General features: G+C 35.8%; 7 protein-coding genes and 2 pseudogenes across 10 annotated transcripts in view; 4 read left to right on the forward strand and 5 right to left on the reverse strand.

Annotated features, from left to right (window-relative positions):
• Positions 1-2,196, reverse strand: part of LOC142633368 (clavaminate synthase-like protein At3g21360) — a 2,855-nt gene extending 659 nt beyond the window's left edge. Inside the window, exons 1-2 of the mRNA XM_075807594.1 lie at positions 1,680-2,196; positions 729-982 (exon numbers count right to left, since the gene is read on the reverse strand). Of these exons, the coding sequence (XP_075663709.1) occupies positions 729-982; positions 1,680-2,048 (623 nt within the window). The 5' untranslated portion in view covers positions 2,049-2,196. The remainder of the gene's footprint in view (positions 1-728; positions 983-1,679) is intronic.
• A 20,290-nt stretch (positions 2,197-22,486) lies between these two features.
• Positions 22,487-23,188, reverse strand: LOC142634817 (monooxygenase 3-like; annotated as a pseudogene).
• Positions 23,189-31,890: 8,702 nt separating this feature from the next.
• Positions 31,891-35,352, reverse strand: LOC142636713 (clavaminate synthase-like protein At3g21360). The gene is made up of 3 exons (XM_075811001.1): positions 34,815-35,352; positions 33,255-33,508; positions 31,891-32,425 (listed from the first exon to the last, which is right to left on the reverse strand). Exons 1-3 carry the CDS (start codon positions 35,181-35,183, stop codon positions 32,065-32,067), a joined length of 984 nt encoding a protein of 327 aa, XP_075667116.1. The 5' UTR covers positions 35,184-35,352; the 3' UTR covers positions 31,891-32,064.
• Positions 35,353-41,899: 6,547 nt separating this feature from the next.
• On the reverse strand, positions 41,900-67,422 carry LOC142637414 (protein TPR1-like). 3 transcript variants are annotated; one of them, XR_012844628.1, is made up of 7 exons: positions 67,331-67,416; positions 66,961-67,082; positions 66,092-66,232; positions 65,685-65,854; positions 64,762-64,833; positions 64,476-64,570; positions 41,900-42,244 (listed from the first exon to the last, which is right to left on the reverse strand). XR_012844628.1 is itself a non-coding variant. In XM_075811691.1 (7 exons), the coding sequence occupies exons 5-7, from the start codon at positions 64,867-64,869 to the stop codon at positions 42,169-42,171; spliced, it is 279 nt and encodes a 92-aa protein (XP_075667806.1). In that variant the 5' UTR covers positions 64,870-64,896; positions 65,685-65,854; positions 66,092-66,232; positions 66,961-67,082; positions 67,331-67,422; the 3' UTR covers positions 41,900-42,168. The 3 variants fall into 3 exon arrangements, 1 of the variants encoding a protein (XP_075667806.1); XR_012844627.1 differs by having other exon boundaries at positions 64,762-64,896; XM_075811691.1 differs by having other exon boundaries at positions 64,762-64,896; positions 67,331-67,422.
• Positions 67,423-69,295: 1,873 nt separating this feature from the next.
• LOC142634207 (uncharacterized) lies at positions 69,296-73,480 on the forward strand. Its single transcript, XM_075808500.1, has 4 exons — positions 69,296-69,629; positions 71,810-71,920; positions 72,006-72,951; positions 73,037-73,480. Exons 1-4 carry the CDS (start codon positions 69,390-69,392, stop codon positions 73,270-73,272), a joined length of 1,533 nt encoding a protein of 510 aa, XP_075664615.1. The 5' UTR covers positions 69,296-69,389; the 3' UTR covers positions 73,273-73,480.
• Positions 73,481-77,792: 4,312 nt separating this feature from the next.
• On the forward strand, positions 77,793-79,917 carry LOC142634462 (disease resistance protein RGA2-like). Its single transcript, XM_075808751.1, has one exon. The coding sequence runs from the start codon at positions 77,881-77,883 to the stop codon at positions 78,661-78,663; it is 783 nt and encodes a 260-aa protein (XP_075664866.1). The 5' UTR covers positions 77,793-77,880; the 3' UTR covers positions 78,664-79,917.
• Positions 79,918-88,973: 9,056 nt separating this feature from the next.
• Positions 88,974-104,970, forward strand: LOC142634020 (putative disease resistance protein RGA1; annotated as a pseudogene).
• A 1,147-nt stretch (positions 104,971-106,117) lies between these two features.
• LOC142637333 (MMS19 nucleotide excision repair protein homolog) lies at positions 106,118-124,649 on the forward strand. Of its 2 annotated transcripts, XM_075811605.1 has the most exons (20): positions 106,118-106,311; positions 107,304-107,366; positions 107,467-107,521; positions 108,179-108,276; positions 114,557-114,715; positions 114,845-114,904; positions 115,637-115,825; positions 115,918-115,971; positions 117,878-117,964; positions 118,070-118,778; positions 119,136-119,515; positions 119,854-119,927; positions 120,436-120,535; positions 120,711-121,603; positions 122,363-122,438; positions 122,548-122,659; positions 122,815-122,891; positions 123,535-123,615; positions 124,057-124,136; positions 124,274-124,649. In XM_075811605.1, the coding sequence occupies exons 1-20, from the start codon at positions 106,237-106,239 to the stop codon at positions 124,305-124,307; spliced, it is 3,456 nt and encodes a 1,151-aa protein (XP_075667720.1). In that variant the 5' UTR covers positions 106,118-106,236; the 3' UTR covers positions 124,308-124,649. The 2 variants fall into 2 exon arrangements, with proteins under 2 accessions (XP_075667720.1, XP_075667721.1); XM_075811606.1 differs by lacking the exons at positions 106,118-106,311; positions 107,304-107,366; positions 107,467-107,521 and having other exon boundaries at positions 108,193-108,276; positions 114,561-114,715.
• Positions 124,650-131,184: 6,535 nt separating this feature from the next.
• Positions 131,185-138,510, reverse strand: LOC142636242 (protein PAF1 homolog). The gene is made up of 12 exons (XM_075810394.1): positions 136,572-138,510; positions 135,813-135,881; positions 134,133-134,240; positions 133,861-134,041; positions 133,698-133,774; positions 133,481-133,600; positions 132,998-133,103; positions 132,352-132,432; positions 132,160-132,228; positions 132,002-132,073; positions 131,760-131,903; positions 131,185-131,673 (listed from the first exon to the last, which is right to left on the reverse strand). The coding sequence occupies exons 1-12, from the start codon at positions 137,633-137,635 to the stop codon at positions 131,530-131,532; spliced, it is 2,235 nt and encodes a 744-aa protein (XP_075666509.1). The 5' UTR covers positions 137,636-138,510; the 3' UTR covers positions 131,185-131,529.
• Positions 138,511-144,179: the final 5,669 nt, after the last annotated feature.

Raw genomic sequence — 144,179 nt, forward strand, 5'->3', positions numbered from 1 at the left:
TATACTAATCTACTTTGAAGCCATCGAATGAAAAGATGATCTTAGCTATATAGATAGCACAAGAACTTAAATTGAATATATGGGACATCTATAAGATGATTAGTCCTGAATGTCCTGAACAATGGGCTCATGCAATGCTTTTTGCAAGGCATTGAGCCTGCTAATAGCTATCAAGTAGAAGCTATACAAGAAAAGCAGTTCAGCAAATAGAACGTGTGCAACAATATAGTTGTTGCTCTAATGAGTTTGAACACGAGAAGTTCACCTATTCTGATCATATACTGAAGTGAACCTGAGCACCATGAAGACAAAATCTAGAGCATTGGCATATCATAGGTATATAGCAGGTCATATGCAAATAATTCTGCTGAAAAAATGCCATCACAGCTTGCAACATGGCAACTTTTTATCCCTCATCACCGTACAACTTGTGATTTCAAAAGAAATATATACTCAAGTGGTTTCAACTAGTCTTGGAATATTACTATTGTCAAGAACATTAATAAGTTGTTATGGTGTAGGAACTATGATCATATTAATGAGAGCTAATTTGTGTCCAAAGTAGATTGTGCTTTAACTTGTTTCACCCATCTCATTGCATGTATTCCCAATCAAAACAGGACCATGTCTGGTTTGTTCACGTTTTACAAGAATCAACTACCAGATAAGGAACCGCAGCTTGGAATAAAAATCATTTCAAATATCAAACAACAGTTCAAATCACAAACCTTTCCTCAGCCACACTCTTGTCTTTGGTCAAGAATGTTGATTTCCACCCACGCCCGATCGGAGATGACAAGTCATCATCTTCTCCTATTACCCGCGTATATAACAATCCATGCTCTTCTAGTCGTTCAAGAAATTCTGGGTGTCTCTCTTTCATCTTTTCATAGACAAGATGGCTAAGAACTATAGGAGTCTCTCCCCCACTTCCAGGCTCCACTTCACAGAAGAAAAACAGCTTGGAAGGGAATGTAGTAACCTATTAATAAACCCAAGTAAGTCTTAAACAAAGCTCAAGACGATATGCTGATAAAAATATCTTACACAATGAAGTATGCAACACTCACGTGTAAATCTCACATTCGAGGATTCCGTATGCATAGTAAATCTAGCGACACAAAATATTTCACATTTGTTGCTTACATAACCTGTTGTAAAAATGTGCATGTGTTTGGTTAAGAACCCAAAGTGTCAATGTGATGCTGTGATTGAATGGGGTACTAGAGAGTTGACAAAAAAAAGTTCCCTCTTAAAGGCTGTATTATGTAAACTGGTCATGGCTGCTACTGCTTATCATATTTGGCTTCAAAGAAATGCTCGGGTATACAGAGGGCATGTTGAATCTGAAGATGCAACAAGTGGGATGTTAAAAGTCGAATTGAGTTTTGCAAGAAGGTGAAGTTGTCACTGCAGAACAAAGTCTTATGTGCAAATTGGAGCATCTCCTCTAAAGTTTTCAAGAACTGAAGATGGTTTGCTGTTTTGGGTTTTATTTATTTATTTATTTTTTAAATTTATGTGGAGTTCTCCTTTAATAAGTAATAGAGCTGCTATTTGTACTGATTGTGCAGTGTAGAAGAGGGTTTTCTGTCCTGTACTGTTGTGTGGTTTGGTGTTTTTTTATATGGTGCTCAACTGCACTGAGTTGTAGAACATGTAGAAATTACGGAATATACCTGAGCCATTTCATGGTGAAAAGGAATCTTCTGGTCTGGTGGGGAATCATTGGTGGTGGAGACCCGACCCACAACTTTGTTCCGAGGGGCAGCTCCACCCACGTAAGGAAGTTCCTCGAAGCCAAAGGCCTCAACGACGTCGTTGAAGTCAGAGGCTGTATTTACAGGAAAGCCCCTGAGGAGTACAGCACCGGACTTGCGGAGAACAGAGTCGAGAAATGATTTCTCGGTTTTGATGGCTTGGGTGAAAAGAGACAGAGAGGAAGGAGGGGTCTGGGACTTGGGGTTGGGTGATAGAACTAAAGGGAATTGAATTCCGTCGAAAAGCTTTTGGTGTGGAATTTGGAATTCCAAGAATGTCTCCGACATGGTTATGCTCTGCTCTGTTCTGTTCTGTTCATTTGTTTTTCTGTGAATCTGTTTGTCTACTCTGTGAACTCTAGTGGGAAGTGGAAAATTAGTGAAGAGCCTTTGCTGCTTGTTTGTTGCTTGTGTCCAGGTTCAATGAATGGTGGTTTTAGGCTTTTAGATGTGACTGTGGCAGTCCATCCAAGTGTGCATGACACTTCTAATGGGCTAGCCGATATGTAAGTTGCAACTGAAACCCCACTTAAATGCTTTGTAAAAGGTAAAAGTTTAATTATAAAATTAGTTATAATCTTAGGTTCTAAACTTACTTAATATCTTTTTATTAGAGGTGAATTTTGACAAATTTATCATTGGATTACATCTTCTTCTTATATTTTCTATACTTGCAAAATTTCAAGAAAATCAAAGATCAATAGTTATATCATCAATAAATTTTTAAATTGCAAGTTTTTATAATTTAAAATTATGCACAAAATATAAGCTTATAAATTATATAGTAAATGATATCCGATTCATACAAAATTTAACATGTGTATAAAGGACGTAAAAAACATGCAGTTTAACAGTTAGATTTTCAAAATATGTTGTAGTATTTATTTTATTGAGTGAGTTTGTAACTTTAAGCTACAACCAATTTTGTAGCTAAACTTTATCCTTGTCAAAAAGAGCAGTAGAACATAGAAACAATTGTGTTTTTAGGATAATTTCCATCGACTGAATTTTTTTTTTTTTAAGAGCTTAGTTGTATTTTTAGAATTTTCACATTGTTGAAGATATATTAGGGTGAGTTTGGTTCAATTTTTTGAAACTGCGTTTTTTGAGAAAGTGGGGTTTTCAATAAGTGCATAATGAAATTGGACTTTTTGAAGAAGTTGAGTGTTTGACTAGCACTTATAAAAATGAAGATTTGAGTTGTCAATTTACCAAAAAGGACGAGATATATATATATATATATATATATATATATATATATATATATATATATAAAAGAGAATTCTTTGTATTAATGATCTCTCTTAATGCAAGTTATGGACACAATATTTTTACAAAATTTCATAATAAAGTCTATATGACAAGTTGTTAATGGTAGATAAAAATAATAATAATGTCACTAGTAGGTCCAAATGAAAACCAATAACAACTTATTGTGTAAAATTTATTATGAGATTGTTATGAAAACATTGTGTCAATAACACTATTTTTTTTTTCTAAAGAAAATAGCACTAATTTAAAAAGTTCAGAGATACAATAAAATGTTACAATATTTTCATAATACTATTTGTTTTTAGTTGTGGTCAATCCTAGTCTAATAAAAGATTTGATACCTCAACTGTTTTGAAATTTTGTGATAATTTATTGTTTCCTAAAACAGTTGTAATTCTCATCTTGTAAATCTCCTTGCATTGACACGTATCGCACTCTACCTTTTACTTTTATTTATTTGTTTTTTACTTCTTCTTTTTCTCAGCCACACGTTTCCTTTCACCCTTATCTTCTTCCACCTGTATATTCTCCCATCCTTATCTTCTTTCTGTGCGTCTCATTTTCTCTAATTTCATTAAAAATCAATTAAGGTGAGTTCTGTAGCAGAACAGTCACTTGAAACACCCTATTATTAAATTTATATGTAAAAGCAAATTGGATATGACAACTATGAGATGCTAGCAAATTCAAGAAGACCTCACATAAAATAAAGGCCCCTAAAATTAGGGGAAGTTTGTACACAGATTGTTAACATATGGTACCATCAATTATTGATAATTAGTGTGTAGCCTGTGCACGAGTACAATTAAAAATAATCACAATTACATATTTTTGTTAGAAAAAATAAGTTGAGAATTAACACTTTTTTTAGAAGAGATTCAAATTATACATAGTATTAGCTTACATTTTTTTAAAATCAATTGTACATTTCTAAAATACGTAATGGTTTTATTATTATTATTATTATTATTTTTATTTTTATTATTATTATACACACACACATATATACATATATATCATTTAGACTATTTGGTTTTTTCACCCAAAAATTCACTTGCCTCAATTTTTTTAAAATAAATAAATAAATGGACACATTACGAAAAATTGGACTACAATTGAAATCAAATTTAGAATCTAATTGGATTCGGTCTCTTTGATTTTCACACTCAATAATTCACTTGGCATAAAATTAAAATTAAATAGGACACGTGGCACAAATTTAAGAATCCAATTAAAATCTAATTGAATTTTCTCTGAACTTTGCTTATTAATATGTATGTGTGTGTGTATATATATATATATAGACTAGCTGATATCCTAAGCGATACGAAATGAATTTTTTTTAAAAAGGGTCAAGCTTAGATTTAGTGGCATTGAACTCATTGAGATGGTGACATGTGTCCATTTTTGAACATGTGTCACTGTCTGACCAGGTCCAGTGCATCCAGTGCACTAGATGCACTGGACCTAAATCAAGTCTTTAAAAAAAATTGTAAGAAATATCTTATGACCCATTGGGTTCATCAATACTATTATTGTTAGTTATAATTAATCTTTGAAATTTTGCTAGTAAAACTAAATCCAAACATAACTCTAGTTCCTAGCCATTTTTTTGAGCCATTTTTTCCGATTCCAAAGCTGGTATCTTTTGTCATGTAGTGCTTTGTCATGAATTGTAAGAAGTGAAAAGAGACAAATACATTTACAATGTTTAAGAAATCATAGACATCAACATAAAAGAATAAAAAAAGTACCACCATCCACCTCAATATTTAATAAAAAAAGTATCCCCTACATAAATAAAATATGTACTACTTCATTGATAATTATAAATTGATGCCCAAGAGGAAGGACTACATAAAGAATTAAATTTAAACACAGATTTTGCATGATATCAAATTTCAAATTTAAATCTGAATACGTTTCTCAAATATTAGCAATTGTCAAAATGAAACACTATTAAAAAATTTAGTTATTTTAGTTACACTCACATGAATGAAAGTTTTTTTTTTTTTTTTTTTGAGAAGGACATGAATGAAAGTTGGAAAGTAAGAAAATGACATATTCTAATATTGGTGATGAGATGCTCTAGATTGTAACCTTTGTATATATAAATGAAGCTATTTTAATTTTTCCCAAAAAATTAAAATAAAAAGAAACCCCGTAGGAAATTTTGCTTTGCTATTTTCTAGTAGGGGGTTGAAAGAGAATACAATCAGTGAAACAAATAATGCTTTATAAGCTATAAGTCTATAACTACAATCTCTGAAAATTATGTGATATAAGATGCTCTGTAATCTATATCTCTTTTCCGCTTTGTGGTATAGCTTACCTATACGTTATTAAAAAAACATATCAATAAGCATTCAGAGAAGGTGACAATTGAAGGTATAGTAAGTAAAATACATTATGTGTACAATATAGTAAGTACATAGATGGGTATTATGCGGTATCTTTCATGAAAATTATGTTCAAAAAATTCTGCATAAAAATATGAAAATGGGAAAAGCGTGGTATGTGTATAATAAGGGTATAATATGTTTATTTTTTAAAACACAATCAATTAAACAAATAAAGATTTATAAGCTATAATTACAATCTCTTAAAGTTATGTGACAAAGTGGGAGGAGGATCTTTGCGATATAAAATGGAAAATTCTCAAATATTTAATTTGAAATTAATAATCCTCATGATTAAATCAACAAATATATTCAATACAATAATTTGTACTAAATATATTCAAAATTATTTCAAAATTATTTCATGAAATTTGTTACCATAATATCAATCTTTGTGGAAGTATAAAAACTATAAGATAAATACTATATATTTTAAAAAAAAAATATTCAATAAAATAATCTATGCCATTAGGGAATGAATCATATATAAGATATAGTTATAGAAATATAGAAGGGTTTGGTTAATGTGTGTTCTAAGCTATTTATTTTTAGAAACATTTTCTTGAGAATTGAAAAAGCTGTACATATTAAGAAGATCCAATATAGAATAGTAATAAATAAAGAAGAAGAAGGTAGATTGAAAAATATAAATAATTAGTGTTGCGGCTTTGGAAAGTGTGAGCTATCATTTGATTTCAATTTTCAAAGAATAATGGGTAGGGAAAGGATGATAGCAGATTTGAGTCTTTTTTTGTGTTTGCTTGGAATTTTATATATTTATCCTTTTAGTGTATTTAGTTAGTTGAATGTTGCGTATAGATGATAGAATGTCTAATTGTGTACAATTGGAAGGGAAATGCCAAATGGGAGTTTAATTGAAATTTACGGACATACATAAAAAATGGCAATAACTAGCTAGAGGGTGGCTATATCAAAAAGTTGCAATAGTACAAGTAAATAAATAAAGGATGAACTTGAGTTGTGTTTTTTTGGGGGTGGGGGGGTTTAATTGGCTGTCCTAAGGATAGTTGGAGGGTGGTTATATCAAAATGTTGCAATGATACAAGTAAATGTTCCTAAACCATATGTATAGCGTATAAATTTAAGAACTTATATGCTATATATATAGTTTAGGAACCATATATATAGCGTCTTCTTGAGGAATGACCTTTTTTATTTTACTACCAAAGATATGGGTTTTTGAGTTTAGGTACGGTCTTGGGAAGGTGTTAGGCATCCAAAACCGCCCAACCTTAGGGTTGGCTTCCTCTCATTGTATCTTATATCTTAACCTTATTAAAAGCACACTCAATAGTGCATTCTAACTCACACACACACTAGCATACTTCTAAGTGTACAACATGACATCAATCATCCCAAAAGACCTAATCATGCATCTATCATGGCAAACAACCAAAGCCTAACATTCATCTATCATGACATATCACAACTCAAGCCTAACACACATCTATCATGCTTCTCAAATCAACTTAGCATTCACCTAGCATGGCATCTCATGTCAACCTAACATTCATCTAGCATACTTCTTATCATACCATGTTACATCATCCAAGGCAGCAACATGTGAACATTAGATCAAAATAGAAACATAACAAACAAATCATATTATCACCCAAAGCATTAAGAACGCAAACATGCTTATTCAAATCATCATATCATCAAACCTAAACAAGATTATATCGCAAACAAATGCGTGTACATATGAATGCATGACTTACCTAACTTATCTCACAACAGCTTAGCACCTATGGCATTCATGAATGAACATGTGAATGCATGTTGATGACATTAAAATAAGGAAATATGAGATTATCCCTAATTTAAGATGTGAAAGGAAAACAAACAAACAAACATGTGAAACAGAAGCTCAAAAGCTATAAATATATAAAAAGGATCTAAAATAGAAGCATTACATGTGAAATCAAAAATAAAATTAGAAAAACTAGGGTTAGGGTTTCTAGGTAGGATCATGCACACGCATGAACAAGCTTGTGTGCGCATAATCCAGCCTATGCATGTAGTTATGATTATGCATATGTGGGGTTTAGCCTAGAAACTCTACAAAAAAGAGGTGTGTAAAGGTTGGACAAAGTTATGATTTGCAGATGGTTCCCTCATCTTTTTTAAGAATGATCCTAAAACTATTTCCACCCTTCAACAAACCCTTAATTGGTACTGTGACTTATCTGGCCAAAAGTTCAATGCTCATAAGTCTGAACTCTTCTGTACCCCTAATATTAGTCTTGACAGAAAACGAGTCTTAGGTTCTACCCTTGGTGTTAAACTTGTTAACCACCCTGGAAAATACTTAGGAATTAATTTCTGTATGAGAGGTCGAAAAGCAGTGAAATTTGAGGAATTAGTTGAAAAAATCAGCAATAAACTTCAGGGATGGAAAATTAAGCTCCTCACACAAGCTGGAAGAGTAACACTTATCAATTCTGTCCTCCAATCCTTGCCGATCTACTCCTTTTCTTGTCTTAAAATTCCTAACAAAATATGCACTAAACTTGACTCAATCATCAATGCCTTTTGCTGGGGACACCAACCTTTTGTAAGGAAACTCCATCTCATCAATTGGAACACCATCTATAGACCTAGAAGTAAAGGTGGACTGGGTATAAGGAAATTTAAACTGATGAACCAAGCCTTAATAGCTAAACAATTTTGGAGAATCATTCAACAACCCCAATCCATCGTTGCAAAGACTCTTACCTCAAAATATTGCCAAAGAGAACACATTCTCTCACACAAACCCAAACCAAGCAGCTCCTGGTCCTGGAAAAATATATGCATAAACCCAATCCCAAACTTTTCCAATGTACTTGGAAAGTAAGTTTAGGACAGAGTATCCCAATCCAACATCCAGCTTGGTTTAAACCAAAAAAAACCTTCAACCTTAGACCCTACCTTATGTGTTGCCAATCTGATAAAACCCATCACCAACACTTGGGATTTGTCACTCATCAATTCTCTTTACAATAAGGAAGAAGCTGAGACCATTCGTAACATCTCAATACCCAAATTGAGACCTTTGGAATCCCAAGACAAAATTATTTGGCCTTTCTCCATCCCTGGTAATTTCCAAGTGAAAAAAGCCTATTCCATCCTCCTCAATGACAATCTCCCAGCTCACCCAAATCCACCTGCGATCCCACAAAAGATATGGAAAACTTTATGGAAAATCCCCCTGCCCCAAAAAATCCTGCAATTCATCTGGAAAGTTTTACACTTAGCCCTCCCTGTTAGAAACACCCTTATCAATGGAGGTCTAAAATGTTTGGATACCTGTCCTTTTTGTCAAGAAGATGGGGAAACTTTAGAGCACTTGTTCCTCAAATGCCATTTTGCTAGAGCTGTTTGGTTAGGCAGTGAAATAACCATTCGTACTGATATTCTATCCTATCACACCATCTTTGATTGGATTTGTAATTGGCTACAAGGAAGCCAAAAGGAAGTCCGAATCAAGATTTGTATCCCTACCTTGCTTGTTACCCTTTGGTGTATTTGGAATCACAGAAATGGCATAGTGTTCGAAAGGAAACTACCCAATGCAAGGGAGGTTATTCTGACCACAAATGCTTTAACTCTTAGGTACAATGCTACTTTTTCTGAAAATCTTACAGGTCAAGATCAAACATCAAAGGAATAAAACTAGCACCTTTCTCTAGTTTAGCCCTATCAAGAAGTTTGGTAGCTGTTGTATCTAGTTGCAATTCCTAGCAAAATAACTAAAGAAAGACGAGGTGCTGCCCTGATTGGAAAATCAAAGGAAGGAAATCCAATCGTTAAAAATGCATTTCTCACGGCTTTCCTAGATCCTAAGAAGGCAAAGCTTGCTGTAATCTGTGAAGCACTCCTTTACACAGCTCATTCAGGCCTTCAAAGGGTGGTGATCCTAACTGATAGTAAGGAAATTCAAATCTTCTGGAGATCCAAGAGCTACTGGCCTTGGTGGACTGAAAGTTTAATAGATGATATTCATAATATTGTTAATCAATACTCTATGTCTATTGTCATTTTGAGAGCTCCAGACTCTATCTTAGCTGAATGTAAGAAACTTGCTAATATAGTGGCAAGTCAGACTCCTAACTCTGTGATGTATTCCTCTTTGTTTTAGTATAAAAAAAAAGCCTAGAAACTCTAGCAACATAGAAAATAGAGCAAAACTTCCAAATAAAAGTTCTAACAACCTAACATGCTTTAAAACATAAAGACTATAAGAACCTAAACTATATAAACATAAAACAAGCAAAGAAATAAACAAAGATAGAATTAAACTAAAGGAAATAAAAGAAAAAAAGCTTAGAACTAATACCTCATAGCAAAAACACCTCAAAGTAAAAGCTCTTCAAGCTTGATTTTTGACCGTTTCCCTCAGTCAAATTTATTCACAATTAACATAAAGAGTGATTAGTAAACTTAAACTCAAAGATCGAGGCTAGAAAAGGCCCTAATCAAAACTAACTTGAGGATGTTTTGTGAATAACTCCATCTCTTAGTGAATCCTAGTGTTTTCCCTTAGGATTTCTATGTGTTTTGAAAAGGAACCAGGTATTGCTTTTTATATTGAGAAAATAGGGGTTTGAAATGACTCCCAGACGATGTGGGATTTGTTCCAAACCTCAACATTAATGCAAAAAACTTCTGTTTTTTATGTTTCCAGAGCCTTACATGCACTCATAGGATCGTGCTTGCCTCCGCATGTCGTGGGCTTCCTTGGCTTTACTTTTTCAAAAATAGATTTGTTAGACAAAACAAGTTTAGCACCAAAACCTCACTTTACAAGATTTATTTGCTCATTAAAAGTTATATTTTTCATTTTAATATTTCCTAAGTCAATTTAACACTTGATTGGATCCTAAACCAACCTTGAGTCTTAGAATTTCAGCATTATTGGGGAACAGGGCCCAAGTTGTAAGGGGTACAAAATGTGGTGTTTGTAATGGGCTTACTGCATAGCAAACTATGATTTGCTTTGAAATGAAACAGAGCAAATAATCTTTGTATATGTTGGATTTCATTTACTACATTACAGACTAAGGATAGAAACCTAGCATTGGCCAGACCCTGGTCACTAACTAGGTGGAAACCTTAACGAATTTATCTAAGGACAGAAACTTAACCTTGGCTTGACCCCAATCACCCACTAGGTGGAAACCTTAATGACTGTATCTAAGGACAAAAACCTAGCCTCGGCTTGACCTTGGTCACCAATTAGGTGGAAACCTTAACAAATTCATCTAAGGACAGAAATCTAGCTTCAATTTAACCCTGGTCACCGATTAGGTGGAAACTCTAATGAATTTATCTAAATACAGAATAAAGAAATATAAAAAAATGGAAATCTTGCTTTAATTTACCATGGTTACTGAACTGAAAGGAAAATTTTATAAAGCCGACCATAATGCTGGGATTATTTATACAACTTTGCTCAGATTTGGCAGTTCGTTTATAGAAATATTTCCTGATCATAAACACTTGTGAAAATTTACAAAACCAAACTTAAGTGTTCCAAAATAGATTTAAGCAAATATTAAAAAAAGGGGGGGGGGGGGGGGGAAGAGAGATGTTCTACATTTCAATAGCCAAAACATTGTTTAATCCATAAAATAAGACAGGAGAGTTTAAACTCTCGACAGAGGAGAACTAAAAAATATATAATAAACAACAACTACAAACAAATGAACAAAAGTGAATACAGCTGCAATAATGTATTTAAGGGGCAAGATCTTGGGTAATGGTAGAGGGGACGGGGGAAGCTCCTCCAGAAGCTAGGGGGTTGGCGCTAGACTGATCTCTGAGTTGCCAGGGCCTTCAAGAGTAGTAAGGGAGGTCGGATTATCTAGGTCAATTACCTCCATGTAGGAGTCAATCTATTCGGCTAGCTCCCTCATGTTGGGGCTATCTTTCCCCTCATAATCTCCTCCTTCCGTAGATTGCTCCTTAGGGGAGGGGCTTGAATGGGTGGATCATTGGGCAGTGGTATTTAGGTAGGAAATCTGAATGGAGAAGTCTTAGGGAAGTTGAGGGCATCCACGACTGCCATCCAACCTCGCTCTAATCCCAACCTCCGAGCTTCGAAGATGACAGGGCTGCACAAATTCTCAGCATTGGTGAAGCCCATGTTATAGAACGTGTAAAGTTGTGATTTACAACTATGTCTTATATTGGTTTTATTCCATGAAAAAAAGTGTTGTAATTGATTTAACTTTGTTCATTATATTTTGTGGGATTTTATTGTATTAGGTTTAGTATTAAGTTGGTGAAAAATTGAGCATGAAATGAAGAATCAGTGCAATTCGTGACTAGTTCGCGAGATGCTCGCGAGAAGGGTTCCCACGAAAAGGGCACGTGAGAAGCACATGTTGGAAGCTGAAAAGTTATGCCAACCTGAAGGATTTCGCGAGTGTCTAGCGGGTAAGGCCTTCTCGTGAAGTACTTGCGAAACATTTTGCCTAGAGGATTTTTAAGTGTGACTTTCTCACCCTTCACCCATACTATATATACCCTCATTACCCACAAAAGTATGAGAGGTCATTCAGAGAGAAAAATCCTAGATAGGTTTTCTACAACTCACACACCCATATTTTAAAGAGAGAGCTACTCATCCTTAGTGAAAAATCATTCTAGCCTCTTCTCCTTCTCTCTCCTATTGTCATACCTTGAAAGAAGATTTTTACCCAAACACAACCCACACCTTTTTAAAGTGTAAAGAGCGTTTTGGAGCTTGGGTAGTTTTGGGGATTCGCCAAAAGAAGTCGATGAGGCTTGGCGGATGCAATTGGGCGTATTGCGGGATTCGGAAAGTTAGAGAAGACATGACTCCGAGAAGTCTGTTGGTAGCAGGAGCTTGGAGAGCTCAAGTACATAAGGTAGACTAGGCTTGGAGGGTCTTTTGTTATTCGTATACTCCAACTTTATTCTCTAGTGGATCGATTACTGCTTGGATGGCGGCAGAGAGGTTTTTCGCCGAGTTCTTAGGTTTCCTCTTCAATAACACGTTTTAGTGTTATCTTGTGGTTGCATCTCTGTTCCCTGACTCTTGTGCTTTGCTTTTATTGTTTTTTGTTCATGTTTATGTACTAGAGTAGTTATCGGTTTATTGCGCTTCATTTACTCTTGTTCTGCACTTTAGATAAGTTAGAGTAAAAGCAATCTAGCCATAACTTTTAGTTAGGGGTCTAAACAAGCTCTTGTGTATTCACACATATTCAAGCTTTCAGAACGTTTGCTTGGACTGCTTCATTGTCTCCTTTAGATTGGCGAGTTCCTTATCACGAGCTGAGACCACGCTTATGGCCTGGGCCAATTTAGAGTCGAAGTCCTCTAGCTTGCCCTTTAAAACCCCTACCTTCCGTTCGACGGAATCTTGAGCCCTTTCGACTATTATAGCCCTTTGCTCCATTAAGGCCAGCTCAAGGACCTTTTCTCAGAGAGTGGATACGAACACCAGCTTTAGGGCTTTCTCCCTGTCTACTTCCTCCACGACAATCTTAAGCCGACCTTCGAGAAGGTGAGTCATTTGGGCAGCTTGGGGAGATAATAAAAAGGGGGGGGGGGGGAGGGTTAGATATGAATTGAAAATTGATACTTTAAAAAAAAACATAAAGGATGGTGGGATACTTACAGCTATGATATGCCACTTTAATTTGAGGACAATATCCTCGCCCTTGCCATCAGACTAGTACTTCATATCCTCAAGTAGAAGTAGTGCCTGACCAAGACTGTTTGCAGTTCGGCCACTTAACCCGTTCCTCCAGGTCCAAACAGAAGAATTGGTGGGGAGAGGGTTGTCACCTAACATGAATGAGCTCTGTCATCTCGAGGGTGATGGTGAAGAAGTGGAGGCCTCATTTGACCCAATGGTCACAGACTGCTCGGTAGGCTTGGGCTCAGAAGTGGTTTCCCGAACAGGCTGGGTCACCGCGATAGTGGTGACCATGGTGGAGGTGTGCCCAACAGGAGGAGCATCAGAACCCCTAGAAGGTTCAGTGACAATCATTAGCCTTTTGTTGCGACCATGAGGTGCAAGTGGAGGTCTCTATTGGGAAGTTTGCTTGGGGGACTGCGTGGCCACCTGCAGGTTGAGCTCCTGGGAAGAAGCGCCCGACGTTTGTATTGTGCCGTTCAACCATGACGTCGTCTAGGTAGACAGTAGTCGGATTTTCAATGAGAAGGTGTTTTACTCTGCCTTGAAAGACTGTGTCTGCTGAATCGTCCCTAACTAGTGACAAAGAGTCCTCTATTTTAAGACGAAGCTTTCTTTTCCGAGCTTCACCTACAGTAAGGCCCCTCAGTAGGAATCTCGGGAGGCGAACGTCAATGTAACACAGCAGGGGGCTACAGACCGCCATATCAGGTCCAGGATCCTAGTAGTTAGTGTAGGATGGAATGCAGCCAAGGATCAAGTGTGAGGCTCTGAGTTGCCCGTCGTAGTGCACAAAGATTTCGAGCATAAGACAAAGTTTAGATCCCTAACATGGATGACGCAAAGATCTGGTCTGAAGCGCTTGGAAATTGCACAGTGGATCAAAAGCAAGGTCGGTTAAAAACAAAGGGTTAGTAACAACAATATCATGCAAGACCATGCAAAACAAAGGTACATATTTGGTCACTTAAGTCTACCACGAAGCTTAGCCCTCAACATCCTCAGTGGAGTCGCTATTATGAGAGACCTCGAAAAAGGTGCCTCTTAAAAGAAGAGAGAGAGAGAGAGAGAGAGAGCTTTTTGAGTGCTTTTAAGCGCACCTCTCTTCTTTGGGTAATTGGTGTGGAGTCACTATTTATTTTTTTAATACAAAAAAATAAGAAAAAACTAAAAAATACATGACTAAATTATTTCTCTATCATTGATTGAAATAAAAAGTACATATTTGAAAAATTGAAAATTACCTAGCTTTGGGTCCTAGTTACAAACTACCAAATAATTACATGGCCTTTTGTCCTAGTTACAATCTACCCAAAATAAAAAAGTAAAGATAAGGCATAGATTTACCTATCCAAAAGAACTAGTTTTGGAGGCTAGGTTATGGAATAGGAAGGTGTTAGACACCCATTCCGCCTAGATAGAATCTGGTCTTCTAGACTCTTGTGACCAATATACCCTTTTTATGCATGCTATGAATGACATGTTGTACATATCAACAAAACTAATCAAAACTGACTTGCATGAATCTATTTTATGAATATGCCCTCTTATTTGTTAAAAAAATCCAGCTCTGTTTTTGTGAGTTTAAAAAAATTGGATTTGGTTTAGAAAAATTAGATCTGTTTTTAGGAGACTTAAGAAAATTTGGTTTGTTAATGAAAGAAAAATCAGATATGTTTTTATCAAACAAAATGAAATCTTTTGATTTGAGAATAATATTAGATCTGTTTTTATAATTATGAAAAGGTTTTTTTTTTTAATTTGTGAAAGGTCAGATCTGTTTTGTGATAATAATAAAACCAAATTTGTATATAAAAAAACATCAGATCTGTTTTTATATGTTCAAAAAGAAGTAATGAAAAGATTTTTTTTTTTAGAAGAGGACGTTATTCATGAAATAAATTCATGCTACATATATTAAATAAAACAAACACAACCATTATGATCCCTTTTTTTTTATTTCCAAAATCTTCCATGTTAAAAAAAAATTCAATCTACATCTAATGAAAATGTAGACCAGTTTTTAATTTAAGAAAAATTCAGATTGCATCTAATGAAGATGCAGATTCATTTTTATTTGAAAAATATTCAGATCTACATCTAATGAAGATGTAGATTCATTTTTATTTGAGAAAAAAATTTAGATCTACATCTAATGAAGATGTAGATTCGTTTTTGTTGGAGAAAAAGAATTGATAATGTGCAGATTTTTGAAACTACAAAAGAGACCATAACAATAATAAAAGAATCAAGAACATGTTTCCACAAACTAAATTAACAAGTCATGATATGAATATTTAAAACAACTATAATAAAATAACTAAACATGCATCATCACAACAGGAGAAGCATAAGAAAAGAGAAGGGTAATTAGAGACAACCTCTTGCATGGAGCACTTTTCTTCTTGAGAGGATATCTCAGGGTTCAAAAAAATTTGTGCAATTATCTTAGAAACCTAAAAACCCTAGCTTGAGAGAATATCAGAATGAGGATCAAAAATATAAGAAATTTGAAAGAGTGAGAAAGTGTCTCTCTCAGAGCGTAAAAGAGTGTGCTGAATTTTGAGATCCAATCTCTATTTATAGGGGCTGGAGACTCTAAAAAATAGCTTCGATGATTAGAATGTGAATCCAAATGCATCCTTCTGCAAAAAGGTTGAAAAGGATGTGCCTTATTGTCACTTGAAAAGAGTTGGGCCTTAGCCCAAAAGAATGCAATTCAGCACTTTGAAAGTGCCATTTGGCCTCCAAAAGTGCCGAATGGTACCCTTGGATGTCGATCCCACTTTCGTGTTTGGGTGTGTTTTGGACTCCTTTTATAGGTTTTCTTAAGCCGGGCCTTGCACTTAGACGTGTTTCTAATCTGTATTCTAAGATTTTTATCTCTTTTCTGGATAACTCAGGTCTTTTAACAACAATTATCTTGTAGATAAATACTCTAAAATAAATCTTGATAAAGTTCAGATTATTCACATTTTTATTGTTATCCAATTATCCCCTTTACTCCTATGCAAACAATCCTATCAACCAATCACAAAATTATTTAATTAATTTTAATTGTTTAACCAATCAAAATTAATTTAAATTAATCATGTGTGGTTGACTCTACCTAGACACAATGCATGCTGACTGTGCAAACTTGATCATGCGATATCTTTTGATTCGACGGTCCGATTTGGAAACCGGATATACCGTCATGACCATTAGAATCTCAAGATCATTTTTATGATATCCAATGAACAAATTAATGTATGTAATGCAATCATGATTTTTGGGGTACGTGGATGGTTATTCTAGTCATCTTCCTTGATTAAATTAAAGGTGCAAAGTTGAGTGTCTACAAGCCCATAAAAACTAAAGGTCTTAAGCAACAGAGGGTTTACATAGAATCTAACACCACCCTCAAGGATCACCATAAGGGAAAAGAAAGCTACCCTAGGATGCCTATCATTTTCTATGTCTCCCTCAAGACAGTACTCAATATTTACATCATGAGGAATATTGAACCTAGCCTTAAAGGTCGCTACATCGGCATCAGTACTAAGTAGGTGTGCAAAACCCATTTTTGGGGTGTCTAAAGATAAACTAGGAAGAGTGAGGGAGGGGTTAGAAGACTTACAATGTTGCCTTTTCGTTTAAAGGAATGATCTCGGGTGGAAGGAATGTGGCTTGGGAGGATGAGACAAGTGAGGCTAAGAGAGAAAAATGAAATAAAGAAACTGATCAAAGGAGGTTAGGCCTTATTTATAGGAGAAGTAGCATTAAATGCTTTTGGAGGGAAATTTAATAACTTCCCCTAGTTATCTGTTATGAGCGTGCCTCGGTTTACAAACTATCAGTGGATCTTGACTATTTGATATGACAGCTGTCGTCCCGCGTGCAAGGAATACAGACTATTTTGTCCATCACATTTAATGACTGACGGTTGGTTTTCCCGAGGGAAAACAGTACGCTGAAGAGGCGATTCACCGACATACAACATTTAAACCCGACCAGTCCTTTACCGACGTGTAGGAACTAACCCAGATCCCATCCCTATGATATGGGAATGGAATTGCTGGGGGCTATTGTACGGGTATCAGGGCTATTATACGGGTATCAGGGATAGGCTCAACCCATTAACCTCTGTATGTCTAAGATTTTTGGGCCTAGTGTTAGGTTGGGGCCTATATCAATTTGGGGACTAGTATCTAGTCAGGGCCCGCATGGGACGGTAATGGTAATTCCTTGGGGGAAATCGCCTACCGAACACCATTTGACAACGAGTACAAGTTTCGAGAGGGTCACGTTTGTTGCGAGAAATGGGTTCCATCTGGTTAGGAATATATCCCAAAAGGGCCCACCAACATGAAAAACCACCCCATCATCATGATAACTCCACTAAGGGAAGTCTATAAATAGGGCCGAAGGAGTGAGAATGGGGGATGGAAAATTGGGGAAGGGAGAAAGATACACAAGAGAAAAAGAGAGAGAAACAACTAAGAAGGAGCTCAGTTCTAAGCTCGAGCCTTCTCGGGAAGCATACATAGGGTAGTAGAATATGTACTGAGTCCAAGACTCCATCACTTGGGCCGTCAAGTTGGCCTCAAGAGGTTTTCCCCATTATAGGAGACTTTTTTTCTCCTTATTAATTGTAAAGTGGCAATTAATAAGGAGAAAAATAATTAAAAAGGAGAGAGATAATATTGAAAATAGGTTGATGATGTGGTGTTGATGTGGCTCAATAGAAGCCTAACAACGTTAAATGCTACGCTTTAGTTTTTAGATAATAAGCCCTTTCATTATTTGTGCTTCTCTTTGCATAGTTGGCCATGCAGGCAAAGCAATGTGTGGATGAGGATCCCATTCTTCGTCCTGACATGAAGCAAGTTGTGATATCTCTGTCTCAGATTCTCCTGTCCTCTGTGGAGTGGGAAACAACTCTTGCTGGGAACAGCCAAGTATTAAGTGGCCTTGTCCAAGGAAGATAGTGCATAGTGGAGCAAGTTTCTTTTCAGCCCACTTACTACTTTTGATGTATTCTTTTCTTTTTTTTTTTTTTTCTTTCTTTCTTCAGCTTGTGGCCTATATATCCATATTAATTATTTGTGTATAGTAGCTGAGGTACCCCACCGAGGTGGTAAGATGGCAGTATGCATCATCTTTTTTTGTCTTCTGCTATCATTTTTAATCTTTCAAATGTTGTATTCTTTTTGAAGTTACTGTGAGAAAATTTTGATGTAAAATGTGGCTGAGGGTGTATTTCGTTTTGTAATACAAGCTATTTAAGTAGTCATTTTGATAGCATTTTCATCTTTACCTCAATCATTGTATGTAAAAATTAATCTCTCTCCCTCTTATAGTTTTGGTTTGATTTTCTTTTTGAGTTACTTAGTTATTTTTTAAATGAGAGTTTGAATTTATATAAAAATAAATAAAAAGTGTTGGCTATGCATTTGAATGTGTCTATCAATTATTTGAGTAACATTAAGTGCAATTTTGTTATGATTCTTTATTATCATAATAATCTTCTTTAAGAGAATGAGGAATTTGAATGATTCAATCAAAACTTAAAAAGTTTAATTGCACAAGAAAAAGGATTAGAAAAACATAGTGTACTATAACATAATTTCAAATAATATGGTCCACCCCATAAAGGAATAATATCAATCAAATGCAACCCAAAATAATACAATGATATATTGGTAGAGTTAGAAAGATAAAATAATTTTAGAAATTGTTTAATTTTTTGGGGGAACAAAATTATCCTCAACAAAATTTAGAAAACAAATTATATTTTATACTATAATCATAAAATAATTATTTATTCTTACGCATCGCATGAGTCTCCGACTACGACTAGTTTCACTTAACACTAACTCCTTGTAACCACATAAAAACTCCCATATTTTTTCATTAAATTTGCCAATTAAGGATAATTAATTTAATAAAATAACAATGCAATATTAAAATGTTCCAACACCCCTCAAATCCAGATGATTAAGCCGATAAAATTGATATAGGAATAATTAATAAATGCCAACAAATTTGATGAAGAAAATAAGAATTCGATATTTCCAACACACTTGGCATGCATCTTAAGAGATTCACATGGCATGTTACACTCAACAAGCACCAATGCCATATATGCAAAAAGCTTATTTGCGGGATTGATTGTGTGCATTTTGCAAAAGCAAGCTGAAGAGTAGAGAGAGATCGCTTGTGTTTTGAACGTTTTCACTGTGGGAGAATTTGGAAGGAGTTTTTGAAAATATGTTTGGTTTTCAGAAGCTGGGATGAAGAATTAAATTGGGCTGTCAAAGTGTCAAAATACTTTGAAAGGTAGGAGTTTCAAGATATTCTTTGTAAACTTTGCTTGGGCTTCTACAATATACCACCTGTGGTTACATAGATATGTAATGTAAGGCAGTTCAAGACAGTACAAGGCTTGCTTCAAGACAAGTAGTTAACACTTCAAATGGATGTCAAATGTAGACTTGCTGCTAGAAGGTTTAGAACTCCATTCAAAACAGAGATCTTTGTAGTCTTGCAGCTCGACTCACTTTTATTGACAAATGTGTTTCTTGCGCTTTGTTTTAAATGAAAGATCTAATTCATTGAAAAAATGGAAAAACTCAAAAACTAGGAACTTAAGAACCACACATATAACTTAGTTGCAACTGCTATCATTTTCTTGGCAAATAATATATGGCTTTAGGTAATTAGGCTGCTCCGGAAATTGTCTATAAATCTGCTTCTATACCGAGAATCAACCGTACATTATTAAAATACCATATTGTTTTGGGACTTGTTCTGTTGAATGCTCTAGGATTGATAGTTTGATTCCCCAAAATCTGAAAAGAAAGCCAAGTGGCAAGTTCTTAAACTCGAGGAAGCCAACTAGGTTCTCACTAAATACATAAACCAAATAATCCCAGTGATACAATATGATTTTTTTTTTCTTAAATGCTTATTGAGCAAAAAGCAAAAAATTAAAATGTAAGAACAAGCCCATTAAAACAGCAAACTGGAGATCTTGCAGGTATATAAACAATAGTAGTAGTAATTCACTTCTGCTGCATGATCCCTCCTTAGCTTTCATCCCTTGAAGGTTACACTTTATTAAGATTTATGTAAACATTTCTAGTATTAGTAATAAAGGCAGCAAAATCAGATCAGCCAAATCTCCCAAAGTTGAATACAATTATCTCATGGTTTCTAAGGTAAATTAATCAAACAAGAATAGATGTACGATTCTTAAGCTCTCAATACACTCTTCAGCAGCACAAGAAGAATAAATTTATATAGTGTGGTATGTACTCCCTTCGGTTGCTAACTGATAGATACTGAATTTCCCTTGATGCAGACGCTTATTCATGCCAGAAAAGGTTCCACTTTGAAAATCCACATCCTGCACAAATTAATACAGCAACAATTCCAGTAGTTATGTCAAGATTGCGATCACATGGAAATCGTTCCTCATATTCATTCAAACCAGTTGGTCAATAGACCTCAAAGATTTTGGATCATCTTGTAAACCTCCTCAACCAGTCATTCTTTCTGTATAACTTGGATAGATTGAATTTGTTTTGTGGGTATACTCGCTTTTGTTATTTATTTATGAATTTCATGATGAAGACTAATAGAATACTTATTTTTCATGAAGATTATTAATATATTGGATTTTTAAAAATAAATCAATAGTTGGGGTGGGGTTATTTGAATCATACATGTCTCTGTTTAATTTTCTTTCTTGGTTGCTTTTTACTTCCTACCATTTAACGGTTTAAATATTTTTTCCTTTCGTTGTCTAATTTTACTTATTGTTGACTTCTTCAAAGAGTAGTATTACAAAAAATGAAAAATAAAATGAGAAAGGGAGAATTGTAGGTTGTGGGTCATAAGTCGTAGCCACATCCATTAGAATTTGATTGGGTTATGCTTGAATAAGTTAGGCTCAAATTATTTGCAAGGACTTCCACAATCTTGGGCATGTTTGGGGTGGACATATTTGATGCTATTCTCCTTCTAGGCTAGATTTGTGATCAATAATAATGGTTAGGTGCTCTTTTTTTTTTTTTAAATGTACTACTGTGTATTGATGAGATTGTCCTCATTCAAGTAGTTAGCCATTTGCTCTAACATCTAAATTTGGAACGATGTCTAGGGGCTATCAGGGCTGTTGAAGCATCAAAGCCAATTGCAGTGGTTGATGCGTATGGATTTTTTAAGTACAGAAGGTAGAATGTTTGTGAGTTTCATTTAATTTCCAACTTGTAATATTTAAATTTTGTGTTTCACATTCATGAGGTGAAGTGTTGCTTGACTGGCCCATCCTTACAAAATATGCGTGAAATTGTGATTTGAATAGGAAAATATGACATTAGTCATGTTGTTATTTATGATTTTCCAGCAACTTAATAATAATACTCATTATTGACTCTCAAAAAAAAAAAAAAAGAATAGGAAAATATGACAAAATCCTATTTGTTGTTGGTGCAATTTTTGTGAGAAGTCCAAATTAACTAGGTAGGTAAGTTGCAGTGATGATTGTACGGTTTAGAAGTTCTATTATCTTATTGATGATTGGGTTTTGATGCATTGCTAATTTGATTTTCCACTAAAGAATAGTAAAAAGTTCTGGATTAATCTTCCATCCTTATTTTTAATTTGTTTGGTTGTTAATTTGTGAAATACTTGGTTTTTTAGTATAATAACAGCTGTTTGATTTTATTAATTTTAAAGGAGATTTGGATTCTTCCATTTGTCAGGAGATCATGTTAAAATATAGGTTTGTCACACAATCTCTCCCCTTAGCTCTCAATTTGTGCCATTAATTTTCTCTAATTATTTTCTTTTTCCGTCTTTTCTATTTGTTTACATAGCCAAATATATCATAGGATTTATCATAATATAATATTTTTATGGGAATAGATTTTTTATTTTTGTTTTTTTAATGCAGCTCAAATTTGATATATAGTTGGGGATTAGTGGATTTGAATCCTGAATGTTTCCATTAGAAACACTAAGAGGTACCAATTAGTTGAACTACAAAGTTCATGGCAGATTTTGCAGATTTGAGTTTGACTCAATCTTAATATCTTTAATTGTAAATTTATTGATATTAAGTATTTGATTTATTGATTCTTTTGTAATACTTATTAAACCAAATGTTAGAGCACATTATGATTATTATAATATATTACTTCATAATATTTGTATGTATCTCATTTTCAATGATTTTGTGTGTAAAATTTTGACCGTTTCATCTCAAGAAATGTTCAAACTACATTTTTCATCCTATATAGGAGATGATTTAGCTTTCAATGGTTGAAATTAGAGAAATGTTTAAACCTAAACATGTTAACATTTGATCTAAAACAATCTCGTGCATCACATGGGTTAGTGACTAGTAGCAATAATAATGCAAAACATATGTATATGCATGACTACATTTAAGAAATGTTGAGCTTCCCACAATCAAAATTGGCTCTCTTCAATAGTAACCCAGCTAGGAATGCAGGCAATATATTGTCTCTTAAGAAGGTTGTCACGTGTCCATTACCCTGCTGTACAAAACCAACAAAATAAGCTGTACTTATGAGCTCAATGCTTCTCCATCTCCTCTCTTTGGCATACTTCTTCAATCCCATCTCAATCCTCTTATATTCCTCTCTTTCTCTATCAACTTTCCCTTTTGTTTACTCACTTTGTTCTTTTAGTAAAGCCCCAGCAAGACACTTGGCCAAAACAACACCATCTTCTAAGGCAGCACAACCACCTTGGCCAATGTATGAGGTCATGGGGTGGAGTGCATCACTAGCTACACATACATTGTCTTTGTTGATATTTCCCCAAAGAAGCTCTCAGGGATGTTTGTACCTTAATGGGGATGACATAATGGAATCCAGTTCAGCATTTTCAATAATGACCTTTATTTCATCAGGTATATATGCATTTCCTAACTTGCTTAAGACAAATTGCTTCATTTCAATTGGGTCATCTTCTCTCTCTTTATCTGCAAGATATGAATAAGAACAAATTGTTAAGGATATGAAATTTTTTATGATTGTTGAAATGACTTGTTGTGATTGGAGTAACATCATTTTTACTTGGATCCACCACTGATGACAATTTAATTACACACCAATTACAATAGATCATATCAACAATTGTCAAAAAAGTTAGGAAAAAAAATTGTGTCGCAAGATTTTCTATTTATTTTTGTTGATAATTGTGTTTCAAGACTTTATTGAATAAAAAATGTGCACTATGATTATATTGGGAAATTATTAATATCGAAATTGGATTCAAGTAACCAATCATCTTTACGCTATGCATCCATGCACAAAAAACCAAAATTGGTTGTATGCACAGATTACTAAACACAACTATTTTATAATTTGCTTAGATGAGAAGTTATGATTCGAAAACATCTTTTTTTATATTAATTCACCACTTAAACTACTTGTATTATGCACAAATCATTTCAATTCACATTACAATTATGAAAGGAATAGAATTTTCTCCTCATTTTAACTTAAAATGGAGAAATTTCATTTCACGTTTAATATTTTAGTTTTGGATCTAATTGTGTATAGAATGCTAGGTCAATTAATAATTTAAATGCCGTGGTAGTAGATACACTTTTAGATATTTATTATTCTAAAAGAAAAAAAAATTGTAATATTTATTATGAATCATAAAATGAATCCACTTAAATTAGAGATGAAATGAAATAAGTTATGAAAAAAAATTGTGAATCCTAGATTTCTTGTTCCAATTAACATGCTCCAAAAAGCAAAGAATCAAGCAAGTACTGATTTGGTCCGGGGCTCACCTTCACTTGTTGTAAAAAACCAATAGACTCCATTGTCATCATAAGGAACAAAACCATATCGGAATCCTTTCCCAAAGAACTGAAAGAACTTTGGCTCAAACCCATGATTGGATTTGAAATTTACACAACCCCTGATGGCAGCTCTCCCTGTGAAAGTTGGTGCCTTGAAGCCCAGCCACTTTGCCACCACTGAGTTCACTCCATCACACCCAATCAAAACCTTTCATTTACAAAATAAGGCCCAATTAATTATACAAAAAAACAAAGATAGTTTAAGTACTACATTTTTTAAATATATTAAAAATTGCATAGATGCTTTTGAGTTCAATTCTGTTAAGCCCCAATCCCCCCCCCCCTTCCAAAAAAAAGGGGTCTAGTGAGTTTAGCTTGTGGAAAAGGAGAGACAATTGTGAGTTTATAGTGGATTTGAATCTAAATTCTCCTATAGGGAAGATTTGAAATATGCTACTAATTCACAAGTTTCTTGATAGTATTTGTAAAAGTTAAAATACTGTTTTTGAAATTGGCTTAGGATTCTAGATTCCCACATTACTAATTACTAAAGAGTGAGAATATGTGTGGCCTAATTGAGCAAGTATTCATTTTGAGTTTGATTTGGGATTCTGAAAGTTTGAATATGTGTGAAAACACAAGAGCCGTTTAGACCCCCAAATTAAAAATTATGGCTCGGTTGATTTTACTATAACTTAAACTAAGTACGGAATAGAGTAAATGCGAGCGAACAAACAATAAAACTACTCTAAGCCATATTCATCATAAATCAACAATAAAATGAAAGCTAAAGAGTAGGGAAGAAGGATGCAAACACAAGATAACACCGAGACGTGTTATCGAAGAGGAAACCGAAGAACTCGGCAAAATACCTCTCCGCCGCCTTCCAAGCGGTAAATCGATCCACTAGACAATAAGTTGAGATACACGAATAGCAAGAGACCCTCCAAGCCTAATCTACCCAATGCACCTAAGCCCTCCAAGCTCCTACTCCAACAAGGCTTCTTGGAACCGTGTCTTGTCTAACTTTCCAGATCCCGCAATTCAGCCCGATTGCATCCGCCAACACTTGGCTTCTTCCAATGCTTTCCAGCAGCACCAAAACCTCACTTTACACTAAAAAAGGGTGTGGTAAGTGTTTGGGCTATCAACCTCTCAAGGATATGGATATGAAGAGGTAGGAGTTTGAGGAAAACCACAAAGGATTGTGTAGAGGATTGTGGGTATAACAATCTCTAACTCTTAAGTGTGTATGCTAGGGTTTTCTCTCTAAAAAGAACTCCTTACAATATGTGGGTAATGTGGGTATATATAGTGTGGGTGAAGATAAGGTGTAGCAGATATGTCAAAATAGCAAAACAGAATGTTTCGCAGGTACTTCGCGAGAAGGCCTTACCCGCGAATTACTCGCAAAAACCAGCTATCATGACTCTTCGTATTCTAGTCATGTGCTCTGTACGTGGCTCACTTCGCAGGAAGGCTTCTTGCAAAATTCTTTAATAAAAGCTTGAATCTTCACACTCTCTCTCATACACAACCCATACAATGAAATCCCACATAAAATACAGGGTAAGTATGATTGAACATAATTACAATCAAATTTGACACAAAATTAAAGCCAACACAAAATAGTTGTAAATAACAACTTTATAGATTCACATCTAGGGGTGTTTCGGTTCGGTTTCGGTCGGTTTTTTTTTAACTGGCCAATTGAAACCGAAATTTTCGGTTTCCAAAGTTGTCAACTGAAACCGACTGAAATAGTTGAAACACCGTCAGTTTCGGTTTGTTTCAGTTTCGGTCGGTTTTTCATTCGGTGCTCGGTTTCAATCAACATCACAGATTCACAGTCACAAAAAGAAAAAAACAACTTAACATCACATTTTGTCAATAAGAAAATAACAGCTCAACATTAGATTCACAAAAAATAGCAATGATTCAATATTTAAAAAAACCCAAAATACAAAAAAAAAAAAAAAAAAAAAAGGGTTATCAAGAAATTAAAAAGAGACTAGAGAAGGTCACCGTGAGAATGAAAAGATCAAGCCGCGTGGGGAGGCCGGCGTGTGAAGGTCGGCATTTGGAGGCAGCAACAGAGGCGTGAGGCGTGAGGCGTGAGGAAGATGGAGGCGTGAGGGTGATGAAGAAGATGGAGGCGTGAGGGAGATATGGGCGATGAAGGAATGAGGAGATGGAGGCGTGAGGGAGATGAAGGAGATGGAGGCGTGAGGGAGACTCAGATGAGGGCGTGTAAGTGAAAGTGGGGTAAGTAGGGTAAGGGTAGGGTTTTTATTTTCAATTAGTTTCTGTTTAACTTAATTAGTTTAAGTTAATTAGTTTAATTTTAGTTAGTTAATCTAGATTATCTAATGGGCAGTGGGCTTCTTTCAAAAAAAAAAAAAGGGCAATGGGCTTGAGTAATTTTGGCAAGGCCAAGCCCACGTTTACAAATGTTATATTAATTTTTATATATTTAATATAAAATATAATATAATAATATATTTCGGTTCGGTTCGGTCAGTTCAGTGCATTCAAATCTGCCACTGAAAACCGAACCAAAAATTTCAATTTTTTATATACTAAAACCAAAACCGCACCAAACCGAAATTTTTAAAACGGTTTGGTCGGTTTGAAGCGGTTTTTTCGGTTCGTCGGTTTTTTGCACACCCCTATTCACATCTATAAAATCTTGGATAACTTTTCTCCAAATCAGTTTGGAAGAATTTCCTTCCACTATTATATGGAGCTTGATAAAACTATTCACAAGCATTACTTAAACAATTCATGATCACTTATTATATAATGTATTTAAAGATACATATGGGTGATTTTATTAATCCCCTCATAATGAATTGGAATTTTTTTCCTTAAATCTTTCAACTAATTCATAGTCCTTACCTAACTACATCACAGCACACTACATCACTACATGGCTTCACTTACCTCACTTGCCTCACTACATCTTTCAAATAATGAATTGGAATTTTTTTCCTTAAATTTTTTGCTTTCACTTACCTCACTACATCACAGCACATATGGCATTAATGCATGATCATATTAATGCATGTTCATGGTGTTAAAGTAAAAAACAAAGAGAAAACCCTAATCTAGCATGTTAAAGACAAACAAACAACTAAACAAAGGACTAGGACAAAATATAAGCATATGATGTGAAAGAAACAAAGAAACAAAAGTAGAAAAACTTAGATTATGGTTTCTGGGCACGAGTATGCGTGTGCATACATAGGCCTACGTACGTAGGCCAGTTGTATGCATACACATACTTCAAGCCTGCATGCGCATGCAAAAAGCATACAGCATGCGTACGTAGGCTTGCTCAGGAACTCTAACCCAAACCAAAAAACAAAAAAATAGAGTAGAAACTTAAAACGAAGAAACTAACAACCTAACATGCTTTAAAACATAAAGACTAACTAAAACTAAGCTAAACAAACATATCTAAACATAAAACAAAGCAAGGAAACAAGATTAAAGCAGAAATGCATGAAAAGAGTTTAGAACTCAATACCTCAAACAAGAAGCTTTTTAAGTTTGATTTTGATCATTCCCCTCAGTCAATCTATTCACAAAAAAACAAAAATGATTAGTAAATTTCAAAACTCGAGGATCAAGACCAGAAAAAGGTCCTAATCAAAATAAAATTGACTTGAGGATGTTTTGTGAAAAACTCCCTCTTTGATTCACTATTTCTAATGAATCTTAGGTTTTCCCTTAGGATTTTCTATGTGTTTTTGAAGTATACCATGTAAGGCTTTATATAGTTGAAAAATGGGGGTTTGGAACGGCTACCAAATGATGTGGGATTTGTTCCAAACCTCAGTTTTTAATGCTAAAAACTTGTCTTTCATAGGTTTCTTAAATCCTAGCTATGTGCACAGGTCCATGCTTGCGTGTGCAAGTTTATGCCTGCGTATGCATGCATCAGACTTGCGTATGCAAGCCGAGGGTTTCCTTGGCCTTTTATTTTCCAAAAATAAATTTATTTGCTCATAAAAAGTTAAATTTTCCATTTTAACACCTCTTAAGTCAATTTGTAATCTGATTAGGCCCTAAACCAACCTTGGGCCTTAGAATTTCGGCATCATTGGGCAATGAGGGCCTGGTTGTAAGGGGTACAAAATGCAATGTTTACAAATGCCCCTCTTTTGATTCATGAGCTTCGCTAACGGAATCAAAAGAATAAGAGACAAAAAATTTTGTCTCGACGTACGGCTCGGGCCCAACCTATGTACACGGCACACAACATGCATACATGGGGCCAAGTGCAACTTTGTAGAGTTGTGTGGGATTCGTATGTCCAAATTTCCACCCTTGTTGCTTGGGAAACGAGCAACGATAGGTTCACTGTCTCAGGTGTTATTTTTGGCCTTTTATTTTCTAAAAATAGATTTATTTGCTCATAAAAAGTTAAAATTTTCATTTTAACACCTCTCAAGTCAATTTGTAATCTGATTGGGCCTTAAACCAACCTTGGACCTTAGAATTTCAGCATCATTGGAGAACAAGGGTCCGAGTCGTAAATGGTACAAAATGCAGTGTCTACAGATGCCTATCTTTTGATTCATGAGTTTCGCTAACAGAATCAAAAGAACAAGAGAAAAAAAAATTTCTTGACATACAACTTGGTCCCAACCCATGCACACGGCACACAACATGCATACATGGGGCTAGGTGCAACTTCGCAGAGTTGTGTGAGATTTGTATGTCCGAATTTCCACCCTTGTTGCTCGGGAAATAAGCAACGATAGGTTCATTATCCTAGAACTTGTTTTGCCAATTGCAAGTAAAAGGCGAGTGACTCACTATTCTAGAGTCACTTAAAAAGAAAAAAAAAAGAAAAAAGTAAAAAAAAAAAAGGCCAACGACCGCAACCATCAACCAAACAAACAAGGTGCTCTTACTAGCTCAAAAGGATATATATATATATATATATATATATATATGTGTGTGTGTGTGTGTGTGTGTGTGTGTGTGTGTGTGTGTGTGTGTGTGTGTGTGTGTGTGTGTGTGTGTGTGTGTGGTGTCCATCTGGGGCTTTTGCCTCAAACCTCTCTTGGTGGCTTGTGCTTCTAGAAAAAATTTGTCTTCTCCATCTCTATCTCTACTTGTTCTGGTGTGGCTCTTGCCTCGGGATGACCTTGGTCTTTGTCTCTATCTCTACCTTTTTTACTGTGCTTGCATGTTCAATTCCCTCTGAGGGTCTTTGTGTCCTTTACCCAATTGAGGGTATTTCTGTCATTTTGGTACATTCTTGAGTTTTCTTTTTCACTTCCTACATTCTAGGAATCCACTGGGGATATTTGAGATTTTTTTTTTTCTTACTAAACTACACGTAATTTAGTTGGGGATTAGCCACCAGATGTGTTCCTGCCTCTTCATTTTTCTCCAACGGTTACCAACCATTTATTTTCTTCTCATTCTCTTCATCTCCCTTATCTCTTCATATTCTCTCCAACTCTCTAACTTCCATCTTTTCTCTCTATAAAACTCCTTACCTCTTTCTCACTTCCTCTCACAATTTGATTCTTCTCTCTTAAATATGAAACTCTCTCCCTCTCCAAGCCCTCTCATTTTCTCCATGGCACCCAAGTCTAAGAAAACCTCCTACTTGCTTTTTAGCAATGCATTCAACTTCACATGTTGGAATGGAGCAGTGAGGCTGAATGAGTCCCCTCCATTGACATATAGGCCGCAAGATCACTTTCAGAGGGTGCAAGGACCGGATCAGTAAGTTTTTCAAACTTTTCTCATTTTCGAGTTTTTCTTTGATCTTCCATTTTAATCCATTTTTGGACATAGAAATGCTTGGATTTTGCCGTGGGATGGGTTTAGATGAAAACTTGATACCTTAGGAGGGGTAGGAACATGTTTAGGATGGGTTTTGATTGAAGCATGCTTAAAAATGTCAAAGAATGACCCACTATCTGTGTTCAAGTGTACGTGGACTCGAGCCTACATTTGCGGCTTGCATTCATGCGTGCGTGGCCAGGCTTTATGCGTATGGAGGACCTACATGTGTACGCATATCTGTTTTTGAGTTCATGCATACGCAGTTTCCAACTTGCAAACGCGTGCTTGGTCTCTGCGTATGCAAACATGAGCCTGCGTGCGCATGTCGCTAGTTAGGAACCTTATTTTAACTCCTATTTGAGCTGTTTCTTATCCAAATGCAAATCTAACTCCTGTTTGCCCCCATTTTAAGGTAAGGGAAGCATTAACCGTGTGGCTACATAGTATAGGGTTCTTATTGTAGAAACAAGGGCCCACATTCGTGCAGCAGGCTTCGAGTCGATTATCCGTTTACTATCGGAGAGTTCTACCAGTGCCATTCTGGTGCAGACTTTGGCTAAGAGGTGGTGGGACACTACCCACACCTTTCACATTGCTGATAAGGAGATGATTGTGACTCCCCATGACTTCCACTACATGGCTAGCCTTAGGTGCGATGGGGCTCTCATAAACTTAGAGGGTGAGTCAGGCACTCAGCTTGGCATAGACTTGCTCAGGAGGAGGTAAACCACTGAGACGATCCGCTATTTCGACATCAAGGTGGATTACAGGCCTTTCCTACAGGTGACGACCGATGACTATGCCAAGATGGCTAGGAACTTCTTGTTGTACCTTATAGGGGCATATCTCTTCACCAACGGAGGGCAAACGGTGTCTTTTCGCGACTTTGGGGAGGCTCAGGAGGCCAACTGGGGGTAGGCGTGTCTTGCCTATTTGTACCCTTCCTTGGACACGCTTAGCCGGGGGACTCTGCGCCAACTGGTGGGGCCTTGGAAGCTCCTTGAGGTTAGTTCTCTTTTCTCTTCTTTTGTGGCTCTTGTACTTCTCATTCTGGCAATTATTTTCACCCACATGCTATTAAGGTTTAAAGGAAACCGCACATCTTCTTCTTGCAAATTGTATCTATGTTTTCATCTTGCAAATTGTATTCATTCATCTTGCAAACTGTCATCTTGCAAATTGTCATCTTACAAACTAATATCTTGCAAACTCAACACCATTCACTCTCAATCAAACCTATAGAGACAACTATCTTCTATGGAAGGCTCAATTTGTTCCCTGCTTGAAAGTGCAACACCTTTATGGCTATCTTAATGGATCAACACCAATTCCACCACAAGCCATCACTACTCAAATTGATGGTGAAAATCAATTCTTGATGAATTCAGGATCAAATAATTCTTGGTGCCATCATCTCCTCACTTTTTGAAAAAACATACTAGCAAGTGGTCAAATGCACCACCTCATGAGAAGTATGGCAAACATTAGAAAAAGCATTCACATCTCAATGTCAAGTAAGGATAATACAGATCCACTATCAACTTATTACCTTGAAGAAAGGAAAACTCCTCTAAGCAGAATATTTTCATCAATTTCCAAGTCTTGCCCCTATTGATCAACCGCTCAATGACTTTGAGCCTTTTCTTTCTTATTGGCTGGCCTCAATTACAAATATGATTGCTTTGTGGCTTCAATCACGGTGACGCTTAAGTCACAAAGGAGTCATATTCGGATTCGAGGCCAGCCAATAAGAAACCAAAAACCCCAAAATCATTGAGTGGTTGATCAATTGTAGCAAGAGGGTTAGCAGAACTAGTAAATTGATGAGAATAGTCTGTTATAGAGGAGTTTTCTTTCTTCAAGGTAGCAAGTAGGTCATAATCCGTGCTCGACATTAAGATGTAAACATTTTTCTAAAATCTGCCATGATTCTCATGACATGGTGCATTTGACCACAAAGCTAGTATTTTTTTTCAAAAAGTAAGGAGATGAAAGCACCGAGATAATTTGATATATCCTAGGAGAAGAATTCGTGGAGGCAAACAAAAAAAGGGTATGCATTTAGTTTCACGTATGGCTTGGGTCTAACTAGACAGGTTGGTTAAATTTTCAACCAAATATCTATTGTGGAGCTATTGTAATTGGTTTTGTTTATGCATACTGGTACTGTTGATACTTCTCCACAAACGTGGCATATACTACAAATATGGTTTGTACGCCATTACAATACTTTATTTATACATCTCCATAACGCAGCCTAAAATTGTATAATTTCGTACCGACCAATAAAACCATTTGCAGGGTGAAGATGCACCTACACTACTTGCAAAGTGAAGCTAGTATACGGCGAGGTGGATCGAATGATCTTCGGGCATGAAGGACAGCCCAATTATCCAGCAAAAGAACATCACCTTTCTGCCAAGGAAAGGCTACACTTTCCTCTTCAAGGATATTTAGACAGTCATAGATGATATCAGCTGGCAACGGTTTGCCATCTCCAAAGGTAACAGCTTTTACAGGATCATTCCTGGCATCTTCCCAGCCTGTATAAGCAGCAACCATGCTGTTAAACCAAATCTTGCGCTGTCTTGTCTTGTCAAATTTAATAGCTGGGATTGGACCCATTATTGTTTTCACTGAATCCTCCAGCCATTCCAGCTTCATCCCCAAATTAGCCGCCCTGTCAAATGTGTTGGAAGAGCCATATTATCTCCAGGTCCAAATAATAGATATTATACCTGTTAATGCTCTGTAATTGTATATACTAATCTACTTTGAAGCCATTGTATGAAAAGATGATCTTAGCTATACAGATAGCGCAAGAACTTAAAATGAATATATGGGACATCTATAAGATGATTAGTCCTGAATGTCCTGAACAATGGCCTCATGCAATACTTTTTGCAAGGCACTGAGCCTGCTAATATCTATCAAGTAGAAGCTATACAAGAAAAGAAATTCAGCAAATAGAACGTGTGCAACAATATAGTTTTTGCACTAATGAGTTTGAACACAAGAAGTTCACCTATACTGATCATATATTACAGTGAACCTGAACACCATAAATATAAAATCTAGAGCATTGGCATATCATAGGTATATATAGCAGGTCATATACAAATAATTCTGCTGAAAAAATGCCATCACAGCTTGCAACATGGAAACTTTTTATCCCTCATTACCGTACAACTTGTGATTTCAAAAGAAACATATACTGAAGTGGTTTTCAACTAGTCTTGGAATAACACTATTGTAAAGAACATTAATAAGCTGTTATAGTGTAGGAACAATGATCATATTAATGAGAGCTAAATTTGTGTCCAAAGTAGATTGTGCTTTAACTTGTTTCACCTATCTCAGTGCATGTATTCCCAATCAAAACAGGACCATGTCTGGTTTGTTCATGTTATACAAGAATCAACTACCAGATAAGGAACCGCAGCTTGTCATGCACAAATGCTTGGAATAAAAATCATTTCAAATATCAAACAATAGTTCAAATCACTAACCTTTCCTCAGCCACACTCTTGTCTTTGGTCAAGAATGTTGATTTCCACCCACGCCCGATCGGAGATGACGGGTCATCATCTTCACCTAATACCCGCGTATATAACAATCCATGCTCTTCTAGTCGTTCAACAAATTCTGGGTGTCTCTCTTTCACCTTTTCATAGACAAGATGGCTAAGAACTATAGGAGTCTCTCCCCCACTTCCAGGCTCCACTTCACAGAAGAAAAACAGCTTGGAAGGGAATGTAGGAACCTATTAATAAACCCAAGTAAGTCCTAAACAAAGCTCAAGAAGATATGCTGATAAAAAAACCTTACACAATGAAGTATGCAACACTCACGTGTAAATCCCACATTCGAGGATTCCATATGCATAATAAATCTAGTGACACAAAATATTTCACATTTGTTGCGGACATAACCTTTTGTAATAACGTGCATGTGTTTGGTTAAGAACCCAAAGTGTCAATGTGATGCTGTGATTGAATGTGGTACTAGAGAGTTGACAAAAAAAGTTTCTCTTAAAGGCTGTATTATGTAAACTGATCATGGCTGCTACTGTTTATCATATTTGGCTTCAAAGAAATGCTCGGGTATACAGAGGGCATGTTAAATCTGAAGATGCCATTGTCAGCTCCATAAAGTGGGATGTTAAAACTCGAATTGAGTTTTGCAAGAAGGTGAAGTTGTCACTGCAGAACAAAGTCTTATGAAATTGGAGCATCTCCCCTAAAGTTTTCAAGAACTGAAGATGGTTTGCTTTTGTGGATTTTTTTTTTTATTTTTTTTATTTTAAATTTATGTGCAGTTCTTCTTTAATAAGTATTAGAGCTGCTATTTGTACTGATTGTGCAGTGTGGAAGAGGGTTTGTTGTCCTCTACTGTTGTATGGTTTGCTGTTGTTTTGCATGTTGCCCAACTGCACTGACTTGTGGAACTTGTATATCATTTCTTTTGTAATGAATTTAACTAAAAAAGAAAAAGAAAAAAGAGTAGTGGATTATGTGAAAGTGATGTTATCCAATGAAAACTTGCCACCTTAGAAAGTTGTAAAACAGATCGTAAAAAGTTGTCTCCAAAGCATTGCTCATATACATGTCCCCTCTCTTGGGTCCCATATATATGTCCTTTTACACGTAGGAAGGTATATCATGCATCGAATATATGAACCATTCCTCTAATGGCATGTAAGCACGACTATCCTATATATTAGATATACATTAGCTCAAACGTATTTTGAAAACACGATTTCACAATTTTAGCTATGTGTCTAACAACTGTGTAACAGACTATCACCACTAAATACTGCCTTTTGCTTGCACAAGGTGACACAAAAACTATGTGCCGTTTTCATCCGTAAAAACGGCAATGACACTCCCTTTGGACCACACTCACCCTAAAATGATGTAGTTTAATGTTAACGACGACATGTCGTCCACATGGTGAAACAACAAACCGTATATAAACTCTGCGCTGTTAACATAAAAACGACAACACCTTCAATATAAAAGGTCATTAGCAAATTGCCCCCCAAAAAAGGATGAAATTACGGAATATACCTGAGCCATTTCATGATGGAAAGGAATCTTCTGATCTGGCGGGGACTCATTGGCGGTGAAGACCCGACCCACAACGTTGGTCCGAGGGGCAGCTCCACCCACGTAAGGAAGTTCCTCGAAGCCAAAGGCCTCAACGACGTCGTTGAAGTCAGAGGCTGAATTTACAGGAAAGCCCCTGAGGAGTACAGCACCGGACTTGTGAAGCACAGAGTCGAGAAGCGTTTTCTCGGTTTTGATGGCTTTGGTGAAAAGAGACAGAGAGGAAGGAGGGGTCTGGGACTTGGGGTTGGGTGATAGAATTAAAGGGAATTGAATTCCGTTGAAAATCTTTTGGTGCGGGATTTGGAATTCCAAGAACGTCTCCGACATGTTTTTGCTCTGTTTGTTTGTTTACTCTGTGAACTTTGGTGGGAAAATTAGTGAAGAGCCTTTGCTGCTTGTTTTGTTGCTTGTGTCCAGGTTCAATGAATGGTGGTTTTGGGCTTTTAGATGTGACTATGGCAGTCCATCCAAGTGTGCATAATACTTCTAATGGGCTAGCCACTAATACTTTGTCCAAAAGAGTAGTAAAACATAGAAACAGTGGGATAATTTCCATCGACTGTTTGTTTTTTTAAGAGTTTAGTTGTATTTTTAGAATTTACACATTATTGTAGACATATTAATTTTCCAACAAAAGAGGCTAACACTTGAAACACCCTATTATTGAATTTATATGTAAAAGCAAATTGGATATGACAACTAAGAGATGCTAGCAAATTCAACAAGACCACATATACCATTGCACACCCTTAGTACGATAGTCATTTTACAAGTATAAGTACTTGTAGGGTGTGGGAAAAAAAGCTAGATTCAACTTTTTAAGAGGGAATTTCACACACATATATATTTAAATTATCCAAGAGTAGAATTTCTATCTTTTATAATAAAAAAAAGACCACACATAAAATAAAGACCCCAAAAAACATGGGAATTTTGTATAGAGATTGTTAACATATGGCACCATCAATTATTGACAACTAGTTGATATCCTATGTGATGCGCAAGTGAGTTTGTTAAAAAAATGTCAAAAATTATCATCAATAATATTATTGTTAGTTCTAATTAATCTTAGAATTTTGCTAGTAAAACTAACTTCAAACATAACCCTAGTTCCTAGCTATTTTTTCGAGCCATTTTTTCCAATTCCAAAGCTGGTATCTTTTGTCATGTAGTGCTTTGTCATGAATTGTAAGAAGTAAAAAGAGACAAATACATTTTACAATGTTTAAGAAATCATAGACATCAACATAATTTTTTTTTTTTTAAAAGTAACACCATCCACGTCAATATTTAATAAAAAAAAGTACCCCCTATAAAGCTTTCAAATCTTCATCATACATAGAATATTTTATGAATTTACATATCAAATTGCCTGGTACAAGCCTTCAAACTATACATTATTATAAAATTAGCTTAATAGAGAGTATATAAACAGAATATTTACTACTTCATTGATAATTATAAAATTAACTGCAAAGAGAAAGGGCTGCATAAAAAATTAGATTTAAACACAAATTTTGCATGATATCAAATTTCAAATTTAAATCTAAATACATTTCTCAAATATTAGCAATTGTAAAAAAGAAACACTATTAAAATTTAGTTATTTTAGTTACACTCACATGAATGAAAGTTGGAAAGTAAGAAAAAGACATATTCTAATATTGGTGATGAGATGCTCTAGATTGTAACCTTTGTATATATGATTGAAGCTATTTTGATTTTTCCCAAAAAATAAAAATAAAAATAAAAATAAACCCCATAGGGCTTTTTGCTTAGCTATTTTCTAGTAGAGGATTAAAAGAGAATACAATAAGTTAAACAAATAATTCTTTATAAGCTATAATTACAGTCTTTGCAAATTATGTGATATAAGAGGCTGTGTAATATATAATCTCTTTTCCGCTTTGTGGGATAGTGTTGGGTTAAGATAGTTTGACCCTAATTAATTAATTCAATTACCTAAGTTAATTAATTATATTAAATTACATACAAATCATGGAGGCACCAATAAATCACACTATAACTAATATGCAGCAGAAAATAAATTGACACAATGATTTGTTGAAAAATGAGAAAAACCTCTTGCAAGGAAAAAACTCTACTGGGTGAATTTAAAGTCACCATTTCCAAGAATCCACTAATCAATAATCAAACGGTTACAAGTATGAGGAATCTTACCACTACCCTAGAATACCAACCTACTATTGAACCTTTGCTCCAATACCTAATTGGATTTGATCTTGTAGTAGCATTCTTTCCTTTGTTGCACTAATCTCCAATCTGTGACTAACTCCTTTGCACGGATCCTAGTACGTGACTAACTCCAGCAACTTGAATGATTGTTGTTGGCTGCAAAATTCTTCACTTCATAAACGATGAAGATCAGATCAGGAAACACTTGGTTACAAAACCCTATGACGCACAAACGTAGTAGCTTCACACAGAGTATATAAGTTCTGGGTTTTTGTATCTGTGTATGACGGATTTTAAAATCTGCCTTATATATGACTAGGGTTGTGAGAAAAGAACTCTAATCAAATAGGACAGCATAGGCTGAATTTCAAATTTGGAAATTATGAAATCATAATTCTCAATAGATGTGTCGAGCCTTTTCATTTAACCTCGATAGCAGTATCTGTCAAGCTTTTGTCGAGACTTAATGAAACAGTTTTTCTTCACTTGTTTCTTGGATCAATCTTCATGACTTTAAAGATACCACTTGATATGTTTGATTAATATACTTCTTGATATATTAAATCCATCTTATTTCTACCCAATTGCAAGTAAATGTGTTTTGTCAAAAAATTAGCCAATTATATAGAAAATTTGACCCTAACAGATAGCTTACCAATATGTTATTAAAAAAAATCAATAAGCATTCAAAGAAGCGACAATTATAGGTACTGTAAGTAAAATAAAGTATGTGTATAATATAGTAAATATACAGATGGGTATTATGCGGTATCTTTCATGAAAATTATGTTTCAAAAATTTGGCATAAAAATATGAAAATGGGGGAAAGAGTGGTACGCGTATAATTAGGTTATAATACGTTTATTTTTTAAAGCTTCACGATAAAAAATACGATAAGATTTATATAATATTTTAAAGATAAATACAATAATCTTTATATAAATTGAAAAATTCTCAACAATTTAATTTCAAACAAGATATTCAATACAATAATTCGTACTAAAACTATTTTTAGTATCAATTATGGTCTTATGGAATATTAAATAGAATAAAATATATTTATAGTTATTTCAAAATTCTTTTAGGAAATTTGTTACCATAATATCAATTTTTGGGTAAGTATAAAAACTATAAGATAAATATTATATATTTTAAAAAAATATTCAATAGAATAATCTATGCAATAAGGGAAAAACTCATATATAAGATATAGTTATAGAAGTATAGAATAGTAATAAATAAAGAGGAAGAAGAAGGTAGATTAAAAAATATATAAAAAATGAGTGTTGTGGCTTTGGAAAGTGTGAGCTATCATTTGATTTCAATTTTCAAAGAATAATGGGCAGGGAAAGGATGATAGTAGATTTGAGTTTTTTTTTTTTTTTTTTGGGTGCTTTTGCTTGGACTCTTATATATATATAAAATGAGTGTTGTGGCTTTGGAAAGTGTGAGCTATCATTTGATTTCAATTTTCAAAGAATAATGGGCAGGGAAAGGATGATAGTAGATTTGAGTTTTTTTTTTTTTTTTTTGGAATATATATATATATATATATATATATATATATATATATATATTTACCCTTTTAATGTTTTTAGTTAGTTGAATGTTGCGCATAGATGATAGAAGTAGAACGTCTAATTCTGTAAAATTGGTAGGGAAATGCCAAATGGGAGTTTAATAACTGATAATTTTCTTGAATTTTCTTGCAATCCAACTACACATAAACATCCAAGATTTTTGAAAGTCTTCTTAATTGTCAACATTTCTTTTTCTTGCTCTTTCTTGTTTGGGGTTAAGCTGATGAAGTGGCTGTGGCTTTCAGGTGAAAAGTTTTTATGCAAAATATTTTATAGCCTTATGGGTGTTTGGGTGGACTGTATAAGTTACGATGCTTAAAAAATATTTAATGAAATTTTATTATTTATCGTATAAGTTACGATTCTTAGAAAAAATTCTGCTAATAATACTTTTCTTTTGTGTTACGTTGAAGTATATACGCTTAAAAAACAAAAACAAGCCTAGTCAGACTATCACTTCTTTCAAGAATATGAATCATACTAACTAATTAATATTTTAATTAGTTAAAATAGTAGGTTTCAGTTAGCTCAATTGGTAAAGTCTCTGATAGTTGTATAAGAGATTTGAGTTTCAATTCCCGCCTATACTAACAACTATCATTAACTGAAACTCTCTTAAAAAAAATAGTTAAAATATACTTTTATATTGTGTCTCATTTGGAGAAAGTATATGATGTTTACGAAACTCCAACTTAGCATCCATGTGGTGTTTCTAGGTCCAATAGAAAATTGACATACGTATTAAAAATTACAAATCAGTAGCTCAGTTAAATTAAAATAAAAAGACAAAAATGCACAAAAAATTTCAAAGCCCCGCCATTAAAACAACAACACACATTTTTCCTTTTTTGAAAATCAAAATCTTCTCCATCTCTGTTTTCTCTTGCACCGCTCTCTCTCCTCCAAACCTCCATAGCCACTGCCTAGCATCATCGCCGGGGCCGCCGGACATAACCAATTCTAAAAAGATCGGCCTTTGTCTGGTCAAAAAACTCAAAGTCATCTCTCATTCTCATTGCTTCCAACCCCAAAGCCAGAAGCTTTCTTGCCGTTTCCAACATTTGATATCGCAAAAAGTTTTCTTCTCTTTTTCTATTTATTTATTTGTATTTTTTACATCTTATTTGTATTTTTTTTTCTTACTAAAAATGGGTCTATCTTTTTATGACGTTGGATTTGGCAACATAATCTTTCTTATTTTTATAACCAAATCTGACCTAAAATGGTTTTATTCTGTTATGGGATGAGAACATCTGATGTTGCAAGATTTGTATGATGATGGATTTGGCTTTGCAGGTCTGTTATAGGGGTGAGATTTGGTTGTTTTTATTTAGGGAAGAGATGGATCTAATGGAGACTTAGAGTTGGAGTTTGGAATTGTGAGTTTGGGGTTTATTTGCTATCATTGTTTTAATTTGTATTATTATCTTATTATCAATGTCTAAAACTTTACATGGGATTGGACTGCCTAGATTAATTTTGATGGTTCTTGTAGCTAATTTATGATGCTATTCATGTTGTGAGTTTAGGGTTTAATAGCTATTATTCCTTGTTTTAGTTTGTATCCTATTTATTATCAATGTCTATAAACTTTACATGGGATTGGGCTGCCTAGATTAATATTGATGGTTCCTTGTAGCTAATGTACGATACTACTCATGTTGGTCGCCAAGCCGAACTAAGATCATATAGTGCTAGCCATGTACTTTGTTACTTGAATATAGTTTCTACTGTTATGTTTAGTATACATTATATTTTTGTTGATATAATTTTTTTTTCATGGTGCATAGATGGATGTGTGTAGTTTTGATCTATTGCACAGTGGAAGAACATCTTGGATAGTATTTTTTATTTGAAAATTTTTAGTTAGCATAGCTAAAAATTTGGATAAGTGATTGCATGGCCAAACATTAATTATAGTTGTCAATTTGGAAAACTTTTGTAACTAATGAAGTTACTCAAACATGATAGATTTTGTGTATGTTTGAGTAGCTTCTAGTTAAAGACTAATTATATGCAAATGATGAAAGTTTTTATGCAATAGTTCATTTATTCTTATATATTATTTTCTATATGTGCATGATATGGTTATTCAAGGTGAAGGATAGTTGTGCATTGTCTTCTTTTTTATGACTTTGTGGCTAACCCGATAACCCATCATTGACAGTCACAGTTAAATCACCTAAACCCACTGATTGAAGACAAATCAGCCACCGTGTGACCCGTTCCACAGAAAGAAGGAAACCTGACAGTGACTGTAAGTAATTTGCGGTTTAGGTTTCATATTTTGGGACTTATGTGTTTTGGATTTTGTGTTTTTTAGTTTCATATTTGTGTAAATGTTTACGTTAGGTAGATTAATTGTGAATATGAAGTATTGTTAGTTTGTTTGTTGTAGGGAAAGAAAGTTCCAAGCTTCACAAGGAAGATGGCTGGGAGGTCTAAGCAGGGGAGGACATTTTTTGTTGGTGACAAGCATGGAAATGTGGCCCATCCCAAAGGGAAGAGAAGGCCACTGTAATGTGGACCTGTTAGTCAGCCTATTTACAAGAAGACTTTCAGAAGCACGACAACCCCACCAAGCACACCATGATCAAAGAAGCATGACATAGACAAACTTTATAGTCTATTTTTGGATACCACTAATTGTGTCTTTTCTAAGAATGCAAAAAGAGAACCAAGTGTATAACATTTGTTTACCTTTTGCACCACCATTAATTAACATGGATGTGAAACCTTAGATAATTTGGTAAATGTATTGATGGTAACACCAAAACATGGGAGATGATATTGTGGAATGAAATTATGCAGGTTATTTTTTTGTTCATGGAATTGTTATCAAATGTGTGGAAACTCACTTCCTAGAACAAGCATCTTTGCTATAGTTACATTGTAATTTAGTACAAAACTACTTAGAAAATTTTGCTAGTTATGAGCTGATTAGTTTGTAATGGACCTTGATGGCAAGGGGATGCATTAATGATAGAATGGTTGCAAAGAAATCATTAATGATGACTGAGTACAATGTAAAATATATGGTTCAAGTTAATGGCTTTTCAATTACACATATAAGTTTTAATCATTGGAGGAGCCAACTTAGCTTCTGCTATATCTGGTTATGATAAAAATGTTGTCGTTGTCTCAGGAGTTGGAATACTTATATAAATCAATGTTAGAATTCCTCCAAAAATATACAATTTGAGATTTCATGAACAAAGTGCCATGTTTATTTATTTATTTTAATCGTTCAAAACAGACAATCCATCAGATGGGTGACAAAGTACATTACAAATCATAACAATAACATTAAAATGTAAATTTGATCCAAATTAGCTAAACTTTTGGCAAAATCTTTTTGTGCTCCACTCTAGCCCCATTGCACCATATCATAAGAGTCACAATAATTACAAATGCAACCCACTATAACAACAATGCAGTTCTCAACTTTTTCTCCTCCTTGTGGTGTACAATTAACTCATCTTGATCAACTCTATCAATCTTTTGCATGTGTTCTTGTAGTCGACATATAACTCTGTTCAAACTAACAAAGAATGCCCTCCCCTATTCAAACCTCCCAGCTCTCTTCTTGGTGAAGCTTGGAACTTTCTTTTCCTGCAACCAACAAACCAGTAGGTAACACATTATAACCAATGGAACTTAAGAAATTGAACTCAAATAACTATTGAGACAACATCAACTTTAGCTAACGTATCTCCAGCTAAAGTCAAGGGATCAGATAATAATGTTTAAGATTCTTATGTTATCCAATCACTACAAACTGATAATGTTTAAGAGTTCTTATGTAATCCAATCACTACAGTATAGCTATCTATTGTGTCATCTAGTAAAACAGATCTTTGTATATGATTTAGTATAAATATAATTGGTTGTTACTTAGAATTAATTAAGAAAGCAAGAAACAAAATATTTTGTATTAGTTTCTTTAATAATTATTTAACAATGGGGTAGGCTATGTAATTATATCAACAGAAATATAATATCTACTAAACATAACAGCAGTAGAACCTATATTCAAGTAACAAAGTACACTGTTAGCAATATATGATCTTACTTCAACTTGGCGACCAACATGAGTAGTATCGTGCATTAGCTACAAGGAACCATCAATATTAATCTAGGCAGTCGAATCCCATGTAAAGTTTATAGACATTGATATGTAAAGTTTATAGACATTGATAATAAAATAGGATACAAACTAAAATAAAGAATAATAGCTATTAAACCCCAAACTCACAACATGAATAGTATCATAAATTAGCTACAAGGAACCATCAAAATTAATCTAGGCAGCCCAATCCCATGTAAAGTTATAGACATTGATAATAATATAGGATACAAATTAAAACAATGATTGCAAATAAACCCCAAACTCATAATTCCAAACCCCAACCCCAAATTCCCATCAGACCTGTCTCTTCCCTAAACAAAAACAACCAAATCTCACCCTATAACAGACTTGCAAAGCCAAATTCACTATCATACAAATCTTGCAACATTAGGTGTTCTCGTTCCATAACAGAATAAAACCATTTCAGGTAAGATTTGGTTATAAAAATAAGATAGATTACGGTGCCAAATCCAACATCATAAAAAGATAGACCCTTTTATTTTTGGTAAGAAAAAAAAATACAAATAAGATGTGAAAAATACAAAAAATAAATAGAAAAAGAGAAAAAAACTTTCTTACGATATCAGATGTTGGAAGTAGCAAGAAAGCTTCCGGCTTTGGGGGTTGGAAGCAACGAGAATAAGAGATGATTTTGGGGTTTTCTAACCAGATAAAGGCCGATCTTTTCGGAATTGATTATGTCCAGCAGCGAAGCTCTGGCAACGATGCTAGGTAGTGGCTATGGAGGTTTGGAGGAGAGAGAGCGGTGCGAGAGAAAGCAGAGATGAAGAGAAAATTTTGATTTTCAAAAAAAGGGAAAATGCCTGTTGTTGTTTTAATGGCGGGCTTTGAAATTTTTAGGGGCAAGTTTGTTTTTTTATTTTAAGTTAACTGAGTTGTCGATATGTAATTTTTAATACATGTGTCAATTTTTTATTGGACCTAGAAACACCATATGGATGCTGAGTTGGAGTTTCAGAAACAACATATACTTTCTCTCTCATTTGACTTCGCATAAAATACAAAAGCGTAGGATTCCGATTACAGTAACTAATTATATATTAATTTTACTCTCTTAGAAGGATAACTAATCAATATTCTTGTGAACATGGTGAACTAAACAGGTGTCCAAGTCTAACGTGTCAGTGCAATGATCCGCTGGACACAAGCTTAGCCCCACAGGAGACAGAGTAACAAGTGGGTGTAGCTTTTTCTATATAAAAGGAAGTTTCAACATGCATGTCGAAGACCACAAAAGTACCAGGCTTGCAAAGCCACAACGACCCAGCACTCCTTTTGTTCGTCTTCCAGGCCCATTCTTCAGCATTGAGTGCTACAGCACTGATAAGTGCACGGCCACAATGTGACAATATCTCAGAGGTAGCCTTATATATATATATATATATATATATATATATATATATACACAACATTGAGTGCCCTGGGCAGCTGATGAGGATGATTTTATAAAATATTCCTGACGCTCCCAACGCGCTAAAGGGACGGACCTGATGACGTCAGGCTGAAGCGGAAGAAATTGACGACGTAGCTAAAGGTCGTAAGCTGACGGCCTTATAGGGATCAACGGCATACGCTGATGACTCAGCAGGCTGATGAGAACAAAGGTTGAAGAAGGCAGGCAAAACCATCCATGACAGTTGCTTGGTTCCCACGCATACGTGAGTAAGAAGAATTCTTGCATCACACGTTTAATTCTAATTAAGAAGACTCCTATAAGGAAAAGAGCTCTAAGGGATATGCAATATCCACTAATCACTCTCCTAGAAGGGAAGTACTTCCTCGCCAAGGCGCAGATTTCGGCCCTACACTACTATAAATACCCCAAAGCCCTCATAAACCAAGGTACGCATAATTCACCTCAGCTCTAGCACCTTAGAGTTGTGAATAAGAGATTTTCTCTAACTTGACCGTCGGAGGGTGTTTGGCCGGTATCACACCGATACCCTTCTTAAGGTCTTCAGCTTTTGTGTTGTGCAGGTTCTTCATCAGGGACACGTGAGGACCGTGTGGCTTATTGACGATTTTCGGCATCATCACTTTCTTTACAAAAAAGATATTGATTTTTTTTTTCTGTCATATGGTCACAAACTTTCCCCTATTCACAAGTCTCGCACCCTAAACCTAATTAAGAAAGAGCCGAACACCCGAAACTTCACTTTACAATTGTGCAAGGCCACATAAAAGTTTAACAATTATCATATAAAAGGAATTTAGAGTCTATTTAGATAAGCAATTTGGGAACCTAAAAGCGCAATTTCTCCTAGATTTTTACAAATTCTCATTTTAAATTTAAAACACCATTTTACAACTTATACAAACGCACCTTTAGTAATAAATATGAATTTCATTGAACATTCTCTCGTAGAAAATAAACCAAAAACTTGAAAAACCAAGATTACAACTAACAGATATAATGTGTAATAAATCAATAGCTAAAAGAAATTTCTAAAAATTACAACTGACATAAAAGTTGTTAAATGTTCCAATAGTCATAAAGCAAATACGTCTAACATTTGTTAAAGCCAATGCCCAATGTGTGTGCCAAGTGCCACATTAAGCATATACTAAGTCGATCCAAGATTTATAAATAACTATAAAGAGCTTCTATTGTGCTTAGATGACTTATTTTGAGATATAACATAAATGTGACTAGAGTTTTTTCTTAGAGCATGTGACTCACACAATAGGCATAGATATAGCAGCCCAATTTACTACAATAAATTTCTGACCCATACTTGATTTGACTCGTAGCTAAGCTAATCAAACATAAACTCGTCTGACCTAATTCGTTAGATGATTGAGTAATATGTCTTTTTTTTTTATTTATTGATATGTTTAGACTCGTATTGGTGATTCATCAATAACTAATGTGGTTTACTTCATTTTTTTTTTATCTTACCCTATATTACATTAAGGAAAATCTAAAACTAGGGATGATAATTTTGCTCCACCTCACTTGACCTACCCCTCCTTGCTTCACCCAGCACGAGTTTTACCCGCCTTGCAAAGGTGGTGGGGCTAGAATAGGGTGAGATTTTATCCCGGCATCATAGGGTAGGACTATGATGAGTTTAGACTTTTAAGACCCACCTCACCCTATCCCCTCATTGAAAAGAGTTATAATTGTAAATTTTTTATACTTTAGAACCTTACTATTTAAACAAACATATCAATATTAGCTTATTTTATTCTACTCAAAGTAGCTCTTTGCTTCTATTTTGTTATATGTTATACTATGGGATTTTTATTTTTGTTGTGATATTGTCTTGTTTAACACTTGGATAATACTATTTAGTTTTTGCTAAAAATTAATTTGATTTGATAGGATAAATTTAGTTGTAATTTCAAGTATATAATTATTAATAAAATAGGTTTTATTAAAAAAATTGTAATAGTTGCAGGACAAATTAATAAGAAGTAGAGTTTTATAGGGTATGGCGGGACTTTACGGGGCCCCGAGGGGCGAGAATGGGGCAAGAGATCATAGAAAAAAAAATGTTAATCTTAGCTAGAGAGTCGATGAGCAACTTACCCGACTCCTCTATTAATTTTTGAACAGTTAAATATATAAATAGAATAATTATGTTAATCAAATAAACAATAAAAAAGATCTCTTTGAATTTGTCCACAACCCAGCCTAGTCAAGACCTCGCCAAGCCTTTCTTTTTAGTTACTATGAATCAAAGAAAAAAAATATTGTTTATTTTAGCTAGATGATCGAAGATGTGGGGAGCAAAAAGACCCTGATGGGAATATGGGTCGTTGGGCCATGCTAAGGAAGGCCGACCTGCTCTTGGGTTTAGAACTTGTCAGTGCTACAGGTCGGCCCATACGCCGAGGATCCGAGGATCCAGCCGAGGATGAATTTCCCTTCGGACGGACACCAGAGAACCCGGGACTTCATGGTAAAGGTTAGGGAATGACATAGTCAAGACCAATGGTTAAAGGGGGTGAACCCTTGACTGTCCTAGAAGTACCGATGTTAGAGAAATACCAAAGATAAAGGCTGCCACCTCCACATTAAAGACCCTGCACCTACCACCCTGGCCGCATTAATGGGGAAGTGACACCTGAACAGTGGAAGGGAAACTTCTGGTTACTATTCAAAGGCACTGAGAAAAGAAATATCTAGGCTAAGAGGGAGTTAAGGCAACACGTGTACAAAGTATCAAAAAGAAGAGTATTTAAGGAGCAACCTAGAACAAAAAGACGGACGGACTTTTTTGTAATCCAGAAGGAAAAGAAAAAAAAAAGGGAAAGAGATAATATAAGAACAGCTCTCGGCTTACGTCCGAGCAGGTTGATTTATAATATTCCTTATTGTTTCCAAGTGTTTGCAATCTTTGGCTTGTCATTTAATCCTCAAATATTTCTAACCTGGGTTTCAAGCCCACACTCTACAAATTCATATTGTTTAAGGCTCATTGGGCCTGAGCCCATAACTGTTCTTGGGGCCAGGTGCAATTGTGCACTTACAATTGGCGCTGTCTGTGGGAAACCTAGTCTAGAAGAGGTGGGGGTAGGATGGCAGGCTTAGGCTCTCACCATGCAGAATCACAAGGATCACAACCGGAAGATCATTTCGAACGTCTTGAACGTCGAAGGGATCATGAGGGAAGTGTCCATACAAAATACCCAGGCGCTAGCCATATTCATGAGGGGGGTAGCACCACCCACGATGAGGGTTCTAAATCCATGCAGAAGGAAATTAATCGTTTGAAGAGAAAGTTACGCCGTGCTAAGCATAGGTCTTCACCGTCCTCATCTAATTCTTCCTCGGAGGAGGATAGGGGAGGTGGCTACAGCCTAAGCTCACGTTCTCCCCAATGCAACATCTTCCGGAATGAGGACGACCACCAACCCGCCGACGTAGAAGCTTCGTTCTAGGGGCTTAGGTAACGATACTATGAGTAGGGCGTTGCACCAACTCTCCAAATCTCCATTTACACTTAGGATTGAGAAAGGAAGGCTTCCCGAAGGTTTACCCAACCACTTTTACCATCTATAACGGCCGGTCGATCCGTGGAGCACGTGAGTCACTTCAACCGAGGATGGCAGTGCACTCTCACAACGAGACCCTGGTGTGTAAAGTTTTCCCCTCTAGCCTGGGACCTGTTGCTATGAGGTGGTTCAACGGCCTTAAATCAGGGTCTATAGGTTCATTTGGGGAGCTTACTAGAGCATTCGCTTCGCGGTTCATTACGTGTAGCAGAGTACCTCGGCCATTGGACTCGTTGTTATCCATGACCATGAAGGAAGGGGAGACGCTGAAAGCATACTCCGACCGTTACTGGGAGATGTTTAATGAAATAGATGGCGACTTTGATGAGGTGGCGCTTAATACCTTTAAAGTGGGTCTTCCTACTGATCATGACTTGAGAAAGTCTTTGACCAAAAAACCCGTTCGCAGCGTACATCGTCTCATGGATCGTATTGACGAGTACAAGAGGGTGGAGGAAGACCAGCAGCAAGGAAAGGGTAAGGAGAAGGTTATCCCGCAGGAGAGAAGAGATTTCAGGTCGGACAGGTACCACAATAACAAGCCAAGGAGAGATTACGTTGGGCAGTCCGGCTCGGCAGCACCTCAGGCCGTAAGCACGGTGTTCCGAGAACCAGTACATCAGTTGCTGGAGAAAGTTCGTAAGGAGCCCTTCTTCAGATGGCCCAGCAAGATGGCAGGGGACCCTGCGAAAAGAAATCAAAACCTTTTCTCGCATTACCATCAGATGTGGACCACACTCCGAGAACCGTCGGACTTCGTGGAACCATCTCGGGGCGGCTCGTCGCTGAGGGAAAGTTAAAGCGGCACTTGTGTCGGCCCAGCCGGAGTCACCAAGTTGGCTCAAACAACCGGAGGAATAATTCATCTCGGCCAAGATTGGGAACAATTAATGTTATCTTCGCCACCCTGGTAGGACCGACTCAAAGGGTCCCACTAGGGTGATGGCAGTTTCACATCCTCGCCGAGGATGTGGGTAGTAGGCCGAAGAGGTTGAAGGGCGCTTTGCCCGTCTTAGGTTTCTCCGAGGAGGATAAGGTAGGGACTATCGGCCCCATGACGATGCTCTCGTGGTCACCCTCGGATAGGGAACTATGATGTGAGAAGGGTGATGATAGATCGAGTGCGCCGGTGCAAATATTATGTACCCTGATCTATTTAAGGGGCTAAGGTTGGAGTTGGAAGATCTAACTCCTTACGACTCGCCGCTTATAAGCTTCGAAGGGAGAGCCGTCGTGCCGAAGGGACAGATCCGTTTATCCGTTCAATCCGGCTCAGAAACGGTTGAGGTGGATTTCATTGTGGTTGACGCGTACTCTCCATATACAGCCATCCTCGTCAGGCCCTGGCTGCACGCGCTTGGGGCTGTTTCCTCTACCTTGCACGCTAAAGTCAAATTCCCCTCGGGGGAATGTGTTGAGGAAATCCTCGGCAACCAATCGGTAGCCAAGCAGTGCATATCAGCTGCGGTACTACATCAGACAGAAGCCAAGTCTTCGGCTTTAATCACCAAAGACTTATAGCAGTTAACGACTCGTGATTCATCTGGAATGGTGACAGGAGATGAGACACATTGCGAGGAGTTAGAGAAGTTTCCAGTAGCCGATGACCCAGAGAGATTCTTCCAAGTCGGTGTACTTTTGCCACACCCAGAGAAGATGGAATTGTTAGAATTCTTGAAGGACAATGTTGATGTTTTTGCGTGGGATCCTTATAAGGCTCCAGGCATGGATTCGGGCTTCATTTGTCATCACTTAAATGTCAACCCAGCTATTGTTCCGAGGAGACAGCCACCTCGGCGATCTTCCAGAGAACATTCTGAGGCTGTGAAGGAAGAGGTTCTTAAACTCAAAAGGGCGGGGGCTATCAAAGAAGTTTTCTACCCCGAATGGTTGGCTCATATTGTTGTTGTTAAAAAGAAGAACGGCAAATGGAGAGTATGCGTGGACTTTACTGATCTGAACAAGGCCTGTCCTAAAGATTCGTTCCCAATGCCACGTATTGACCAACTGGTGGATGCCACTGTCGGGCATCCTCGGATGAGTTTTTTGGACGCCTTCCAGGGTTACCACCAAATTCCCTTGGCGTTGGAGGATCAAGAGAAGACTGCCTTCATTACTCCGACGGGGAATTATCATTATAAGGTCATGCCATTTGGTTTGAAGAATGCTGGGGCTACCTACCAAAGGATGATGACTAGAATGTTCAAACAGCAAATGGGGAAAACCATTGAAGTATATGTGGACGATATGGTGGTGAAAAGCAAAACAATACCCTCACACGTGAAAGATTTGGCCGACACTTTTCAAATACTGAGAAAGTACAAGTTGCGCATCAACGCCTCAAAGTGCTCTTTCGGCGTGGGGTCTGGAAAGTTCTTGGGATCATGATTACTCATAGAGGCATAGAGGTAAATTCGGTGCAGGTCAAGGCTATTCAGGACTTGCAGTCTCCTCGGAACCCAAAAGAAATCCAGAAGCTAACGGGAATGATTGCTGCCTTGAATAGATTCATATCTCGGTCAGCTGACCGGTGTTGTCCTTTCTTCCAACTGTTGAATAAGTGGAAAGGGTTTCAATGGACTGAGGACTGCGAGTTAGCTTTTCAACAGCTCAAGCAATATCTTTCTCGGCCACCCATTCTGTCTCGTCCTGAAGCACATGAGATTTTGTTTGCTTATCTGGCAGTGGCCGTCCACGCGGTTAGCATGGTCCTGATAAGAGATGATAACAGGGTGCAAAGACCGGTGTATTACGTTAGTAAGTCTTTAGGTGAAGCCGAGGTGCGTTATCAACCCCTAGAGAAAGCGCTCCTGGCCGTGGTTCATGCCACACGAAAGCTTCCCCATTATTTTCAGTCCCACATAGTGATTGTTCTGACCCAATTGCCCCTCAAGGCAGTGCTGCGTAGCGCCGACTACTCAGGAAGAATAGCAAAGTGGGGGACCATCTTGGGGGCTTTTGATGTTAAATACAAGCCTCGCACCTCGGTGAAGGGTCAGGTTCTCGCTGACTTGGTGGCAGAATTTGCCGAGCCATTGCTGGAAGAAACTTTAAAAGAGGCCCACATGGGTGAAAAATCAGTTGGTGTAATCACAGCTGCGGTATCGCCGATTTGGGAAGTGTGTGTGGATGGAGCAGCCAATCAGAGAGGGTCAGGTGTTGGACTTGTCCTGACGTCCCCTGAGGGAATTGTTTTCGAAAAATCTTTGAGATTGGCATTCTCGGCCACTAATAATAAGGCCGAATACGAAGCGGTCTTGGTAGGCATGAAAATGGTGCGTAGAATGGGTGGAAAGGAAATCCATGTCTTCTCGGACTCTCAACTGGTGGTCGGCCAGGTCACGGGGACCATGGAGGCTAGAGATCCAAGGATGCAGGAATATTTGGCCCAGATCAAGCGCCAGCAAACTGAATTTGACTTTTTTGCCTTAACTCATATCTCTCGGAGCGGAAACACCCATGCAGACTCCTTAGCCACGCTGGCAACGTCCTCGGCTCAAGGTCTACCTAGGGTTATCCTCGTTGAGGATTTACTAGAACCCTCTCTTGTCATTACCAACGCGCCTCGCATCCATCTGATAAGGCCTGGACCTAGTTGGATCGACCCGGTCATATCTTTTCTTAGGAATGATGTCCTTCCTGAAGACAAATCTGAAGCAGATAAGATACGCCGAAAGGCGCCACGTTTCTGGTTGTCCGAAGACCAGAAACTGTACAAACGATCCTTTTTAGGACCGTACTTGTTGTGTGTACACCCTGATTCAACGGAAGGGCTTCTAGAAGAACTGCATGAAGGGATTTGTGGCAGCCACACTGGGGGAAGGTCCTTAGCCCACAGAGCTCTGACTCAGGGTTATTGGTGGCCCAATATGCAAGGGGAGGCTCAAGACTATGCCAGGAAATGTGATCAGTGTCAGAGGTTCGCCCCTAGTATTCATCAACCTGGAGGAGTTCTTAACCCCCTTTCCAGTCCTTGGCCCTTCGCACAGTGGGGACTAGACATAGTTGGGCCATTTCCGAGGGCAACAGGTAACAAAAGATGGCTTCTCGTGGGAACAGACTATTTCACTAAATGGGTTGAGGCCGAGCCCTTAGCAAATATTAGAGATGTTGACTCCAAAAAGTTTGTCTGGAAAAACATCGTCACTAGATTCGGTATACCACACACACTCATCTCAGACAATGGTGTTCAGTTCGACAGTAAGGCTTTTAGGAAGTATTGTGGTGACATGGGTATCATAAATAGATATTCCACCCCAGCTTATCCTCAAGGAAATGGGCAAGCCGAGACTGTTAACAAGGTCATTGTCAGTGGGCTGAAGAAAAGGTTGGACGATGCGAAAGGTAGATGGGTAGAAGAGCTCCCTCATGTTCTGTGGACGTATCGGACCACACCGCGCAGGTCCACTGGAGAAACGCCATTCTCTATGACTTATGGAGCCGAGGCGGTGATACCTCTGGAATCTGGTTTTCCTACCCTAAAGACGAGCTCTTTTAATCCAGAGAATAACGCGGGACTCTTGGAGAAAGGCCTAGATTTGCTTGAGGAACGGCGCGAGGCAGCTATGGTCCAAATGGCTTATTATCAACAGAAGCTAAAACGGGGATATGATGCCCACGTGAAGCTAAGACCACTTGCACCTGGTGATCTTGTACTAAGGAAAGTTGTAGGCACTTCTAAGAACCCAGCTTGGGGTAAGCTAGGACCCAACTGGGAAGGCCCCTATCGCATTGTTTCGAGGGCCGGCATAGGGTCATATCGGCTAACTGACCTAGATGAAAAAATTGTACCACGCCCATGGAATGTAAACAATCTTAGAAGGTATTATTATTAATAAAATGTGCTTTTTTCAGTGAACATTTTAAAGTTATGAGTATCTCTGACACTTGAAGCTATTGTTCTTAAGAATCAAACAAAAACTTGGTTAAGTGTAGTCCTCGGACCACAAACCTTGTGAAAATTGATGTCTTATCATTTGTTAAACAGAACCTTAGTTATGTCGGGTCCTCGGACCTCCTACTTTGGGAAAATTAACATTTGAAGTTACAATCTTTAAGAATCAAACAGAAACTTGGTTAAGTGTAGTCCTTGAACCACAAACCTTGTGGAAATTGATGTCTTATCATTTGTTAAACAGAACCTTAGTTATGTCGGGTCCTCGGACCTCCTACTTTGGAAAAATTAACATTTGAAGTTACAATCTTTAAGAATCAAACAGAAACTTGGTTAAGTGTAGTCCTCGGACCACAAACCTTGTGGAAATTGATGTCTTAACATTTGTTAAACAGAACCTTAGTTATGTCGGGTCCTCGGACCTCCTACTTTGGGAAAATTAACGTTTGAAGTCTTTAAGAATCAAATAGGAAATTGATTAAGTCCGGTCCTCGGACCCCAAGCTTGATTAGAGTTAATTTCTTATTGCGTCTGGAAATTAGTGCCTTACTGGTCATTAATTCAGATCTTAAGTTTTATATCTTTAAGCGTTAAGCAAATTTAGGTCCGGAATGGTCCTCGGATCTTACATCCTACTAAACACAATACCACACATTATAAGGATTTAACCGTTATATGAGGTTTCTTTTTATCAAGGCATTGTTTAAAATATCTCAATTATGTCATCTGTTGTTAAATTTTTAATACTAAAACGTGCAAATGACTGCGTGGAGGTTATGATTGTGTAATAGTTGGAGTTAGATTTTTTTGTTCTTTCCCTTTTGACTGTGTACTAATGGCAATCTTTATAACAAATACAAAAAGAGTAAAGTAAAACGGATGTAACATAGGTGAGAACCAAATGAAATTGTTTTTCATTAATCATTCAAATATATATTACATATTTAATTCAAACATGGAAAAAGAGAAGTCCTAAGCTAGGTCCTAAGCCTTTAGAGGGGGGTCTTGCTGAGAGGTACTGGTGGCCTCGGTCTTTCTCAACTCTAGCTCAAAGGGAGTCAAGACTTGCTTCCCTTTATCTGCTGTCTTCGTTGGAAGGACGTTGGGTTCCACTATCTGGCTCAAGTCCTTCTCTGCATCCCCTCCTCCTTCCTTCTCTTTGTTGGAACCTGAAGGTTCTGTAGGATCAGGAATTTGCTGTGGGACCACCGGAGGCAGAGCAGGAAGAGTTGACTCAGGGGTAGGAGTAGCAGCAGGAACCTCTTCAATCTCCTGTATCTCTAGGGGAAGCCAAACGTTCTTAGATTTCCTCAGGTCCGAGGACAGAGGAACTCCAGCTACGTTTAGGGCTTCCCCCCAGACTTTCTGACAGTACTCTCGGCACAAAGCCGCGAAGGCCTCTGTCAGCTGCTCCTCGGTTGTTGCTACCCCTTCCTCGTAGCTCGTCTGCTTAGCAGCCTCTAAAGAGCGTTGGAATGAGCTGGCTTCTTCCTTCATCAGCGCAAGTTCCTTTTCCAGATCCGAGCGCTCCCTTTGGGCTTGGGAGAGCTCTTCATCTCTTTCGCGAAGGAGCTTGCGCTGCCCTTCTATCTGGGTCTTCATGGTCTTCATATTCGCCTCGGCCCCATTCTTCTCTCTCTTTAGATCAGCCACCTCCGTGGTAAGTTTCTCGTTCTGAGCAAGGGCTGTGCCCAAGGACTTCTCAGTCTCCATCCTAATTTCCTGCTCAGTTCTGGCCTTCTTCCAAGTGTCTTCTATGAACTTCTCGGCTACAAAGACCTCCTGAATGGCCTGCAACAAAGTATGATGGAATTAGGAATAGTAAAAAACTAATGTATATTGTTAAAAGTGGAATCTTCCTAAAAGGGGTTAAACTTACCAGCGCTAAGTCTCTTTTTAAAGAGAGGAATAGTTGTGGCTGGCTCATTTTTTCCAAGGTCTCCATGTCCTTGAGCAGCAGAAGAGGGCGTTCCAACACTTCGGCCAAGTGGTGGGCATGGCCTTGTTGAACCGCCCTTATACTGGATTGGCAGGAGATGGGTGCGCCGTCCAGTCTTAAGTCGGGGGACCAGGTGGTTGGTGCTCGGCGCACTTCGGCCTCGTCCCTAATTTCCCCGCTTTCAACTGAGCGGGCCCTACCCTTGCCTTTGTCCAGCTTCTGCTGCTGAACCGGTGGGAGTTGTTGTCGCAGTTTTTTAGGGTCTTTGTTGATCATCCCCTCGGCCTCCCCCTTTCTCTTCTTTTTGGGATCCTCAGCTGGAAGTTTTGGCTCAGCTGGAGGAGGGGGAGGTGGCAAAGTTTGAAGAGCTTGGGACCCCCCGTCTTTTTCCCAGCAACCTTCGCAGCTCTGTTAGTTAGGAGACCCTTCATCCTGTCCATATCTTCCTCGGAGTCGTCTTCTGGATGGGCGAGAACTAATCCTGCAATTCCAGAAACTTCAGTGGCTTCTTCTTCCTCGTCAGAGAGTACGACGAACTGGTTCCCTCGAGGTCTTTCGGTGTCTTCAAATTGGAATTGATCTATTTCTTCGTCTAGTGTATGTGAAGAAGACACCTGCTCTTCTGGAACGACAGTTGCCTGTGAGTGCACGGCGAGGGGAATTGCTGCTATGGGCTGATTGTACAAAACGGTGTGAGGGGCATCCGGGAGATCGCGGTCGTCCAAAAAGTTGGGCCGGGCTACGTTTATTCTCCTTCGCCTTCGGTCACCCGCGACGATGGCGTTTTCTATCTCCTGGAAGTCCGAGGAGATGGGAGTGTACCCCAAAATCAGATAAGCAGCTCTAAGTTGTAAGTCCTTGCTGACGAACACCTCGGAGCGAAGCACTCGGTTTAGGTCGGCAACGCTGCAATGGCTCAAGCGTGGATGCACGTGTTGCTTATCTGCAACGAAAGACGTGAAAGTGAACAACATGGTCAGATTCCAACAGCAAGTGATAAAGTTAAACAAATATAAATACATGTTAGTGTGCATGTTCGTGAATATTAAAGGAAGTTGTGAGAGGGGGAGATTAATCCTAAGGTGTCGCACCTGGATCTCCCCACTCAACTGGGCAGTGGAGGCCGTCGTGCCAGTTTCCAGAGACGATCAGGTAGTCGTCCTTCATGCCTTTGTTGGATTTGGGTAGACAGGAGATTAGCCTAACGACACTGGAGCGAGATTTAATGTAGTAACCTACATTGGAAAGTTTGTGGGACTCGTACAGAAAAACGACATCGTGCCAGGTGAGATTCAAACCCATTTGCTCGTTCAGAGCATCGACACTACACAAAACTCTAAAAACGTTTGGGAGGCACTGATCGGGACACAACCGGTGGTTGCGAAGGTACTCCCTAGTTACAGGTTTCATTGGGAGGGTCATCCTACCCTCTATGAAGGCTATCATTGGGATGATAACCTCTCCCTCTTTTCTAGAACCGGCCACGGCTTCTGCTGGGCAATATTTCAAACCTACATCGCCGGGAATGTTATATTTGGCTCTGAAGCCTTCCATTCCAGCGGCGGTATCAACTAGACACTTAAACCTACCCATCAGAAAAGAACGAAAGGCTAAACTCTAAAGGGGAGAATATCTACGAGGACAGCCGAGGACTATGTCCGAGGAGAAAAGGTTAAGAATAGAGAGAGCAAGAACTTGCAAAGTTGAAGGTGTGCAAATTTCCACGGTTTTCTGTAGGTAAAATGTGATTGCTGATGTTTTGATGGGATTAGCCCCTGGGGAATTAAATGAAGGCGCAGGTTCCCGAAGCGTCACGATGTGCGGAAAAGCGGCCCCGAAATTATGTTCGTCCTGCCCAAATTTTCGTGGAATGATAAGGACCGTTGGATGCTCATTTCACCGTTGAACGTGGGGGACAAGGTACAACTTACGGTAATAAATGCGCGCGTTTTTGAAAATGAAACCGCCAAGTGGCATCTTCTGGGACGCGAAACGATTTCTACACGTGCAATCATTCACAAAGTGTGTGGAGTAGGTTCTCATCAGATCAAAACCCTATTTTTCTCCTCGGACGTTGAAAATTAGAGTTTTGAGGGGCTATTGTAGGGAGCAAAAAGACCCTGATGGGAATATGGGCCGTTGGGCCATGCTAAGGAAGGCCGACCTGCTCTTGGGTTTAGAACTTGTCAGTGCTACGGGTCGGCCCATACGCCGAGGATCCGAGGATCCAGCCGAGGATGAATTTCCCTTCGGACGGACACCGGAGAACCCGGGACTTCATGGTAAAGGTTAGGGAATGACATAGTCAAGACCAATGGTTAAAGGGGGTGAACCCTTGAATGTCCTAGAAGCACCGATGTTAGAGAAATACCAAAGATAAAGGCTGCCACCTCCACATTAAAGACCCTGCACCTACCACCCTGGCCGCATTAATGGGGAAGTGACACCTGAACAGTGGAAGGGAAACTTCTGGTTACTATTCAAAGGCACTGAGAAAAGAAATATCTAGGCTAAGGGGGAGTTGGGGCAACACGTATACAAAGTATCAAAAAGAAGAGTATTTAAGGAGCAACCTAGAACAAAAAGACGGACGGACTTTTTTGTAATCCAGAAGGAAAAGAAAAAAAAAAAGGGAAAGAGATAATATAAGAACAGCTCTCGGCTTACGTCCGAGCAGGTTGATTTATAATATTCCTTATTGTTTCCAAGTGTTTGCAATCTTTGGCTTGTCATTTAATCCTCAAACATTTCTAACCTGGGTTTCAAGCCCACACTCTACAAATTCATATTGTTTAAGGCTCATTGGGCCTGAGCCCATAACTGTTCTTAGGGCCAGGTGCAATTGTGCACTTACAGAAGAGCAATTTACCCGGCTCTTCTATTAGCCCTTCAACATCTAAATATATTAATAAAATAAGTAATAGAAAAGATTTCTTTAATTTTTATTTTCTGTAAGAACCTATTTGACTTCCACAATCCAATTTAGCAAGATCTAGCCGAGCCTTTCTTTTCTATTCCTATGAATCATAGAAAAAAAAAATGTTAATCTTAGTTAGAAGGTTGATGCTCAACTTACCCAACTTTGCTTTTAGTTTTCGAATGGAAAAATATATTAATGAAATAAATAATATAAAAGATCCATTTGATTTTGTCCACAACCTAGTCTGGTCAGGACCTCAATGAGCCTTTCTTTTTTGTTCTACAAATCAAAAAAAAAAATGTTAATCTTCCCTAGATAATCGATGAGCAACTTACCAAACTCCTCAATTAGCCTTTGAACGGCTAAAAATATAAATAAAGTAAATAATAGAAAAGATTTATTTGGTTTTGTTTGCAAGAGCCATTTTTCACAACTCAACCAAGTCAGAACCTTACCGAACCTTTCTTTTTTATTCCTATGAAACATAGAAAAAATGTTGATCTTGGTTAGAGAATCGATGTTCAATTTACCCAACTCCTCTATTAGCCTTTGAATGACTAAATATATAAATAAAATAAATTATAGAAAAGATCTCTTTAATTTTTTCCACAACCTAGCATAGTTAGGACCTTGCCGAGCCTTTATTTTTTTTCCTATGAATTATAAAAAAAAATGTTAATATTTGCTATAAGATCGATGAGCAACTTACCCAACACCTCTATTAGTCTTTGAACTGCTAAATATATGAATAAAATAAAAAATAAAAAACATCTCTTCGATTTTGCCTGTAAAAGCCTTTTTTACATCCACAACTCAGCCTTTTTAGAACTTTGCCAGGCTTTTCTTCTTTATTCCTATGAATCATTGAAAAAAAATGTTAATCTTGTTTAGAGGGTAGATGAGAAACTTACCCCAGCTCCTCTATTAGCCTTTGAAAGGCTAATTATATAAATAAAATAAATAATAGAAAATATCTCTTTGATTTTGTCCACAACTCAACCTAGTCAAGACATCATCGAGCTTTTCTCTTTTGTTCCTATGTATCATAGAAAAAAAATGTTAATCTGCATTAAAAGGTCGATGCTCAACTTACCCAACTCCTCCATTAGCTTTTAAACGGCTAAATATATACATAAAATAAATATATTAATAAAATAAATAATAGAAATGACCTTTCAAATTTTTTCTTCAAAAGCCTTTTTTTTACTTCCACAACCTAGTCTAGTCAAGACCTTGCCGAGCCTTCCTATGAATTATAGAAAGAAAAAAAATGTTAATCTAGGCTAGAGGGTTGATAAGCAACTTATCCAGCTCCTCCAATAGCCTGTGCAAGTCTAATTACATAAATAAAATAAATAATAGAAAATATATCTTTGATTTTGTCCACAACTGAGCCTAGTCAGGACCTTATCGAGCTTTTCATTATTGTTCTTATGAATCAAAGGAAAAAAATGTTAATCTTGGGTAAAGGGTCGATGCTCAACTTACCCCCAACTCCTCTATGAGCCTTTGAACGGGTAAATATATAAATAAAATAAATATAGTAATAATAGAAATGATCTCTTTAATTTTGTCTGTAGGAACTTTTTTTACTTCCACAACCTAGCCTAGAAAGGACCTTGTCAACAAGCCTTTCTTTTTTATTCCTGTGAATCATAGAGAAAAAAAAAATGTTAATCTTGGCTAGAGGGTCGATGAACAACTTACCCGACTCCTCTATTAGCCTTTGAAAGACTAATTAAATTAATAAAATAAATAATAGAAATGACCTCTTTGATTTTATCTAAAACCCAACCTAGTCAAGACCTCGCCAAGCTTTTCTTTTTTGTTTTTATGAATCATAGAAAAAAATGTTAATCTTGGCTAGCAGATCAATGAGCAACTTACCAAGCTCCTCTATTAACCTTTGAACGGCTATATATATATTTTAGAAAATATCTCTTTGATTTTGTTTGCAAAAGCCTTTTTAACATCCAGAACCAAGCATAGTCAGGATCTTGTTGAGCATTTCTTTTTTATTCCAATGAATCATAGAAAAAAAAATGTTAGTCTTGGCAAGAGGGTCGATGAGCAACTTACCCAGCTCCTCTATAGCCTTTGAATGACTAATTATAAAAATAAAATAAATATATTAATAAAATAAACAATAGAAAAGATATATTTGAGTTTGTCCACAATCCATCCTAGTTAGGACCTTGCTGAGCTTTTCATTTTTGTTCATGTGGATCACAGAAAAAAAAATGTTAAATCTTAGCTGGAGGGTCGATGAGCAACTTACTCAGCTCCTCTATTAACCTTTGAACAACTAAATATATTAATAAAATAAATAATAGAAAAAATCTCTTTAATTTCATCTACAAAAGCCTTTTTTTACTTTTACAACCTAGCCTAGTCAGGACCTCACTGAGCCTTTCTTTTTTGTTCCTATGAATCATAGAACAAAAAATATTAATCTTGGTTAGAGGGCGGATGCTCAACTTACTTGACTGTTGTGTTAGCCTTCAAACAGCTAAATATATTCATAAAATAAATAATAAAAAAGACCTCTTTAATTTTGTCCACAACCCAACCTAGTCAGGACCTCACCGAAATTTTCTTTTTTGTTCCTATGAATCATAGAAAAAAAATGGTAATCTTTTATCCACAACCTAGCCTAGTTAGGACCTCGCCAAGACTTTCTTTTTTATTCTTGTGAATCATAGAAAAAAGAAATGTTAATTTTGGCTAGAAGGTCAATTAGCAACTTATCTGGCTCTTCTATTAGCCTTTGAACAGCTAATGTGGACTCTTCACATATGTTGAGGGCTTGCATGTCCTATATAATTCTTAATATCCTAAATAATTTATAGAAATAATAAATAAAAATTAAATTTATAAATAAGCTATATAATTAATAATAAATATATGAGTTAAATAAATAATAAAGTAAACCTTTTTTCTTTCATCCACAAGAGCTTTTTTCATTTCCACAATGTAGCCTAATTAGGACCTCAATGAGCCTTTCTTTTTTGTTCTTAAGATTCATGGAAAAAAAATAATGTTAATCTTAGGTAGAGTATATTGGGTTATAGAACTAGAAAGATCCTTATAGAATTTGTGGAGGTGAGATCCCAACAATCGTGGGCTCGCTGGGCTCGAATCCCCAATTAATTTGTATTCCATTATGGGTTTAGCCCATAATGGGAAGGCCCAAGAGAAGTTTGGCTAATAACTGATAATTTGAAAATGTGGTACAATGGTTTTCTGATGGAAGTGTGACTGTTCGAGGAGAATTTCAAATAGCCGAGATGCCCCTTTGGGAATCTAAGTTAGATCCCTTTCCTTAACTATTGCATTTTGATCTTTCATTGTTCACTCGTATTTCTCTCCCCAGCATTATGTTCCAACCTCTTGCTCCTCCCCCTTGCTTTTAGTGGGTCTGTCATGATTAGAGAATCTTAGGCGCATACGTGGGTCCCTCCACTTATAGAGCTTGGGTGGTTTCCTAAGTCTGGGCTACTGTTTTAGCACCTCTAATCACACATTAGTGATAGGTCTCATAGGCATGTCATTGAAATGATTTTCTAGTAAGTTGTGTTTGACGCTAAATCTTGTGTTCAGCAGGGGGATTTCCCCAAGGCATTACCTTCCTTCTTCAGGGATAGTGAGCTTTGTTCGGATATACATGTCGGGGACATGTAGATCTGTCTAGGCCAGATTTAGGCCAAACCTAAATTTACTGGCCCAAAGCTTGGGCATAGTATGGGCTAAGCTCTTATTAAGCCCCGAGCTTGGGCCTAGTATAGGCCAAGCTCTTGTCCATCTATAATAGCCCCCCACGATCCCATCTCCAATACATGGTAAAGGGACCGTGGTTATGATCTCATCATCTTGGGATGTTCACCGCTAAAACCGTCACGTCTTGGTGACACTAAGCATCAGATAATAAATGCGCCAAATTTGACAACTTCCCCCTTCGCACGCTTCATGACAACTGTCATAGATCAATAATAGTGGTTGCCTATCCATTGAGCTCCTAAGGTACATGGAGATCAAGCGACGGCATGGCTTCATTTCTTTTATTTCTTTCCTCTAGCCTTTCACTCTCTCGCTGTCTCTTTCTCTTTTCTTGCTTAAAGCGCTCCTACTGAGACCACTCACCCATCCCCTATAAGTATACTCATCCTTTCTCATTTCCATATTCTTTAGGTAGTTATGGGTAGATTTGTTAGGTTGGTAGACACCCCATCACATCCCTTATGATGTTTCCCTCAAGATGCTATAATCGAATAGCGGGAACCAAGGGCTATTTTTGTTCCCTTAATAGTCATAATAAAAGTTCTATCCTTCCTTTCAACCAAAGGGTGCCTTGGACTTAGACTTACCTTGCAGTTGATTGTCCTTTAGTCTTTTGTACTCCTCTACCCTTTCCATCAGCTCATGCATATTTGTGACGAGTCGAAGGGTGAGTGAGGTCCTGAGTTCAGCTCAATAGAAACACCGACTTTAAAGGTGCTAGCTGCCACTCCCCTAATCTCGTGGTATAATTCCCAATATCGGTCCGAGTATGCCCTTAGGGTCTCCCCTTCTTTCATGGACATAGTGATTAGGGAATCTAATGGCTTTGGAACTCGTTTGCGAGTCACGAACCTAGTCTTAAACACTCGGGTCAATTTGTCATAACTATTAATAGGTCTATTAATAGACCCCTTCTCTAGTCCATTGAACCATCTCATAGCTATGAGACCCAAACTGGATGGGAAAATCTTACATATCAAGGCCTCGTTCTTAGAGTTAATAGCCATGCTTTGGTTATATTGACTGACGTGCTCCACAGGGTCAAACTTCCTATCATAGTTGGTAAATATGGGCTTCACAAATCTTCGTGGCATGTTTGACCCTTCGATGGCCTTAAAGAATGGAGAACAGGAAATTTGCTGCAAGGGGGGACTCATTGCGTCATTACACTATGTTGAGGGTTCACCCTATGTCCTTACAATCTGGAAGCTCCTCAGAGAAGTCTTTCTTTCCCCGATCCTCTGTGGGAGGATTCTCTCCTATTATTCCTATCTTTATCTGGTTCTTATGCCTACTCACGGGGGATAGCATCCTTTCCCTATGTCTCTGTGAGGGGGAATTCGACCTCCCTGATTCACACAATAAAACTCCTCGGTGTTCTCCCTCCAGCAAGAGTTCTCTTTCACTAGGTTTATCTCTCGTCGGTCCCTATTCTCCGCAAGGATCCTCTTCTCCCGTTGCAACGTTAGAACCTGAGCCCTTAGACGATCCATCTCCACATCAAGCTATCCTATGGAGTTGGTCATTGACTTTTCCCTAAGGCGCGTGAAGGGAGAACCACCTCCCTGCTATAACTTCACTAGGGTTCCTCCTGACCCTCTCTTCTTACCTCAAAATGTATCCTTTAGTCGAGAAGGTTCCTCCTGACCCTCAAAATGTATCATTCTTTGACTAGTCATCCTAACCCCAACTAACTTCTAGCCCTGCTGCTTAGTGGATTTCCCACAAACTCCACCAATTGTGGGGGGCTATGAACTTAAAAGGGCTCCATGCTTCTTAATGATCAACCACTATCTCACCAAAACACATCACACATTTCCTCTGAAACTTGGGACTTCCTTTGGGAAAATTTCCCTCCCTAAAAATATCATCTTACAACTCAATCACGGATTGGACGATCAATTCGCTCTGAGGAAGTAGAAAAGAATCTAGACTCAAGGATAGTATTCCAAAATTTTTTGTCACTCTTTGGTTTATTGGACACACAGAAATGCTACTATCTTTGAGGGAAAACCCTAACTCACAGGTACACATCAGCCTTTCATGATTTTAATGTAGGTTTTGATCGACCAATTATTGATGGTGGTAATAATAGTAATCCTCTAGCTTGGCCTTATTGGGAGGAGTGGCAACTACTGATACAAGCCGAAACTACTAAGCAGTTGATTAGAGAGAAGAGCATAGCTTGCATAGGGAAGACCAGAGATGGAACTGAGACCAGAGATGGAACTGAGGGCTTTCACCACCACATCTAAAGACTGTCGCTCAGCAAGACTCATTGCAATTCGTGAAGCTCTAATCTGTGCAGCAGGCTTGGGCTTCCATACAGTGGTCATTCTGAAAAGCAGCAAGTATAGATCCAAGAACACTGGAAAAACAAAATGCACTGACCTTGGTGGACTGAAGCTATCCTAGATGATATTTATAATATTATACAGCAGAACTCTACGCTGATTTCTATTTTATATGCTTCTAAGTTTATGTTATCTGATTGTAGGAATCCAGATACAATGGTAGCAAAACAATCTCCTCACATTATGATGTAACCTATTATCTTTACCGGGTATTAAAAAAAAGCACATTGTGTATAAATAAAAATATTCTAGGCACGCCATATATACTATATAACTAAAACAGAAAAGGGTTGTGTTAACGGGCACCGTAAGGTGCCCATTAACAACATATTTTGGATAACTTTTTGTGTAACTTTTTCAACTTTTGACACTTTTTCAGTTTTTGGCAAAATTTTTTTTATCTCTTTTGACAAATTTTTTGATAGCTTTTTTTCCTCTTTTTAAATGAAACACAAAAAAGGAAATGTTAACAAGTACTACCACTACCCAACAAAACAAAACTTAAGATTAGTAGTTAAAACCTAACCCACACGCATAACACGCACACTGCAATCAGTCTTACATATCATCGTGAGGTGTTATTGTCTTCAAACTAGAAAGATACACTAAATCCATTTTTATTGACAAGCAAAATTACCATTTTTTTTCATGCATTTTGTAATTGTACACGAATCAAACACATGAACATAATTCCTGCCCCTAAGATAGGGAACAAGTACTTATCAAACTCATGCACTTAAGGTAAGCAGACATACAGAAGTTATTAAGGGAAAAAAACTAAGGGAACATGCATTAAGCTAGCAATTACCTTTCGTTCCGTGCCCATTTCCACAGCTTCTGAACACTATTTGACCCAAGTGCCAAAACCCCAAGGCCAGAATTAGCATATAGAAGTCGAACAACCTAAGTATAAACATAGGACAGAATGCATCATCAAGTATATAAACTTTATAATAAGAAGCCAAATATGGTAAACTTGCAGAGAGTTGAGAGGTCACATTATAACCAACCTGTGTATTAATTATTTTGAACTTTTAGTAAAATTTATAATACTTATTGAAAATACGGTATTAAATACAAGATACTTCACAAACCTTGCCGGAAGAATCTGTGCCTTCAGGCATGGTAACTAATCGGCGCTGGACAGCATCCACAATTTCAGACAACTGCCAGGGTTTGGTTCTATCAGTTCCATCCTCCATGCTTCTACCATTTGGATCAACTCCATTCTTCATATAAAAGTTTAATTTTATATATATATATATATATATATATATATATAAAAGTATGAATAATTTTATTGAAATGAGACAAGGCATACAAACAGAAGCACACCACAATAATCAGCAGACATAATTCACCACCCAAAAAAAAAAAAAACAATTGGGTGCTTTGGAGTTCGACCCATTATTTTGAAGCATAGAAGAATGCAATTGTCTTACATACTACACTGTGACTACCAACTAAACAAATAACTGTCAAGATGTCTTCTGCATCAAATTATATGCATGGCCAGGGCAACATTAAAAAAAACAGGCAATTTATAGATTCAAGGAGCTTAAGGCATTAAAGAGAGGCCAAAATATAATATCGGTCTAAAAAGAAAGAAAAGCATAATCATAAAAATATAACAGAATATGGCCCTAAATAGGGCTGATTGGAGAAGAAGGATTTATGTAGCCCACCAAAAATAAAAGCACTATACATTGTCCAAAGAGTATCTAGTGTACACTCAAACATACTAGTCGAATTATGAACACTTCCTACAAAAATCTAATATTATACAATGTAGATTCTATATGATACTAAAGACATCTATGAATACTGTCTTTTTTTTTTTGATAGTTATGAATACTATCTATATAGATATGTAAACTAAATGACACTTTTTTTTTATAAGACTTAACTGAAGAATACAAATTTTAGATGCAAAGTTCCCTTGTTAAATGTATAGCCAAATAATAAGAAAAGAAAGTGCATAACTTTTGTCTATGAGTAGTTAATTTGCAAAAAGTACCTATCATTTGCTAGATTCCAAGCTTCCTGCCTCAGTTCTGGAGGTGTTTCGAGAATGGCAAGGTAGTTAGATATGAATTTATGAGGATGTTCAACATGACAAACAAATCCCATCTCTTTCAATACACGTCTTTCTGTTCTGCTCAAGCCAATCTTGAGGTCATGATATTTCTGTTAGAAAAGTAATACGATAAACAAGATAAGCATGAGAATTTATTGCATTTTTAGAGAAAAAAAGGACCATATAAGTGCAAAGACACCTGAAGTGCTAAAAATTAACCACCGATTCACACAAAGCCATTATACTCGGTGGTTGCCAAAAAGAAAAAAAGAAGAAAAATTAAATTCTTGTGCCAAAGAAGAAAATGATAAACAGGTAATTCATGGAAAAGAAGGTGGGTGCTTAACCTGTGAACCAATCTCCAAATGCTCTATCGGTAAGTTCTCCATCCTACATTCTATTCTGTGGAAAACAATAAGGACTTGTCTTGCTTTCCTTGGGCTTTCCTCGAGCTTTGATGCAAGCCATAAGCAGCTTGCAGCAACTTTCTGCAAAAAATTATCATATCCCAGAAAATTAATGGGTGAGTTACATGGGCATAGACGTTTTATGCTGTTCCAAGTTAGTAACACAAATATTATTCATTTGTTGCTAAGAAAATGTAAGAATAAAAATACATTCTGGAAAACAATGACCTTAATTCAATGGAGCTCAAGGCAACTGTTGGACTTGGTAGAGGTGAATTACAAATACAAAACTAGTGGTAAATTATCAATCATCTAACCATAATTCTAACACTCCCTTCATGTATAATCTCAAACTCTCTCTTAAGAAGTGAGGCCCAACACGATATTTTTAACATTTTTAATGAAAGTTGGAGTAAAGGTAGGGTTCGAACTCTTGCAATAGAAACGATGTTATAGAACCTGCCCGGTCGGCACAGCTTCAGGTCTATAAGTACAAAGATTAAGGTAACATACTGAAGCAAAAAAATTAAGAAAAGTAAACAATTTCATAAACCCAACATATAAAGAAAAAAAAAAAAAAAAAGAGGATACAGTTTAAGCAAGATGCCTCTTTCTTGGAGGATGAGATCAAAGCCATAGATTCGTAAGGCTGCCACATCATAACAAACACAAAATTTTAGTCTAACATACCCATCAAAATTATTATTTTTATTTTTCAAGTCACAAAGTTGAAACTGTGTATAAACATGAATGAAGCATTTAGATTGAGAAAATCTGGAGATTGCCTTAATTGTTATATGGCGACAAACCTTGAGGGTCTCTGTCTCCTATCACCATTGAACTCACCGGAGTGGGGCGGGTCTGGCTGTTGTGGGGTGGACCGGTGGTAGTGTGGTGATGAAGAGGCCAGTAAGGGGATGAAAACGAAATTCTGAGGAGAAAATCAAAATAGAGCAGAATATTATTCATAATCTGGAGTCTGGTCTTAACAACCCACAATGGATTTGTTTTGATGGAATTGATAAAAGGGAAAAAAAAGCAGTGATGCCCAGTCGTTTTTTTTGTTTTGGTTTTTCTCAATTCCAAAAAAGAATGAATTAATAGAGAAAGTAATTGAGTTTGATCAAAGCATAGAAACAAATTTTAGAGAGAGAGAGAGAGAGAGAGAGAGAGAGAAACCTGTGCTGCGAATGGGTTGAGATTTTGTCTGCTTTTGATGAGAAGAATGCCTCTGAAGCAAACGGAGACAGCACTCTCCATTGCCAATGCCCATCTCTCTCTGTGATTTCAAAATCTAAAACAGAGAGTGTGGGTTTATGTGAGGGATTCTTATTTATAACTATATGGGGAAAGCAAGGCAGGGGCGTGGCCTCTGGGATTTTTGACGGCAGCTCTCAACTCAACGGTAACATTTTTTGAAATTCAAAAATATATTGTAGTTGGACTTGGATCAGACTTGGATCACTGCTGGCTTATGTTCGTTTTAACTGGGCCCAAAATAAATGATAGTATTTTCTAGCTCACTAAAAAAAAGACTAAATTTATTAGTATATATATTTAAAAAATCACTAGTGTTTGAAGTGGAAATTTTCCATAAAAAATAAATTTTTTAAAAAAAGTTGATTTTTGTTATAGGTTTTCACTTCCAAAATTTTGATGATATTTAGTGATCACGTTGATCATGACAAAAAATAGTGATAGTGTAAAGAAGATAGGATATTATAGGCCTAAATACTTTTTTTTTTTTTTTAATGTATTTAGCTAAAGAGAGTTTTATTTTTTTATTTTTTGGAGCAACCTAAAGAGAGAGGTAGCTTAGTCTATTGTGGGCATAAATATATATATATATATATTTACTTTGATATATGTACTATTTGAGTAGCTTTTACACTAAGTATGATATTTAAAATTTAGATTCTTTGCCCATTTATTTTGATTTTTTTGAGTTAAATTATTATATTTTAAATGCTAATTTAACTTGTATATTTTTATTTTGGCATTTGTGAACAACAACAAATGGAATAGTTACTTAATGATATTATATACTACATGATGATATTTTGGAGTTTAATTCTTGTTGAGGCAATTTCAAAACCTTTTTTGCATGGTGAATGAAATGATGAAATTTGTTGTGTATAAATGGATTTAAATTTTTTTTTATGTATTAATACTTGAACAGGTTTTATCTGTTTATGTATGAACAAGTTTATTAAATATGTGGAACTTATTTCATTCACCATGTATGAACATGATTTTTTATGTATGATGTATGGTTGTTATATGGATAATTGGACCTTTTCTTTTATGAATACTTGATAGATGGGCAATTGGACATCTAACAGGTTACTAGCTAAATAATTAGAGTTTAAGCTCACCCATGTAATTGGACAGCTTGCTAAATAAATAGAAGTTTTTATTTGCTTGAAATTTTGAACATGTTGATGTATAGATATTGGGCTTAAGAGCTCCAATTTTTTTTAATAGATATTGTTTAATTTTTCAAACTAATTAAACTGATCACATAAACTGCACCGCTATAGGTTGAAACACCAACCTTTGGCGGTGTGCATTGGTTCAGTTATGGGGAAATCGATACTAATCGGTTTGGTTACAAATTTGGAAAAAAAAAAAAAATCAATTTAACCGAATTATGCACGCCCTTTGTCATAGACTTTGGCATTCTAATAAATAGATACACTTAACTTTATGTTTCGTTAATTTAATACATAAACTTTGATATTGTAACAATAAGAACCCCTTAACTTTTTAATTTTTTTTCTCCAATTTAACCTCAAATCATTATAAATAAATAAAATGAAGGGGTTATATTTTTAGGGGGTCTATTGCTTACAGTACCAAAATGTACATTCTAAATTAGCTATAAATTAACTAAAATAAAAGTTACACGATCTATTTGTTACGGTACAAAAGTTTATCTACTTTCCAAAAAAAAAAAAAAAAAGTTTACATACTAAATTAAAAAAGTTCTTCACAAAAAAAAAAAAAATGACAAGTGTGAGTGTGATTGTGTCAAAAATGTTTGGTTGGGCCCATGCCCATCCAATTTTGCCTCAGCAAACTCGGGCGAGTGCAACTCCGAGTAGTGACTCACTACTACGCTCCAGAATAATAATGAAAAAACCACACAAAATAAAAATAGCCCGCCTTTCACAATAAATTCAAACACACAGCGAGAGGAGAGCCCAAACGTTTCTCACAGAGACAGAGAGAGAGAGAGATGTTAAAGAAAGAAGAGAAATCGAAGTCGAAGACGGTAAGGAAGCCATTGAGAGACGTATCCAACAAGAAGTACAATAATGGTGGAAGGTTCTCGAAACCCTTGGATTTGAAGAAGAATCTCAGTTTTTCAGAGAAAGAGGAGGATTGGTGTAAGGAAGTGGAAGAAGATGAAGAAGAAGATGGATCGCTTGACCGCCTTCTGCTCGTCCAGTCCGATCTCTCCTCTCTCGTCCATCAGGTAACTACTATCTCTCTCCCCTTACGAACTGTTTGTTTCTCGAGAAAATGATTTTGAATAACAAGGATTGCATCTTGCTCGGTGTAAATTACAATCTCGATGAAAAATTTTCTCAATCCTTGTTTCATTCGGACTTTGCAAGTTTGGTCGGATTTGTGCTTGAGTCTGTGTGTGTGTGCGCGCGCGCGTGACTGTGTCAGCTTTTGTGTTTGTTTGGTTGCTCGGAAAGTGTGGGAGGCTATATTTGTGTTTTTGAATACTTAGCTTCAAATTGGAAGAGAAATTTACTGAGTACATTTCAATTATAGATTACACAGTGTTGTTGTTGTAGTTGTAGGCACTTGGATCTTATATTATGGTGAATCTTGTTCTTATTGTCATTTTGGTTTGATTTCGAAATGTTTAGGAGATTTTTAATTTAGGAAATGATTCAAGGCACAATTTTTATCTATATTTTCTCAATGGAGTATCAGTTATTTTATAATTTGTTAGTCTTAGATAGTTGGTATAGTTTTATATTGGTTTCAATTTCTTATTGTTTTCATTTTGTGTTGTACTGTTATATAATTCTTCTGTGGTTTGAATATGTACAAAGTTGAGATTATTTACTTGGCTGCCTCACTCTTCTGTTTAATTGGATTTGAGTTGCTTGTATTTTTTGGGAATTATGGCCCGTTTGATCCGCAAGTTTAAGCACATGTTTTTAGTTTTTAAACAATATTACACGTATTTCTACATACTTTTTCACCCACATATTTTCAAAAAAACTGAAAACTGTTATTCAAACACACGTACTAAACGGGCCCTATATTTTTTAAGTGAACAAAGTGGGCAGGTTTTTTGTAGTTGGTGTATTCAATATAAGGTTTTTATAATTAATGTTTGTTTGATTGGGAAAATCTCTTTTTTTTTTCATCATCTACTTATAATTTTAGGCCATGGTTTGTGTTTTTGCTTGTATTTTTTTTTTTTAATTTTTTTAGATATGATAATATTTAACATATTCAGCTCTATGATGAGTGCTCTTTATCATTGGGCCAACGCACTAATTGATTTTTGGTGTAAGCAGGAATAAAAAATCTCTAATTTGACAGCAAGAAACTGGATTTGGAACCCACATGTTTGTGCTTGTGATTAGAAATATACTTTTGCTTCCTTTTTGGGGGGTGGGGGGGTTGTTTGAGAATTTTGGTATGAAATGTTCGCTTTCTTGTTAGATATCCCTGCTTTTTGTTTAATTTGCCATTGGGAACTATAGCATTATAATTCATAGAATAAGATTGGATAAACCTGGAAGGTTGTGTGCATGATGACAAATTGAATCTTAAATTGGTCATTTTTTGACAATCTTCACTTGTTTCAGTCTAGCAACATTTCTTCATTTTAGAAGCAAACTATTATTGTGGGAAGGGCACCTGTTGGACACAGATGTGCACATTATTCACTGTATTGAATTTATATTTTGGTGAAACTTTTGTGCTAGACTTCTTTAGTTTGGATTTATATTTTTATTAGAACTTGGGTTTTAGCAACTATGACATCAACATGTGGCATTGCCAAAGATGTTGACATTTAAAAAGTGGGAATGTTGTGAGAATATGTTTGTGGTGGTTTAGGTTCAAACTTTTATATACCATTATATATTGACCTTGGAGAACTGGTTAAGATAGTAACTGTTTTTTCTTACCTAGTTGAACTGAGGACAACATGTATTTGAGGATATATATATATTATGACTGAATGGTAACAGCATGGTGAGACTGGTGTGTCCCAGCTTTAAGATTAATCAATTTTATAATATATATGAGTGAACCAGCAGATCTTTGCATATTATTTAAGATGGTTTGTTGATCCTTCTTAAAAAGATTTACTTAGAGTTTAGTGGTATCTTATGCTGGTGAATTGATTTATTTACACATCTTGCTTATACTTCAATTGGCTGATTTCTAGTTTTGAAGAAGTTTCAAAACTTTTCTCCAGCAGGTATGAATATGTATATTTGTACTGCTTTTACTATGCCGAGCCACTTGTTATCATTAAACTAGTTTATGCCTATACACCATTAGCTTTTATTTTTCTGTGATTGATCATTATTGTTGTGTTGTCATTGCTTCTCTTACATGGGGTTATCTTTTTCTGAGACCTTTTTTTTGGTTGCTAAATTATGCATGAAATGGCAGGTTGATGAGCTTGTTGTGCAAGCATTTAAACTGAAGTCAACAAGCAAACAGGGGAGAATAGAAATTGAATCTTTCACGCATTTTCTGTCTGAAATGCTTTCTTCTTTAAAGGTTAATTATACCTTCTATCAGTATATCGCACTTCTATTTCCATACATTCTCTTTCTGATATGGGTTATCATTTCTCAAAATGTAGCCATGGCTTCCCAGATTTCAGAAGGTTCTCTCCAGTCCTTTGGCAGAGTCTGAAAGTCAGTTGGGACAGACTGGGGAAAGTAAAATAGTTTCTTCGACTAATGACGTTGAAAGTGATGCTGTTGACAGTCCAGAAGAAACCAAGTTGGATTCATTAATCTCTCCTTCTCCCCTTGTATCATGGCGTGCCGACTGCACTGTTGAGAGAGGTAGACAGCTTTTTTTGCTTACACCTCTTCCTATATCAAAAACATTATCGTCCAAATGTCAGGGCCCATCTAAATCAGTATTTGAAAGAAATACTTCCAATACTACTTCTGAGCAGCCAACTTTTTGTACTCTTTTAGAAGATGTAAATGATGATTTACTTGAAAGTGCTCCCATACGGCCAACTACAAGTAAGCCTTCTGATTCTGCTGCCACCGAATTGGGAAAAACTTTACAGTATGAATTTGCATCTTTGTCCTGTTTTTCTCAAAAGGAGTGCTCCATGCTCGTTATGACTCCATGCTCGAAAATGTCACCTCCAAAATCTTGTGTATTGCTTGAACCTATATCCGAGATCTCTCATCAAGGCAATTACAGATTTCGTAAGGCTACCCCATTTCCTGTTGGGATTAATTGCAGTAGATCACAACTTTCTGAATCCTCTGGCAGTGATACTTCTGAGGGTCTTGCTTTCAAGTATCCTGAGCTCTTAGGGATTCAAGGGGCATATAAACCTGGGATTGGAAAGAAAAAGGTAGAAGCATCGCCAGGCTGGTTCGTGTCACCTCCTAAAACTTGCATCTTACTTCAGCCACCTGATGAGAAATCATTGAATGATGCAGCTGATGGCTGCCAGATGCTGTCGTCTCATGTTTTCAATAATCAAAAGAACTTGTCATTTGCAAAGCAAGACAATGTCCAATGTGGTGTTCAGCAAACCAGCAAATCTTGTAACCAAGGTATTGCTTTATAATTTTTATCTTCTGTTGGTTGATGCAGCATTTCAAATGTGATACGTCTTATTAAGTTTCTCCCTCTCCACAGAACCTCTTGGTGGCAATTTAGCATCCATAGACAGCACTCCAATGTGGAAGGAACCTGAAAGTACAATCCACCGAGGCAAACGTCCCGGTGAGAATACTTTAAAGAAAGAGTTGTGGACAAGGTTTGAAGCAGCATCCACTGATGGGCTTTGTTTTAATGCCTCTGTGCCTGAAAATACTGCTTCTAAAGGATTTCTTGACTTACTCGACGAGGCCTCTTGTGACGAAGAAAGTTAAAATGATTGCGGGTTTGAGCCAGCAAACGTATATTTTTTTCATTTATTTTTTGATATGTAAATGGTGGTTCTTGTTGTATGCTAGAGCAGCAGAACTATTTAGGGGCTGGGTCATTGGTTTTGTACCACCTATGACGCATGTATCCTTTGGTGGCACAGGCGCTTTTGTCTGCTGATCAATTTTTCGATAATACATAAGTTGCTTCTAATTTGTATGGAATGCGTATCAGATATAATCTGAATTCAAAAACATATCCGAAGAGTAACTGCATTTGTGAACATGCTTGCAAGACTAGACACAAATTTGAATTGACACCTAAAAAAAAAGTACTGAAACCTCAACAGCCCTACTCTGTTTTTGCTGTGTAGTATTCTTCTGCCAATGTTTTGTTAGTTTGTGAGAGCTGTTGATATTGTAAAGATTGGTTAGGAGTCTGCAGTATTATATCTCATGGATGCTATGTACATGGTATTCCCCAAAATGTGGTAAACAAGGAGGATGCTAATAAGCATAAATAGGATTCAGTTGCTGTCCACCTTGAAACATTAACCCGTGCTGCAAAAATTTGCTTCCTGATACATGTGGCGTATTTCAGCTCTCCAGGGTTTTAGAATGCAGAGATTCCTTTTATCATTTGGACTACAAACAGAGGTCCCTTCTCCCATGCAATAATTGACATCATTACTCCATTGAGCTTAATTGGATTTAGAAAATGCTTACATTACAAAATATTTGGATCATCTTTGCAACTTTATATCAATTTGTCTTGACATGAATAATTAACCAATTCATTTTGAAATGATTGTAAGTTAAGCATGTAAACACCGTTTCAGCGAAAAAGACAATACTTCGGGAGCCTAATAAACAAGAAGACAACGTTACAAGCCATTTAATCAAGACTCTTTCAAAGCCCAAGCACAAAAAAGTCTAAAACATTTCCTGATCCACCATATATACCTACAAAACCAGGCCTATGAATTAGACAAACTGCGAGAAAGAGTGTAAAACCTACACCTAGGCTTCCAAGTCCATTAAGAAAAGCTATTAAAAAATGGAGTTCTTCAAGCCTAAAAGCAAGCCAAGCCCACTTGGAGCCCAATTTGTGACTCAAGTCTAAACCTGAAGCAACATTGGCTAGTGAACTTCTAGTCTTGAACTGGAATCAAGTCACCGAATCAGAAGCACGTCACACCATTGTCCAAAAGAGAGCCACTTGCCTTATCGAAAAAGAAAAGGCGAAAAACTCATTTTAGTCCCTACATTTTCGCGCGATTCTCACTCTGGTCTTTAACTTTTTTTTCCATCGATTTAGTCTCTATTATGGAAAACGCGTCTCGTTTTAGTCCCTGACGTCACATCAGAGACGGAAATTGCACAACTGGCAAACGGAAAAAATTAAAAATATTAAAATAATGTCTTTGTGTCCACGTGGCTTTCCACGTCAACCTCTAAATTAAAAAAATTAATTTATTAATTTAAACTAAATAAAAAAAATTAAGAACAGAAATAAAAACCAAAAAATTAAATTCAAGAACAACAACAAAACACCAAGAACAACAACAAATTTAAAACCAAAAAATTAAATTCAAGAACAACAACAAATTTAAAACCAAAAAATTAAATTCAAGAACAAAAACAAGAACGACAACAGATTCAACCTCCAGATTATGGTGCCTTGGATCCACCCTCAAAACCCAACAGATTTGAGCTTGATTTTCAGACCAAGAGTGTTGGGCCAGTACCCCACCATCAAACCCAGACCACCGTCGCACATCAAACCCAAACCACCGTCGAACTAAGACCAAAAGAGGCACAAAAACCACCATCAAACCCAGACCACCATCGAACCAGACCAGCCACCACTATACTCACCATCGAAAACCGCCACATCCACGAAACCCACTGACCCACACCATCGCCGATCACACAAAACTGACCCACCACGAAACCGACTACTCCATCGCCAATCTTAAACCACTGACCCACATCCACGAAACCCACCGACCCACATCCCACTGACCCACGCCATTGCCGATCACGCGTAACTGACCCACTACGAAACCAACTACGCCATCGTCGATCTTAACCCACTGACCCACATCCACGAAATCCACCGACCCACGCTATCGCCTATCACGCTAAAAGAAGAGAGAAAAGATAGCGAAGAGGTAGAGAAGAGAGAGGGTTGAGAATCAGATGATAAACAAACCCAGAAATTTGTTTAGGTGCTTGTTTATGTGTTTGTGGAGGTTTTAGATTCAAATTTCTAGGTTTGGGTGTGTGTTTGGTTGTGGTTGTTTTGATTGGGTGTGATGTAGCCGTGGGTATGGTGGATTCTGGAGTGTTTTGGTGGTGTGGGGATTTGAAATATGGGTTTGAATTTGTTGTTGTTCTTGAATTTAATTTTTTGGTTTTAAATTTGTTGTTGTTCTTGGATCTGTTGTTGTTCTTGGTGTTTTGTTGTTCTTGAATTTAATTATTTGGTTTTTATTTCTGTTCTTAATTTTTTTATTTAGTTTAAATTAATAAATTAATATCTTTAATTTAGAGGCTGACGTGGAAAGCCACGTGGACACAGAGGCATTATTTTAATATTTCTAATTTTTTCCGTTTGCCAGCTGTGCAATTTCCGTTTCTAATGTAACGTTAGGGACCAAAACGAGACGCGTTTTCTAGAATAGGGACTAAAATCGGTGGAAAAAAAAGTTAGGGACCAAAGTGGGAATCGCGTGAAAATGTAGGGACTAAAATGAGTTTTTCACCAAAAGAAAAAAAAAAAAAAAGAGAGATACTTGCTAGACAATAGACTTGCATGATAGATTTTTTTGAGAAACAAATGCACACAAACTCAAAGGGAAGGGAAAAGGGGTCATTGCACTGCTGATCATTACACAAATGCACACATGACAATCTCCACTCAACTAATAATTAGTTATATAGGCTTTTCTGTGTAACCTTTAGTTCATTTATGTTTAGATGGAAACACGCTTTTGTAGTAAATTTAAACATGAATCACGCGTAGTAACATAAGAATTGCACTTTATTAGATGTAACACACTCACATTATATATTATTATGTATATATTTTTAATTATAATTTTATAATTTCAAAATTATTAATTACCTATTTATGATGTTGTTGGTCAAGCCATAAAATCGGGAACCACTACCTTTTCCAGTTCTTTGTTGGGTCTGATTTTTCAAACCATGCAAAAACCTCTCTACCGCATTTAAACTGATTGCAAAATATGGTCATTGCACTGCTGATTATGGTGGAGGTGCAAAAACTGGTGTCCTGCAATTTTCAATTCTGTTTTTAAAAAACTGCAAAAAAATATATATATATATATATCTATCGTATTGCACCTATTAATATATAGGTTTTATTTTGTAATTAATTTACTAATATAGTAAAAAACATATAAAAAATGATCAAACCAAACCGCGTCTCACTGCACTGCACAATAATCGATCTATTAAGGTGAGGCGCAGTGACACTTTTGGGCAAATTGCATCAAACAAACCATGTTCAGCCCTACCTAAAACTGTTGTGGTGTCAGGATTTAAAAAAACAAAAATCAAACCCAACAATACTTTTTTTTCCTTATAAAATATTAAATAAAAAATTATATAATAAGTATATGAGAGTAAATTTATACAAATAATTTTATTCTCTTTTATTTTTTTCCCAACTAATCAACATTATTTTTCACTCTTCCACTTTTCTATCATCCACTCAAATACATATAAAATTAAATAGTTCCTAAATCTCGCTTTTTTCATCCTCGACCAAACCAAGCGTTAACTCCCAATGAGATATTTTAGGGTCTGTTTAGGATCTGTTTATTTTACTGAAACTGAAATTTTTTTGTAAAAGTTAGCTGAAATAGTATAGTGGAACACATGAATAGTACCAAAAAGTGTAATGAGATTCATAAATAGTAACAAAAATAAGTTAAATAGTGAAATAAGTTGGCAAAATTAATCATGCCAAATAGACATTTAGAGTCTGTTTGGATAGAACTTATTGCTGAAAACTGAAAACTAAAAATACTGTATTGAAAACTAAAAATACTGTAGCAAAATAATTTTTAAATGTGTAAAAAATACTGTTCAAGCCAAAAATTACTGTTTATTGGCCTAAAATCACTGTTCATGGCCAATGAACAGTGACAAATGCGCGGTGAAAAAAAAAAAAAAAAACTTAGACGTGGACGCACAAACATGCAATCCAAACACCCTCTTAACGTGTATTTGGCAAAAATTATTTTTGCTAATTTATTAAGTATTCCACACGGACCCATCTATAATCTTTTTTTTTTTTTTTTTTTTTTAATGAACTGAGATATTTTAATCCTATATCACATCGTGGATCTCAATAGAATCCACTAAGTCCACTTAAACACCAGATAAACCTATCCAAGAAATCATTTTAAATTATATATCTCTTTAAGAAGATATTTTAAGTTATATTAATCGATTAAGAAGCCCAGAATATCATTTCCATTTCCTTACAAAAATAGGACAAAAGAAGAAGCACAGCTGCTAGCATTCTCACTTTCATTCATATTGTTATCAATAAAAATTTGCATCTCCATTCTCCAAAGTATGGTCGAGGCTCTAGTTCCTGTTCTGTTAGAGCAGTTGGCTTCAATCACTGTTCGGGAGGCAAAACAAGGTATATGTTTGGTTGTTGGTGTTGAAGAAGAAGTCCGAAAGCTTGAAGACAATCTCCGAATCATCCAGGCGGTGCTTGAAAATGCTGAGGAAAGACAAGTGACCGATGCAGCTGTGAAGCTTTGGTTGGAAAAATTCAAAGACACATCCTACAATATGGACAATGTGTTGGATGAGTGGAACACTGCATTGATCAAACAAAGGATCCAGGAAGAAGAAAAAGAAGAAGAAATAGCTGAAAACGCTCATGTTTTGAAGATGGTACGCTTCTCTATCCCCTCCATTCCATCATGGTCCAGTAGAGTTAAAAAACTTGGTTTGCGTTGTGACATTGCTCACAAGATAAAAGAACTGAATGGAACGTTAGATGAGATTGCCAAAAAGAGAGTTGAATATGAGTTTGAGTTGACTAGGGACAGTGAAGTAGTTAAGCGACCAACAACTACCTCATTTGTTGATGTGTTTGATATATGTGGTCGTGACAAGGATAGGAATGATCTAGTGAGCAACCTATTAGGTAAGGATACTGGACAAGAAAGAAACCCCATTGTAATTTCCTTAGTAGATATGGGTGGAATTGGGAAAACATCTCTAGCCCAACTAGCTTACAATGATCATGAGATACAAGCCCATTTTGAGGAAATAATGTGGGTTTGTGGTCCTTTCAATCAGTGTAGGGTTGCTAAAGCAATCATTGAAATTGTTGAAAATTGATCTCCCAACATTATTGAATTGCAGAGTCTATTGAATAGAATTTGTGATTTGATTGGGGGAAAATTTTTTTTCTTGTTTTAGATGATGTGTGGACTAAAGATCACAAAAAGTGGGGGCATTTCAAAAATGCATTCAAATGTGGTGCTCAAGGCAGTAGAATTCTAATCACCACACGTAATGAAGAAGTTGCAAAGATTATAGGGAGTGCTTACACAATCAATTTGGAGGTATTGTCTAAAGAAGAATGTTGGTTAATGTTTAGTAAGATTGCATTTTTTGGGAGGGATCCTAAGCAATGTAAGCAACTAGAAGACCTTGGTAGACAACTAGCAAATAAGTGCAAAGGCTTACCCCTTGCTATAAAGACTTTAGGGGGTCTCATGTGCTTTAAGAAGAGTAGAGGACAATGGAAGAATGTTTTGGATAGTAATTTGTGGGAATTAGAAGATTTTGAGGAAGGGCATTTCGTATCATTGTTATTAAGTTATTATGACCTATCGTCAGCAATAAAATAGTGTTTTTTATATTGTGCCGTCTTTCCAAAGGATCATTACATTTCTAGAAAGGAGTTGGTCTATAAATGGATGGCATAAGGATATCTTCACTCAAAAACAAATATAGAGCTAGAAATTGTGGGAGAAGGGCACTTCAAAAACTTAGCCATGTGCTGTTTCTTCCAAGATTTTGATAAGGATGGAAATGATGGCAAGATAATAAGGTGCAAAATGTGTGATATAGTGCATGACTTGGCCCAATTCATGACACAAAATGAATGTTTTGCTGTGGTAGCTGATGGTGACCAAGGGTTGGGGATAGATTGTAAAAATACTTATCATTTGTTACTAACAGTTACACAAGATATACATGTGACTTTGTACAATTCAAAAAATATGCGTCCTTTTTTAGTGGGGGATTCTAACATTGTTGTATCCAACTTATTGAATTTGACATGTGTATCAGAATTTTGTTTGAAATATTGTTCCATTAAGGAACTTCCAAATGAGGTGGGAAATTTGATACATTTAAGATACCTCAACTTATCTCATTCTACACTTGAAGAATTTCCTCAAACAATATGTAATTAATGCAATTTACAAACTTTGGATGTTAGTGCATTTCATAAGTTTAAGAAATTACCGCAGGGATTGGGTAAGCTAATTAACTTAAGGCATCTCATTTTTTAATTAATTTATTTGATGTGTCCAAAGGGGATTGGAAGATTGAGTTCTCTCAGAACATTAACTCAATTCTCTATAGATGGTTGTCATGATAACGAAGGATGTAAACTTGGAGAATTGAAAATTTTGAACCACCTACAAGGAGATCTTCTTATCGAAGTGTTGAGACATGTAGATGTATATGAGGCCGAAAGTGCACAACTCAAGAAGAAAATACAGCTTTGTAATTTGTGTTTACGTTTTAGTAGAATGTTTGAAAAAAAAAGAATTGAGAATGATGTACTAGTTTTGAATGCGTTAGAACCACCTCCAGACTTGGAATATTTAGAAATTTATGGGTTTTGGAGGACCACAATGTATCCTGATTGGACAATGTCCTTAGCCAAACTAAAAGTGCTTAAGCTCACAAAAATTAACCTAAAGTGTTTGCCTCCTTTGGAGAAGCTGTTGTTATTGGAATCATTAGAAATACAACATGCATTTAGTTTGAAAAAGGTGGGTGTTGAATTTTTGGAAATAGACTCCAACAACAACAAAGACATTGGATCAGCATCATCACTTGTCTTATTCCCAAATTTGAAATCTCTAAAATTTGTGCTTTCAAAGAAATGGAAAGAATGGTCTGGGATCGAAGGAATGAAATGTTGTTCCATGAAGGAACTTCCAAATGAGGTGGGAAAATTGATATATTTAAGATGCCTCAACTTATCTTATTTTACACTTGAAGAATTGCCTGAAACAATACGTAATTTATGCAATTTACAAACTTTGGATGTTAGTGCATGTCATAAGTTTAAGAAATTACCGCAGGGACTGGGTAAGTAATTAATTAAGGCATCTCATTTTTGAATTTATTTATTTGATGTGTCCAAAAGGGATTGGAAGATTGAGTTCTCTCAGAACATTAACTCAGTTCTCTATAGGTGGTTGTCATGATATCGAAGGATGTAAACTTCGAGAATTGAAAATTTTGAACCACCTTCAAGGGGATCTTCTTATCAAAGTGTTGAGACATGTAGATGTATATGAGGCCGAAAATGCACAACTGAAGAAGAAAATACACCTTTGTAGTTTGCGTTTACGTTTTAGTAGAATGTTTGACAAAAATAAGATTAAGAATGATGTACTAGTTTTGAATGCCTTAGAACCACCTCTAGACTTGGAATATTTTATGGGTATTGGAGTACCACAATGTATCCTGATTGGACAATGTCCTTAGCCAAACTAAAAGTTCTTAAGCTCATGAGAATTAACCTAAAGTGTTTGCCTCCTTTGGGAAAGCTGTTGTTACTGGAACTATTAGAAATACAATAGGCATTTAGTTTGAAAAAGTGGGTGTTGAATTTTTGGGAAGAGATTCCAACAACAACAAAGACATTGGATCAGCATCATCACTTGTCTTATTCCCAAATTTGAAATCTCTAAAATTTTTCCTTTCAAAGAAATAGGAAGAATGGACTGGGATTGGAGGAATGAAAGAAGAAAGATTAGAAAAGAAAGAAGATGGTATAACTATAATGCCACGTCTTCATTCCCTAACAATTAACTGTTGCCGCAAGCTCAAGTCACTGCCAGACTTCCTTCAATCAAACAATTCCATTGAAGGAATTGGAGATCATTACATCACCTATTATCAGCAAATGTTGCCAAAAAGGGACAGGAGAGGAATGGTCCAAGATTTCTCACATCTCCAATATCAAGATTGATTATGCATATGTGCAAATAGATGGATGTGCCCCGTCTGTGCGAGTAGAAAATGATGAAGTTTTTGCCTTTGAGGTTGTTTCTGGGTGTTTCTAGTGCATGGTGGTGGAGTTAATTTCGAAGGTGGAAGAGTGGGGCGTAAAGATGATCTTCATGCAATCTAGTTCGTTGCAGCTGAAAAAGATGTAAGTGTATATTATACGTCCCATTCAAGCATGACATATTTTGAAATCTTATCAGTAATCATTTTTTTTTAATAGTGAAACTATTATCTAGCTAGGTGGATTGATAGTTGTTTCTTCTTCTTCTACTTTTAAATGATCTTTTATATTTTTTGTCTCTTTGTCTATTTGAATTAATTTTGAAAAGAGAAAGAAATTTTTGGATTGAGAACATTAATGATTCTATTTTCTTGACTAGAAAAGGCTTAAATTTTAGGATTGGATACAATGTACTTTATTTTCTTCTTCTTTAATTTTTCCTAATTAATTTACTAATTTCAGTTATAAAAAGAAAAAATAATAAAGAAATTTGAGGATAATTTGTCAATATGTATGGTCAATAAAACATAATGTTGAGTAATTATGAAAGAGTTGAATTTAAGTGTCATTTTCATGTCAAATTTTTGGTGTTTGCATTTTTTTTTTCAAAGTTTTATATTTTTCTCTCATTATCATAGTCATCAATTTATCAACTCATTTTTTATTTGCAATGCTATATAATTTTTTTTCTCTCAAAGGGTATATGTATGTATAGGGTTTGAAATTAGATAATAGATAAGATAGAACTAACATAATTTTTCTCATCTATATTTTATATATATTACTAAAAGTTAAAGCGTAGCGTTTAATACTGCTGCGCTCACGTTGAGCCACATCAGCATCCACGTCATTATCTTTTTTCTTTCCATTTTCTTATAATTATTTTTGATATATTTTTTTTTATTTCATATTTATACTTCTCCAACATTTCTCTCTCCCTTACTTTTTCATCTCCCCACTACTTCTCCAACCTTTCTCCTTCTCTCATCTTCTTATTTCCCCACTACCCTCTACCCTCTACATTAATATCATTATTCATCTTTCCCTTCATCTTTCTCTATTTTTCTCTCTTCTTATTCACACCTTCTTACTATAAATTTGTCACTATCTCTTTCATTCTATGCATAGTTTTCCCTTACAAAAAAAAAAAAAATGTTCTCTCTCTCTTACACATACACACAATTTTTGGGTGGATTTTTATTTTTTATTTTTCTTGCATCTTCGTTTTAGGTTGATAATTTTTTATATTCTTTAATCTACTTTAGGTTAATGCGATTCGGTTTTTTATTTTATTTTAATTGTTGTGTTTTTTTTTCTCTCTTTGTTTGTTAAATGTTATCCTATATTGCGTTATAAATTATTAAATATAAAAATATAATATTGCGTTTAATGCTGCTGCACTCACGTTGAGCCACATCAGCATCCACGTCATTATTTTTTTTCTTTCCATTTTCTTATAATTATTTTTAATATTTTTTTATTTCATATTTACACTTTTCCAACCTTTCTCCTTCTCTTACCTTTTCATCTCCACACTACTTCTCCAACCTTTCTCATTCCCTCACTTTCTCATGTCTCCACTACCCTCTACATTAATATCATTCTTCATCTTTTCCTTTACCTTCCTCTATTTTTGTCTCTTCTAATTCACACTCTATTACTATAAATTTGTCACTATCTCTTTCATTCTATGCATAGTTTTCCCTTACAAAAAAAAAGGTTCACTCTCTCTCTCTCTCTCTCTCTCTCTCTCACAATTTTGAGTGGATTTTTATTTTTTTTATTTTTCTTACATCTTCGCTTTAGGTTGATAATTTTTTATATTCTTTAATCTACTTTAAGTTAATGCTATTCAGTTTTTTTTTTAATTGTTGTGTTTTTTTTTCTCCTTCTCTTTGATTGTTAAATGTTATCCTATATTACATTATAAGGGATTAAATATAAAAATATAATATTATTCTACTACATAGCATGATTTGGATAATTTAATTTGGTAGCTATTGTAATTTGATAGCATAATTTTTATAGTGCTCAATTTAGATGTTAAACTATGAGACTTTAATCATTTTTTTAAAAATTTTTTTAATCATTTGTGGTGGACAAAGTACTCTTAATAATTGTATTAGAAGTACTCTATAATGCCATTTATTTAGATAAAAGCAAAGGTTGGCTTGACAAAAATTATTAGATGAGAGACAAATATTATCTTTCACAATTTTGCTTTAATTATTATTATTATTATTATTATTATTATTATTATTATTATTATAACAATGCATATATAGAAATTTAATTCTTAAATTTTGCTAATAATTGTTTATTTGATAATATGTTTTGGGTGGATGAAATTACAATTTTTGCAAAGAAAATAACCTTAGTAGATTATAAACAACAAATTGTTTTCCTAATTAGTTCAATTAATCATAGTTAAGTTTTATTAATTTTTAGTTATTTTTTTCAGTGTTTTGGATTGTAGGCAGAAAAAATAAGTTTGAGAAAGTTTGTTTAAAACTAAAAGAATAATTTTCAAATTTTATATTGTTTTTAATGATTCACAAAATGTTATAAATAACTTTTATTAAAAAATAAAATTTTAGTATGACAAAAAACTAAAATTATTAAATTTATGATTTATGATTATTCCTATATTACATTTATGATTATTTTTATAATAAATAATAATATAATTACAAAATACATTACTCTTTATTAAATTAGTTTAAATTGTATAAAAATAATTAATAAAACCACCATAAAAATAATTATCATGCGCAACGCGCAGGTTTGTGGCTAGTATAAAGAGAATTTAGGATATCCTTTGACCCCTCAAATGAAATCCTGGTTTTGTCCATGCCATTGTGTTTACTCTTTTTTTTTCTTTTTCTTTTTTCTATTTTAAAATTTTGATTATTTTATAAGGAAAATTAAAAAGAATACTTGGTAAGTTGTGATTGGTGGAACACAAAGTAAGACAAAAAAATTGTACTCATATGTTCTCTTGCTCATATTTTTAATCTCTTGTCATAGTATGTATTTTACTATCCTATTTTGTTGTACTTAATTAGACCAAACATCAAACTCTACTAATTTAGTATTGAGAGAAGTATTTTTTGTGATCAGGCAAATTTTCAAACATGGACATACTTTGAAGAAGGCCAGCAGAAGTCACTCCTGTATCATTTCATAACGATAGCAAAGCTTGCATATGGTATGACACAAGAAAGGTGAGCTAAGTACTTAACCAATTGCAACTGATGCTGTGATGCGTCCTTGATTGTTGAGGACTTGTAAACGCAGTTGCTAATCATCAAACTTCAATGTTACAATACTTACAGCTCTATGAGTTTGAATCCAAAATGCATGTGAATTTCTTGTCAGATCAATGAAAAATGAAGTGAAATCGAAGTCTAGAAGGAAGGCATTGAGAGACATATCCAACAATGGTGGAAGGTTTTGCAGCTGTGAATTTAAAGAAGCAATCATTTTAGTGGAGTAAGAGGATGATCAGTCTAGGGCACTTGAAGAAGACAATATGCTTGATTGCCTTTTGCTCCCAAGGTCCAACCTCTTCTTTCTCATCCACCAGGTAATTGGCACTCACAGTGCCAAGAAATATAGAGATTTGCTTGTTTGATTCTCGGGGTTTGGTGAGAGAAAAATGAAAATGTGGCAAATGATTTAATTTGCTTTATATCTTGACAATGTCAATAAATTACTTTTTTTTTTATAAAAAAAATTATAGGAAATTTACTCATTTCTGTTTCTTCACTTTTTGATTTGACTGGATTTGTGTGTGCGTCTGTGAGAGTGTGTGTTTTTGGGATGTTGAGTTTTGGATGATGTTAGCTTTTGATTCTGTTTAGGTTGCTAAGAAGTGTGGGGACAAATGACTTTTTTTAGAGAGAGAGATAGATGTACTCATCTATTTGAATACTCACAATTTAGTGGTATCTTTTGAGGGTGAGTTTATAATATAGACATTTTGCACATACGTCAATTGGATGCTTTCTAGTTTTGGAGAACTGTCAAAACCTTTCTACTGGAGGGATGTGTGTGTATTTCTACTGTTTTACCACTTTGAGCCATTTATCATTGAACTAGTTTATGTTCAGACAGCATTAGCATGTTATTTGACAGAGAATGATCATTATAGTTATGTAGTTCTCATTGCTTCTCTTAGATAGAGTTCCTCTTTTGCTGAGATTTTCTTTGATTTGTTGCTAATTATACAGGAATTGATTTATGAAATGACAGATTAATGAACAACAGTCCAAACAGAGAAAAGAAATTAAATTGTTCAGATATTTCTTTCCTGAACTGCTCTCCTCTTTAAAGGTTAATCCTACACGTCAGTATATCACACTTCAATACTTTTTTCCCCTTGATATGTTCCCTAAATTTCAGATGCTTCTCTCCAATCCTGTAGAGTCTGAGAATCAGTTGGCAAGATTGGAGCATGTAAAATTGTTGTTCTGACTAATGAAGTTGAATGATATGCTGTTGACAGTCCAGAACAAACCAAGTTGGATTCACTAATCTCTCCTCCTGTTGTATTCTGATGCGCTAACTGCACTATTGAGAGGCGTGGGCAACTGTTTCTGCTCAGACGTCTCCCCATATCAGAAAAATTATCGCCCAAACATCATGGCCCATTATTAATTCTTTTGGTACTAATTCAAAAGATAGAACTATGATTTAATTGAAAGTGTTCTTTTAAGCCCAACTCCAAGTAAGCCTTCTCATTCTGCTGCCCTTGAAATGAGAAAACTATAGTCTGAATTTGTGTCTTCAGTTTTGTTTTGAAAAAAATGATTTTTCATGCTTGAAAATGTCACCTCCAAAATCTTGTGTATTGTTTAACTTTGAACCTATATTTGAGTCTCATAAAGGCAATTACAGGGTTGATATAAGGCCGCTCCATTTCCTGTTGGAACTCATTGTCGTAGTTCATCACTTTTCACATCCACTGGCAGTGACGCTACTCTGAGGGTCTCACTTTGAAGTATATGAAGCTCTCGGGGATTCAACAGGCTTATATACCAGGAACTGGAAAACAAAAGGTAGAACTTAGAACCATCTCCATGTTGGTTCATTTCCTCTCCTAAAACTAATGTCTTACTAGAGCCACCTTATGAGTGATAATGAGAAATCATTGAACAATGCAGCTGTTGGCTACCAGATGCTTATTACGACTCATGTTTTCAATCAAAAAGTAAACTTGTCTTTTTCAAAGGAAGACAATGTCCAATGTGGCCTTCAGCAAAACAACAAATCTTGTAGCCAAGGTATTGTTATTATGTCTTGTTTTTGTTTTCTGTTTTTAACTTTCTGTTCTTTCCGTTAACTCAGCATGTTGAACATTATATACAAAATAGAAGTTTCTCTCTTTCTACAGAACACCGTAGTGGCAATTTGGCATTTATAGACAGCACTCCAATGTGGAAGGAACCTGAAAGCGTGATCCACAGAGGCAAACGTCCATTGAGAATGCTCTAAATAAAGAGTTGTGGACAAAATTTGAGGCAGCATCCACTCATTGACTTCATCATAATGCCACTGTGCTACAAAATACTGATCAGAACTGGATGAGTCTCTTGTCATAAGGGAAGTTAAATGAATGTGCATTTCAACGGGAAAGCACATCTTGTTTCCTTTTGTAAATTGTGGATCATGTTGTATGTTAGAAGTATATAGGGGCTCTGTAATTGGTTTATGTACCAGTACCACACCTAGGATGCATGAATCTCTTGGTGGTACTTTTTTGCACTGATCATAATTTTATTTATTTATTGATATAATACATGTGTTCCATCTGATTTGTAACATCTTTTGGAATATCTATTGGTAATCATTTCAATTAAAAAAGCATATCTGAAGAGTAACTACACATTTGAGCAGTGAGCACCAGTGCGACAGCCAATGAATTATGCGCAAATACAAATTTCATTTTTTGTTGTGAACAACTGAAACAACCCAACTGGAGCAATGATTACACATACTCACTAATGCACACAATCCGTATTAAAATTGTGAAATCGTGTTTTCAATGGATGTATACGGATTATGTGCATAATAAGCATTTAATAAGAATTTTCAATTTTTTGATACGTACCTAAACCATAATATCCACAACTTTTGGAATGAAAGTGGTGCAAGCAAAAGGCATATGCATACATGCGATCAAGATCCTTGTAGCTCAATTAGTATTTTTTGATATTTCCAATAGAGATGTTAAGGATTCAAATCTATCCTCTCCAAATATCAATTTATCAATAAAAAATAAAAATAAAAAACCAATTTTACTTGACATTTTGTGCTTACTTTGGCCAGTCTCACACCTAAAATAAAAAATTCTTTACTTTGATGGTGTTGTTAATTAGACACTAATGTGTACGGTATGTGTGCGCGCGCCATGTAAGTTGCAATCATGGGTTCAAAACACGAATTCAATTAAATTATGATATCGTATTTTCAAGACAAGATTTCACTATTTCAAATTTATAATTAAAATTGGGTTTTGAACACGTGATTTTCAAGTGTTGTTTGTACAATGTGTGCATTTCACATAGTCTGCAACAACAATTTCCCAATTTAATATTAGTTTCAATAAATAAATAATCAACGAAGGAAGGAAGAGTATCATTGGAATAGTCTCTCTTTTTTTAATTAAGAGAATTAGGGTTCAAATTTCCCCTATTTTATAATTATTAAATTAAAAAATATATATATAAGCTCATCTAAATGCATATATGTACATTTTGTTGACAACAAAAAAAGAAATTGGGTAAAAAAAAAAAAAATTTATTTGGTCGAGAATCTTTAAGCTCTGTGTTAATTTGGTCATTAGCCTTTCAAAGTGCTAGTTTGGTCCCTAACTTATTAGTATTGTGTCAAAATAATATCGGCTATTAAGTGATAGATAGAAAATACTGATGTGGCTAATGGCAGCCACGTGTATTGACAAGTCAGTATATACTTAAAAAAAAAATTAGAAACACACCCTAAAAGTTAGGAACCAAATACATCATTTACTCTCTGTTTTTTAAAATGTAGGTTAAGTTACTTATTAAAGGACACTGTTTAAAATTAAGTAACATTAACTCTCGTAACAAAATATGTGAAAAAGCTACTAGCCTTTATTAAATACACAAGTGGATGCCATAAAGCTCACCGTTAGGTAACAAAGTTCTGCTGAAAAGGAGGACAACAGAAGCCGGTGGAAAAACCATTCAATTTATTAAAATGGATGCCATAATGCTGAATAGTCTATAGCAGTGTTGGTTAGGAACGTTAGATGAGTAGTCTATTGGAGTATCGGTTAGGACCGAAAAGTAAAAAAACTTGGAATATAAATGCAAAAGCTGAAGGACAACAGAAGCACAAGCAAAGCTCTGCATTGCTAGCTATTTCATTTGCTCCTTTCGTCCATCGATTACCATTTCCACTTCTTGTTTCTTGTTTTTTCAATCTCCAAGCATGGCTGAGGCTATAGTCACTGGCCTCATGGAGGCTCTAGTTACTGGCCTCTTGGAAAAGTCGGGTTCACTTATTGCTGAAGGGGCGTGGCCAGAGCTGCAGCCGTTCCTGTGTTTACACAAAGAAGTCCAAAAGCTTGAGAGCACTCTTGATGACATCCAGGCAGTGCTCGAGGATGCTGAGAAAAGACAAGTGACGGAGGCAGCTGTGAAACGTTGGTTAGATAAGCTCAAAGAAGCAGCCTATGATATAGACAATGTACTGGATGAGCTGGAAACTGCAATGATCAAATCCAAGATTCAGGAGGAAGAAGAAGAAAAAGCTGAAACAACCAATACTCTTAGTACTAAGGTATGGTCCTGCATCTCCTGCCTTTCCTTGTTTTTCGTTAAACTTAAGGAGCTTGTTCATCGTCGTGGCGTTGCTCACACGATTAAAAAACTGAATGAAAAATTAGATGAGATTGCCAAAGAGAAAGATACGTACTCGTTTGTGTTTCGGCCGGGGTCGATTAGTAGCACTAACATTGAAGTAGTTAAGCGACCAGAAACTTTTTCCTATGATGATGTGTCTGATATTATAGGCCGTGAAAAGGATAGGGATGATCTAGTGAGGAACCTGTTGGTTGAGGATAGTCGTGAAATTGAAAGAAGTCCCTATGTCATCTCAATATTAGGCATGGGCGGTATTGGAAAAACTACTCTTGCCCAACTAGCCTACAATGATGATAAGGTGAAGAGTCATTTTGATATAAGAATGTGGGTTTGTGTTTCTGAACCTTTTGACATTTCTAGGGTTGTCAGAGCAATCATTCAAGAGATTAAACATACTCCCCTAGACAATGATATTCAATTGCAAACTCTAGTGAAAAATATTAAAGATTTGATTCAGGAAAAGAGGTTTTTTCTTGTCTTAGATGATGTATGGACTGAAGACTACGAAAAGTGGGGGCAATTAAAACTTGCGCTCAACTGTGGTGCCCAAGGTAGTAGAATTTTAGTCACCACACGTAATAAGGGAGTCACGATTATGGTAAATAGTGACCCTACCATTAGTTTGGATGCATTATCTAAGGAATATTGCTTGTTAATATTCAGTAAAAGAGCATTTGCTAATAAGGATAAATATCAACGTGAGCAATTAACAGACCTTGGAAAAGGACTAGTTAAAAGCTGTAAAGGTTTGCCACTTGCTGCAAAGACTCTAGGAAGTCTTATGCGTGACAAGGAAAGTAGTAAAGAATGGATGGATATTTTAAATAGTAATTTGTGGGAGTTAGAAGATGTTCAAACAAGTCTTTTAGGACCCTTATTATTGAGTTATGATGAGCAACCATCAGCAATAAAATCTTGTTTCTTATATTGTGCTCTCTTCCCAAAGGATTATTTGTTTTCTAGAAATGAGTTGATCTACCTATGGATGTCACAAGGATATCTTGGCATAAATCCAGATATAGAGATGGAAAAAAGAGGAGAAAAGTACTTTGAAATATTAGTCATGCACTCTTTCTTCCAAGATTTTGAGAAAGACAAATATGATGGTAAGGTAGTAAAATGTAAAATGCATGATATTATACATGACTTTGCCCAATTAATGACATCAAAGGAATGTTTCACAATTGATGGTGACAAAGAGTTGGGAACAAATTGTAAAAGTGCTCGCCATTTGAGATTAGAGTCCAAAGGGAAAACACAGTTTCCAATGTCTATGTATAATGCAAAAAATGTACGCACCCTCTTTGTCACTAAATTGGGGATGATGACTGTCTTCCCACTTAATTTATTCCAGCATTTGACATGCTTACGGGCATTGACTTTGAAATTTTATTCCTTTGAGAACCTTCCAAATGAAGTTGAAAAATTGATACATCTAAGATTGCTGGATCTATCAAATAGTTATCAAATTAAAGAATTACCTGAAACAACGTGTAATTTATGTAATTTACAAACTTTGAATATTAGTGGATGTCATGGAATTAAAAAATTACCCCAAGGGATGCGGAAACTAATTAAATTAAGACATCTTATTACTGATTGGCATTCTCATTTGACCCAACACTTTCCAAAAGGGATTGGGAGATTGAGTTCTCTAAGAACATTAAACATTTTCATGGGGGAATGTGCAGATTAGGCACGTGGATGCATGAATATAGTAAGTTAGGCATAGTTTGAAACTATGTAGGAAAATAGCAACTCGAGTTTTTGAAACTCGAGATTTACATAATAAATCGAGTTTCAAAAACTCGCTTTATGCTCGCTTTGGGCTTGCTGAGGTGGAGAAAATGCCACCTGGATCTCGAGTTTTATAAACTCGAGTTTTAAGTCTACCTAAACTCGAGTTTTATAAACTCGAGTTTAACTATATATCTTATTATAAATTATGTAGTTTATACGCATATAACTCGAGTCTTAGAGACTCGAGTTTTATGCAGTAACTCGAGTCTTATAGACTCGATTTCCTCTGGGCATGTTTATTTAAACTCAGCCCGTGGCATTTAACTCTCTCACATTCTCCACTCTCACTGCTCAACACACAGAGAAAACCTAAAATCAAATTTCACTAACTCTCTCACTCACTCACCCTCACTAACTCACTCACCCATAACTCTCTCACACCACTCACTCTCACAAAACCACATTCTCCACTCTCACTACTCTTCCCTCTCAGCAAATTCATATCTAAGGTAAGGGTTTGCATAATTTGATTGTCATTATAGTTGGGTATGTTGTGTATGGGTGGGTTAAAGAGTTTTACCATTTATTTTGTAGATAGTTAACATAACTTAGTTAATTTATCAATATTGTGAATTATAGAACTTTGTTTTGTTAGTGTTAATTTTTTGAGTATTTATTTGTATAGTTTTTGTTATCAAAATTTTATTCATCATTTTATTTTGATCATGATCTTACAAATTTCTTTGACTTTATTTATCATTAGTTTGGGTATGAAATGGGTAGTGAATGAATGTAATGAATGGGAATGAGTATGTAATTATCAAAATTTTATTCATTATTTCTAGGTTTTTATTTTTATCATGATTTTACAAATTTCTTTGACTTTATTTATCATTGGTTTGGGTATGAAATGGGTAGTGAATGAATGTAATGAATGGGAATGGGTATGTAATTATCAAAATTTTATTCATCATTTCTAGGCTTTTATTTTTATCATGATCTTTCAAGTTTTTTTGACTTTATTTATCATTGGTTTGGGTATGAAATGGGTAGTGAATGAATGTAGTGAATGGGTATGTAATCATGCTCCTCTACCCGCCTAGTTCTTTCAGAACCCTTTTAGGCATTATAGGTCACCACACAATGGAGTAATAGATAATTCCGTCTCTCCATCCACTAGGATTAGGAGGTTTACGTCTTGGCCTTTAGATATTAATGGGCACTCTATAACCTGGCTTGAATATGTTCATTGGTAAGATTGCATTACTTTTTTCCCTCACTTTACGACTATGTGATTTAACTAACATAGGACTTGACTTGAACAGGTTCACAATGCCTGATATTCTTATAATCATATACCATGGTGGTCCGCTTAAGAATCCCAATGCCAACAAGGGATTGCCATTTGAGGGGCCGGGTATGAAAACCTATTATGCCGAAGTTGATCGTAGGTTGAAAACCCTTGATGAATTGAAGATACTTGTCATGGAAGAGTTGGGTAAGAATCCTGATGCGTACACCTATTAATTCAAATATTAATTCTCAGACTTGTCATTGAAGAATCCTGATACTTGTCATTGAAGATACTTCTCACACCTATTAATTCAAATATAAATCCGATCAAGATTGGTAGGAAGACTAAATTGTGACTGTCCCTTATGACAAGGTTATGACAGGGTTATTAATAAGAAATAAATTATTAGTGGAAAAATGTTAATAGCTTTAAATAAAGGGATGTTCACATTGTGATCGATGTAAATTAGCAGCAGACGAATCTAACCCAATTGTAGTCGAATTAAAAATAATATTACATGGTTTAGGGTGTTTAGCTGTGTAGTAATTGTATATTTCATTATGTTTTTCAGACATCTTATTGCTGCTATTTTGTATTTGGTTGGCATCTACTGAATTTATTTTTGGCATATGACCAATGCCATTAAATCTCTATACAGTAGGAGAATAGAACTTGTGATTTAGGATATCAAAGCATCTCTAAGTTCCAAGTTTGATTTTAATTTATAAAATAAAAAATTTGAAACTGATGCAACATAATATAGAGAAGAACAAAACAAGAATGAATTGGTCCAGTATGCAAGAGATCTTCACCTTACCATCTAATTGAATCAATATTTAAAGTTATTTCACTTTTAAAAATTAAATTATCTTAAGTTTAACAAATTTCAAGACTATAAGCAAGTAAGCAACCAAAATTCATCTTCATTATTATTTTCAAGAATATTAAGAACGGCCTTGTCAAAGCACATAATGTACATATGCCAACCAAAAAAGCATAATCTACATATTGAGGATGGTCATAGTCATCAAAACCAAAGATGGAAACAAGGGCATCATAGACATTGAAACATTAAGACAAAGGAAATAAATTAGAATGAAAAAAGCTTCCGAACAAGAATCTATCATGTCAATCTAACTTGCCGTGCAAATGGCAAGCTATCCATAGAGTCTCTATAAACTACGGCATTATTATGGCATGATTTAAGGATGTATCAATTAACCCACTCACATGCCAAGATACAAAATTTAAATGTTCAATTCTATTTCACATTAACTACTATGATCCCGCCAATGAGCTCTAGCTCAATTGGCACCTCCTTCCCTTGTAAGTGCTAGGTGGAGGGTTCAAGACCTCGTAACTTAACAAAAAAAAAAAAGACTCCCCGATCCCAAAATATCTTTTTGCTTATATGAAGTCCATAAGTAGAGAAAAAAAAATCTTATTAAAAGTCCCGTAAGACACACTTATACATATAACTAAATCTCCATCAATACCTTTTCGTATTTCAAGTATCCTTGTCAGGTAATAGATATAATCATTATGTCCATTACCAAATGATTTATTGTGTTTTCAAATCGTCTTATATTTGTGTTTAGTCAAATATGCTCAACTTCTCCTTATTAATGATTAAGGCGGGAAAATTAGGCCTTGAAGTGGAAGATTCCAAGTAATGTGCATTTCTACGCCCCATTTTGCATATTGCAAATGGTCGTATGTCAACCTAAAGATAAAAGAATATATTATGAACTCGAATGTAGCAAACAATTAAGAAAAAATTTTCCTTTTCTTTTTTACTAGAAAAATGACTCAAAACAACAAGACCATTCATTCACACTAGAAAGCATATCAATATAGCTTTCAAAATTTTAACTACACACAAACCGATAGTTAAAATTAATGAAACCATCTGGACCAACTTCATAGATACACCCAATTAGTTTCAAAGCTTGTAAGAGACAATTTCACAAACAACTTCCTATGCAATAAAAATCAACATTTGAACTAACTTAAAACAGACACCTACTACCAAACCCATACAAATTCTTGCATTTTATGTCCAAATAAAGCAAGAATACGATGACAACCCATAAGCATAGAAGAAGACTAGCAAATGGAACCAACAAGAACTAAAGGAGAGGGGAAAAAGAATGTTACTTGCCGCAAGAAGTTGAAGTTGGGTTGCTTGGGGCAACGATGGTTTTGGATAGGTGGATACCATGATACAGCCTTGGCCAAGAATGATACCAACCCCAAAGAAATTTATAGAACGGGAAGCAAAAAAGGAAAAAGGTAAAAAGATTAGGAGGATCTTACCTCTTCATCAATAAGTATCAAGCTCGATCAAGATTGGCCTCTTAAAACTAGACCTAATTTCTCACACCTATGATGTTCACAAACCCATTACCCACATTAATTGCCCCCCACAAATTTTCACAACCCAGAATTGGTACCAAAGATCAAAGAAAAGATGGAGCAAAGAAAAGAAAGATGAAAGGAAATGGAGAGAAGGGAGAGAGGCTTACCGGCGGTGTTACGGCGGACCTGGGCTGCCTGTAGCAAGCCGGTCGTGTAGCAAGCAATCGAGAAGCGAGAGAGAGAGGGTTCTGGAAAGAGGAGAAAGAGCGTTTCAAAGTGACAGATTGAGAGAGAGCGTTTGAGAGACTGAGAGTTGAGAGATTGAGAGTACTGAGAGTTGAGAGACTGAGAGTTGAGAGATTGAGAGATTGAGAGATTGAGAGTACTGAGAGTTGAGAGATTGAGAGTGTTTCAGTTACGCGTTTGAAAGGTAAAGTGGGGGCAAAATTGTGTGGATTTCGAGTCTTATAAACTCGATTTCTACGTGGCTAAATTCCGACAAACCCAATAACTCGAGTTTTAAAATCTCGATTTTTAATACATATTTCGAGTCTTATAAACTCGATTTCTACGTGGCTAAATTCCTCCAGGTGGAAACTTTGTCCACGTAATCGAAGAACAAACACGACAACTCGAGTTTTAAAAACTCGAGTTTCAATTAAATCTCGAGTTTCTAAAACTTGAGTTGTTAGTTTCCCACATACTTTCCAAACCCAGCCAACTAACGAAATCATTTGCACAGTAACGTTATTTGGAAAGGATGTTCCGTTTTCATAATAGGTGGTATAGATGATATTGACGGATGTAAACTTGGAGAATTGAAGAATCTGAACCACCTTAAAGGGTCTCTTCTGATAAAAGGCTTGAAAAACGTAACAGATGTACAAGAGGCTGAGAATGCACAGCTTAAAGATAAGAAACATCTCCGTGAGTTGAGGCTATCGTTTGACGAGGAAGTTAAGGAGATTGAAAGTGTAAGGAATGATGAAATCGTTCTTAAAGCCTTAGAGCCACATCCAAACTTGGAAATTTTAAAGATTGATTACTGCATGAGTAGAGTGTATCCTAATTGGATGAAGTCTTTGTCCAATTTGAAAAGGCTTGAGCTTGTGAGGTGGCCTAATTTAGAGCAATTGCCTCCTTTGGGGAAGCTGCCGTTCCTCGAAACATTAACGTTACAGACTGCGTATAGTGTGAAAAAGGTGGGTATTGAATTTTTGGGAATAAAAGAAGCCAATGGGAAGAACGGATCAACATCATCACTTGTCTTATTCCCTAATTTAAAGTCTCTCCAATTCGGGGATATGAAAGAGTTGGAAGAATGGGATGGGATGGGAGGAAGGAGAGAAGAAGAAGGAGAAAACGGTGTTTCTGTTTTAGCAAGTATAATGCCACGTCTTCAGAGTTTATATATTTGGGGATGCCCAAAGCTAAAGGCACTGCCCAACTTCCTTGAGACAACTTCGTTAAAGGTATTGCGTGTCGATTGTCGAATTTCCAATTGGATGACGTTGGCAACATTATCCGGATTGAAAAGACTTTCTCTCTTTCTGAATAACGACGTAGAACATTTGCCCCCTTTGGGGAAGCTGCTGTTGGTCGAATCATTAGAGATAGATGGTACCCATAGAGTGAAAAAGGTGGGCGTTGAATTTTTGGGAATAGAAGAAGAATCCAACAACAACAACAAGATAGACGACGAGAAGGGATCGACATCATCATCTTCTTCTTCTTCGCTTGTCTTATTCCCTAATTTAAAGTCTCTCACATTTTCGTATATGAGAGAGTGGGAAGAATGGGATGGGATTGGAGGAACAATGAGAGAAGAAGAAGCACAAGAAAGTGGTGTTACTATCACTATTATGCCACGTCTTCAGTCTTTGACAATTGATAATTGCCGCAAGCTGAAGTCGCTGCCAGACTTCCTTCCTACAACTCCATTGATGAATCTGGAGATTCTTCATAGTCCAATTCTCAGTGAATGTTGCAAAGCAGAGATAGGAGATCAATGGCCCAAGATTTCTCACATACCCAACATCCAGATTGGTTCTAGATATGTGCGAAGAGATGGTCGTCCAATGCAAAATTAAATCTCGGTTCGATTGGGGGCGCTGCAAGTCCCATCCATTCAGTTAAGGTAACTTCTTTCACTTTGTCTTCTTCGTATCTTTCTTTCTTTCTTTTTCCACAAAAAAAAAAAAAAAAAAAAAAAAGCAATATTCGTAGATAAATTTGTCAAATATGTGACCTAAATCTGACAAATAGTTAAATTGCATATCCAGAACAGTCCGATTCTCAGTCAACGTTGCCAAAGGGAGATAGGAGACCAATTGCCCAAGATTTCTCACATTCCCAACATTTGTTATCATTAATAAGTGGGAAAATTAATTCTCGTTCGGTTCGAAGTGTCATCCATTCTCAGGTAACTTCTTCCACTTTGTCTTCTTCATCTTTTTTCTTTTATATCTATTAAAAAATGGTCTATTTTTCCTTCAAAATTTCCTCAAAAATTAATAACTAAATAACAACATTGGTTATAAATTTCTTTCTTATGTTACTATGGAAGTGTGGTATAATGGTATTACATTACTCTCTCAATGATATTTTCGGGTCTCTTTCAATGTACTTGGTGTGCTTTGTTACTCTGTTCCTTGTTAATAGATCTTTCATTCATCAAAAAAAAAAAAAAAGGCGTAAAAAATAACAATGCAATATTAATATGAACAAGCTGTGCAAATCTACTATTACCTCCTATATAAAATAAGCCTTGCTGAAGCTATCAATTAGGATGACAGTTCTTTATTCACTATACAATTTTTTAGAAATAACAAATAAAAAACATTTTTATCCGGTTGATGTTCCACCTATTGTGTGTTCTTCATGTTTCATAGTATGCATTAATCTTTTATCATAATATGTATTTTCCTATCGTATCTTGTTTTTACTTATTTATACCAAACATCAAACTCTAGTATCAAGAGAAGCATTTTTTGTGATCAGGAAAATATTCAAGCGTGAACATACTTTGAGGAAGGCCTGCAGAAGAAACTCCTGTATCATTTCATAATGACAGCAAAGCTTGCATATGGTATGACACATGAAAGGTGAGCTTGGCACTTAATCAAATTGCAAACTAATGCATCCTTAATTGAAGAGGACTTGAAAATAAAGTTGCTAATCATCAAACTTCAATGTCACAATACTTACAGGTCTTATGAGTTTAAACCCAAGGGCATGTGAATTTCTTGTCAGACCAATGAAAAATGAGGTTAAATTAAATTCTAGAAGGAAGGCATTGAGGGACATATCCAACAATGGTGGAAGGTTCTTGAAGCTGTGAATTTGAAGAAGAGATTTCATGAGTGGCGTAAGAGCAGAATCAGTCTGGGACGGTTGAAGAAGACAATATGCTTGATTACCTTTTGCTTCTTCAGTCCAATCTCTTCTCTCTCATGCACTAGGTAACTAACACTCACAGTGAGACAAAATTGAGAGATATGCCTGTTTGTTTCTTGGGTTCTGTACGAGGAAAATGAAAATGTGGCAAATAATTTTAATTTGCTTTATATCTTGACAATGTCAATAAATTTACTCATTTCTATTTCTTCACTATTTAATTTGACAGGATTTGTGTCTGCGTGACAGCTAGTGAGTGTGTGCTTTTTGAGACGTTGACTTTTGGTGATGCCAGCTTCTGTTTGGTTGCTAAGAAATTGTGGGGACAGAGGAACTTTTTTAGAGAGGGAAAGATAGATTTACTCATCCATTTGAATACTCAAAGTTTAGTGGTATCTTTTGCAGGTGAGTTTATTATATAGATTTTTTGCACATACTTTAATTGGCTGCTTTCCAGTTTTGGAGAGCTGTCAAAACCTTTCTGCAGTAGCAATGTGTGTGTGTGTGTGTGTGTGTGTGTGTTTCTACTGCTTTACCATGTTGAGCCATTTATCATTAAATTATTTTATGTTTGGACAATATTAGCTGTTAATTGAAAGAAAATGACCATTTAGTTATTTTTGTTCTCATTGCTTCTATTAGATAGAGTTCCTTTTTGGCTGAGGTTTTCTTTGATTTGTTGCTAATTATACCGGAATTGATTTATGAAATGACAGATTAATGAACTTGCTGTGCAAACAAAGGAGAAAAGAAATTGAATCGTGCACATATTTCTTGCCTGAACTGCTTTCATCTTCAATGGTTGATCCATAATCCTACAGATGTCAGTAGATCACACTTCCATACTTATCCCCCCTTGATATGGATTATCAGTTTCTTAGATATGCAGCCATGGTTCTCCAGATTTCAGAAGGTGCTCTTCAATCCAGTAGTCTGAGAATCAGCTGGCAGACTGATACAAATATAATAGTTTCTTCGACTAATAAAGTTGAAAGAGATGCTGTTGACAGCTCAGAACAAAATAAGTTGGATTCATAATCTCTCCTCCCCTTGTATTATGGTGTGTTGATTGCACTATTGAGAAAAGTAGACAATTGTTCCTGCTCACAACTCTCCCCGCATCAAAAACATTATTGCCAAACATCAGGGCCCATCATTAATTCTTTTGTTACTATTTCAGAAGATATAAATGATGATTTACTTGAAAGAGTTCTTACAAGGACAACTCCAAGTAAGCCTTCTCATTCTACTGCCATTGAAATGATTAAAATTTTACAGTTTGAATTTGTATTTTCAGTTGTGTTTTAAAAATTAATAATAATAAATCAATGCTTGAATCACCTCCTAAAGTCTTGTGTATTGTTTTAACCTATATCTAAGTCCTTTCATCATAAGGGCAATTACAGGGTACGTATAAGGCTGCTCCATTTCCTGTTGGAAGTCATTGCAGGGTACGTATAAGGAGCTCTTGGGGATTCAACAAGCTTGTAAACCAGGAACTGGAAAGCAAAAGGTAGAAGCATCACCAAGTTGGTTTATGTGCCCTCCTATAACTTGTGTCTTACTAAAGCCACTTGATGAGATATCATTGAACAATGTAGCTGATGGCTGGCAGATGTCTATGACGACACCTTTTTCAATCTGCAAAAAAACTTGTCTTTTCCAAAGGAAGACAATATCCAATGTGGCCTTCTACAAAGTAGCAAATATTGTAACCAAGGTATTGTTTTGTTCATTTTTCTTTTGTGCTTTAAACTTTCTGTTCTTCCCGTTAAAAAAAAAAAAACAAAAATAAATAAAAAAGAAGTTTCTCTCCATCTACAGAACAACTTGGTGGCAATGTAGCGTTTATAGAACCTGGAAGCATGATTCAGAGAGGCAAACATCCGGGTGAGAATACTCTAAAGAAAGAGTTGTCAACAAAGTTTGAAGTAGTAGCCACTGTTAGCTTCGTTATAATGCCTCTGTGCTGTAATATACTGCTTAGAACTGGATAAGGCTTTTATGATGATGGAAGTTAAATGAATGTGATTTGAGCTTGAAAGTACATCCTTTTTCTTCAATTTTGATTGCAAATTTCATTGCTCATATGGGTCTGTTTGTGTGTAATTGATTCTATTATTAGATTAGTAGATGCATGTGAACTTACATGAAATCTAGGTCTTATAGTTAATATGACAGAGCATTTGTACTAGTAGGCTGATCACTTATTTACCCGTATTTTGATTAAAAATGGTTCCGATATCTTCAGCCTATTTTCTTTACCACTTGCAGGTGGCTCTTCCAGCATTGTCCACTACAGCAACAGGTTTCTTACAGAATTACATTGAGTCTATTCTGGCTCTTCAAGATGCTTGCTGCAGACTCGCTCAAGGTTTGTTACCATCCAATGCTTATGTCATGTCATATATAGAGATTGGGGTTAGAAATTTAGAAAGTGGTGTTACTATCACTATTATGTCATGTCTTCAGTCTTTGACAATATATCAACGCCCCAAGCTGAAGTCACTGCCTAACTTCCTTCCTACAATTCCATTGAAGACACTGATTATCTATTCTAATCCAATTCTTGGTGAATGTTGCCAAACACAGATAGGAGATCAATGGCCCAAGATTTCTCACATACCCAACATCGAGATTGATGGGAGAACTGTGCGAAGAGATGACATCCAATGCAAAATTAAAATCTTAGTTGGATTGGGGCACTGCAAGTCGCATCAATTCAGTTAAGGTAACTTCTTTCACTTTTTCTTCTTTGTATCTTTTTTTCTTTCTTTTTCCCTAAAAAAACATCATTCTTAGATTAATTTGTGAGATTTGTGACCTAAGTCTGACAAATAGTTCAATTTCGCTGCCAGACTTCCTTCCGACAGCTACATTGAAGCAATTGCATATCTAGAATAGTCCGATTCTCAGTCAATGTTGCCAAAGGGAGATGGAACACCAATGGCCCAAGATTTCTCACATTCCCATCATTCATTATGATTAATATGTGGGACAGGATGATCAATTAAGGCAAAATTAATTCTCAATTCCCTTCAGGGGCTCCAAGTGTCATCCATTCTCAGGTAACTTCTTCCACTTTTCCTTCTTCATCTTTTTCTTTTATATCTATTAAAAATTTTCCATTTTTCCTTCAAAATTTCCTCAAAAAATAATAACTAAATAGCAACATTGGTTATAAATTTCTTTCTTATGTTACTATGGGAGTGTGGTATAATGGTATTACATTACTTTCTCAATGATATTTTCGTGTGTCTTTCAATGTACTTAGTGTGCTTTGTTACTCTATTCCTTGTTAATATATCTTTCATTCATCAAAATTTTTTTTTTTTTTAAATAGAGTAAAAAATAACAATGCAATATTACTATGAACAAACTGTGTAAATCTACTATTACCTCTTATATAAAATAAGCCATGCTGAGGCTATCAATTAGGATGACAATTCTTTAGTCACTATACAATTTTCGAAATATAAAAAAAAAAAAAAAAAAAACATATCTGGTTGATGTTCCACCTATTGTGTATGCTTCATGTAACATAGTATGCATTAATCTCTTATCATAATATGTATTTTTCCCATTGTATTTTGTTTGTTCTTATTTATACCAATCATCAAATTCTAGTATCAAGAGAAGCATTTTTTGTGATTAGGAATATATTCAAGGCGTAAGCATATGTTGACGAAGGCCTACCAAAGAAACTCCTGAATCGTATCATAATGACAAGAAAGCTTGCATATGGTATGACACATGAAAGGTGAGCTAGGCACTTAACCAATCTGCAAACTAATGCATCCTCGATTGTTGAGGACTTGAAAATGAAGTTGCTAATTAATCATCAAACTTCAATGTTACAATACTTACAGGCCTTTTGAGTTTAAACCCAAGGGCATGTGAATTTCTTGTCAGACCAATGAAAAATGAAGTGAAATTGAAGTCTAGAGGTAAGGCATCGAGAGACATATCCAACAATGGTGGAAGGTTCTTGAAGCTGTGAATTTGAAGAAGAGATCTCATAAGTGGCATAAAGGCAATATGCTCGATTACCTTTGGCTCCTTCAATCCATTCTCCTCTCTCTCTTCCACCAGGTATAACTAACACTCATAGTGACACAAAATAGAGAGATATGCCTGTTTGTTGCTCAGGTTCTATACAAGAAAAATGAAAATGTGGCAAATAGTTTTAATTCGATTTATATCTTGACAGTGTCAATAAATTTACTCATTTCTGATTCTTCACTATTTGATTTGACAGGATTTATGTGTGCGTCAGTGAGTGAGTTTGTGCTTTTTGAGATGTTGACTTTTGGATGATGCCAGGTTCTGTTTGGTTGCTACGAAAGTGTAGGAATAAATGACTTTTTTAAGAGAGAGAAAGATAGATATACTCATCCATTTAAATAGTCACAGTTTAGTGGTATCTTTTGCGGGTGAGTTTATTTTATAGACATCTTGTACATGCTTTAATTGGCTGCTTTCTAGTTTTGGAGAACTGTCAAAACCTTTCTGTAGTAGCAATGTGTGTGTGTTTATTTCTACTGCTTTACCATGTTGAGCCATTTATCATTAAACTATTTTATGTTTGGACAACATTAACTGTTAATTGAAAGAGAATGACCATTTAGTTATGTTGTTCTCATTGCTTCTCTTAGATAGAGTTCTCCTTTTTGGATGAGATTTTCTTTGAATTGTTGCTAATTATACTGGAATTGATTTATGAAATGACAGATTAATGAACTTGTTGGGCAAACAAAGGAGAAAAGAAATTGAATCGTTCACATATTTCTTGCCTAAACTGCTTTCCTCTTCAAAGGTTAATCCATAATCCTACATATGTTAGTCGATCACACTTCCATACTTATTCCCCCCTTGATATGGATTTTCATTTTCTTAGATATGCAGCCATGGTTCTCCAGATTTCGGAAGGTGCTCTCCAATCCTGTAGTCTGAGAATTAGCTGGCAGACTGATTCAAATATAATAGTTGCTTTGACCAATGAAGTTGAAAGCGATGCTATTGACAGTCCAGAACAAAATAAGTTAGATTCATAATCTCTCCTCCCCTTGAATTATGGTGTGCTAACAGCACTATTGAGAGAGGTAGACAATTGTTTCTGCTCACAACTCTCCCCACTTCAAAAACGTTATTGCCCAAACATCAGTGCCCATCATTAATTCTTTTGGTACTATTTTAGAAGATATAAATGATGATTTACTTGAAAGAGTTCTTATGAAGCCCACTCCAAGTAAGCCTTCTCATTCTGCTGCTGTTGAAATGATTTGAAACTTTACAGTTTGAATTTGTATTTGTATTTTCAGTTGTGTTTTGGAAATAAAAAAATCAATGCTTGAAATGTCATCCCCTAAGTCTTGTGTATTATTTGAACCTATATCTAAGTCCTTTCATAAAGGCAATTACAGGGTAGGTAGCTGCTCCATTTCCTGTTGGAATTCATTGCAGTAGTTCACCACTTTCCACATCCTATGGCAGTGATGCTTCTGAGGGTCTCACTTTGAAGCATCAGGAGCTCTTGAGGAGTCAACAGGCTCATAAACCTGGAACAGGAAAGAAAAAGTTAGAAGCATCACCAGGTTAGTTCATGTGCCCTCCTAAAACTAGTGTCTTATTAGAGCCACTTGATGAGAAATCATTGAACAATGTAGCTGATGGCTGGCAGATACCTATAACGACACATTTCCAATCAGCAAATAAACTTGTCTTTTCCAAAGGAAGACAATATCCAATGTGGCCTTCTACAAAGTAGCAAATATTGTAACCAAGGTATGGTTTTTTTTTTTTTTGTTTTAGACTTTCTGTTCACGTTAAAAAAAATAGAAGTTTCTCTCTTTCTACAGAACACCTTGGTGGCAATTTACCATTTATAGACTACACTCAGTGTGGAAGGAACCTGAAAGCGTGATTCACAGAGGCAAACATCTGGATGAGAATACTCTTAAAGAAAGAGTTGTGGACAAAGTTTGAAGCTGTATCCACTCCTTAGCTTTGTTATAATGCGTCTGTGCTGCAATATATTGCTCAGAACTGGATAAGGCCTCTTGTGATGATGGAAGTTAAATGAGTGTGATTTGAGCTGGAAAGCACATCATTTTTCTTTAATTTTGATTGTAAATGGTGGATCATGTTGTATGTTGGTCGTATTTTGAGGCTCTATAATTGGTTTATATATCAATACCACCTATGGTGCATGTATCTCTTGGTGGCGTTATTTTCACTAATCATGTGTCCGAAGAGTAACTACAACACATATGAGCACCAGTGGGACAGCCCAAGGACTCTGCTCAAATTTCAATTTTTGTTATGGAAAAGCTAAACAGCCTACTGTTTTTGGTTTATAGTAGTCTTCTGAAGATGTTTGTTAGATTGTGAGAGCTCGTTGGGTTATGAAGAAAAGGATTAGTTAGAAGTCTGCAATGGTGTTAGCTTTTTCTGTTTGTATTGTGTTGGAACTGTTTTTTTCTCATTTTTGTTTGAATAAAATTCTCGTTCATCGTAATACAGAACAGCCACACTATGTTTCAACTATTGGCCTTTGCAAAGTGCCATGCCATATCTTTTGTGGGATGTCATGCGAGGTGCATCCTTGCACTATGTATAGAATTGGTTATGTACACAAAACTGTTCTTATATGAATAAGCTTCCCCCCCTCCCTTTGAGACGTCTTATTTGAATTTTTTTTTTTTTTACCTTTTATGTCTTGAATTATGTCCTTCAGTCCTTTAGTCACTATTTGGGGTAGGTGCATGAGCATTCAGTTTTCCATGACATATGTTTCACTCCAAATCTAGTCTCATTCTCATCCACAACTTGGACACTTTCTACCCTCTAACTTTCTCACATTGACAACGTGTAGCTATATATAAAAAATGACACATCATTATTATTCTTTTTTATATCATAGCCATCAAATTTAACAATAGGTTAAATTTACTATGAGCGCTTAATTGTGTTCAAAACATACATTTCCTCCTCCACATTGAATTATCCCCCGAAAAAAAAAACATATATGTGCTTCCTGAGTCCCACATCTAAAATAAAAATATTCCAATTTTTTTTTAATAGAAGTTTTAATAAATAAATTCAATAAAGGAGGGAAGAAGAGCCTCGTTACTAGAATAGTTTTCTTCTTTTTTTTTAATTATAAAAAAATATATATATTTAAATAATTGTGATTCAAATAATGTGTAACACAAAACAGGGAAATGTTTAGTTTCAAATATGTTTGGATCTCCAATTACCAAGAGAAAAATAACAAGTGTCTTGTTATGTGCAATATATATGACTCACTTGGTTAATTCACTCAAGTAAATTATGTACATTACAAATGACAATTATAAATATCATCATCATACCGGGAGCAATTCACCCAAATCCTTCACAAAATTTTTTCACTTTTCATCTTTTTAACTTTAACTTGTTAGTTTTTTTTTTTTACTTTTTTGAATCAATGGCTGAGATTGAAAGTTGCTATTTGCAACTATCAATCTCAACCATATATAAGAATTGCATTAGGTGCAATACCTTGCTCTCAATCCATCTTCATATTTGTGGTTGGAACCAAACATTATTTTAGTTTAGTTTAGTTTATTTTTTATTTTTGAGAATAACACAAAATATTAGTTGTAAACACAATTTCATAATTTCAACAGAAACGATTTCGGCCTTACACGTATTAATCATTACTCGCGTGTAAAAATAAAAATAATTTTCTTAAAAAAAGAAAAGAAAAGAAAGAGCATATATGCACACCAAAATTATACTACAAAAACAAAATCAAAATATATACCGTTTCTTTTCTTTTCTTTAACTTTTGGTCCTTTTTGTTTGCTTAAGCTTTTATAGACTCTGTAGGCGCGTTCACCTCAAACTCCCAAAACCCTCTCTCACTCTCTCTCTGAAACTCCCAAAACCCTAAAATCTTCTGTATTCGAATGGCAGAAGAACCGAGTCAGTTGAGTCATCTCACTGAGTCCTTCGTCGACTCGTCTCGTTCCCCGACTCAGCAGGTTCACGCTTTGCTTTCTTCTGCTCCAAATTCGTCACCTTTCATTGTTAAATTTATTACTATCATTTACTATTACTCTCGTTTCATGCCGTGTTTGGTTGCTTAGAAAATCAATGTTAAAAAGAAAACCTTGGAATTTGAACTAATTCACATAATTATGTGTTAATTCAATATGAACCCTCTGCTCAGGCTAGCACAATTCAAATAATTATTGGGAAAAAAGTTAAAAAAGAACATTAAATTACTAAGTTCTGGGTCGTTAAATATTGAATTACTTGTTTTTTATATTGTTGTTATGGCAAAAACAATGATGGGTGTGAGATTATTTGGCCATATAATTTTTATATTGACACCATATTTCATATATTGTTCTTTGGAATAAGTACTATTTGTGTGAAATTAAAGCCTTGGATAGCATGAATACATTGCCTGGAAAATGCAAAATTTAATGTAATTTAGGAAAAATATGCCATTGGTTACATGGCTATTGAAGAACAAGAGGCTAGGTGGGTCACAAAAGAGATAAAATTATAAGTTACAATTGTATGCGACGATTTAGGATGTAAGCTATAAAGATATGGAATAAGGGAGAGGAATAGTGAGAAGGGACGTGACGTGATCATGCAATTGCCTATAGGTTTTACTATCTAGAGATAAGTCCAAAGGGCTCTTCTTTAGAATGGTTCCCTATGTTATAAAAAAAAAAGGGATGTGATCATGGTAGTCTTGCTCAACATTTGCTTTTTTCCTACTCTTGTTATTTTTTCTGATTTCAACTGGGAAAGATTTGAATTCACTGGGTGCATGCGTGTATTGACCATCCAAGTAATATTTGTTTGTAGCTTTATGATAGTTGCTTCATTCAAAATGGGCAATTTTGTTGATTGCTCAATTTGTTGTTTTATTGTTATACTACTTTTTTGTTGGATTTCATTTATGTTTTGCTATGCCGTGAGATAGGTTGAATTCACTCAATATGTGTCTGCACTACAGGCTGCAAGCTTGGACAAAATTGCTTCTCTTGTGAAGAATGATGTATTAACTATGGAAGGACTGGTGTGCCTCTCTTATATAATATTTGTGTTTATTTAGTATTATTCTCTTGTTGATCTATTTACTTTTTGGTTTGTGTCTCTTATCATTTTCTAAAATTTAGGTCAGGGAGATGCAGATGTATTTGACCACTACAGATAACATCGTTCGTGCGAGAGGTATTTTAAGCATCTCTTATGAGGTGTTGGATTGAATGGTAGTTTTTCTTTTTGTGGTAATTAGTATTTAAATAAATCAAGCTAAAGCTTGAATTCGAATACTCAAAATTTTATTAGCCAGCTACACTTTTTGAGTAGATTGCATGAATTTTTCATTATACAACTGTACAATGGCAGAGCTAGGGAGTTGCCCCCCTGACCCAGCAAACTTTGATATGTTCAAATCTTAAAACCAAGAAATGTAAAAATGTTATCAGTGTATTGCTTTGTTGAGATTTGCCTGATGCTTTGATGCTTGGATGTGTTCATGTCTTACAACCATGAAGTGTAAAATTGTTTTCAATGTAGTGCTTTGATGAGACCTAACATGCCCATCAACTTCTTTACGTGGAAAATTTGTGTGTGTGTGTGTCAGTTATAAACTTTGTGATGGTCCCTTGTAGATATCTGCATGGTAAAGTTTTATATTTTTTCCCTCTTTTGGTTGGTATGGGCTTGGAAAAAGTGGAGGGGGGAGGGGAGGGGAGGGGAGGGTGGGGGTCTTGTGGGCCTTATAAGTTAACAATATATCTCTAGATTTTTGATAGGTTTTCTTATTCCTAAACCAAAATGATATTAGTTCCTGACAATTTCTTGAGACATGGTATTCTTTTCCAGGTATCCTTCTTCTTGCAGAAGTGCTTACATGTCTTGCAACAAAGCCACTAGACAATGCTACATTACATAGCTTGATAGGGTTCTTCACTGACAGATTGGTGAGTAGGAAGTTATTTTCTGCAGCATCATATATGAAAGATCTTAATTTATAATTTCTGATTGTGATCTTTTTTTCTTTCAAGTTTATGACTTCCGTTTCCTTTTTAAATTCTACATGGTTTGTGTGGTTTTATGATGTGCCTGGAGCCTTGGACAGATTCTGCTCCATCGACTTTACATGTTTAAGTCATATTTTTCATAATTATGTGAATAATTTTTTTTTTCTTATCAAGAGTCAATTGCAAAAATAATTCTTATTGGAGATCAGACTTTTATTTTATTTTTGCACAAAAATCTGTAAATCTATCATACTTTGATTGCTTTGCAGTTTGTACACTAGATGTCTTTTTGTCCGTCTTCAAGCTTAAGGCCTCTATATTCATTCTCTGTGGGTACATGAATCCAGGGAAATTTCACTAACATGGTTTGATTTAAACATGGAGTCCATCTAAAAAAAAAAAAAAATGATATAGTTTTAAACTTTAGAATGAAAAAAAGTTTAAGGCTTGGAAGTTATCTGATGCGGGAGATGCAAGAAAATTATTATTTAGTATTATTTATGTTTGCAAGTCAATTGTATTTTTATGTTTTAGGTTCAAGTAGTTTATTAGGCTATTAGTATTTTAATTTTGAAGCAAAGTTATTTTTGTAATAAGGCAATTAGAGTTTTCTAGCCAACTAGAACTAGGGTTTAGCAATCCTTTATAAGCAACTTATTGTACTCCTTGAGGAGATATTTGATATTTGATATTTTGATGAATGAAAAAAATGGTTGTTTGGTCTTTTTAGGTCTGGTGTTGACTCCAAGTCCATCCTAGATGCTAACTTCTAGTGGTTTCCCTGCTTAGTGCTGACTCTAAGTAAGGCCTAGGTGTTGACTCCTAGGTCATATCCATTTATTTCATTGTTGTTTCAATTTTGTTCTGGTTGTCCAATGATGCGGGAGACGCAAGAAAATTATTATTTAGTGTTATTTTTGTTTGCAAGTCAATTGTATTTTTATGTTTTAGATCCGAGTAGTTTATTAGGCTATTAGTATTTTAATTTGGAAGCAAGATTATTTTTGTAATAAGGAAATTAAGATTTTCCAACCAACTAGAATTAGAGTTTAGCAATCCTTTATAAGCAACCTATTGTACACCTTGAGGAGATAGTTGATATTTTGATGAATGAAAAAAATGGTCGTTTGGTCTCTTTTGGTCTGGTGCTGACTCCCCCAGGTGCTGACTCCTAGTGGTTCCCTCGCTTGGTGTTGACTCTAAGCAAGGCCTAGGTGCTGACTCTTAGGTCATATCCATTTACAAAGGCAAACATCCAAATCAATGTTAGCATACGTGGAGCAAGTACCATCCAAATCAGTGCTGGAATAGACTCCTTACTCTTCTTGATGAAGTTGAAAATTTGTTAGCATACGTGGAGCAAGTACCATCCAAATCAGTGTGAGGTGCACTTTTTCCCTTAGTAAAGGCTCTGATCAATAATAAACTTTTGAAACATGCTGAAATGGATGTGAAGGTTTCGGTTGTATCTTGCATTATTGAGATTACAAGAATAACAACACCAGATGCCCCATATAAGGATGAGCAAAATATTTCGGTTGATTGTGACAGCATTTGAAAATATGTCTCATGTGTCTACTCGCTATTATAAGTAGGTGACTTCAATTTTTGATACCATTGCAAAGGTCAAGTAATGCTTGGTGATGTTGGATCTTGAGTGTGATGCATTGGTTATTGAGATGTTTCAAAGTTTCTTGAAGATGATTAGGTCCAACCATCCACCTGTTGTACTTTCAGCCATAGAAACAATTATGAGTTTGGTCATATTTGAAAGTGAAGACATTTCCTTGGATCTTCTCAGTTCACTTTTTGTTATTGTAAGAAAGGCAAATCAGAATATTTCACCTATTTCGTGGACATTGTGGGAGCAAATAATCACTAGGATTAATGCCTAGCTAGAAGAGATAATGGCACCCACTCAAAAACTACCCAACAAGCTTGAGGGTGCACATGATGTGAAAGTAGAAGTTGTTGAACATGCTTCTGATCAACCCTCTACAGTCCTTGAAGATTTACATCTTGGTGAAGTCGAAGAGGTTAAAACCACAGTGCTTCCTATGGTTCATAAGGTTCAAGATGAGATTATGTGAATTTCACACATTGATTTTGTAATTCCAAATGAGTCTAATGTGATGGAATTCAAAGTTTTTCTTTTCCCTGTGCTCCCTAGGGTGATTCCAAACTTAAAGCAAGTGTTATTTGTCAGCATCCTAATCCTTCAACGCTTTAGAACTCAAGGTCGAGTTTTCTCCAACCAAGGGAGAATGATGCGGGAGACGCGAAAAATTATTATTTAGTATCATTTATGTTTGCAAGTCAATTGTATTTTTATATTTTAGGTCCGAGTAGTTTATTAGGCTATTAGTATTTTAATTTGGAAGTAAGGTTATTTTTGTAATAAGGCAATTAGGGTTTTCTAGCCAACTAGAACTAGGATTTAGCAATCCTTTATAAGCAACCTATTGTACTCCTTGAGGGGATAGTTGATATTTTGATAAATGAAAAAAATTGCCGTTTAGTCTCTTTTGGTCTAGTGCTGACTCCCCCAGGTGCTGACTTCTAGTGGTTCCCTCACTTGGTGTTGACTCTAAGCAAGGTCTAGGTGTTGACTCTAAGCAAGGTCTAGGTGCTGACTTCTAGGTCATATCCATTTATTTTACTATTGTTTCAATTTTGTTTTGGTTGTCCTGCGCTGGATAAAGATGAGCATTATTATTATTAATGTATATGCTGCAGCGTTGTGGTTTCTCAGAAAAATGGAGAAACTGGATAAGGTATTGCATTTCAATTGTAAAGTTTTCCATTTTGATTAATGGTAGCCCAACTGATTTCTTTGGAAGTTCTAGGGGGCTTCGGCAAGGGGATCCTTTATCTCCATTGTTGTTTGATATTGTGATGGAGGCATTAAGTCGTATGTTGGATGTGGCTGCTTCCACTGGGCAATTCTCAGGTTTTTCTGTGGGCAGTGCGGTTGGTCCATCAGTGATGGTGTCTCACCTTCTATTTGCAGATGACACTTTGATTTTTTGTGATGCTGAACCGTCTCAGATTGCTAATTTGAGAGCGGTTCTTACTAGATTTGAGGAAGTGTCCCGGCTTCGTATTAATTTAGGAAAATCTGAGTTGGTACCTGTTGGTGGCGTACCCAATTTGGAGGCTTTGGTGGGTCTGTTGGGGTGTGGGCAGTCTTCTCTGCCCTTGAAATATTTGGGCCTTTCTTTAGGTGCAAAATTTAAGGACTTATCTGTTTGAAACCCTATTCTTGAGAGAATGGAGAGGAGATTAGCAGGTTGGAAGAGAATGTATTTATCTAAAGGGGGTAAGGTGACACTCATTAAAAGCTCACTATCGTCCTTACCTACATACTTTCTTTCCCTTCTTCCTTTACCGGGTAAGGTGGCTAAGCATATGGAGAAATTACAGAGAGATTTTTTGTGGAATGGGATTGGTGGTGAACCTAAAATTCATTTAGTTAATTGGGCCAAGGTTTGTAGGCCACTGTTGGATGGGGGGTTGGGTATAAGACAGTTGGGTAATTTTAATTCTGCCTTACTAGGTAAATGGTTGTGGAGGTATGGCACCAAGACTGATGCTTTATGGAGAAAGGTTATAGAGGCAAAATATGGGAATATTTGGGGTGGTTGGTGTACGAAGAAGGTGACAAGTCCTTATGGGGTCAACTTGTGGAGATATATTAGAAGTGGTTGGTTGAACTTCTCTAAACTACTTGTTTATGATGTGGGGGATGGTACTAGAGTGAAATTTTGGAAGCATGTGTGGTGTGGGGATTGTACTCTCCAAGAGGCCTTTCCGGAGCTTTATTGTCTTAGTAGGTCCAAGGACTCCTCAGTGGCTGAAGTTATGGGTTGGTCTGCTGGGAGGTATCACTGGAATGTGCAATTTCGTCGTCCTCCACAAGATTGGGAAGAAGAAGCCTTTGATCGGTTTATGGGGCTAGTCTACTCCTCGTCAGCAAGAGGGTTTGGCTCAGATAAGGTTTGTTGGAAGCCTGCAAGGAATACAGGTTTTGAGGTTAGAGGTTATTACAGTTCCTTCTACCCTCATAATCTTGTTTCCTTTCCATGGAAAATGATATGGCAATCGAAGGCTCCTCCAAGGGTAGCCTTCTTTTCTTGGTCTGCTTCCTTAGGTAAGATTTTAACAACAGACAACCTTCGTAAAAGACGAGTGATTGTGCTTGACTGGTGCTTTATGTGTAAGAGGTGTGGGGAGTCGGTGGATCATCTTCTACTTCATTGTACCATAGCTTGGGAGTTGTGGTCTTTGGTTTTCTGCTTGTTTGGTATTCAGTGGGTTATGCCTAGTACTGTTCTTGAGGTGTTTGAGGCTTGGCAAGGAAAGTTTGCGCGACATCGTCACATTGATGTTTGGAAATTAGTACCTCATTGCTTGATTTGGTGCATTTGGCGAGAAAGGAATGCTAGAAGCTGTGAGGGCTGCGAACGCTCTTTGCTGGAGATTAAGTCTTTTTTTTTACACACTCTCTTTGAATGGAGTGTGGTTTTTTCTCATTTTTCTTGTTCTTCCTTTTCTATTTTTCTTGACCGTTGCTCTTTTGTTTCTTGATTTTTGCACCCATAGTACATCCCAATGTACTCGGCTTGGCAACTTCTTTATTATTATTAATAATATTCTTACGTTATTTATCAAAAAAAAAAAAAATTATTGGCTTGTTTTGATTTTGAGTAAAAATCAGAAACATAGGTTATTTTGACAATATTGGAAGCGTGGAATTGTTTTGATTCAAACGTTAGTTAGTGAGAGTTGGAGTAGTTAAAATTTCTTTTTTGTCCCTAAGTGACTGTTTGACACTTTGACCCTCAAAATGTGTAGACTAATCATTAGAGATAATACTGGAAATAAGGACAAGTGTACATCTCTGGTCTACTCTCTCAATATATAGAGATGTGTGAAGGGAGATTGAATTTGGTTTATCACCTTCATATTATTTCCTATTTTTTAGCTGTGGTGTTTTTGGATTGTGTTTGGGGCTTCCAACAATAACAAGTTCTTATAAAGTCGATGTGCTATATTTGTGGATATGTACTTTGGAAATTGGATAGGTTCCTTTTTGGCTTTTTTCCCCATGTGTATTGATAGAGTAGCATATAGCTATTCTTTTAAAATATGTTGGTTCTTGGATTGTTTTGTCAAGGGGAATTCAAGTGGAGTCTCTTTTCTTAATTTCTTTCTTTTGTTCCTTTTCAGTTTGACAATTCATGATAAGAACTGTCAGTAGTAATTAAGAGGTACTCATCTCCTATATATGTATGGCTTAACAGATCAGGATGTGCCCTTAAAAGTGAGTCTCATCTACTCTGAAAAAACATAGTTGGTCATGAACAGCTTCGATCTTGTTCAAGGTTATTCATAAAAAAATATATATAAAAAAAAACCCTAGGTTCAAGCCCTAATGTCGGGCTCATTATCTCAGAAAGTGTTTGTACCGTTGAAATTAATAGTATGCATTCATGTGAATGTATGTATGAATATGCTTGGACACATAAACATCTTCATGTGTATTTACGTATATAAGTATTTATGTATGTCCTGTTGAATTTTCATATTAATTCATTTTTGCATTCATGTGAATGTATGTATGAATAATTTACACATACAAACGTCATCATATGGATATGGTGCTTTTTTCTCCAGGAGGAGGTCAGCTTACATGTTCAGGTGGTTGCATTTAATGATTTATGAAATAACAATTCCAAAGACAGATTTACTCGTCTCTCTCTCTCTCTCTCTCTGGTTTGGTATTCCAGAGCTGTTTATATCAGTTTAAGGCCAAGGGTTTTGTTTACATGTCATTCTGCACTTGAGATTCTTTTTTGTTAATTTTTATCTCTCTTAATATATGGAATTTTAGTTTTACCTCATATGATATATATATTTTTTGAGATTTTAGTGTAATTTCCCTCAGATGAAATTTATAGCCTTTTTTACTCATGGTTTACTAGTTTACAGTTGCTTCTTATCAGTTTGTCTGGAAACTACCAAACCATAGAACCTAATCTGGAAAAGAGTCTATAATAGATGATTTCATATTTATATCAGGAAAAGAGGATCATTAAATTTACAGGTGTTTACTCAGATGACAATTATTGACTCCCTTCAGAACTTTCTCATTGTCTTCTTTGAATTATATCTGTTCTGTAATATTAAAGTATAATGGATGATATCATATTTATATCAGGCAGATTGGAAAGCTTTACGTGGTGCACTTGTTGGTTGCTTGGCACTGATGAGGAGGAAAAGTAGTGCTGGTGTGGTTACTAGCACTGATGCCAAAGCAGTTGCAGAGTCTTTTTTACAGAACCTGCAGGTGCAGTCTTTAGGACAGCATGATAGGAAGGTAATTCTTTTTTGCTCTTAAGCCATAGTTAATGGAGACAAATTAATAAATCTACACCAGATACCTACCAATTCAACGCCTTATTACAATTTCAAAGTTTTTGACTTTACCATAAAAATGTTCTTGCAGCTTTGCTTTGAACTTCTGGAGTGCCTGTTAGAACGCTACCCCAATACAGTTACTCCAATGGTATAATTTCCAATCTCGTTTTTATTCAACTTTTCTTGTCCTCTTTTTGTAGTAATAAATTATTTTCATATCCGTTACTATAGAAAGAGGTCCAATGCTTTCTCCTGAAACCTGTTTAATTGAGTGTCTTAGAAAATTAACTTAAGACTAAGATAAAAGTTATTGAGTTTGAGACGGAATTTTCATGGTCAATGACAAACCATGTGGGTTACTTTGTTCAACATGACGACTATAGACTTGCCCCCTTTCTCCACAAGAAATACCCTCTGGACCCACCATTTGATCGCTGTTAGTTTCCATATGCATCTACACTGCACTCACAGAGATACTTTATTTATATGATTAATGTAAAATCTAGAATTAAACATGTCTACTTTTGGCAATGGATTTTTTATATTAAGACTGAGTTCAAATGAAGTTTGTATCCCAAATAAGCTAGTTGTTAGTCATGCCATATTAAAATCATTTAGATTATCCCAAAACGGGGTTGTTTCTGGCATTATTCATTTATTTGTTTCTCCTTGCCACAACTGTGCTTCATGCTCTGTGCATGCAACTTGAGCTTTATAATCTCTCGCTCTCTCTCTCTCTCAAACACACGCACAAGCATACACAAATGCGCCACCAAACCCTCCATTAGAGATATCATAGTCGTCCAATGGTGTCTCTTACTTTAACATACTTCATCCTTTTTGTATGTTTTTATTAATTAGGCTGTCCTTTGTCATCTAGGGTGATGAGCTTATTTATGGAATTTGTGAAGCTGTTGATTCAGAAAAGGATCCTCAATGCTTGATGCTTACGTTTCATATTGTTGAAGTTCTGGTGCAACTGTTTCCAGATACATCTGGTCCATTTGCAAGTTTTGCTGGGGATCTTTTTGAAATTTTGAGCTGTTACTTTCCTATTCATTTTACACATGTAAGCTGAATGCACACCAGTGGTTTTATTGTTTCACATGCTCTTTCCCATCATTTATATGTGAAAATGGTTTCTTTCTTTGCATTATACAGCCAAGGGGTGAGGATCTTGGGATCAAAAGGGATGACCTCTCTCGGGCACTAATGGTATGTGGTGCTTACATTGGACTTTTTAGAGTATATTGTACTTAGTCTGATGCCTGAATTAATATATGCTATAATGCCTTTTTACAATGTAGAGTTTCATGATGATTTATTGTAAAACATCTCCCCCCCACCCCTACTCTCTCTTCTTCCCACGCCCCCACCCCCCAAAAGAAAAAGGTGGTGCAAGGATTACTGGAAACACAGGTCTGATTGATTTCTACTAGCGGTTTATGCATATTTCATCGATTCATTATGGTCTATGGTTTGCCTTACATATTGTTTAAGGATCTAGCTGGATGTGCTTAAGTAACAAAAGAAGCCTGTGACTGGGTTGATTAAGTTAGTCTTTAAAATGTTTTAATTAAGGATTTTGGGTCTAGGAAGATGTTTTTAGCTATATGAGAGGTTAATTCTTTACAACTTCCTTGCCCTCTTATTTCTTCTCCTCCTTCTGAAGGGGCAGCCTGAACCTGGGTTGTTATATGTAATAAAAAATTATATTGAAGTCTATGAATAATGTTCTGTGAAATTCACACTAGTTTTGTTTTTGTTTTTAAATCATGGTTTTTCAGTTGTTGGTTAATTTAATTATGACCAAGCTTAAGCCCTTGTCCCAAGTCCAAACTTTTTGGGGTTGGTAGATTTTGTATCTAGAGCAATATGTCATGTTATGATGTTTTTTCTCCTCATCTCTGCCGATGCCTTTTTGGCCTTTTGTCCATGCTATGCAACAAACTTGAATAATACTTCTCATCTGCACTGGTTTATTCCTTGGGCTTTTTGCACACATTAAATGGTTTCACTCCCAATTAATGTTCTTGTAATCTTTTCAATGATAAGGGGAGGAGATTTGTGCTTGCTGTCTGCCTATCTATTGCAACATATCTTTATTCAACTGCCAGCAGTCATAATTGATAATTCGTTTAAATGCATGCAGAAAGTGTTAATTAAAAACTTAACGGTATTAAATTGATCATGTGGTGTGGGGGATGTGGTGGATGATTTCTTTCGATTCTTGGCATCCAATTTACCTTCAGTGATTGATGGTGATCGTATGAGATGGAAGTTGACGAAGAACGGGGATTTTAATATCCATTTGTTTTATCATAAGTTACATGGTTTTTCCTCCGGTGTTTTTTCCATGGAAAGGTATTTAGAAGGTTAAGGCACCCCGGCGTGTCTCTTTCATTGTTAGGGGCGTTGATTTTGTTGACTGGTGCATTATGTGTCCTTGCTGTGAGGAGACAGTGGATCATTTGTTGTTACACTGTGAAAAAGCTTATCGGCTGTGAAGCTTTGTCTTTAGAACTTTTGGGATTTCGTGGGTTCCCTCACATTCGGTGACAAATTTTCTATTTAGTTGGTGGAACTGGTGGGGGAAGCATTCATCTCACATTTGGAATTTAGTTCCATTGTGTTTGATGTGGTGTATTTGGAGGGGACGCAATCGGCAGACTTTTGAGGACTTGGATAAATCAAATGACCAGCTACTTGCTCTCTTTTTTGGTTCCCTTTTGATTGGTCTAGGGCTTGAGGACTCACATCTAGTGATTCTCTCTCATTGTTCTTTAGCTCTCTCTTTCTTTGTAATTAGTGCTTCTTTTATGTTTTTGCTTATCTCTTCTTTTTTGTACTTTTTGATATGCTTTGTGCTATTTTGCATTTAGCATTTTTGTGAATATACATCTTCTTACTTATCAAAAATAAAAATTGATCATGTGATGTGAGGTGAGAAATAGGTATATGCATCACTTAAGTGAATTTCCTATGATAATATGACTCTTAAAAAGGAAGGCAAATAGATTTACTTATCATTACTATTTTACCGGGTTATTTGCATACAAAAACTAGTTTGATATGTGATCTTTACTTGCAAAGTAACTGTACGTACCTCATTCCTCTGTAGTTGGCATTTTCCTCTACACCTATGTTTGAGCCATTTGCCATTCCATTGCTTCTTGAGAAGCTTTCTTCTTCTCTACCATCAGCAAAGGTTGGTGCTAATTCAATGTAGTTTCACTCTGTTAATGTTTGTAATGCAGCAATCTGTACTATCATGCTGTTTAATTGATTGAGCCCCAACTTTATGTGCTCACAGCTCGATTCACTGAAGTATCTCAGCAGTTGCACATTGAATTATGGACCAGAGAGAATGGCAAAACATGCCAGAGCTATTTGGTTGTCAATTAAAGATGCATTATATACTTCACTGCAAGAGCCTACTTTATCCTTTACTTCAGAATCTCTAGATGGACTTGTTTTTCAGGAGAATGAAATTGCAAAAGAAGCTTTAACGCTTCTGCAGCAGGTTATTATGCACAACAATGGTCTTTTTTTAAGTTTGATTGTTGAAGATGAGGACATAAATATAATTTTGAACGCTGTCCCTAGTTATGAGAGTTATAGTGATATTCCCTTGCAAGGCAAGCTTAAATTATTTGCAGCTGGTTGTATCCTGTCTATTTCTACCAAGACCTCCGTTGCTTGCTGTAATATGATTTTTGAAAGCTTCTTCCCCCGCTTGATGGAAATTCTGGGGCTTTCTGAAAAAAAATTATCTGGAGATCACTCACCAAAGGACAATTATTTAATCTCCAAAAGACTAAATTTTGGAGCTCTTTATCTCTCTGTCGAACTTCTTGCCGCATGCAGAGATTTGATTGCAGGCTCCACACAAATTGCTTGTAAATCAGTTTCCACATATGAGACAAGCTACTGCATGCTTCATAGCTTTTCAAATTTATTAACTAAGGCCTTTTGTTCTACCTTGGTGACAAGTCCTCATGATGCAGATATTTATTTTGGAGGTGAATGCTCTTATCTTACAATCACGTAGGATATATAGATTTTTTTGTCCTGACCATGTTAATTTTTTCCATAAAAAATCTTAAGGATAGACCTTTTTTAATTAAGTATATAATATGATGAGCAATACTAATTACACATGTAATCACTTACCCAAAAAAAAAATCTAATTACACATGTTATCATGTGCAAAATCTGTCATTTTGAAAGCTTTGCTGTTTAAGTTTTTCTTTCTTTCTTGCCATTGTTTGCTTTTTAAATTAGTTATCACTATTCCTTCTCTTTCTTTTTTTTCTAATTAGAATAAATTATTTGTAAAACCTGACAATATTGATCATTTATTTTGGACTTATATGCAGTGAAGGGTTTACAGATTCTAGCTACTTTCCCTGGAGATGTTTCTCCAGTACCAATATCCGAATTCGAGAATATTTTAATCACATTCATGTCAATTATCACAGTGGATTTCAAGAAGACATTATTATGGAGATTGGCATTAAAGGCATTGATGAATATTGGCTCATTTATTGATAAAAATAATGAGTCTGAGAAAATTTTAAGCTATATGCGAATTGTGGTTGAAAAGATTGTTTCACTGGTGTCTCTTGATGATGTTACCATGCCTTTCCCCCTCAAACTGGAAGCAATATCAGGCATTGGCACAAGTGGACTGAATTATATGCTGCACATTATCCAAGGGTTTGAAGAGGCTTTATTTGCCAATTTATCTGAGATTTATGTATGTATAACACTGAACTCATCTAACTTTTATTTTTTTTATAAATCATTTGACTCTTCTATTTGGGACTAAAGAAACTAGGTCATGGGATCTCCTTTGAGTAAAAATTTTGCATCTTTGTGTCATCCTTTTGTGGTGTTAACTTATTTGAAGTGTGTTTATTTAGTTGGTGTATCTGTTGAGAATTCTGCAAGCAAAAATAGTGGTCTGTATCTACACCAAATTTGGGATTGAAGACATTAATGATCTTTTCTTTACTTTCTTGTTCACATTCACATTTTAAATTCATTTATTTTCTTGAGCTAATGGCACTTCAACATTGTATCTCATCTGTGTAGGTCCATGGAAATGTAAAGTCAGCCAAAGTCACAATTTGGCTTTTGGAATGCTACTCTAATAAATTGCTTCCATGGTATAAAGTTCTACTCTGAATGTTTGCTTTCCTTATCTTCAGTTCATTGTACTTTTTTTTCTTGAATGATATGCTTGAATTGGATTTGAAGTTGATTATTGCAACATGTGATACTTGCTATGTTTAGGACATCTTTCTTTTTCTTTTTTGTCTTCCTCTCAAAATGTAAGATTCGACCCTCCCCTCCTCTCTGAAGATAACAAAGACCTCCACTGCCACCAAGACCCTGCTTCACTTCGACCTTTGATCTGTGGTTCAGTTATTTTCATATTTACAAATAAACATATAACAAGAGATTCATTTCTAAAGATATTTGTAGTGAGTTCACAGATGTTTTCAGAACCCTCAAACCGAAGTAGGGAAGATGGGAGAAAAAATTATGTCACCATGTACTTGCATCATTAGCACCATTTTGTTCCCATTTTAACGTTCATCTGCTGACATTCTTGGTGCCATTTGGTGTGATTTCCTGCTGATGACATAAAACCCTTTGTTGGAACATTTGCAGGATCCATGAAAATGGAGTTTTTGAGGAAGTTTTGTTGCGATTTCCTATTAATATTTGGAAGCAAATTGAAAGTTGTGTTGATTTTAGTGTCCCAGAAAAGGTAACTAGAGCTGCTATTTCATTTCATAATCTTTATTATTATTAATGATGTTGACAGTGATGTCCTGAAAACTTCTAAGTACATTTGACATCAGTGGTTGGGCTTCGGGGGTTAACGATAATGATTAAATAATTTCTATTCTGGAAGTGGAAATGATGTATTTCTTCTACTTTAGGAGCTTCTTGATGCAATGATGACTGCAATGAAGCATGCTGTTGCATTTTGTTCTGAGGAAAGCCAGAATGAAATAATCCAAAAATCTTATAATGTACTTTCATCAAGCACTTCTTTTCCACTAAAGGAATCCGTGGCCCTCACCATTCCATTCCAACTGGAAGGTCTACAGCTCACTCAGAAGATGGACAATCTGTCGTGTAGAGATGAGTGGATTCTTTCACTATTTGCATCTGTAGTCATAGCAGTTCGTCCGCAAACACACATTCCAAATGTAAAAGTAATATTGAATTTATTCATAACAACTCTTCTTAAGGGTCATGTTCCAGCAGCTCAGGCATTGGGTTCTATCGTTAACAAATTTGGTAAAAGTTCCACTGGATCTGAGATTTCAAGTGACTGTACCTTGGAAGAAGCACTGGATATCATTTTTCAATTAAAATTATGGACCCATCTAAATAATGGTGCTTTGCTGAGATGTAGTGTTAATGGAAGTGAGATGGGTCACACTGATTTATGCCAAGCTGTTGTGAACAATAAATTTCCCCAGATACTTGCCATTACTGGACTATCATGGATTGGAAAAGGTTTGCTTTTGCGGGGTCACGATAAAGTTAAAGATGTAACTATGATTTTTCTGGAGTGTTTATTGTCAAATGGCAATTCCTTACCATTAAGTCAGCATTCACTAGAGAACAGTTGTGAGCAGGATTTGCGTGCTTCTGTGATGAAAAGTGCGGCAGATGCGTTTCGTGTTCTTATGAGTGATTCTGAAGTTTGTTTGAATCGGAAGTTCCATGCAATAATACGACCACTCTATAAGCAACGTTTTTTCTCCACCATGATGCCTATTTTGCAACCTTTGATAATGAAAAGTGATTCATTACTTTCTAGGTACCAAATATTCTTACTCAGAACTAATTGCACTTTGCTTGCTATAGTGTGCATCAGATGCTGTGTACCTTGTCTATGTAATTATGCATTGTTCATCTTATAATATATTCATATTGATTTAATTATTTTAGCCATTTTTCAAATGAAATTCAGAACATTGAACTTCCTAAAATGAATTCTAAAATGATTTAAAAACATCCCCACAATTCATATGGTTTTTAGCTTAGCTCTGTCTTCCTGCCTATTATCTGGTGTTGTGTCTTATCATAATATGTCAACTTATTTCCATTTTCTTTAATGTTTCTCATCTGTAAGATGCCAGTAAGCACTTATTAGGTCATTGCAAACTTGTAGTAATTTAATATACAGAGGACTGACTTGCATTGCTACATTCTACCTTGTATCCTCAAAGCTTGAGTAAATTGGTGTTCAGACTTGAACAATTTTCTTTTACAACAGCATATTTGTGTTTTACTTGAGATTTCTATTGCCTGAGATTGTTCCTTACTAATTGTCTGCCTTATAGTTTCAAACTTGTCTTGTTGCTGGAATTGGGTATGAAGTCAATAGGGAACCATTTGTCTAGCAATTCATGAGAAACCCTTTTTACATAATAGTTTGCTTGAATCTGCAAAGCATGTAATTGACTTACCTGCTAGCTCACCTTGAAGAATGGGTCTTTGACTTAATGGTAGAATGAAAGGCATATTTGGAAACATTCTTTTATCATGTATCCTCTTAACTGCTCTGCAATTTCAGATCTATGCTGTACCGGGCATTTGCACATATAATATCTGAAACTCCATTAGTTGCTGTTCTGGGCGAAGCCAAGAAGGTTAGTGTCAAATATCTCTGTACTTTCAGTGATTAGTTTTTTTTTTCCTTGTTCTTATCTTGGAGTACATCAAGCAACTAATTAGTAAGATACCATACAAATTTTGCAGCTCATACCTATTCTTCTGGATTGCTTATCCATGTTGAACAAGGATGCTCAGGATAAAGATACATTGTACAGTCTCCTGCTAGTCTTATCTGGGATATTGACAGATAAAGATGGTAATGCTAAATGTAAATTTCTATTTGTCTGACTTATGAAAAACATCACATTGCATCTCACTTTTATAGAGTACTTATTAGATTATGATCTGTGTTTTACTATGACTGCTCACCCAGTTGTAGTAGTATGATCTATTTTCTGTTTTTACTTGCAGGGCAAGAAGCTGTAGTTGATAATGCTCATCTTGTCATTAATTGCCTCACTGGACTCATTGCCTACCCTCATATGATGGTACCAGATTTTTTTCTTCAAAAGAAAATGAAATTTACTTTGTTGCTGACTTATCCCTTGAGTTCATTGTTACATTTATTTAAATTGACACTATTCCTTTATAAGCTTTTTTTTTTTTTTACTCAATCATCAGCTTCTTTCCTCTTTGCTTTGTACTTTATCCCTGCCTGCTGCTCTCCAATTCATACAACCATCATTTGGAGGAAGGGTAGAGAAGGGGAGAGAATTTGGGAGGGAGGGAAGAGGGGGGGGGGGGGGGTCTTGATGGTTCAAATGTGTTTTGATTCCAATTTCAGTACAAATTAGTATGCAAATGTTTCTTTGACAATCTTCAGATGCTACATAAGATCGACTTATACCTTTTTGTTGCTAGTTGTCAAATGAATTACTATTTTACTTTTTTTTTCAGCCATGATGGGTTGGACCCCTGACCTCCATGTTCAAAGGAGAAGTGTGACTAGGTTATATGGTCATTGATCACTGATAATTATACTTCAGAAATGACCTCATGTTCTTAAGCATTACATTGTTATGACTTACAAGTAGTTTTTTTAAATACCTATGCATATAGAGCTGTATAATATATTGCTAGTGGAGCCTAATTGAAATTATTGGTGTTTAATTTTTCTTTTTCTGTGTTCAGCTTGTTCGAGAGACAGCCATTCAATGTCTAGTTGCCATGTCCGAGCTGCCACATGCAAGGATCTATCCCATGAGAATACAGGTTAGTAAAACTTAAAATAAGCGTCATTGCTATTATCACTTATCAAAAGAGTCATTGCTATTATCCATAAGAATAATCACATGGGCATTTACAACAATGCTTCACTGGAGCTCATTTTGTACCAACATATCTTTCATTCTTTCTTTTCCCTCTTTAATTCTTTAATAAGAAACAATTTTTTGATGGCCAAGAGTCTTGTAGCTCAATTGGCACTTTCTGATGTTTCCAACGAAGATGTCTAGTTTAAAAAATCTCCCCTCCCCCATCTATCAAATTATCAAAAAGAAACTATTTTCTGGTTTACCTTGTGTGTACTTTTTGGCACCTTTATGCAAATGAATCATATGCTTATCCAAAGAACAAAACAAAACAAAGAAATGCTTCAACTTTTCATCAAATCTACATGTCTTGACTGTGTCTGTGTGATGCTGTCATTTTCAGGTACTACAAGCTATATCAAAGGCTCTTGATGATTCCAGGAGGGCTGTTCGGCAGGAAGCTGTCAGATGCCGACAGGCATGGTCAGTCCTTGATCTATCCTACTTACCTTTAATGTCATTTTACATGTGTAGGTTTTCTTTCTCCTGCCCGGTGGTAGGGGGGGGGGGGGGTTTAATTTTATGTTTATTTCAATTAATTTCTCTTGATAATTTATTAGGGCATCAATTGCATCAAGAAGTCTTCATTTCTGAATGACGCAGCAGAGTTTTCCAAGGCTGGGTGCTGCTTGCTGGACAATCTTTTATTGTTTTGTTTTTTGGTCCTATAACCTGCCTAGTCAGCATAGTGTATGAAACTTCAGGTTTAGGCTTCAGACATTAATCAATAGTCTATATTATCTGTAGAGTGTAGATATCCAAGTTGGACGAGAAATTTTGTTGCTATTAAGAATGTGATTAGTCTCTTATCATTAATTAGTAGACTACTATACCACCTGTAGAGTGTAGATTGGACATGAAATTTTTGCTGTAATTAAGAAGTTGGTGTAAAGTAATTTGATTTTCCATAGAAAGAAAAGGCAAACATCCATTGCACTAACGTTTCCTTTTTAAGCCATTGACAACAGGAATTCAGAAACATTATTTGACAAATCAGCAGAACTTAATTTTTTCAAGAAGTAGCTCTATCTTCGTAATGTATCTCAGATATGAAGGCTTTCGTTCTGCCCAAAAGGGGAATAGGCTAGGGTTATAGTTTGATGATCAGAGTTGATTCCATGATATAACTTCATTCTATACCACAGACCAGAATAGGCTTTGGTAACATACATTCCAATGATGGGAAGGGGTTATGTCATGACAATGTCCAAATAATAGCCTCTATATCCTGGTGGCACAAGAAAGGTAACAGCAAACAGTAGAGACAGCAAAGATTAAGACCCTGTTTGGCTGCAAAAAGTTGATCACTCATCATCCATCATTCAAATATCATCACTCATCATTCATCACTCTGTAACTCATCACTCAATAATCCTCAAAACAAACCCAAGTCTGTTTGGCAACTAAACTCGGTGAACTTTTCCTTCTTAGAGCATCTACATCAGTGCCTCAAAAATCATGTAAAATGAAAAAACAAATTAATTTTACACATTTTGCCTCAAAAATGTCATACATCAGTGCTTCTAAAAAGATGTAAAATTGTGAAAATTCATACACGAGCTACAGTAACCGTGTAAATACACACAGCTACTGTAGCTCGTCTATTTATTATTTTAATCATTTCCCGTTCGCTCTTTTTTTTCTCTCTCCTCTAGGCTTAACAAACTAAGGAACATCCACAGACAAATCAAAAGAGATACACTTGCTCAAAAAAAAACACACACACACAGAGATACAAACACACCCACACAGAAACAAACCTACACGGACAAACAACAAAGAGACAGATCGGTGTTTGATCGGAGCTGGATCTTGCCTGATCGGAGATCGGAGATCGGAGCTGAGATCGGTGGTGCTGTGGATCGGTGGAGCTGGGGATTGGAGATCGGAGCTGGGATTTGTGGTGCGTGGATCGGAGATCGTGGCTGGCTCGGTGGTGCGTGGATCGGAGATCGCGGCTGGGATCGGAGATCGGTGTTGTGGATCGGAGCTGGAAAATGGGTAGAGAGATGAGTAGAGAGAGAGAGAGAGAGAGCATAATCAGAAAAATGGGTAGGGAGAGAGAGAGAAGAAGAGAGATCACGGGGATATAAAAAGACAATTAACCAAAATAATAAAAAATTTAGAAAAATTGATTATTTAATTAAAAAATATGGTAAAATAGATAAACTGTTGTGGATGTTTTATATAAATGAACGTGTAAAATAGAAAAAGTAGGATTTTAGTGTAAAAATAGATGTGTAAAATAAACGAACTGATGCGGTTGCTTTTAAAAACACAAAAAAAAAACTCACCTTTTGTGGGACCCACTTACTGTCCATCTTGCGGAGGGCACAAAATTGCTACCCACGTTCTATTTCAGTATTGGGTTTCCATTTCTCGTTTTTGCTTTTCCATTTATTTCTAGCAGCTAGCCTCTGTCTTCACCTCTCAAACCCCAACCCCAAAAGACCACCCAGATCTGTTTTCTCTTTCCATTTTTTAAGCTTGTATTGTCTTTCTTTAACACTTGCATTACTGTCTTTCTGTTTTTTCATTGATACCTTTTTCTATTGTGCTGTTTATTTCTTCAGCTCTCCAAAAACAAAACCAAATTTGCAGGGGACCCGTGTGTGCTTCATGCAAGCTACATTAAGTTCTTGTGTCTTCCATTATGTCACCCACTTTACTTTGATGTATATAAAGTAAAATACATGAGTTGCTATACTGATCTAGTTGTTCTTAACCAAGCATTCACAGTGAAGAAATGGAGGAAAAAAAGAGGCAGAACCCAGCAGCTTCGGGCATATCTCAATACAAAAATTTGAAAAAATCCTTGACCATCAAGATCATCTTTGATCTAATCTTGACCTCATTTTAAACCCATAAGCCAAAAAAACCAAAGCTTTCAAGCTTCAGCCTTTTTCAACAGAGACAAAATAAAGAAGAAAAAGAAATCAGAGTTTTGAGGGTGAGAGCCCTGCCGGCCACAGATCAAGCCTCCCTTCGATCAGGCCTCTCGCCTCCCTTCGATCAAGCCTCTCTTCAGTCAGCAACTTCCTCAGCTGGATGGGCTCTCTTCGGCTAGCCAAATGCTTCAAATGTAGCAGATTTTTGAGAGGAAGAGAAGTGAGAGGAGGAAGAAAGAAGTTTATGGAAGAGTAAAGGAAAAAAGAAGAAGAAAGAAGAATTGAAGCAGAGACCCAGGTCTGAAAATGAAAAAGAAAAGAAACAAAGAAGAAGAAAGCCAACGGGAATAAGTAGATGTGATAATACACTGCCATTGGGGGCCACCATAGCACCATAATTACACTTTTGCCACTGAGTTAATAAGCCCATAACTTGAAAACATGCTTTTTGTGTTTCCAAATTTGTCAACTCAAACTCAAAAAAACTCAGTTTTGTTAACTGAGTTAACACCCTAAAAATCAGCCAAACAGACTTCATAGATGTGGGGCTCACAGTTTTTGGGTTATGAGTTAACAAAACTCAGTTTTGTTAACTGAGTTTGGCAAAATCCAAACAAGGCCTAAGAGCTTGTAGGAAAGATCTCCAAATGCTAACTAGTTTGCCCTTATCAAAACTGAATTGGTAGGTGTTAATAACCCAAGGGATTAGTCTAATGGCTCCTAAGGCCTCGTGAGATTCTTGAGGTCTCAGATTCAAAACACATAGTCAGCATCTTAGGAAAACCTCTAGGTTGCGTTTGGAAAGTTGAATTTGGATTCTAAATAAATATAATTAAAATACCATGATTTCAAATCCATTAATTATATATATCATTTCAAATTTAAGAATTTTAAAGGTTTTAAAAATCTTTGGTGGATTGGTCAAATCCAAATCCTAGACCTTTTTAAGTAACCAAACAAAGTATTTGGATTTTAATTACTCAAATCTAAATTCACATGCTCAAATCCTACCATTCAAACGTACAACTAAGGAATTTGTCATTGTCATTATTTGTTGTGCGTAGAAAGAGGAGATTTCACATACCCAAAGAAACAGTTAGATACTCAAAGGGCTTTAAACACTCACATTAGGAACCACCCCCCCCCCCCTCCCCCTCTCCCTCTCCCTCTCAAAAAGATGTCCAAGTTGGTACTTATTAAAAAAAAAAAAAAAAACTAAGAACATTATGTTTTATAGCGACAAAGCCTACCGACACTAACACATGTTGATGTGTTAGATTGTTAGTGGTAAGCCTAGATGAGAATCAGCAAAGACTTGCCGACTCAATTGATATGAAAAATGTTGTCAATTTTTTTGTGTATGTAACATTACTTTTATTGTTGCAAGCAAACCATTAGAAGAAAATCGTCATTTTGGGGGGCCAAAAAACTCAAAAACAGCAAAGGTTGGCAAAGAGTAGCTCCAAAAATTAGAGGCATTTTCTCATCCAAATTGAAGAGAAAATGTTGATTTTATTTATTAAAAAAAAAAACTACCTACCTACTTTTTCAAATACACTTTTCAACAAACTCTATTCTTTCTCTATTCCTTTTAAAATAATTTTTTATTATTTATTTATTTTTATTCTTTCTTTAATCTTCCTTTAAATATTTATTTATCAATACTCACACCCTCCACCCTTTTCACCTTCAATTTACTCTCAAAATAAGAGAGACAACAAATCATGGACAAACCCCTAGACAAACCCATCTTAAAACCCACCAGCAAAATTCACCCACAAACCAACCCATGGCTTGTCCCAAATCACAAGGGCGACAAAATTGAAGTAGCAAGAGAGATAAACAAATCAAGGGTGGCAATGAGTTTCTCAAGTGATTCAATGGAGAGAGAGTGAGGGTCTGTGTGTGAGAATTAGAGATTGCGCATTTATGATTTTTTGTGAAGAGCATTTTTGCCTTGGGTCTACCTTCCCACCGCCAAGTGCATGTGGAGCTCAGATCGACATTGCACTTCTTTCTTCTTTCTTTTAAATTTTGTTGATTTTAATAGTTTTATGAGAAGAGGATTGTGTTTTGTATGTCAATTGTGTCTTCCTCTTGATTGTGTGTTGATTGTGGGACAACATTTGGTTTTGTGTGTGTGTGTGTGTGTGTGTGTGTGTGTGTGAGAGAGAGAGAGAGAGAGAGAGCAGGGATGGAGACAAGACTTCGAGGGGAGGGGGGGGGGGGGAGAAGATACACTTAAACCCCAATGCTTAAAAAACTCATTATAGCCTAAACTCTCTCATATTGTAGCTCTAGATTAACCCAAAGTCAACCATGTTTTTTTATCCCAAGCTACTTATATATATATTTGTGTGTGTGTGTGTGTTTTATCCCAAGCTTCTTTGGGAAACTTTATCAAACACTTAAGCAACAATTATCCTATACTAATGCTTTAAGATAAATTAAATAAATTTCATAGCTCATTTAGAACCAGATAAAAACCCACAAAAGAATCAAAATTTAATAAATATTTGAATGAAAAAAGTGTACTTTTTGTGAAAGTATGGAAGTATTGAACAAGAATGGATGTATGGATGTGTGTGTGACATAACCTTCGAAACCCCAAATTTGCAAAGAGAGATGAGGAAGACTAAATTCATTGTAGTAGTACATATCAAAAGGATTTATATTTGTAATTTCCTCAACCATTGGACTCAATGGTTTATTGTTGTTGTTGCTACCATTGGAGCAACATTGGGCTTCTTTTGTATTGTAATTTGTGCTATTTTTGGTTTTAAGTTAGTCAAGATTACGTGGGGGGCCAAGTTTATATTTTTTAGAACCCAAATTGACAGCCCTGGCCCAAACATAGCTCCATCCCAAAGACAGGGTTATGCAATTTTGTGAAAAGAGAGAAAGACATTGAGAGGAAAGAAAAATAATTAATATCTTATTTCAACTTTTGGAATTTCTTAAGCCAAGAAATTCTTTTATCAATATACGAAGACTCTTTGTTGAAAGGATCAGCATTTTAAGAATAATTTGGGTTTGGCTAATCTCCAACAATCATTTCCATATGAAATTCCAAACAATAAAGGGCACCTAAAGTCAATTTTTTTATTAATTAAAAAATAACAACAATAATAATAATAACAATAATAATAATGGTTAGAAATCCTTCACTACTGCTCGAACCGATTCCCCTCCCCTTCAAATGATATTCTCCAGTGTGTAAAGTTTATAGGTCTTACTAGTTTCTACCCGTTGGTGCATGCGTGAGTTTTCTTGATGGATTCAATAACTTAGCTACCTTTAGACAGAAGAGACTGTTGGTACTATTGTTGTTGAAGACGATAAAAATCGATATGTTAGTAGTAATGTGTTTTCAAAAAACAGAGAGTACAGTTAAATAATTTTAAGTGTAAGATACAACAATAGGACTTCAAGTGATACCGGCCTTCAGAATTCCATATCAAAATGATTAATCACATGCCGATCCAATTCGAACTAGCAACAGTGTCCATGGGCTGGGCTTAGCTTACATTAATGTTGGGATATTGGTTCGAACCCAGCCATGCTGATTCTGGCCTAAGATTGTTGGGCCAGCCTGGTACAATATATTCTCAGTATGAATGAAAAACTTTTAAAATATTTTACTTCAAACATAAAACAGAAGGTTCTATCTATGTTCTATATTATTATTATCTTTTTTTTTTTTTTTTTTTTTGAGATATGAAGGTTCTATGGTCTAATCCCTTCAAGCCAATAAAAGATGCAGAAGATTTTTTTTTTTTTTTTGGAATATATATATTAAAAAAAAATTATCTAAAAAGAAGGGGTAAAGCTGAAGAACTCATCAAGTCCGGGCCTGGTCCGAAATTTGATCGTGTCTAATAAATTGAGCCCAGTATGACTAGTACATGCATGTTCCCTTAGTTGAGTCCTAATGCTTTTAGGCTCGGTTGGTTGGCTCAATGGAATACCTAGCCATGTTCAGCCCTATTGGCCATCTAGAGTTGTATAGTACTTGAATAAAGCAATAGGAATACCTTATATAGTACTTGATTTGATTCAACTTAATCAGCCTAGTAACATGTTCGAACGTCTTAACAAAGCCATTTCGAATATTTGGTCAGTTAAACAGACCTACAATCAATGTGTAATGCGTTTGTTCATTGGATGGGTGCCCATCATGACATTCATGATGACTTAAGTTGGTTCATGTCGTTCTTTAGCTTCAAAGTCTTCAACACCATTTCATGCACACCTAGGTTGTATTGCCACATCAAAAGGGTGGCATACAGTTTTGAATTGGTAACATGATTATTGACAATATAATGTAGATTTCCTTGTCCAGTTTCTACCATTCAGGATACCAAAATTATGTGTATCACAGATTATATGCCTAATATTTGTGGCTATAATACTGTAATTCTAGCAATTTAAATCTAGAAAAAGAGTCCAATCAAGAAAGGGAGAGATAAAAAACAATAGTCAATAGGGTAATGAGCACAAAATCTATACTCATCATGAATGGAGACCAAAAAAATTTATAATGGCTGAATTGCTGCACCAAACATTTATACTGAAGCAGAAGGTAAAGAAAGAACAACTATCATTGCAGAAAAGAACTAATTGTTTCAATGATTTTGATGAACGCGCTATTCTGTCTCACTTCTTTTTACAGTATCTATTTGTCATTTTTCCTTGCATGATATATTAGAGGAAAAACCTGTATCAACTAGAACCAGCTACAATCTGAAAATATAATTAGGTAGATGGTTGGAGGTTGGAATTAACATACAAATAGAAGATAAATAACTATTTTACCTTACTACTCCACAGCATCTAGCACGCTAGTACACAACCAATCTGCTACCACTCTAGCTGCTATAAATTTGGGAAACATCCCTTGAAGGCAGCAGAATTTGGATCAAAAGAAATCAATCAGACATCTCATCTTCAGCTTCGCTATATTGATCTATGTCCTGATGTCGTGCAACCTTCTGTGGTCTTCCAAGACCATCTTCAATGTCTAACCCTCCCCTCTTAGAATTTGAAAAACTCCCCTTTGAATGGGAATAAACCTGGAAGCATAATCAAATCAATGGTATCTAAGAACTAAAATCCAAAACTCACTAGTTTAAGTCAATAGATGGTCCCATGGTCATACCTCTGAATCTCTCAATTCAACTGCAGAAACAGTTGGTCTCCGCCTCACAGTCACTTTAGATGGTATGGGAAAATGCTCAACCTCGTCATTAGATCTTCCCTCTTTTGCCCTCTTTTTTCTTAAAATGAGTTTTGTTGGAAGAGGCTGCATTAAACAACAATGTGTAAAAGCTGCTGACTAACACACAAACCAGTGCACACACACATGAATGTAAAAATATAAATCCAGGTTGAAATGGATACCAAATAGCGTGCTTCTGCTTCATCAAATGAAACAAGGTATGTTGTGGGGTCGTCCACATCATCAAGACGAAACTATTGACAAGTGAAAGAAAAAAAAAATCAGTAAGAAGTTAAATTCCAGCTTGCTGGTGTAACATGTCAAAGATATAGGCACATACGTCATAATGGTACTCGCGAACCCAAGAGAATGAGATATCTTCGTGTTCATCATACATATCCTTGGATAACTGTGACCAGAAAACATATACAGACGAATTAAATAACAAAGCTGCATGATAAAACATAAGCAATAATAATGGCTCCTACTTTAAGTACAACATATTTCGAAGGTAAAATAAGGCAATATCTACCTCATCTGGAGAAGGAACCATGTAGGCCAAAAATGATTTGTCTGTATCTGAGCCTGTTGCCACATAACTTTTCATAATGGCCTGAAAAAGGTTCATGGTAGATGAGATTTGACACATACACATCACTAGCCACAGATCAGATAATAAAAATATTACTGAAAATACTCTAAATTAGTATAAATTCAACCTTTTAATTAAATTAGCGACTTCGTATTATCATATATTGAGGAAACTTACAGCATTATAAATGTAATGTTGACCCAAAGCAGTCCAAAAAAATCTAGATCTATGTAAACTTCAGCACTACATTTCAGCTATGCTCCAAGTATATTATAATTTTTTTCTTTTCTTTTTGGCTTGTCAAACCTCTTTATCTTATTAATCTATGAACTTGATGTTCCCTATTAACTAGTTGCTTTGCATTCTATTTCTTTCCTTGATTATATGACTTTTTATTGCCACTCTTTAAGCAACTAGAAATCCTATAATTGGTTTAAAATTTCAGAAGGCAAAAAATACTGATAGCGTCAATTGTCGGTCAATATCAGAATCTATGGTCATATTGTCTGAATTGTTTGTCAATATCTGAACCTAATGATGGAATACCATCTTCTTGCATTTCTGTAACATAACTCAATTAACTCACCTGTGATTCAAAGGCATCACGAACAGTTGGGTCCAACTTGCTGTGGATTTCTGAATCAGCTGTAGGAGCACTATCAAATGCCGCAATAACAAATTGTTCTTCAGACCTATTACCATTGCATCACATACAACGCAAACATTAATATGAATATAGTAGAATGCAATATAATTAATACCAAATGAATCATTGTGTCAACACCACATAATTATCTATACCTATCAATGAACACAAAATCTTAGAGCTGGCTTAATATTAGACCAGTTCAGAGTCATCAACTCTTTTTTTTTTTTTTGATAAATAGTTCAGAGTCATCAACTTATGCATAGACGGAAATAAACCTGGAAACAACAATCTGTTGCTCCATTCCTTTTCAATCTATTGATATTGACTGAAAGGTCTTGTGTGTGAGATGTGATACAGCGACGTGATACAGCATCACATTTACTGAACAAAAATTTTTGTAATAGCATTAAAAATCCATACCGATCAAAATCAGGCAACAAAGGCAGAACCTCAACAGGATATAAATCTTTATTACTTGCATGAACAGGACGTGACTTGCATGCCTCAAATGATGCTTCTATTTCCTTGATTTGTCTTTCTCTGAAAACCAAAAAGAAATATTAATGTCTATCAGTATAAGAAAATGAACAAGTATCATATAGTATATTCCCAGCCTAAAGATATAATAAAACAAAACCTGTTGTTAAGGTTCTCCAAAAGGTTACGGCCTCCCTTCATTTCTCTCAGTTCCTTTGCTTGTTTCTCAGTTAAAGACTGAAAAAACCAACATAGTTAGCTTAGCTATGACATTGAACCTGGGTAAATAGTTCTTCAAGAGTATAGTGTAAGTATTCAACTACCTGCTTGGTTGACTCAGTGCTAAGAGGAGATATATACTGTGTTTTGACCAGCCAGGCAACACCTTTATCAGTCGGCCTATCTTTTCTTCTTATGCCGTTATTCTTTACAGGGGTCACTGAAACATCATCACGCAACAATTCCTCATCTTCTGGATCAAGTGTCGGTCTAACACTGGGAGGGCTGATTAAACAAGTACAAAGAGATGATCAGCATTGTTATGCTATAGAAGTGCTGAGGTCCCCTAAAAATTTAAGCTATCGAGAGACAATACTTGTATACACTGAGGTCAAGAAGGTCAAGAGGTATTCCCAAATCTGGCTCCACAAAAAGTTTAGGCTTGTAGGTTTTCTCCAAGGAAGTGATGGTATACTTTGTATATCTGCAAAATAGACCATAAAAATGACCACAATATTCAGGCAATGGATTTACATCATGATTATTTGAACATATGAACAAAACAAACAAAATAATGATGCCCCAAAACTCAATGGACAAAGCCCTTAGAAAATCAGATTCCCAATCAAATTTGCAGACCAGTTTCAATAATATTGAACTTATATAGCAACTTATACTGGAGGAGTAACAAAAGATGTCCCATCTAACCAAATTCCATGTGCCCAGGGTTCAGACACATGAGCGTGTTTTTCCCTCAGATGACAATTATAGACTTTTTTTTCATGGCTTACTAGTTTACAGTTGTTTCTTATCAGTTTGTCTGGAAACTACCAAACCATAGAACCTAATCTGGAAAAGACTCTATAATAGATGATATCATATTTATATCAGGAATAGAGGATCATTAAATTTACAGGTGTTTCCTCATATGACAATTATTGACTCCCTTCAGAGCTTCCATATTGTCTTCTTTGAATTATATCTGTTCTGTAATATTAAAGTATAATAGATGATCTCATATTTATATCAGGCAGATTGGAAAGCTTTACGTGGTGCACTTGTTGGTTGCTTGGCACTGATGAGGAGGAAAAGTAGTGCTGGTGTGGTTACTAGCACTGATGCCAAAGCAGTTGCCCAGTCTTTTCTACAGAACCTACAGGTGCAGTCTTTAGGACAGCATGATTGGAAGGTAATTCTTTTTTGTTCTCAAGCCATAGTTAATGGAGACAAATTAATAAATCTACGTGAGTGAACCTCAGCCTAAAACATTTTTCCATGGGAACCTCTGATCCATCTAACTAAAAACTATTTATATTTCCTTCAACACCATCACTTAATTGAGGGTTGCAATCTTGGAGAATTCAAGAATAGGTGGCACTGCCTTCAGATTATCTTGAGCCTTGGCTGTCCATTTGCAATGCCATCCTTCATTTCCTATAACTTCTAGACACCTTCTTCGGAACGTCAAGAGGGCTATTCCATTAGATGTAAGTTATGTGTGCCACCCAGACCAAGACAACACAACTCCTTTATAGTTTTCCATATACTCCACTAGATGTAAACTACATGCCTCACTGGATTATCACTCTTCCTTCTATTTTCTTTTCTCTTATCCTTTCATTACACCTCTCCATCACTTTTTACCACCAGTTCCAAGATGACAAGTAGCACAACAATATCAGAATCATGGCTGCTACCAAACAACCAGGGAAGCTATTCTTCTTGCTCACATGAACTACATACTGGATGCTTCAGCCTCAGAATAAAATAAAAGAAACTGTACATTAAATAAAGTGAACGTAAAATTTATAATTCTGCAATAATATTACTTGTCATCCCAGCAACACCTAAACAAGCATAACCTAAGCAGCTAGAGTGCTCACTAGCAGAGGCATATAATGCCTACTAGAATCTAAAGATGGAAATAATGAAGGCCATGACTCAACCTTTGATTCTGGCAAGTTTATAAGTATGTCCACAACAAAGAACATACACTGTAGGATACATCCATCAGTTTTTAAAAAACAAAGAATTAGAGAGAGTAAGAGAGACGTACTGTTCTTTATCTTTCTTTGGAGCCACAAGCTTTGGTTGTGCACTTGGATCTGGGAGTTCATTCCGAAACCTTCAAGAAGCACACAAGTAATATTGCACATAGAGAGCATGTCAGTCCAGGAAATGAAAAATGTAATACTGTCACATGGGAAGATTCAGAAGTATCAACTCTGACGAAAAGATCACTAGCATCTATTAATGCATTAGCACAGGTGTACGCAAATATCCCATTCTAGTACAAATAGAGCATTCATAAGAAGAAAACGAATGAAAAATCCGTACTTTTTTTTTTTCATGTATTCACCCCCCATCTGCCCTCTTACATATTCTTGATGAACTCTTGCATTTGGTGCTCCCTCTTTGTCCCAATAATACCCAAATAAAAAAGGTACTGCTAAATAGAGGATGATCAAATCCATGAATTTTAAGTCCAGAGCCTCCCAAAACAAAAAACATTTCAGACACAATCCTAGGCAAGCCACTATAATTAGATTTTAAGTACATGAGAACTTTTCAGCTATCTAGGTGTAGTTTCAGTCCTAGTCCACTATTACATTTTTTTTTATTGGTAATTTCAACAAACTCAAAGGTTTTGAACCCACGACCTCCCCCTCCACTCATACTTGTGAGAGGAGGAAGTACCATTTAAGGAAAGCTCATTGGCTAGTCCAAAATTACTTTTGTTTATAAACGAGAGGTAAAACGTGCTCAGAAACAAATAAGCAAATGTGAAACCAAGGATAATCATCAACATACTCACTTCAACTTGCACAAGAATGTTGTTGGTTTTTTCAATCTATTCTCAATCCTTTCACCACTCAAGAATGGAGTAGCTCTCCTCTCCCCCATCCGTGACCCAACAATCGACCCGTGCCCCTTTGCAGCAGAAGACAGCATCTGGGTCTTTTGCAGAACAGTGTTCTGGGACTCCTTCAACTGCTGCCTTTGCTTCTCTTCTTGCCTTTGCTTATCAAACTCCCTCTTCTTCCTCAACCTCCTATCTTCCTCCGTCTCCACCCTCCCCGTTGGCCCATTTGATTTCTTCACCATCATCGAAGAAGGAACTGGTGGCTTATGCTGCTGTTTAGAAGGAACCCCATGATTGGAAACCCCAGGATCACCCCTTACAGAAGCATAAACCTCCTTGGAAGCTCCTCTATCACGCTCATGTGATTCCCTATTCTGCGGAGGAGCTGGAGCTGGAGGTGGGGGTGAACTCGGAGGTGGTGGTGGTGGAATTGAAGAACTCGGGGGTGGAGACGAAGGCGGGGGTGGTGGGGGAGGTGGGGGCTGCTGCATTGGTTGCATTGGCTGATGACTATACTGATTAAACTGATTAGAAGGGTAATACATGGGAGCTTGTGGGGGCTGTAAATTCATTGAATTCTGTGTCGGGGGCGGCGGTGGAGGAGCATAAGAAGACTCCGGAGGAGGCGGTGGTGGCGGTTGATACGGGTACTGCTGATGAGGAGGGGGTGGTGGAGGTTGAGTCCTTGGTGGGCCATAATGTTGTTGCTGTTGCTGTTGCTGTTGTTGATGGGGGTGGTGGTGGTAATTGGAAGTGGGATGCAATTGAGGATTGTTGAAGTTTTGAGGATATGAAGAAGCAGCAGCAGAAGAGGAAGATGGTGGTGGAGGAGGAGGAGGAGGAGCTGAGGCAATAGAGGTATCAGGAGCACTATATCCAACCCAGTTCTGATTGTATTGAGCTCTCTGTTGAGGTGGGTGTGGTTGTGGTGGCGGTTGTGGTGGTGGTGCAAGTGGGTTTTGATTTGGTGGTGGTGCAAATGAGGTTTGTGGAGGGAATGGCCTGTACGAGGCCATGGCCAATTTTGAGAAAGATCACAGAGTGAAAATTCAAATTCCCAATTCTGGGTTCTCTTGGATTAGCTTCAAAAATCAATCGAAACCCTAAAACCAAATCTTTTATAATTTCAAAAAAGCAACCACAATATGAGACAGAGAGAGAATTCAATTCCCAACCTTGGGTTTTCTTTGGTTTAGTCGTAAAAACTGATCAAAACCCTAGAACAGAGAGAGATAGAGAGCTCTGAAGCTCCAAAATTTTCTTCAATTTCAGAATGAACACATAGCAAGAACCCTAGGAGATTTTCAAAATTGGATTTCCGATTCTGGGTTCCAATCTCTGATTATTGAAAAGGCCAAGAGGGAAAAAAAAAATCGAAAACTTTGAAGATTTGGGAACGAACAGAGCTTAATCAAAGCCCTAAAACCGAATTGCAGATTCTAGAATCACAGACAAAAGGGAAAAACCCCAAAAAAAAATTTAAAAAGAAGAGCCTTGATAATTTTAACCCTAAGATGAGAACAAAATTTGAAAATTAGAGTTATAAAGTTCTCCAATTCGAAGCCGGAACTGAGTGAAAAAGCAAAACCCTAGGAGAGAGGAAAACCACAAAAATTGATAGCCCAAATCCAATTGGGAAATTACCTATTTTGATATAAGGGGAGTGAAACCCTAAATTTGAGCAGTGAAGATGAACCCTTGGAGACCAGTGAATTGGTAGAATGTATATATACACTGACTACACACACAGATACAGAGAGAGAGAGAGAGAGTGTGTGTGTGTGTTTTGTGTTTGCGTATAGAGTGACCGGAGAGAGTGTCGGAAACAAAAAACCACAGCTAAAAAAAATAAGGTTAATACAGTTAGAAAGAAAGACACACCCAAACACACACTGCCTTGCTCTATATTATTCCTTTTACGTCATGCTTGTTTTTATTTTTCTTTTTTCTTTTTTCTTTTCGTTTTTGTTTTTCATAAAGCACCAAAGAGAAAACTAATTTGATTCCTCAAAAAGAAAATAAAAAGAAATATAAAAGAAGATAAGTACTACTACTGATTTTTTTTTTTTTTGAAATGTTTTTTTTTTTGTTGAAATAAGAAATATTCTGGATAACAAAATACCAAATTAATTGCCTATGTCTTTTTCTTGACAAAAATTCATAATAATTTTGTGATATTTTCAAATTTACCCATCATGTTATGATCTTTTTTATAGAAAAAATTAAATTTCTTATTGTGATGAATCCATTATTTTTTTAAAAATTTTTTTTTATGTGCCCCTAATTTTAGATTTTAGATAAGTACATGGAGGAATTCTATTGGGTGGTGCTTGTCTAAAAAATGAGGGTAAATTTATTAAGAGGGAAAAAAAAGACTTTAATTAATTACAATCATCATCTTACCTTAGGGTGATATTGTAAATTATAATATACACCTAATACTTCGAAATTGTGTAATCGCTTTAATTTTTGTTACTTTACAATCTCCAATCTTAACATTTTAAGTAGCGTTAAAAAAATATATTTAAGGTCCATTCGGAAACAATTTATTTAGTTGAAATTGAAATTTTTTTGCTAAAAGTATTGTAGATAAAACTAAAAGGTAACTGAAATAATACAGTGGGACTCATAAATAGTACTAAAAAGTGTAATGAAACTCATAAATAGTAGCAAAAATAAATTAAACAATATAAATAAATAAATAACTGATTTTTTAAGCTAATGTCAAATGCAAACTTTAATTTAATGGTTAACCATCCACCAAAAACGGTGTGAGAATGGAAAAAATTTACACCATAAATTTTTTAGATAATACAGTGCAACTCATTCGAATTCTAGTTTAGATAATAGGCGCAAAATTTACAATTATTATCAAATTAAATTGTTGATTACATAAAATATCAAAGTTTGTAAGTTGTAACACGTTATATGCAAATGCAACAGCCTTTTAAGCTTGTAGCTAAATTTGCTTTTTCAAGTACTAGTGTGCGTTGGAGAACGTTTAGAGGTTGTTTGGTTTGAGGAAAAATATAATGCTCTTAGGGTCCGTTTGGATAGAACTTATTGTTGAAAACTGAAAACTGAAAACACTGTAGCAAAATAATTTTAAAATGTGTAAATAGTACCGCGGGACCCATTTTTAATGAAAAAGTGGCTGAAAAGTGAAATTTATGGGTCCATGAACAGTCTGCACGATCTGTTCACTAAGACTCAACATCTGCGGCTTGGAAAAAAAAAAAAAAAAAAAAAAAAGCTTGAAACGCAAAACGCAAAACGCAGCCTTGAATCCAAACACATTCTTAGTATTTTATTTTCAGTTTTTTTATGGAATCTATCCCCAAAAAAAAAAAAAAAAGTTTGGTTATTTTATTTATACTCAGTTTTTATTTTTAATATCCAAAAAATCAGATTTGAATACAAAAATTGACTAAATATTTTGGGCGTTTTCGTTATTGTAAAAATTGATACAATGACATTTTTGTTATTAAAAAAAAAACAATTTTACGAGTCCCACTAACAGTGAGTTGTCTCGTCAAAAACTCTCTCTATTTCTCTCACTCTCTCCCAATGAGACTCAACTCTCTCTCTCTCCAATCGAACCCATGGTCAATGCTCACTGCTAGTTGATTCCTTCTGTGTGGTGTTTGCTTTGGGGTTTGTTTGCGGATTGCTTTGTTGAAATGGTTATGGTGGTTGTTTGTTTTAAGGCACATTTGAAGGTGGATTTGAGGTTTTTAGGAGGTGAGTTTGCTGAAATCTACTGGTAGATCCATCGCTGTGTGTTATTTTTTTTTCAGCATATCTGCCTTGATTGTGGCTAGTTTGTAGGAGGTAAGTGATTTCTAGCTAGTGTGATAATTGCTAAAGGCTTCCTCTTTACTTGTATTTGTTGGGGGTTGTTAGAAAAAAGTTAGGGAACACAATTAGCAGAAAATCAATGCCCAAAAAAAATAAGAGTTGGAAACAAAAAATGAGTACAAGATTTAAGTGTAAAAAATGAATACAAACCAAACACAAAGCAAATAACAACTTAAGGTCTCTCTTTTTCAAAATTTATCTTTTGGTTTAGTCTCCACAGATGCAAATGTTGCAGCTCATTGTTTTACAAAGTGGTCTTTCAATTGTAGGTGTGTGGGGTCCTTTGGTGTCATGCCCTCCTTATTTGGGGGTTGCTCTTATTAAGATTTCTGGTCTTTTGTAATTTGTTTGTCTATTGCTAATAAAGTTTTCCTATTCATAATTTTTTTTTTTTAAATGGTCATAGCAAATATGTATTGTGATTGTTGAAATAATTATTGACTTATTTTGACTACTTAAAAAAATTTCGCTTTTTTGTTTTTGTTTGTGTGTTTTTTTTTTTTTTTGGGTATTTTTTAATCAAATATACTATATATGATTATATCTTTTCATTGCTTATTGAGTTATTGTCATGAATGATAGAATATAAATTTGATTTTAGTTATTAAAAAAAATGGTGTAACAAAGTAGGATGTGAATTCTAACTATCTCATAAACAAAATTCTAATTAACTCAGTTAGTAATTTTTTTAATCAAATAAAAGATCTAATATTAAATCCATGTAAGTCAAAAAGAAATTGTTGTGACCTCTTTTTCTAGCATATTATATATTAAGGCTTGAAGACTCACTACCCATAGTCGACTGCAAAAAATATAACCCTTATCATATAGCTATCAGCATACAAGGGAATCATACCCACTAAGCTAACATCTAATATTTCTAACTCATGGCCCAAGCTCAGATTTTCAGCGAGGGGAGAAGTGGGAGTGATTTTTGGTGAGTGACAGAATGCGTAGTTATCCCCCTAGTGATGTTAGCTTGAAGCTCATGAATCAAGAATTTGACTCAATTTGACCGTGTGGATCATAATTCCTTGTTATTTCCTCTTAATTATCTCTATCAATACAATTTATGATCCAATGAAAGTTGTAATCCACTATACTAAATGCCCCTATATACTTTTTGACTTTTCAAGAAAACATCTTCCCTTTGTAGCTAAAGCCAAGTGTTACTTTCACTTTATAATTTTCCAACTAAACTAAGACTGGCACAGCTTTCTTCCTAATGTAAAGACCCCTAAATCCCTTCATATTTAAGATAGAAAGCCATGATTTATTCAGCAGACCAAAGACATCTTTATTTTGCATAAACCAAACCAAACCTGGTATAAAAAGAGAATAAAAGGCAAAACATGAGGGGGCTCTCAAAGACATCAATATATTTTATTCATATCTTCTCCTTATAAATCTCATTCACTTAGCTTCCAAAAAACCTCCTACCAAGCATGCACACACCGACTCTCACTCTCTCTCGTCCAAACAAATTCTTCTCGTACTTCATCATATTATCATCTGCAATATTTTACTTTCTTGGAACCCCAACAGAAGCTTCCGCATGCTAAGTTTATGGTCCAACTAACTTGAATGTTTTACTGTAGATTTCCTTTCCTCTATGTAAATTAGTGAGAATAAGTGCTCACAAGCCTATACATTGCAAAATGTCCCACATTTTATCAGGTCTGAGTGTCTGACACTCCTATATGACTCATACAACGCTGTCGACTTCTTTATCAGGTCTGACACTCCTAAATGCCTTCCACTACGGCAACATACTGTGGCAAAATACCATGGCAATAGACTATGACAACACCACATTTTACTAAACTTTCCTTTATTGTTGAACATTACACTGCTCTTTCTTAGCAAAAGGAGCTTCAATAAAATGCAAGATATTTATTAAGAGCAACTATTTTAGTCTATTTATTTTATACATTTATTTTTATATTAAAAATCTACTTTTTTTGTTTTACACATCTATTTTTATAAAACACCCACATCAATTCATCTATCATACCATTTCTTTTAATTAAATAATCGATTTTATCAATTTATTATTATTATTTCTCTTAACTACTTATACATACGCGCGCTCTCTCTTTTTCTCTCTCTCTCTCTCTCTCTACCCATTTTTTCTGATTTTGCTCTCTCTCTCTCTCTCTCTCTCTCTACCCATATCTACCCATTTTCTAGATCACCCATTTTCCAAATCAACTCTCCTGACAACTCCGATCCACACTCTGATCCCAGCTCCGATTCACAGCTCCGATTCACAGCTCTGATCCCAGCTCCGATCTACAGCACCAATTCATAGCTCCAAGCCACAAGCTCCGATCCACAGCTCTGAGCCACGAGCTCCGATCCACAGGTAAGACCCACGAGCTCCGAGCTCCGAGCTCCAATCCTAGCTTCGATCTGTGTTTGTGTATCTCTATTTTTTTTTTTTTGAGCAAATATATCTCTGTGTTGATTTTCTATGTGGATGTATTTGTGTGTGAGTGCGTTTGTGTGCATCTGAGGAAAAAGAAGAAGATGAGGAGTTGAGTTTTAACTGGGTTTGTTGAGCACGGAGAAAATAGAGAAAAAAAAATGAGTGAATGGAAAATTATAAAATAATGGGATAAACGAGCTACAGGAACCGTGTAAATATACACGGTTATTGTAGCTCGTGGATGGATTTGCACAATTTTAGACATTTTTGCACCCACTGATGTGGGTGTTTTTTTGCTCAAAATGTGTAAAATTGGTAGTTTTTTCTATTTTATAAGCTTTTACATGAACTGGTGTGGATGCTCTTAAGCATTGTTATTTTTACTCTCCTTTATATTATGAACATTATAAATTATTTTTTACTTATTTTATAAGGAAAAAAATCTTTTTTACATTATTCAAACACTTATCATGTTTTTTTTTTTTAAAAGAGTTTCAACTTATGACGTCCGCTCTTGATGATAGTTCCTTATCATCAGACTAAGACGTCAATCAGTTTTTGGTATACCAAGACATCAATCAATTTTTGGTATAAGCCGGAATTGAACTCCAAATCTCTTATACAACCATTAGAGACTTTACCAGTTAAGTTTTTTTTTTTTTTGAATTAATTGGAACGCACAAACACTTATAATGTTATTTCATTACTTAGGGGGAAAATGCAATTGTAATGCCCAAAGAATATGACCTATGGGCACTAATTTTAGAATAGACTCCCCCAAACTACCTTGTGTCTAACTTCTTATGTAGCAGAGAGATTACATGTGCATTAAACACAAAAAATAATAATAACAACAATAATAATAAAAAAAGACCTTCAATGGAATTCCATTAGTGAAATGACCTAGTGATAAAAGGTAATAATTAAGGAATGACCTTCAAACTTTTCTAGTTTAATTAGTATATATATATGTTTAAGACAACTTCTTTTGATTGGCCTATCTTGTTTAACAAATACGTTCGATACAAATATAGTGTGTTTAAGAAAAAAAAATTGGTAAAGTCATACGTGAGCTAACTAAAGAAATAAGGCATTTTACAAACTGTAGCAATATGTACTTACTGTAAGAATTATTAGTTAATTTGAAGTATATATTGATTATCAAAAAAATTTGAAGTATATATATATATATTTTTTTTTTTTTGGTAAACAAGTATATTTCTTTTCAATGTCATGAGAGTAGTGCACTGAAGCACCTTTACGGAAGATAGCCC

The sequence above is a fragment of the Castanea sativa genome, chromosome 5, assembly GCF_040712315.1.
Source record: "Castanea sativa cultivar Marrone di Chiusa Pesio chromosome 5, ASM4071231v1".
NCBI classification, from domain to species: domain Eukaryota; kingdom Viridiplantae; phylum Streptophyta; class Magnoliopsida; order Fagales; family Fagaceae; genus Castanea; species Castanea sativa.

Excerpts from the sequence above, each read along its gene's own strand:
- LOC142636713 (XM_075811001.1), bottom strand. The coding sequence starts at position 35,183 with ATGTCGGAGACGTTCTTGGAATTCCAAATCCCGCACCAAAAGATTTTC. Across the intron at positions 33,509-34,814 it reads TCCATCATGAAATGGCTCAG|GTTCCTACATTCCCTTCCAA; the intron begins GTATATTCCGTA and ends GTTTATTAATAG. Across the intron at positions 32,426-33,254 it reads AAGAGTGTGGCTGAGGAAAG|GGCGGCTAATTTGGGGATGA; the intron begins GTTAGTGATTTG and ends CACATTTGACAG.
- LOC142637414 (XM_075811691.1), bottom strand. The coding sequence starts at position 64,869 with ATGGAGGATGGAACTGATAGAACCAAACCCTGGCAGTTGTCTGAAATT. Across the intron at positions 64,571-64,761 it reads GCACAGATTCTTCCGGCAAG|GTTGTTCGACTTCTATATGC; the intron begins GTTTGTGAAGTA and ends GTTTATACTTAG. Across the intron at positions 42,245-64,475 it reads AAATGGGCACGGAACGAAAG|GAAAAGAAAGTTCCAAGCTT; the intron begins GTAATTGCTAGC and ends TGTTGGTTGCAG.
- LOC142634207 (XM_075808500.1), top strand. The coding sequence starts at position 69,390 with ATGTTAAAGAAAGAAGAGAAATCGAAGTCGAAGACGGTAAGGAAGCCA. Across the intron at positions 69,630-71,809 it reads TCTCCTCTCTCGTCCATCAG|GTTGATGAGCTTGTTGTGCA; the intron begins GTAACTACTATC and ends ATGAAATGGCAG. Across the intron at positions 71,921-72,005 it reads AAATGCTTTCTTCTTTAAAG|CCATGGCTTCCCAGATTTCA; the intron begins GTTAATTATACC and ends CTCAAAATGTAG.
- LOC142634462 (XM_075808751.1), top strand. The coding sequence starts at position 77,881 with ATGGTCGAGGCTCTAGTTCCTGTTCTGTTAGAGCAGTTGGCTTCAATC.
- LOC142637333 (XM_075811605.1), top strand. The coding sequence starts at position 106,237 with ATGGCAGAAGAACCGAGTCAGTTGAGTCATCTCACTGAGTCCTTCGTC. Across the intron at positions 115,826-115,917 it reads TTCCTATTCATTTTACACAT|CCAAGGGGTGAGGATCTTGG; the intron begins GTAAGCTGAATG and ends TGCATTATACAG. Across the intron at positions 122,660-122,814 it reads GATATTGACAGATAAAGATG|GGCAAGAAGCTGTAGTTGAT; the intron begins GTAATGCTAAAT and ends TTTTACTTGCAG.
- LOC142636242 (XM_075810394.1), bottom strand. The coding sequence starts at position 137,635 with ATGGCCTCGTACAGGCCATTCCCTCCACAAACCTCATTTGCACCACCA. Across the intron at positions 133,775-133,860 it reads GCACTGAGTCAACCAAGCAG|TCTTTAACTGAGAAACAAGC; the intron begins GTAGTTGAATAC and ends TGGTTTTTTCAG. Across the intron at positions 131,674-131,759 it reads TTGAATTGAGAGATTCAGAG|GTTTATTCCCATTCAAAGGG; the intron begins GTATGACCATGG and ends TTATGCTTCCAG.